Below are 134569 nucleotides of genomic sequence, written 5' to 3'. Positions count from 1 at the left end.
GCCTCATATGTAATAACTATATAGAATGAGGAAACTTCGGCTTTGTGTTCTACAACTCAGCCCTTGACATTAAGACCTCTAGCTCTGTCTGTCTTCAAATATCAGATGCAAAGTCAAGAACATGGTCCTGCCAGTCTGCGCAGAGCAGCTCCTCTCCTAATCCCTTTGTAGTTACATGAAGGGAAGCCCAGAAAATCAAATATAACCAACTTATTTTACCAGTTGCTCCTTTCTGCCCCCCCCCCCCCCCCGCCCCCGCAATTTTATAATCATCCTGATTTTCCCAGATTTTATAATTGGGCTCACTGGCTCCTTTCAGTCTACCTAAATCCATCAATTGATAAATGTTTCTCCCTGTCTATATCATAGAAAAAAATGCAGATGGTATCCACTTTGAGACCTTCCTCTCCATAGCTGTTCTCATGGTTTGGGTGAAAAACAGCTACTTGTTGTAATTTCAGTGTAAACACCAGCATGTAAATCTGTATAAGGAGACCATGGAAACAGGATGCTCAGAGACTCTCTTGTTCTCTGGACTGTATGGCAAAGACAGTGTGGTCTTGGAATCCGTTGGCTACTAATAATCCCTAGTAATGCTTTGTAAAGAATAATCTAATACATGTAATAACATAATAGGAGGGGAGAATGTATTTATGTAAATTAACTAAAACATCATCAAGAATTAATGCATTAAAGTGGTTAGAAAAGCTAGCAGAGGATAATAGCCATGGAGACCTTCTCTTTCTGAGCAGAGGCTGTTAAGTGGTTGAAACTGCGGTAACACCACATATGCCAAATAGATGCAAAATATTTTCCAGTACTAGAAAATCACCTGATAGCAGTAACTCTAGAGTAATAAGTTGTATTCATTAATTTAACTTATTGTATGTATAAATACTATCATTTAATACTCTGTGTGGTTGTACATGAATGCATAGCAAAATAAAATTTACTTATTTTACTTATTAGCATTAGCATTGCAAATTAGTTATTAGCATTTTCATGGGCAGTCTTTCTTGCAACAAAATTTCTCTGTTCTCTTTGAAATTAATGAGAATTAGGCACCTAGATTTATTTAAAGATATGGCTTTCAGTGTCCAAAGTTAACAAAAAACATGTTTTAAGAAAATGGATTTGTCAGCTCAACTTTTTATTTAAATTTATAGGAGCAGTCTGTGAAAGAGGTGGAAAACCTTCTCTGTTTGTATTACCTACATCATGCTCAGTACAGTATTAGGGCAGCAAGTAGTTTTTTCTAATTTTAGCATACAGACTAAGGAGACCAGATGCCATTTAGTTTAGATAACTTGGCTAGATTTTTGACAATAATAGCAGCTAGTCAGAATTCTTTTATTTATATCTGTAGGGTTTGTTAAAATGTAGGTCTCGGGGTGAGTACAGATCCTGCTGAGAAGCAGGTAGGAATGGAAGAGCCCGAGAACTCCCATACAGAAACAGCAGAGCCACTTTATCCTAATTGTGTGTAACTTTAGAGGCCCTGTAAATTGGACATGGCATGGTATAGGTCTTCTAAAAAGGCTACCATAATTACAAAAATGAAACTCTTGGGTCAATGTTTGATTTGTAACATTCACCTCACAGTTAATGGTCTCTTTGTCTCGTTCTACTCAGTGAGATTTTGCTTAATTCAACTAATACAGCTTTTCCAGATAAACATATGTGCATAAATTAGTGTTTCCTTTTCTTTTTGTATATGCTACTCTTTCCTTTCTGCTGCAATATTTTCACTGTAAACGAAACAGTTACCTTGGCCCTGGAATTAACAGTAACTTGGATCTCCTCAGTTTACTAATGGAACAGAGTTTGAACTGATGTACAAAAAAAAAATTGCTTTTTATATAGAGTTCAATAATTGTTTCATGGCTAGATCAATACTGTACTTGGATGACAGGCTGTTTCCTATCTTCTTGTTTCTGATATTTAGAAAGAAGGATATATTTCTCTATTATTAAGCTTCCAAAAATCTCAAAAGACAATTTTTGGAAGGAAGTTCCTGTATCTGTTAAATAGCAATTCTTCAAAGTAATTGCTAGAGACAAATTATGTAACAGCACTGTTTGACAGATTTATTTAAGGGTAAATGTACATACTGGTTTGGTAAACAGCTTTTAGTTGCATACATTTAAGTTGCCTGCTTTGCTCATAAAAGACAAAAATTAGACTTTGTTTTATGATAGTCCTAAAGTCATGTCTAATTCAAACCACCTCAGATGGAGGACTGAGGATGAAAAAACCCATTATTTTATCAGTCTTTTTTGAACCTGGTACATCTCAGACACAATAAACCAACTCTGAGTATTTCAGTAATTGAATCTATCTACAATTCTATACTAACTGAAAAAAAATCTTAGAAATTTTAGCCTACAGGGCAAAACTGCTGGCTTTCTTGGACTGGTGCCTGATTTTGTTGCTCGATTCTAAAACATTTGACATGCTAAAATCTAAATAGAGAAATAATGTTTTAAGAAGGCAGAGAAACTTAACACTTCTTCACATTTGATTTTCTTGCTCATTTGTATTTTTTTAAAAAAGTTGCTATTACCATTACTAAATCCTCCATCAGGATTACTAAATCCTCCAGCAGTCTCCAGTGATTGGGAGTCTGATTGATGCATGTGTTTCTGGAAACATAATCCATATTGTTTGGCATTCCTGAACTTCAAAACCCACTACTTCACACCCAATTAACTATTCCATGCTCTTGAGTCAGATCGGTATTTCTAATTTGAGAAATCAGTATTCCTAATCACCTCTTTGGGGTGACCACAAGACATAAATGTGTAGGGGCAGGTGCCCAGTCCTGAGTGACTGGTGCCATTTCAGGTGCTCAGCGTATCTGAAGGGTTTGCGCAGGACTGGTGGACATCATCCATGGGCCACGCAGGACCTTGGTCCCTCCGGAGGAGTACCTGCAATGGTTCCTCTCTGTACCTTCATCTGAGTCTATAAAATATTTGCAGGAACCAGGATCAACAGGCATTTTAAAAAATATTCTTCATCGTGACCTATTAATTAAATCTGACCTTATTTAAGCAATAATAGTAATGATGTTCCAAGTCAGTAGCTGTTATTAACTTCCATTAGGCTAAACCAGTTTCTTCAACGATGTCCCCCAAAATGACTGTTCTAATTTGGCATCTATCATTTAAGTGGTAATTACTGTGGTAACATTTTAAATGTATGTGGTGCCTTTCATTTTACACAGCAAACCTGCAATAAGTAGGAGTTGAGAGAAGTTAATGGATTTGGACTAGACTATTCAGACCAGGCTAGAAAAGGAAACATTTGAATGATGCTACAAAAGAAAAATGTAGTTTGGGTTATTTTTTCATACAGACAGAACTCAAAACAATTTATAGGATTTTGTCTAAGGTTTCCTAAATTTGCTTTTTGTCTGAGACCAGTCCTGAAAACTTTGAGTACTGAAAGTATGAAGAAAATTTAATAACATGAAAACTGGACTTAAATTCTTCCAGTGCCTTCCTTTGCATGATAAAATGTATGAACTTGCAGGCATACTTAATCATCAGTGGGCATATGTGAAAGTAAATATTTTTCAGTGCTTGATACAGTCCCCCATCCACCCTGCAAATCCTCCCCAAATGCAGATAAAACCTTGTGGCATCTGGGGCAAACTAAAACATAAAGCATAGTAATTAACATGCATGTGTGCTTATGCTGTATTCTAATATTTAAAGTTTAAAGAGGGCTCTCTGGAGGACTGCAGCTAATGGCCTGCACTTGAATCAGCTACAGGTGCATCTAGAAATCAAAGGGGAAACCAGATTTTGGATGATAGCTTCTGCCTGAGTGTTTTAACTATACAACTGCTTGATCCCTGATTTAAGGCCTCCATATGGGGGTAATGGTTTAAAATGTTTAGCAGAAATCTGCAGATAGGAGAAGGTAACAGATGAAGACTGGTACCAACTGCATCCTGTTAAGGTGATTCCAAGATGAGTCCAGTTCAGACCATCCTAGAAAGGCTATTTGCTATGGAAGGCATCATGATTACATTTTCTGGGGTATTGATTCCCATATGCAAAGGCTTTTTGTGTGAAAGGTGTAATGAAAAACAGTGTATAAACAGTGAAATTACTACATCAGTTCTGCTTGCATCACACACTAGCACATGATATTTTCTGTGTCTCATCCCAGAAACTGCTGAGATAGTATGGTTTAGGAGAGGTATGGGATTCTAAGCAAGTAATTTAATTTGTACTTTGAATCATTCCTTGTCCAATAGCTCTTTCTAAAAAGTCAGCAGAATCCTTACTGCAGTAACTTAAAAGGATATTTGGCAGGTCCCTAAATATTCCTGTTTAAATAATGTAGAAATAATATCAGTGTTTACAACTGTGTGTGTTTCTTAAATGTAGAAAACTTTGTTTTACAAATCTGTGTATGAATTTTTCTGGATGAGGGAAACTATTTTGTTGTTTTTTCCTTTGGTATATTGAAATGGTACAATGCAGTAACTGTTGAAAGATGGAAGGGGATGTCCTCATCTGCACTGCTTCATCATTTGTTATGCTCTAACTCTGGAGACTACTCAGAGCCTGGACTTGATGCAACCTCACTTACGCCGTGCCGTGTTGTGTCCAGAGGATTACTGAGATACATCCTGTTGAGTTTGTGCTATGAAATCACAACATTTCTTTAGTTTGACAAAACCGTCTGAAAGTGGGACTCCGCTGACCACCTCTCTTAAAAAAAACCAACCAAACACCACCACCAACAAAGACGACCTCACCCACACCAATAAGCAGTATATACAAAAGGGATAATAGGGATTTAACAGAATGTAAGTTCTGAAAGTTGTGCAAAGAAAAATAAGGATGCAGTGTCGCCACTGTGATTTCAAAATACATTACATGCAGTCAAATACTGTAATTAAGTATTTGCAAATCATGAAGTTTTTGGGATGGGCTTATTTTGATTCTTACTGGCTAGGAAGTGAAGGTTAGTAGATTATGCTTCCTGACCAAGAAGAAGCTGAAGTGCTGGAATAATACCATTTTAAAATTGGAATACGCTTAGATTACTATTCCCCATTGAGTGCCATGAGTATGAATTTTCATTAAACGGAGTCCAAAATCTATTCCTGCAATACCCTTCAACTGATGGTGCAATTTTGTTCATGCAAATTTTGAGTCAAATAATGGCTCACAAATAACGGTAGTTCTTACAGAACTGTGCACAGCCTCCTATGGTATGACACAGCCTTGGCTATGGATTCACATGTGGAAAGTGTGAAGATTTATCAAAGAACTCTTACAGGATCAAGTGAAATTAATCTTAAAAGCATAAGCATGTGCGTGCTGCATCATACCAAGGTCCATCTAGGCTGCTATTTGTTGTCAGGGGCATGTACAAGAGTAAGACCCATAAATAGCGGCATTTACCCAGAACATGCTCTCAGCTTCTGCAGACCTGTACCTTGTGCAGTTCCAGAGCTGGCTGTGGTGTCTTTGTATCGCATGGACAGACTATCCCCAAGTACTTGTCCACTGATGTTTCAAGTCACATCCTGTGGCAATGATTTCACAGGTTCATTGTCTGAAGAAATAACTCTGTATTTGTCTTGAACCTTCTAGGTTTGGTCCAGGTCCTTCACCTTTTGTATTGGAACAATCAATCATTTTTCACCCTCTCCATGCCAGTAATGATATTTTTGGATATCTGTCATGTCCCTTCTCAGGTACTCTTTTTTCAGCCTGAAAAGTCTTAGTCTGCTAGCTCAGTTTGAGCTGTCTTTAATCTTCTACTCTTATCTTTTTCCAGTTCTTTAGTATTGTTTTCAAGAGCAGAAAGTAGAATTTTTCCGCAGTAGGCAAGAAGATGCATAATAGGTTATACATCTAAAAAGATTGTCCCCTATTTTCTATTCTCTCCTTTACGTGGTAATTCCTAATGTTCCATTTGCTTTTTGACTGCATAAGACTATAGAGGTATGTTTTCGCAGAGCTACCTCTTACAATTCCAAGAGCTTCTTCAAAAGTAGCCGTAATTGACTCAGAGCCTGTCACTGAATGTGTGAGGTCAGAATTTTTTTTTCTGCTTGCGATTATGCTTACCATTTTATTGTCCAGCGTCACATAGTGTCATGAAGCTTTTCTGTAACTCTTTGAACCTTTAGTAATTCTTTGAAAGAGCAGAGGCCAAGAAAGTGTGTTCCATTTATGAACAGCAGGTCATGATTCATGATTAAGCTTGATCCTATGACACAAGTGAAAGCTCAAAGAACCCTGAATCCCAGATGGAGCCTGTGAAATGAGTCCGTGCCTTCCCAGGTCGATAAAAATCAGTACCTTTTGCCCACTATCACTGGACTTAAGTTGGGTCTTTAGATAAGCTCAACTGCTAAACTCTTTGAAAAACACAGTAGTACTCCTTTTTGTCTAGAAACCATCACTTACTCTTTTGCTCTTATCTGATTTTCACTCCCCCATTCCTGATTAACGAACTGAGAAATCAGTAATGATAAAACACCAGCAGCGCATCCTGCTTGGAAGTAGTCAGCCCTGAGCCCAGACTGCAGTGCAAGGGCTAGCAGCAAAGACAGCCGGTCACCTTATGGTCAAAGGAAGGATCTCTGACTTCGTGCTGCACACTTTCTATGCAGCTCTGACACAGTGGACCCCAAAGTACAGTTAACCCACCTCGGTGACATGTAGTAGGAGCAGATGGGTCAGCACAGCCTGGCTCCATTCATTCCTCTCTAGCAGGGCAAGCAGACCGATAGTTGATCCTTGCCTTGGAGGGCTCTCACCTGTGGGGTCCTGTAGGGATCAACACCTTTTCTCCTTATCTTCTGTAATTGCTAAATACCACTGTGGGCAATAACACGCATGTTACCTTTTGCTTTATCTATCAGTCATGGTTAAACACTGTGACACCTAAAAGATGAAATAAAGCTGACTGAGCAAGACCAAGACTTGCTGCTATCACCAAGTAACCATGGGCAAACCCTTCCATTTGGCGTTCATTTTCATACCTCTGTGGACTTTGGCACAGTGGTAAAAAAGCAAAACAAAACCCCGTGGACTTATGAAACTCCCTTCCTCAGTCAAAAACTGCTTGACACCATTGCTTTAAGACATGCACAGACAAAAATTATTATAAATTGAATAAAAGATTCTGTGACTTCCCTTTTGAAATTCATGCTCCAGGCAATTTTGTCTGTGGTGAAGAAGACAAAATTAAAGCAAAAAAAAAAAAAAGTCTGTGAAGCATTGAAACCTTTTCTGAACATATTACAAGATGGAAATCTAACGATAATAGATGCAGAGCTGAAGGTTGATCAGTGTATTCTGGGAATTATCCAAAAGTATTGCTTAGCTTCCTGTCAGTTTAGTGATACTTCAGTGGTATATCCATATTCCCCAATGGAAAGTGTAGGAATAGTGTTTTATAATTTCTGGCTTCTTTAAACAGAGACATGTGAAGGTACATAGGGAGGTAGAAAAAATTAAAAAAAAAAAAATATGATCTGTATGAATTAACTGTATTTTTTAAGATGAAAGCTGGTTATTTGATCACTAGAACATAAATACTTGATGTGATTAATATGTGCTCTGTCTAAATGCTGATAAATGTAGAAAGAGAAAACCTTTCTACATGTGAACTGGAGAATACACTATAGAAACAATCCTAATAAGTGATGCATGGAAATGATGACTTAGACTTTTCTAGTTGTTGTTACTGTGATACAGTGGAATACAGCTGCTAACAATTAGATACGCTTACTGTTCGAAATGTAATACATTTTAAGAGTCCAATTAGTCATTCCATATGTGTTCTTGATTTGCTTCAAAGAGATGACAGTAGAAGTCAGGGATGTAAGATCTGTTGTTTTGCATTTCCACTGTAATCATGATGTTACTACCATTCCTTTAACAGAGAAATAAGACAACTTGTTTACTTAAGTAATGATTTAACTAGTTTAGAGTCAACCATGCTATTTTTGAAGGAGGAGTTACACAAGTTTCATCCTTACTGTTGAATGTGGAAAAGTAAATACTACAAATGAGCTTAAGCAAATAAAATATGCAATCAAATCAACCTTGGAACGAGTGCCAGAACATAACTGTGCCAATGTGATGGCAGGGACAGAGAGCCGGGCTCTATTCCGTGGTGCCCAGTGTCAGGACAAAAGGCAATAGGAACAAACTCAAATACAGGGAATTCTCTTTAAATATAAGATTAAAAATCTCTCTTGCTGTGAGGGTACTCAAACACTAGAGCAGGTTGCCCAAGAGGCTGTGGGATCTCCATCCGTGGAGATTCTAAAAACCCAACAAGACGAGGACCTGAACAACTTGCTGTGCTTTACCCTACTTAAAATGGGGGGCAGGGGTGGAGTAGACAATCTCCAGAGGTCGCTCCCAACCTCACCTATTCTGTGATTCTGGTTTCTGTCACTGGCTTGCCCTGCTCACCTTGTTTGGGTGCAATTGGAGAGGGCTGCTACTGGGGAGGTCGCTGCCCCTTGGCACCTGGCCTCCCTCCCCTTGCAGAGCAACTAATTTTTCCTGCTCCTGGACAGCTTGATATTCAAACTCAGAAGGAAATGGAAGAAAACAATGTTCAGAAAGTTTTTATTTCTGTCCTGTTACTTTTTTTCACAAGATTCTGCCTAGAACTAGAGGGGTTTTTTTTTACAACTGTTTTAACCGTAACTAAAAGAGTGGATGTGGAAGATGAGATCAGGTGTTTTAGGAGCAGCTGGGAGTGGGGCTTAGAGTAAGCAACTTGCTGGTCAGTTGGGTGTGGAAGGCGAATTGACGAAGTCGATGAACAAGAGTCATGCTGCTTTTCTTACAGGCTTACAGTGATGTAACTTCATCTTTGGGGAATGTTTCGTTTGTTTTTTATCCTAGTGAGTGAGACTTTCAGTTGATTCTAAAAGTCTAGAAAAAGATAAGACTAACACCCTTTTAACAGAACAGTCAGGTACATAGAAAAGTGAGCAAAGTGCATAGAGATGTGTCGAAGGAGAGAAAGGTTGGAAAAAAAGACCAATAAAAGCAGGTGACAGCAGAGGAAAAAAAGACCAACCGCCTATGACAGTCACCTGAAAAGATAAATGAAAAGTGGCCTCCTTTTCTTACTGCATGTTTAGCCTTAACTCTTGTTTTCACTCCCTTTTTCATTCAAATGTTAAAAAAAAAAACCAGAAAAAACCCACGCACCACAAGGAGTTAGAAATGTATTTTACCCAAACCCTCTTCTTTGCAGTTAGCTGAGAGTCTGTGTGTGAACAGGTAAAGGTGGCTTCAAGAGAAAGTAGTCTTTCTTGTAATTTAGAGCAGCACTACATCTTTAATTACTTCAGGCTTAGAGTGGCCTTCCTGGGATGCTGTTCCACCAATGCAGCATTACTAAAACACAAGTTTTGCTTATCTCATGGCCTTTACCTATCTGCTCTGCCAGGTTCAGTAGTGATACAATAGGAAGTAATTGTTCCAAGCACTTTACGCCTCATGGGATTAGCCTATGCTAAATTCATCTTCAAACACTTACTAAGGCAGATAAAAAAATGCAAACTTTGATCCTTATCTGTTCTATTATATTCCTTTCCCTTCTCTACATCAAATAATTATATTGTCTCCAGAAGAAGGGTTAGTTCCAATATATTAAGGTGTGCGATCTGAACAAGGGGATGAAGGGTACTGCAGAAGATTGGCTGTATGGAATTTAGGGTTTGGACACAGATACTAAAATAACAACCTCCATTTTGTTCGTGTTTATTGAAGCTGAATTTCTTGTATAGAGAGACAGTGATGTAGTGTGATAGCCATGGGTATTTATACAGGGAATGAAATGTCTTGATTTTCTGCCAGGATATTCTTGTATGTGAACCCCTTTGCAATTAACTGCACAGCCTGAATTCTCAATAGCTCACTGTCAAAGCAGGGGGAGTATTTAAATAGAAAAAAGCAAGGGTACATTCTTCTCTTTGGTGTGCTGGTGTGCACGCTTATGTACCTTACAGAGAAGTGCAGTACTTCAGAGCTTTGGAACACAAAGAGCAAGAAAACAATTCTAAGATGTGGTCTGGTATGATGTAAACTATCCCTAAAAAAATAATTTTCAAAATATGCTGTATTAGTTATTGCCTGTTATTTCTGCTGGACAAAGGACATGAATCTGTACATAAAGTTTGAAAACACTTCTGGGACATTTTCAGAATTCCCTTGAAAAACCAGAGAACCACCACCAAATTTCATTGTATCTGTAAAATCAGTTATTACTGAAGAGAATGTTACCAAGATGAATGGAGCACATTTAAATACACTGTCTACTCACATACTATGGACAGGACATGGTATGAAGCTGTGTCAGGGGAAGTTCAGACTGGACATTAGGAAAAGGTTCTTCACCAAGAGGGTGGTCGGTTGCTGGAACAGGGTCCCTAGGGACATGGTCACAGCACCAAGCCTGTCAGAGTTCAGGGAGCATCTGGACAATGCTGTTACTCATCTGGTTTAGCTTTATGTAGTCCTGTGATGAGTGGGGAGTTGGGCTTTGATGATACTTATGAGTCTTCTCCAACTCGAGATGTTCCATTATTCTAGGACTATCTCTCATTTTTACCCTCAAATCCATGTTCCCTTGTGTAACACAATACAAATCATCATCAAGAGATTGTTCCACTTGTGCATATCAGTGTATCACTTGCCAAGGGAAAGAATGGGGCAAGTTATTGTTTAATGTTAATAACCTTACCTATTATGTTTAAAAAACAGTGCTACATATATTCTGTGCACACACACTCATGCCCATGCTTGTGGAGGGACAGGAGAGGACATTTAGGAGCCATCCTCTTGCCACAGGACCCACTGCCTCTTTAGCATATACAGTACAACATGTGTGGTATGGTGATCGTGCCCTCTGCCCACAAAACATACCCTGTCATTAATGACAGCCACGATAGCTGGCCTTAACATGCCTTGAGGCTGCAATTCTGTCCTGCAGCTCCATGGCATGGGCTGGGGGAGACATTTCCTGTCATTCTACTTGTTGAAGATGAAAATACATTTGGTTGGTAGTAAGCTTTATCTGAATGGATGTATAATGGATTTATTTTCAATACAAATATTTGCTTTTGTCATGACGAACTACAGTGTGAGGTAGAGGAAAGAATGAGATGATATAGATTATTATAGTGTGGACTATTATCATCTTTCCTTCTCATTCCTAGTGTCTTACCAGCTAGACTCTGCTCCTGCATTACAAATTGTCATCCTGTGTTTGGTAAACACCTTTAAACCATGTTGTGTTATAAGGTGTTATCTATAGGACAACATGAGAGGGTGGCATGCAGTGGTGCCTGTTGTCCTCTCTGAGTTCTCCATGTTCTTCTGCAGCTGTTTTAGGGGAATTTTTCACCTTTTGACCTGCTAACTTCTCGTCTCAAATACTTGTACAACCATGGTCTCCCTGACAACAAAGTTGGTTATGCAGATGGATTAGAAAAGCCTCTAACTTATTTTCTCCATATCTGAACCTATATAAATCCAAGCAAAAGTATCATTTTGTATTGCATTCCAACCTTGAGAGTAGGTCTACGAGCACTGGTGTCACGCTTTCACCTCTAACCAGCTGGGGAACAGGCTGCTCCGGCAGCGCAGTGCTGGCAAAGGGCAGAGATCAGATCCCCTGCACTGCACGGGCTACCCAGTCACCCATCGAGGGGAATTGCCTTAGGAAAGGAAAAAAAAAAAGGTAAAAAACACATGGCAGCAACAGCAACAAATAAAAAAAACAAACCAGAGGATAAAACGTACGAGCAGCTTCTCTCTCTCCTGAATGCAGGGGATGAACTGGGAGCATTTTAAACAGTCCTGGAGATGGCAGCATTGAGCAATTTATTTTTTAGACTTGGCCTGCAACACTTGTTTCCTACTTAAAAGTTACGCGTACGGTACGTTTCAGCCCTGTAAACAGCAACTCACGTTAAATATTCAGTTTAATTTAGCATATAATGATTCGGGGAAGTAGAGTTAACTGCTTGGCGCTACGCGGGAAGAGCTCACTGCCCCGGGGGCCCGTCCTCGGTCACCGCCGCACGCCGCGGAAGCGGTGCCGCTGCCGAACCTCCCGCGCCTCGCCGCGTCTTGGTGCGGGGCGCGGCGGCACCGGGGACGGGCTGCTCCGGGCCACGTGTGAGCCGGAGGCGGCTCCCGGGGAGCGGAACGCGAACGGGCCCGGGCGGGGATGGAGGGAGGGCACGGGCAGACGCCCCCCCGCTGCCGCACGCCGAGCCCCTGGCGGGCACCGCACCAGCCCCGCGCTCGGGCCTACGCCGCCGCGCGGAGCCGGCGATGCGGCCGGGAAGGCGTGACGAGGCCGCCCGCCGGGCCGGGCCCGCGGCGGCCAAACCCGCCACACCGCAGCGGCCGCCGCCGGCGCTTATAAATAACACGGCGCTGAATGGCGTCTACGCCTCCTTACTACGCACCGCCCCCCACCCCCCGCTGCCGCCGTGACGGACAGGCGGCGGCACCAATGGGGGCGCGGCCCCCGGCAGGCGGAGCGGCGCTGGGGCCCGGCCCGGCGGTGGTGGCCCCCGCGGCCGCGCTGAAGGAGGGCAGGGAGGAGGAGGGGGAGCGGGAGGAGGGGGAGGAAGGAGGGCGGGGAGCGGCGGGGCGGGCCGCGGGGCCGCGGCGCTGGGCTGGCCGGGAGCCTGGCGGCGGCGGCGGCGGCTCCGGGGATGGTCCACGCACTGGCGCCGTCACGTGTTGTTCTCCTTGGAGCGAGGCTGAGCGGCGGCGGCGGCGGCGGCGGCGGCGGGCGGAGGGGGCTGGACCGGCGAGCGCGGCCCCCGCCGCCTGTTTTGGTGCGGGGCGCCGGGAAACTCCGTGAAGAAGCCGGCGGAGAGGGAGTCGCCGCGGCGGTGCCCGCTCCCCCGCCGGCCTGGGGCACGGGAGGGGGCCGCGCCGCCGGCCGCTGAGGCGCTGCCGAGTGGAATGAAGAGGAGGAGGAAGAGAGGATGTTCCTTCGGCACCCGGGCTGCCTCCCCTCCCGCCGCTGCCGGGCTGCGCCCTGCGTGGAAATGGCACTTTCTCTGCCTAACGAGATGGGACTGAATGGGGTCGCCAGCCTCCTCCACACGCACGAGCGGGAGAAGCAGCAGCAACCTCAGCGCTGATATTTGGGGAAAGGGGGGGGGGGTTGTGTTGTGGGCGGCTTTTTTTTTTGTTTGTTTGTTTTCTCTTTTTTTGGGGGGGGAGGGGGGGAGAGGGGGGAAAGCAGCGTGTATTTTTGGGTGCAAACCCCGGACTTTGCAAAACAGTCTCCGCCCCCAAGAGGATATTTAATCTGCAACAGAAATCGCTACTCGCGGAGGCAAACTTGAGACGGGGAAGGGGTGCGGGGAGCGGAGGAAGGGGACCCCCCCTCGCTCCCGGCCCCACGGAGCCCGACCCCTGCGAGGGAAGATGCGTTTCTCTTTCCCGGCGGCTGCTCTTGGGACGAGACTTTCGTCTGGACCGATCGGGACTGGACTTCTTAAGGACGCGCTTACCCATCTAAGAGCGATTTGGGCATAAACAGCAACGCAAACTCTGATTTGGTGCTGGAAGCTGCCTCTGCCACTGAACAGCTGCTCTCGCCCTGCTTCTGTCCCTCCCCCGTCCCGTTCTCAAAAGAGGATCCTGAGCTATTTTGCTTCTTTTTTATTTTTCAATTGTTTTTGCATGAATTTTATTTTAGGTGGTTGTCTTTTCCGGTTGGCTTGGCTGTTTTGGGGTCTTGCAGACTGCTAGCTGCAGTAACAGCTCCACCGCCTCTCATCATGGCTAGCCCCACAGATAATAATGAGGGCTTCTTCTCAGATGTCAGAAAGGTGGGTTACTTGCGCAAACCCAAGAGCATGCATAAACGCTTTTTCGTGCTGAGGGCAGCCAGCGAGTCTGGACCCGCCCGGCTGGAGTATTATGAGAATGAAAAGAAATGGAGACACAAGTCAGGGGCCCCCAAGCGCTCCATCCCACTAGAAAGCTGCTTCAACATCAACAAACGGGCTGACTCCAAGAACAAGCACCTGGTGGCCCTCTACACCAAGGACGAGCACTTTGCCATTGCAGCTGACAGCGAACCTGAACAGGAGAGCTGGTACCAAGCCCTGCTGCAGTTGCACAACAGGGCCAAGGGCCACCACCACCTCCATCACCATCACCACCACCACCACAGCGACGTCACCTTTGGTGGCAGCAATGCAGGACTGGGGGAAGCAGGTGAGGACAGCTATGGTGAGGTAGCCCCTGGCCCGGCTTTTAAGGAAGTTTGGCAAGTAATTCTAAAGCCTAAGGGCCTAGGCCAGACAAAGAACCTGATTGGCATCTACCGCCTGTGCCTGACTAACAAGACCATCAGCTTTGTGAAGCTGAATTCAGATGCGGCTGCTGTGGTGCTGCAGCTGCTCAATATCCGCCGCTGCGGTCACTCCGAGAACTTCTTCTTCATTGAGGTGGGGCGCTCGGCTGTCACTGGGCCTGGTGAGTTCTGGATGCAGGTGGATGACTCTGTGGTGGCACAGAACATGCATGAAACCATCCTGGAGGCCATGCGAGCCATGAGTGAGGAATTCCGGCCCCGCAGCAAGAGCCAGTCCTCTTCAAACTGTTCCAACCCCATCTCTGTGCCCCTTCGCAGCAGGCACCACGTCAACAACCCTCCACCTAGCCAAGTGGGGCTCAGTCGCCGGTCCAGGACTGAGAGCGTCACAGCCACCTCTCCTGCTGGTGGCGGGGGTGGAGGTACAGGTGGCAAACCCAGCTCTTTCCGGGTTCGAGCATCGAGCGATGGGGAAGGCACGATGTCAAGGCCTGCCTCTGTGGATGGTAGCCCAGTTAGTCCCAGTGCCAACCGGACCCATTCGCATAGGCACCGTGGCAACTCCAGGCTCCATCCTCCACTCAACCACAGCCGGTCCATCCCAATGCCTTCCTCACGCTGCTCTCCTTCAGCCACCAGTCCAGTTAGCCTGTCATCCAGCAGCACCAGCGGCCATGGCTCCACCTCGGACTGCCTGTTTCCACGAAGGTCTAGTGCTTCGGTTTCCGGCTCTCCTAGCGATGGTGGATTTATTTCTTCTGATGAATATGGTTCCAGCCCGTGTGACTTCCGTAGCTCTTTTCGCAGTGTGACCCCAGATTCGTTGGGACACACCCCACCGGCTCGGGGCGATGAAGAGCTCAACTACATCTGCATGGGGGGGAAGGCCACTTCCTCTTGCTGCAGCCTGGCAGCCCCTAATGGCCACTTTATCACACGCAGCTGCCACCCGCAGCAGCAGCCCCGCTACCCTAGTACACCGTGCTGTCCTCGAGGTGGTAGCGAGGAGGTTGCCGACTTGGAGAAGGCGTTCAGGAAGCGGACTCACTCTGCAGGCACCTCGCCCACCATCTCCCACCAGAAGACACCCTCACAGTCTTCGGTGGCCTCCATTGAGGAGTACACAGAGATGCTGCCTTCTTACCCCTGTGGTGGCAGCCGGCTGCCCTCCTACCGGCACTCAGCCTTTGTGCCCACTCACTCCTACCCAGAGGAGTGTCTGGAGATGCACCACCTGGACAGTGGCCATCATCGGACCAACTCTGCCCCGCACACGGATGATGGCTACATGCCCATGTCACCCGGCGTAGCCCCTGTGCCCAGCGGCGGGGGGCCCCCCAAGGGTGGTGACTACATGCCCATGAGTCCTAAGAGTGTGTCGGCCCCACAGCAGATCGTCAACCCTGGCAGGGGGGGCCGCCACCCTCCAGCCACGGTGGACTCCAACGGCTACATGATGATGTCCCCCAGCGGCAGCTACTCCCCTGACAGCGGCTCTGCGGGCTATGGCAAGATCTGGACGAATGGTGCCAGCCACCACCCGAAACTCTCGGTGGAGAGCAACGAAGGGAAGCTCCCCTGCGGCGGCAGCGACTACATCAACATGTCCCCAGCCAGTGGCTCCACCACCAGCACCCCGCCTGACTGCTACTTCGGGGGCGCGGGGCAGCCGGGCGTTGAGGATGCCGCCACGGCGGCCCACCACAAACCCATCTACTCCTACTTCTCGCTGCCCCGCTCTTTCAAGCACGTGCACCGGCGGGGTGGCGGCGGGCCGGCGGCGGCGGGCGAGGAGGGCAGCCCCCAGCCCCGCATCGCTCTCGGCTCCGGCCGCCTCCTCTACGCCGCCGAGGACTCCTCCTCCTCCACCAGCAGCGACAGCCTGGGCGGCGGCGGCGGCGGCACCGAGGGCGTCCCCCCGCCGCAAGCGCAGCCCCCGCGCAAGGTGGACACGGCCGTGCAGACCAAGGGCCGCCTGGCGCGACCGACGCGCCTGTCGCTGGGCGGCCCCAAGGCCAGCACCCTGCCGCGGGCCCGGGAGCAGCCGCCGCTCCTCCTGCCCCCGGAGCCCAAGAGCCCCGGCGAGTACGTCAACATCGAGTTCATCGCCGGCGAGAAGCCGGCCTTCCCCTTGGCCGCCCTCGGGCTGAGCTTGCCGCCGCCGCCGGGCAACGAGGGCGCCGAGGAGTACATGAACATGGAGCTGGGGCCGCCGCGGGGCCCCGGCTTCGCCGCCGGGCGGGCTGCCCCCGCGGCCCGTCCCGTCCGAGGCGCGGCCCCCGGCGGCCGGGACTACGTGACGATGCAGCTGGGGAGCGCCGCCGCCGGGGGCTCCTGCTCGGACTGCGCCGACAGCCCTTCCCCCTGCTCGCCCGCCCTCCTGCTCAGCTACGCCGACGTGCGGGCGGGCCGCTCCGCCGCCGAGAAGCCCCCGCCGGCGGCGGCGGCGACAGCGGCGGCGGCGGCTTCCCCGGAGCTGCCGCGGCCGGCGGCTGAGCTGTCGGCGGCGCCGCCGCGCTCCTCCTCCCTGCTCGGGGGCCCCGGCGCGGGCAGCGCCTTCACCCGCGTCAGCCTCAGCCCCGGCCGCAACCAGAGCGCCAAGGTGATCCGAGCCGACCCGCAGGGCGGCCGGCGGCGACACAGCTCCGAGACCTTCTCGTCCACGCCAAGCGCCGCCCGCGGAGCGGCGGCGTGCGGCGGCGGGGGCCTCGGGGCGCCCTTCCCCTGCGGCGGCGCGGGGGGCGCCGAGGACGTGAAGCGCCACAGCTCGGCCTCTTTCGAGAACGTCTGGCTGCGGCCCGCCGCGGGGGAGGCGGCCGGCGCCCCCGCCGCCCGCCGGGAGCCAGGGGCCGCCCCCGCCCTGGAGAACGGGCTCAACTACATCGACCTGGACTTGGTGAAGGACTTCAGCCACCGCCGCCACCACCACCTCCACCCCGCCGCCGAGGGCGCCGCTCTGCCGGGGGGGAAGCCGCCGCCGCCGCAGCCCTCGGGCCAGCCTCGCGGGAGCGGCCACGCCAGCGACGACTTAAGCGCGTACGCCAGCATCAGCTTCCAGAAGCGGGAGGAGATGTAGGAGCCGGGCGGCCGCCGAGGAAGGTGAGCCGGGGGAGGGGAGGGACGGGACGGGACGGGACGGGGGGTTGAACGGCCCCGGGCCCCTCTGTGAGGGCAGAGGGCCGAGGCTGCTTCTTGTGATTTCTTCGGGGGACCGGCAGCTCGCAGAGCCCGGTGCAGCAGGGCCTGGGGCATCCTCCTCCGGGAGGCTTTGGGAGATGCCGCAGCCCGAGCAGCCGCGGCTGTGACGCTTGGGGTTAGTTTCTTTGCCCGTTTTGGCTTTAATATCTGCAGCCGGTTTTGGTGGCAAAAGCACCCGGGAGCACAGCATCCCTTGCGGGTGTCCCCGCCGCTGGCTCCCACCTGCACGGGCCGGTGGGTTGTCACCGAAGCACGCTGGGAGCTCCTGCTGAGGCCCCGGTGCAGTGCGGTGCTCCCTGTGTTGCCATATCTCTTTACTTTTCAGAATCGGGTGTGTTTCAGCAGTATGTATGGGGGGGGGGGGGAGGGGAGGAGAGGAGTGAATTAGCTGTAGCATAGGGCTGGAGACAGGAAACTCCCGTTGTAACGCCAGGTTGTTCAGTGATCACTCTTGTGGCCAAGGGTGAAGCCAGGTGCGTGGCTGCTTTCCCGTGTGCAAAACACAGCTAACGGCATCTAGCCCACAGGGCTGTGATGAGTGTTAATTCAGCTTTGTTTGGAAGGTATTCTGAACTTGAAAAAGGCTTCAGAGCGCTCTGTCACTGGTGTTTCAAGTGATACGCAGCTCGGTTGTTCCACGCTTACAGCATGCTTACAGCAGCGTTACAAACTGCATAAGAAACGGGCCATGTGAACTGTGTGTCTTTGGCATCAACTGATGCGTTCTCTATTTCCTTGAAACTTTTCGGTTTTAATACCGGAAGAACTTCCACCAGGCTGTTGCACGTTGATTACAGGCATGTAAGATGAGTAGGAGCATTGTTGCAAGCAACGTGAAGCTACACGGGAACTTCTTGTAGCACTTAACAAACGTATCTTGTCTAGAGCTCAGGTCGTACAGTGCACCTGTGTGAGTCCTCTCATGAAAGGGGAAGGCCGTTTTGGTGCAGACAAGCACTAGTAGGTAGCTGTCCAGTTAATGTTGTTGAGACACTTGATTTTAGCAGTTCTCTACGTCCTTGAGCTGCAGCCATCACAGTAGTTTAAGTAGTTGTTACGAATGTGTGCAATGACATTAGGGTATGAATCTCATACCATTGTTTACATTTTAAGTGTAATAAGCTTACTATTTGTATTGCTTGTTTGCTCAGCTCAAGGGGACGTTGAGGGCTGGTCTTGGATATGATGCCTGGGATCTTATGTTCACCATTTTTATATGTTTTCCATCCTTATAACCTCAACAAAAGCAAAACAATGTCTTTGCATTTGCTACGTAGCACTTGCTGCCGTTGCCTGTTCGAGCAATGCAGTATTAGGTGTTAGTCTTACATGACCTTTGAATAGCAGGTTAATTTCAAAGTTTGAGGTAAGGTTTAAGATCAGTGCAGATATCGCTGGTCTGGTTCAGATGGTAACTGGTAGAAAACGGTTAGTTTTGTGGACATCTGAAAGGAGCATGCTGGCTGTCACAATGCGCTGTCTGTGACCAGACTTACACTGCCACGCCCTTTCTCTCTTCGGGGATGTGCTTGCAAGAGCCTTTCTAGACTGTCTTCGAGATGCCTCCCCTTACCCTGGGAATCTGTATCTGCCTAGGGCAGCGTTGGTGTTACAAGCTCTTCAGGAGGGGACTTTTACCAGAGGATGCAGCAACTTGTGCTGTAAGTCACATTGCTAGGAGCATCACCTTTTTTTCCCCTCTGTTGCGCGCTAAGATTGGGGGAGCAAGTGTGAGAGAAAATCCTCTGTCAGCATGTGGATAAATAATAAACATGTGCAGGAGTATGAGAATGCAGGTCTGGGGGGGAAGCAGTGTCATAACTGCTTACTTACACAGTTTTTTTCCAAATGCACTCTTCAGTTTTGCTGTAGACAACTTATTTAATTGCTCCTGTCTGTCATCTTTAACATAAAAGCTGTGGCAATGTTCTCCATCATGGTTTAGGTAGTTACCTGCTGTGATGATGCTGTTCAGTGGAGGATCAGGATGTGGAAGGCCTGATATAATAGCATGCTGAAAAATATTATACAGATGTTTTTCAGAGCAGCGTTGTGAAAGGTAGTGTTTAATAAAGTAATTGCTGTTTGAAGTTGGTTCTTATTTCCCCAAATTAGGATTGGACTGAGCAAGCACAGCTTCTTCTGGCAGGCAGGGGAAGAGTCAGGCTATAATTATACGGGGAGTCTGTAGCCATGGCTGTTCCCTTTCCCTTCCCACTATAAAGCTGTGTGAGTTGTTTGTAGCTGTCTCAGACATTAACCCTTCGGACTCTTATTTCCCAGGATAGATTTTTTGCCATCAGCTGAAACTTGCCTCGCAAAATTCAGCCTGACTAGCTCATCTCTTGTTGAGTGTGTTAAGAAAAAAACCCCAGCAATGTTTTGTCCATGTTAAACCATTCTTACAGCTGTTTTTTTGACAAGTCCTCATACCTTTTTTGCTTTGGAAGTGGAACTTAGGTTTGGCAGGGAAATCGGCCCACGTAGGTTATACCTTATGCCATTCTTGAGAAAACCTGCTTGGAGGTGAGTGATTTACAGGCCTGTAAACAGTGTGTTTGCACATGCCTGAAAAAGTTGTTGAGCACCTTCAGCTAAACTGTTCTCCTGAAAACTCTATGTGCAGTGAGGGTGTTCCAGTCCCTGGAAGCTTTGCATGCCCTTTCCAACGAGCAGCCGAGTGGGCTGTGGTGCCTCAGCCTTGGCCAGCTTCCCCCGTGCTCCTCCTGGCAGGTGAAGCTGCTCAGGCTGAGAGCGGGGAGGCTGTGGTTGTTGTTTCTCCCATTGGTGTCTGAGCAATACAAAAGTGGAAGGGAAAGCTACTGGGTATCTTTGCAGGTATGGCAGAGAGAACATCTGGACCTGGGAAGGGAGAGGTGAAGCTGCAGGTATCAGAACAAGAGATGGGAAGGCTGATTAAGTAATCTTTCTTTGCTCTCCATGTCTTTCATGGGTTGTTATTTACACTTTTAATCTCAGAAGTGGCAAAGGGACTGCACGTGCTTCCCCTCCCCCCCGCCCCCCTGAGCAGCCTTCCACCCCAAAGGCAAAAACTATCTGGATAACTTTTGGTTTATCCATTCTGGAATTTTCTGTTTTTCCAGACTGCAAGACAAGGACTCCAAATGTTGGCCATTCATCTCCTAATGGGTAAAATGATTGTTGCGGCTTTGCTGCAAGCTAGCTAACTCCTCTCTTCTTCCCTGCTCCCCTCTCCGCCCTCCAGCTGCCCCCAAGTTGCTCAGGCATTACATTCTGAAGTATTTTTAACGTCTTTCAAGTGTATTTATTTCTCCTAACATTAAAGATACTGGCTGAAATAATCACATTGTTTTCCAAATGTAATTAAAAAACATTTCTCTCGCACCCACAGCATTCCTCTGCACTCTCCAATCCCATTGCCTTCCCTGTCATATATTCTTGGCTGCTTCCTAACAGCTGACCCTGCCCTAGCCTTCCTAGCTCTCTTCTCTCATCCTGTTAAAAAGTGCAGCAATTTCAACGCAGCCCCACATGCTCCCCTGCCCAAACGCTTCCCTCTGCTTCAGAGAATTGGGTAGTGGTGTGTGTGCCTAGCCTAGCCTGTGACTCTTTGGCGCTTGGGTCCTCTGATAAGTGGACTGTTGTGCTGTAGCTGGAAGGCCACATTGCTGAAGCAGCCAAATCATGCTGGGAAACACCAGCCTATGACATGGAGAAAGTGAGGGGAGAGCGGTGTTGCTGTAAGGCAAAGTTTTCTTCCTGCTTACAGTTTTGCATGCGCAGATGAGCAGATATTGTGGATATGCTGTGGATCCTGCTTTTGGGATTTCTGTGAGAAGAGAAGGCTCCTAGCATGAGGAGGGGTTTCGAAGATGAACCACTGATAGCTTGTGTTCTGAGTATATTGTAAAAAAAATATTCCAAAAAGGAAACCATTAGATGTTGGCTCCGGAGAAACAGGAAAGGCTGTAGTAGGATAGTAGCATGCATCCAGGTATGTGGCTTTGATCTCTGGAGCTTCAAAGCAAAGCTATTATTCCCCTCATTTCCATTTTGCTGATGAGTCTGAGAACTAGGGAAAGTGAGTGCTAATAACACCAAATAGAATGTGTAGTGTGAGCAAGTGGTAACTTGGCTCACTCGCCGCTTTACTGACGCCTGTTTTACCCAGTGCATGGGTGGTTTGGGGTTTTTTGGTGATGTAAGGAAATGGAATACAGTATAATGGGGATACAGTACAATGACATCTATACGGTTGTTATGCCTTTTTTCTGGGTCCAGTTAAAGCAGAGCCCTGCTGAGGAGAAGAGCTAAACATTTGTTTGGGTCTCATGAGGATACACATGATGGTAAACAGAAAATTACCCATACTCGGATTTTTTTGTTGGGACACTGCTTGCTTTTTAATTTTATTTCTTTAATAGTCCTCAATAGTTGGTTTTGTTTCCTCAAGTTAAAAACTTACGGTGGAAGGACTGAAACACAGCAAATGCCAAAACGAGATGTGTACAATTAAAATAAGATTTTTTTAGGGGAAGTTGTTTCCAGAACTGAAAGAACAGACATTTTTGTAGTTTTGGGTCAGCACCAAGGTAAATACCAGTAAGTTATGAAAGTTTTCCATGCTTTATGGGTGTTACTGTAGACAAAACAGTGTGTTTCTTACTGTATGCACACACCGGTTTTTCCCCATACCTAATTATTTGCCAAAATTGAACCTGTGTCTCCACATACTTGCATATTTGCAGTTCTCTTGTTTAACAAGACCACAAGCTTATAATTAATGTTTGAGGGTTTCGGCTTTTTTTGGGGTTTGGTTTTGTGTTGGGTTTTTTTTTTTGTAATTTAGACAGTAGATCGGTTCCTTTAATCTAGCTACATTAAATTGTAGCACTGATAATTTCCCCGCCTCCACCTTCATTTTAATGACAAGTTTCTTGGGGCTTTTTTGATTTCCTGGATTAAAAATTGGAAATGTCTTATTTATAAACCAATTCAGTCGATTATGAAGTACTATCTGGACTTCTTTAGCTCATAGGTTTCATATTTAGTCAATGTTTAAACTGGTTTCTGAATGTGGTTTAAATTTGAAAATGAAACAGGACATTGCAGGGCAAGGATGATGCTCATTTTTAACTAGCAACTGTGGAGAGAGATGTTTCCTTAGATAACACTTGTAAATGGAGATTTACAACTCTTAAATAAAATGCGGCAAGCAGCTGTGGAGTAGGAATGTTACTTGACCAATATCTTCAGTATGTTGCGTTGTTTCAGGAGTGCTTTATAATACATGAAATTTTGATAGTCATTGGGACTGTACGGTTTTCATAACTTTATAAATACATAAATGCAAGCACTGAAAGTAAAATGTACTTGAATATTCTTTTGAACAAGTTGCAGTAACTGTATAATAGCTTGCTTGTGAAGAAAGTGGGGTGGGTTTTTTGCGGTTTATTGAAGATCTGAAAGTGGATCTGTTTTGAACTGATTATCGTGCAAATAAAGTCACTAGTGAACATAAACTTTGAAAAAAAAATCATGGTGTCAAGTGATACAGAAGAGAAATAGATGTTATTTTCCAAAACTAATTTGAGACTAGATTTAATTGCTGTGCCAAGTTTCATTGAAAACTAATTATTACGTTTCATTGACAGAGTTATGAAACACAGTACTCTTAAGGGATAGGAGGGAAAAGGGGGGAAATGCTGTTGATGGGACCCTTGCTGTGGCTAAAAGAGAGACTGTGGGATGCTGACAGAAGGTAATGGGGAGTCAGAGGTACAGGCTGGGGCATAGTCATAGAAACTGGTATGGGAGGGAGATGGAACTGAGACATAGAAATTACTTAGGGGACACAGGAGCTGTGATATGATGACATGGGTGGAGAGAATTGCAAGGCGTTCATGATCTGAAGGCAGTTGGGATGGTGGTATGTGAAAGTGTGAGGATGAGTACAGAGCAGTGCAGAGAGCCTGGATATGTACAGAGAGCTTATTCTAGAGGTGCTCATTTTGCATGGTACTACAGTTTTCTGAAGTTATTTTTACTTCTGTATTTTTCTTTTGATCTTTATTACTGGGATAGATACTGTTTAGAAAGCACGTGTGTTCCTTATTTGTGATCAGATTTTTTTTTTTATTAATATTATTTGGATATTCTGCTGACCTTAACAGGATGATGTGCATGGTAAGGTAAGCAGAATTTGACTCCAGCTCTTCTTTCCTGAACTGTTTTTCTTCTAGCATCCCTGTCACAACCATAGCTGTAAAAGGTAGGAATTTAAGTACAATATAAGTAAGAATGACTGAATTTTAACATTACAAAACCTTGTTTTTATAAAAAACATATAATGAAAGGAGAACTATATTCACACAGTTTTTTTGACTGCAGTATTTTGTTCTTTACACTCTACTACTTGGACAGTTACACATTTGATTAAAAATGAGGTTTATTAGTTTCATAATTTGACTTATGGTTAGTAAGTATAGATTCCCATAAAATAGTTTAAAGATTATCTTGTATAAGAAAATCTGAAATGGCAAAATTATTGTGGCTTGTTACAGCAGATCTTGTGTTTTTCATTTTGTTGTAAGAGCTGCAACACAAATATATTGACATTAACAAATGCATCTGAATTCCCTATTTGTCAGAATGCTAAAAGCTGGCTTTTGGTCATGTGTACGTAATCTTGTGTGTTAGAGTATCTATTAATAAAAGTGAATAGCATTATTCTATTTTTACATCATTCTGGGTTTTTGATAAATTATAATCGTGATGATTATTAGTCTGAATACATGAGACAGAGGTAGTAAAGGAGAGGTGGCAGTAACTTAAAAGATTTTCAAGTTTAACAGCTTTACTCTCTGCTTACAGAAATGATGGGAAATACAACAAAAGCCAAGGTGTGAACAGATAAAGGAGATTTAAATAAGCCTGGCACTCTTAACTAACTAAAAGATGTCTTGATATATATCTCTCTGATCATGTTTGACATATCTAGGTCATGTTCTCTGAAGACTATTATTAGAGATTTAACCTTGGGTAATTGCGAAGTGTATTTTCTTCAGAGTAGTTTTTGATCAGGTAGGTGAGACAGTGAAAGTTTGTGTGTGTTCAACTGCTTGTAATAATTTGGGAGTCTAGTTAAAAGAATTGGTGTCAGACACCTGAGCTGTAAGGTGAAATATATCATTTCCGTGGCGTATCACAGAGGATTTGCCTGTGTACATTTTGTCAAGTGTTGTAAAATTCCTTTTTTTTTAAAATCAGAGGACGTGGAAGAAATGACCTGTTAAATTTTCAAATAAGATACGCCTCAGGAAGAATGGAGTTACGTTGTACTCTTTACAGCTAGTAGAGCTGTGGAAGTTTTCTTGCACGTTTGAATTGTCTGATGATATATGTTATAAAACGCAGGAAAGTAGTAACCTGAGAGAATCCACAACCTTAATTTACTGTGTTTCTTCTTCCCTACCCACCCCTCACCCCCCTGCTGCCCCAGTCTGTGTAGGTTGGGTATTTGTAACCCACTAGGGCACCTAGGCATTGGCCAAGCTTTCTTTGAAATACAGAATCTGTGTGAATAGAAAAAAATATGAATTATCTGTAAGCCTTGGTTCTGGTCCAGTTTCAGCTGTCTGGCTTTCAGTGTGGTGCACAAATATTTGTTAAGACATAACTATGGGGCAGTAACTCCATAAGCTGGCTTTGCCAGTCAATAAAGTACATAACTAGCCTGTGAACAGGAGCTTTCCTTCAATGGAACAGTTCCCTGAGGGAGTAAAAAGCTTAAACATGTGGAGTGGGGGAGACTAAGCCAGTGGTTGTATGGGTTCCTTCTGCCCTTACTTCACTGAATTGTAAACTTTAAAAAAACCCAAACCCAACTGAAAGCTGCTCTTCATTCTCCTCGCAAGATCCTGGATGTCTTTACCTCACTAGTAACATCTACGTCTAAGTGCTGTGCCCGGAGTTGTGGAGAAGACATGTGTCTTGTTTGAGAGAATCAAAGAACCCCAGGAAGTGTCGGGTGGATGCAGAAGACTCAGTTCGTTGTTCCTCTTATGGCATCTCTCAGCTGGGGTCTTGCTGTTTATCAGTTTTTTAAGTGACCGTAGAGGAGTGGAAGGGAGGTGGGAAGCTTGAAAGGCTGTGGCTGAAGCTGTGAATTGCTTGTTTCAGTTCTGACTTGAGCTTCCCGTGCCCTGTGCTGCGTTCGAGAGATGCAAAAAGACATCTAGACTGACAGCTGATGTGTATCAGTGAGGGAACCTTTTAGATTAAAACAGCGGATGGTAATTAATCTTCACCATACCTGGCCTTCATTTTGAAGAAAAGATTGCTGTGTTAGAAAAAAAAATTTTAATCCCTAGAGAACAGGGAACAAGCAACAGGGGAGACATCTTGGCTTCACAGACCAGTTCGGAAGGCCTCTGTATGCACTGCACACCAGGCGAGTGCTGGTGCCCAAGCCTAAGTAACATTCAGTTATTTTGCTGAAATACCTTGAAAATTACTAGAGTGAGGAGACTATGGTCTTCCAGTAACTTCTCAGTGGAGTTTGGTGATTTCTATGCATGTGATTGACAAGGTGTTTGGGAGTCAGTGTCAACAGGAATGAATGTGGTATGCAAGAGCCTTCATACTGGTATTAAAAAAGGGGAGGAAAAAAAAAGTCTTCTCTTTCTGGGAGAAGATACAGGTGCAACAGAATGTCTTTTGCTGTGCCTGCGCCTACCATGACATAGGGCTGGTAACATCTGCTGCTTTCCCTGGCAAGATACAGTGTGCTTTTTCATGGCACCCATGAAATGATACCCAGAGAAATAAAGTTTGGGCACTTCTGCAGAAATGATGGCTGTTGGTCCATTTCTGAGTCTTGCAGGCACTGTAGGTAAATGATGGAGAAAGATAGGATTAATTTTCATTTCCTCAGAAAAGTTTGTGCTGTAATAATTACTGATTTCTCTTCTGTAACTCCTGATCACAAATTCTGAATTACCTGTTACATCAAAATAGCAAAATGTAGCATTTATGGAATAGAATGTTCTGGAATAACAAGGAGATAAACAAGTTGTTTAGTCAGTTGAGGCTAAGACAACATTCTCTTACTTTTTTTTTTTTTCTTTCTTTCTACTTTGGTATATATCCATGAGGATTTTCCTTTCATAGTACCGTTGTATTTCATGGAAGTGACCAACAGCGGGTATCCCAGCTGCCACAGTCCTTGAAAGAGGTAGGGCAGCTTGGCTTGCCCAGAGGATTTGAAATGACTCGTAGATGTCAGTAAGGTAATGCATTACTTGTTTTGTTTGGAACAAAGATCTGTACGGTGGCTGCAGGAAGGGAAAAATGAGCAGTTCTCGCCTTTTTGCAGTGATCCAAACTGAACCATTTTCATCTGGTGAAAATGAAAGCAACTAATTGAAATCCTTAGGAGGACGACAATATACGTTGGACAGGTAGGAACTGCTTTGTTAAAAGCTAAAAAATTGCTTCTCTTTCACATGCAACGTTTACCCTATTTCTCTTTTTTACTTCTCTGCTTGCAGAGCACAGGCACGGTATACCATCCCTTCATGCTTTGCCGTGTTATGGTATTTTTAGCACTTGATCCACTTTTAAATTTCTGTATTGCAGAACAAAGCTGCTGGTTTTTTGTTTGTGGTGGTTTGTTGTTTTTTTTTAAACTGGTGGCAACTAAACTGCAGAATAACAAATATTTGTTGCCCTTGGAAAACAAAGGGAAGTGCACAAGTACTAAATGGTTAATTGCTTGATATGTAAAATGAAATACAGGTAAGGAAACCCTAGCATTTCTAAAGCTTAGGTGTACTGAATACGATTACAAACAAAGGGAACTTGCTGTCTACTGTGTGTCGTTCAGGAATCTCAAAAAGCAGGCTGGCTGGCACATCTAGGGTGTGGTCCTGCAAGATGTTTGGGCAGATTTAAGCAGCTTGCTTGGCTGAAAAGGGTGGCCTCACCTCAGCTACCTTTACTCTCATCTGTGCTCCCACTGTTTCTCTCTGCTGGTTTCATACAAGTAAATGGCAACTACAGTTAGGCTGACATATTATTTACTAACTGTTTATATTTCCTCATTTTGCACATAATGGCATTCAGATTTCTGAGGAACAGCAAAATAAAATGTATAAAGAGGAATTTAGTTTGTTTAGGAAGCTGTAGGTTGAAAACGGTAAATATTTTTCTCATTGAAAGTTAATATTTGTTCTAGTGTCAGTATTTTGGAAATAATCTTGTATTTTGTTGACTTTATCATCATCTGGTGAACATGATGCAGAATGTTCTTGAATTCCTTGGATATCTTGATATGGGTGGATAGCCATGTGTGATTTACATCTATCTTACCAGTTTGAGATGAAAACAGAGGCAGATGAAACTAAATAGAAGAGCAGTGATGGAAACCAAACAGCTCCAAATCATCTCTCTTCCTTTTACAACTGTTGTGCGCGCTCCTTCCTCCCACGGCTGCTTCTTGGGAGCAGAAGTTAAAGAACTGGTCTCTGCTAGCATCAGTGTGCTGTGTATGAATATTGTAGTTTAAACATGTTAATGGTGAAACGTTATTCTTACATGGATTAACGTAGCTGATCAATTTATATGCAAGATACTCTTGAATACTTTAAACAGTTTAAGGGTTCTTAAAAATGAAACAAAACTCTCAAATACATTTAATTCTTTTCTGTATGAAACTTCTTTCCCTAGCAAACTGATACAGGGGAAAAGCCCTTCTGAAGGTGTGCAGGCATGTAGCTAGGGCATGTTTTTTCAAGCCTTTGAACTAGGTTAGGAATGTGTCTCAAGATGGAAGAATGAATAGTTACTTGGTGCTTTTAGCCTCCGGGCTTGAAACTCGCAAGAGGAATGTTATTGTGTCTTCAAAGCCTGTTTCACACAAGCCTTTGTTGAGCAGGAACTTGGAGAGTCTTTGTATTATCATGCACAAAACAAAAACAGCCAGCCACCCAATTTGATCTAATTGGGTGGTGGTGGTGGTGAGATGCTTCCTCAGTAGGAAGGCTCTGGAAAATGGGGTGCATATTTTTAATTAGGAAATACCCTTTAGAGCGAAGGGATTACCTACACAGACATTTACCAGCTTGATAAAACTCTAATGATACTGATGCAATTCCCCATATGCACATCCTCTCTTTTCCCCTTTTCTCTATGTAGTGCTTTCCCAGGAAGAGAACAAATATTTACATTTCTTCTAAATTCTGTTTTGACCCTGAGGTGGTGGTAGCACATCCCTGGAGAAGGCAAGCTGAGGTTGAGAAAGTGGGGTGGTTCAGGTTGAAGTAATTTTTGCAATGCTTTCTCAAAAATAAATCTGTATTCAGGACTAAATGTGCTGTAATACACTAATATTACCTAAATTAAGACAAACCTTTCAATCAACATAACTACCAAGTGTTTAGAGGAAATAAAACCATTGCTCTAGTGAACATGATTGGTGAAGTATCCAGAATCGGGGTTTGAAGTGATAAAAACTAATTTTTGAGAACAGCAGTTGCTTCAGTAGATATCCAGATAAATCTATTTTCGTTTTGGTATATGACTAGCCTAATTACATGAGTAGTTTATTCAAAGTTGAGTAAGATCGACTGAGACTGAAAAGACAGGAAAATTGATTTCCTTTCTCCAGTTTTTAGTTTTAAAAAAAGTAATGAACTCCACTAAATCTCGGAAATTTGAAGCCTGTAGTAGCCAAGCCTACTCAATTTCACCTACTAAATAAAGAGGAGGCTTAAAAAAAAAAAGGAATTGTCTCTAAATGCAAGGTTTATTTTGTTAAGCAACTTCCTTATGTGTTCAGGATATTTTGTTACTTTTTTGGTTAGCTGGTAACTAAATACAGAGCATACTATTTTACAGTTTCATCCTGATTTTCATTCAAACAGTGATTGAAAAGTCATAAATATAAAATTTAACCAAGTAGTAAATAGTGACCGGTATTGGTCATTAATTTTATGTGAAGAATCTGCAGAAATGCACAGTAACAGTTTTGTCTTACTAGGGACTATACCAAATGCTAAATTAAAAGGTTATATTGCAGATCAGCATGATTTAGTGGTTATCACTCTTTGAGAATGAGAATGACGATTAAGAACATAAAAAGATACGTTTCCTCATTTGCTAATCTAAATTTGATTATTTTAATGACTTTAATTTGAATTAATTCACCGTGAAGCCAAGTGTCAGTATATACATGATAATTAAATATATTTGAACTGGTATGATCGTGCAGAAATAAAATGTAGGCATGGAAAAGACCTGGTTACAGGACATCATTTGATCCAGAGGAGGAGGAGCAGACAATACGTGAAATTGTAGGAGGTTGGGAGGGAGAGAGGAGAGGACAAAACCACAAGTAAAGAGAAATATGGTGGTTAAATGTATTGAAGGATGAGTGACAGGCAGGCTGTGTAAATTGGCTGGCTAGTTAGTGGGTCTTCTGTAAGAGGTTAGAGAAGGCAAAGGTGTGTAGGAAGGGGTAGAGGGGCTGGGCAAGCAGATGGAGAAATTGGAATAATGCTGGGAAGCTCAGATTTAAGTTGATGAAATTGGGCTTTAATGGCTTGAATGATTCATGATCTCTTAGCTTGATAGGCTGTTAAAAATTTTTAAACATAGGTATGAAAGAAGTGACTTACACTGATAACATTGTGGAATTGCAATAGTGGAAAGCGTTGATGTGCCACAAATTGTTAGAGGAAAAGAATTGTATAAGATGTTGGTAACATTTGTGTAAACATACTTTGGAGGAAGGTTGAATGATATTCCTTCTGCATGAGTGTGCTATGAAGTATTCCTCGTCTTGGCGGGGAAGGGGAGGATGTAAATTGTTGTACCTACTTGAAGTCTATGGGACCAGTGCAGCATGCCTCATTATAGAAAATGTCCCTTTAACTTTTTTCTTTCTTTTTCTTCTGTAAGCTGTTACTACACTATTCTGTTTGAATTAATAGCAAGTCGCCATTAATTTTAATTAACTATAGTAATGAGTTAGTTCTAAAGTGCTACAAAATGATCTGTAATTCAATGTGTAATTTACCTCCTACCTTGGGTATTTCATCTTTCCCAAAAATTCTTCTCATGGCAATCGGTGAGCCGTTTGATCTGTCTTGATTCAAGCTTGTTTACTTCTATGTTTGTTACAGTAGCTCATCGGCTTTTATTCCTTTATCAAATAACTCCTGTGATGTTAATTGTGCTTTATGGATTTGGGTCACATTTCAGCATTTGCATTTAGGTTGAAGGAATGGGTAAAGGCAAGAGACTATTAGCAGGACTTCTATATGCTTAGAATAAACAGGATTTCAGAACACTTAATGATAGCCTTAGCATTATAGGACTCCTATTGTTTCTAGACCTTTGCAACCTGTTTGGTTTTTAACTGATACACTCTTATAGTAGCTTCTTACTGATCTTCACTATAACTTTTTGAAGGTTTTTGTTTTGATTTTGTGAAGTCAGGAGTGATACAAATCGCTAGCTGGAACCGGCTATCACATCTCTGGATGTGAGGACTATATCCTATAGTCATCCTTACAACTACCGTTGTTACAGCTTTCCCTGTTCTGAGTCTTTAGGCTTGGTTCATCCAGGCAAGGAGGCTCATTTAAGGCCAGAAAGAGCTGTGGTAAGTATGGGCAATCATTCCACTTTAGAACCAGAATGCAGGGTGCAGTTCTGCCACCAGCTTAGAGTAATTGAAGGCCACCTTGCTGTTGCTGTCTCCTTGAACACATATTCCTTTGGAGAGTTCCTTTGGCATCTCCTGTGGTCACTCACAGGTGATAGTGCAGGGGAGCACTTGAAAGTGTATTTAGGAGGGAATGCCAGACCATTTCTCTAGGCAGTGGCTTGCTCTTAGTTTGGTTAAAACCAACTGTGAAACCTCTTCTCTAGTACTCTTTCAGACAGCATTTAAACTTCTTTTTCCCCTCTATTCTGGACTTGGGTTATTTAAAAGTTCAAGTAGAACACAGTATGTGATTGGTGCCTTATACTCTCCTTGAAACCACAGTTGTCTTGGCCTACACTATTGCTGCTTCTAGCCTGCATTTTCCTTTTGCCAACTGCAAAAACTGTTTGAAATTGCCTGCCTGCACCGTTGCTGTGAAACTGTGACTAGTGAGGTATGATCCTGACCAGCTGTGAGTTGTCCAGAATCAGGTGTACCATCACTCCCTCAGCCCCAGAAGCCTTCGCAGGTGTGCTGGGTTAGAATCAGAGCGGTTTTAATGAAATGGGTTTGCTTCTTTACTGGCCCTGGAGGTACTACTTTTAAGTGTGAATGCAGTATAGGTGTATTTATACTGTTGAAAAAAACCCCACTTCTCCATTATGGCTTGTTTCAGTTCAGGTAAAAAATAGTAAGCTGTATCTAAGAAAAGGCATCTTTTACTGGCAAACCTGCACCTGCTGCTTTAGTATTTATACTATTTAGCTGTCTATGTTAGTCATCTTCTCAAAGAAACCTTTACCACCGAAACCAAAATCCGCACTGACAAGTTAGCCTTTCTAGTTTAGATAAGGTTATATGTATGTATGTGGAAAACATCTTCAGGTAAAAATGAAGGAGATACGTAATGGCTTCAGACAGCTGTCTTTCAGACCTTCTGATATAGTTACTTAGGATGTCATATGAGAAACAGGCAAGGTTCCCACTTTTCTGCCCCCGATTCTCATCAAATTTAGTGATTATATGAGGATTCAATAAGTAACTGAGTCTGATAGAAGGAAACATCAGTCTCCCTGAAACATTTCCTACTGATCTTGTAGCAATTCGGATGAGTCTGGGGAAGAAAATTTTTGTTCTTCTATTAAAAAAATCTTTTGCATGTTGTCCCCTGTGGTGTGATACGAAACTGAATGCGTGTTGTCCTGCAGATGTGTGATTCGGGGTGGGGGGAAGGAAAAAACCCAACTTGCTTTTAACTATTTGTTGGACTTCTAACATTATGATCTATGTTAGGAAGTAACCTCTTAAAGACAGCTCTGCCGTTCTGCTGCTGTGTGCAACGTTTCCAGATGTATGTGAGTACAGCTGGAGGATGAAAATGCTCCGAGAACTATTACAGTCATCTGTAGCTTAGCATTTTTTTTTCTTTGCCTCAGTTTTCTGTAGCTTTCTGTTTTAAACTGTATTTATTAAGAAGTGTTATTGCATTCTGTTTGTTTTTTCAAACTACCGTGTCACTTATTTGGCAGGAGGGGGAGAAGGTTAAAGTTCCTCCTTACCTCCTCCTCCCCCTCTCTCCAGTGAAATTTTTGATTGTTCTGTTTAATGAGTCATTTTCTCTACAGCTGAAGTTAATTTAGTGGCTCATCCAAACAATGAGTATTTTCTGAGCAAGGAAGTGAGGGAATGTTAGTTCTTTTCCCCTGATCCCACCCACCCCCCCTTTTTTTCTTTTTCAATGTAAAGGTGTGTCTTGGGTGTTTAAAAAACAAAAAAAAGGAAGAGAACACAGATGTAGGTTTCTTTCTTCTTTGAAAAAAGAACCTTATATTTTTGTTGCATGAGCTTGACTTACTGTGTTCAGGTTATGTTCCTCCTTTTCATAGACTCACGGAAATCCACCAAACCAGATGGATGAGTAGTTTTCTTCCACCTTAAGTAGCTCTGGCAGTGGAAATATTTGGCATCTTCTAGTGGATGTGTTTGTCTGTCAATGACAGGATTCCCTCAAGTTCATTCTGCTTCAGCAACTAAAGGTCACACAACACACTCTTTTCAGTTGCCATCTGGCAGTTTATTATTAGCAATGGTATGGAAACCAGAAATAAGAAAATCTGGACCAAAACATTTGACGTATTGTTTCCGATGTTCAGTGCAAGCTCAGTTCACCTGTGCTGTGTGGCGACGTCTCCTTTCCAAGAGCCATCCAGCCCAGCCGTTTAGCATTTGAAGCAGCTACACCTTCTGCTCGAGACACATCTCCCCAGGGTTTCTTCCTTGCATCGCCTTTGGATCCGTTTGCAGTTTGAATTGCAGTGCCTTAGAAAAATAGGCTTAGTTTTGATTTCTCTGTACCACAGTTAGATTTTTAAGCCAGGTAGTCCTTTGTACCATTATGCTGAAGGCAGCAGGAAGAGGTGACTCTGCTAACAGAGGTTGGAGGTATTTTATCATTTAAGATTTGGTGACAAAATGTCCACTGACTTCAATGGAGCAGAGTTTTCTCAGTAGTATAGACAGAGTAGAGGGAAGTAGGTAGAATTTGCAGTGCTGTAGTGCTGCTCTGTGTTCAGAAATGCTCTTTTCCAAGGGTTCTTTATCAGTATTTAAAAGCTGATAGTGAACGCTATTGAACTGTTATTTTCTCCAGTTCTTTCTTTCCTGAGGAAGTGTATGTGTGCATTAGAGTGAGAGTTGTGTGCTTTGTGCTGTTTAAGCCAATCTGCCCAAGAACATTGTTTTCCAGAGTTAAAGGGTAATCAAAGATTTGAAATGAAAATCACTTGTGAAATATTTCTGATGTGTATGTCATAGATTTGTAAAATCTGTTTGATACTTCTGTTGGTTGAACATAGGGTGTTTTGATTTGGCTGAATAATACCAAGTTATTGTGTGTCAGTGTCCTCACACACAAGGCTTTGATTAAGCAACAAAAAAATGCTACAGTATTAAAGACTGGCCTATGTGCAAACTTGCACAGAGAAACAAAAAGTGTGAATTAAGAAAGTTAGCATTTTAATACAAGTGTTTTAATACCATGCATAATAATGACTGGTCTGGGCAAACAAAAATGATGGCATAAAGTGAAACATTCATTTAGACCTTTGGGGAAGACACAGAAACATTTCATTGCAGATCAGGGTGGGTTGTTGGGGGTTTTTTGTTTGGTTGGTTTTTTTTAACAACTGAGTTTAATTTTAATCAGGGTAAGTTCAGTGACTTCATTTACTTGTGTGGACTGCAGGTATGATCAGCTATTCAAGGTTCAGTCATCAACTCATATTCCCTCTGACTAAACCAGATTCCCCCCCCGCCCCGCATAAGCCCTTTATGGTTTTGATCACAGTGTATGCCATTATATTCCTGTGTTGAATCAGGCTGCTGAGCTGAACATGCTGTCTGATTTGGACCTCTTTCCCAGGAAGAAGGAAGGGTTACTGGAGTAGGTGCAGTTACAGACCTGTCTCTGAACAGCCTCTGGACAAGGGAGAGTTTGAGCCCTATCAGTTCAGAGCATGGATGGGACTTGTACCTGTGCGAGGCTTTGGGCATGCTTGTACACCATCTTTTCACTGCTACTTTTTAGGCTGTCATTTCAAAGTATTCTTACACCTGCTTCCATGCTGCCACCTCCTTCATCTGAGTACAAGCATTCCTGTAGCTGTGCAGGCAGCTACATCAGGGACCTCATCCAGGTTAAAAGTAACCTGGCTTGGGGAGGGGAGAAATCAATCTTTAATTCAGGTCCTATTTATCATGCTGCTACGCAGTCCCTTGTGCCTGGGCAAAGGAGGGGATGCTCTGTGTAGTGGGGCTACGTAAAGTAGGTGGGAACACTTAAAGTAACAGCAGCACAGGCTTGTAATGGCTTCAAGTAGACATGAGACTGTGATTATCTTCTCCTTACGATGTTTTAATTAATTTTTCAGAGTGTCTTTCATAACTGTGACGGTAACTGTGCCTTGAGGTATTATACTGATGGTGTGAAGCAGAAGAGGCTTGGTCTTTTCCTGCTTTAGGATCATAGGAGCTTTCTAAGTCTAATGGCTGGAAGTGAGCCTTAAGCACAAAGGTTCTTTTGTTTTGTTTTTGTATAAACCCATTTGATGTTAAGCAGCCAAATCTCATCCTTTATGGTTAGTCTAGTGCATTTTTTAGAAGCTCCTGGGCTTCCTGTTTAACTTTCAGCCCCTGCTCTGTAAGGGTATGCATCTCCTTACATGGTCCTGTCTCATCCCTGCTAGGTCAGGGATACCGAAATGGCACTGGGCACCTCTGCTTAGGAACCTGAATTTCTGCTTAGCATTATTAATTACTCTAGTGATTTTTCTGTCTTTCAGCTATGGAGAGTTTTGTGGATTGACGGTTGTTTTTTTTTTAAAGAAGAATTCCAGTTATTAATAGAAATGGGAGTGATTGTGCTGAATTATGTAGTGAGATAGGGGGTCTGTTGATTTGGTTTGTTTTCTCTTGAATAGCTATCCTGAAAGGATATCTTGTCTTCTCTCTCTGTGCTTGTGGAAGCATACAATCCCTTGCTCCTTGGGAAATGTGTCACGCTAAACTCTGTGTAACAGACAGCTAGTAGAACAAATACAATGTTTGAGGCTTAGTCTGTAAGCCTGTCATTATCAACAACAGATGAACTGGTAGTTTACCTTGCCCAACGTATGACTTTGATACGCAGGGAATAGATGAGTAACTTACTTTGCTGTTAATCACTAGAAGGGGGCATGCTTTTTTGTGCCACAAGGCAGATTCTAGGTTTTATTTCTCAGATCTACAAGCAAATGTTTTGATTTGGACTTTTTACCACCTTACTGCTTAAGAGTTGGGAACAGATGTGTGCTTAATTGTTTTTGTAACAAGGATTAAATGACTAAAACTGAAGACATTCTTTCAAAGAAGGAGAAATAAAGATTTTTCCTCATGTTTCAGTGCTGGAAAGATAGAGGAAGGGAATAGTAGTGAACTCCAAAGAAAAGCCTGCTGGATCCTTTCGGGAAATGCCAAATAAAGAGCAGGTCCCAAAGACCAAAATTAGTTAATGAAGTTTTTACTTAAAAAAGAGAAACCTAGAAATTCACATGTGGGATACCTGATGGATGACCTCTGCAGCGGGCTCAGTGGGCGGATTTTGGAAGCAATAACCACATCATCTAAGGCCTCTGGCCATGAAGGAATTAATAGAAGCCATGCCACTGTAACCCATTGCTCATCTTCTGACCATCCAAATGCTAATCTGGTGCATCATAATAGTGAGGATGTATTTCTAAAGCTTTAGGTGATGGTCACTTTAAAGAGAAGTGGGGGAATGAAAACACCCAAGCCCAACTCCAAGCATTCTCTCTTTTAATGTTGTATGTCCTGCACTAGTCTGCTAAGCATAGTTAAAGGTAAGAAGCCTTGCTGTTCAGATGGGTGTAGGAAGGATGTTGAATAGTTAAGCAATTGCAGCTGTGTGTTCATTAATTAATGAGAAATAGCTCTAGCTGTGGCCTTTGGTAAGTCATATATGCGACTTATGATGTGTTGAGAAATATTATGCTGTTATTTCCCTGTACTCTGATGTATCTTGTCTCTTTTTTCTTTCCCTGTAGGTCTGCTGGGGCAGGGACTGTTATTTTATTTTGTTTGTTCAGTGGCCGGTAAAGTGAGGCCTTCAACTGTGGCTGAGGCTTCTGTATGCGGTTGCAGTGCAAACAATAGGAATAATCATTGTCACTGGTTATCACTTCAGCTCCTGTGCAGCACTGGCTGGGCCTTGTCCAAATACGTAACAGTCTGCCGCCGCCGAGGTTCAAAGTGTTCATAAATCCTAAATCAACGCGCCTCACCTTGTTCACAAAACTCGAGTTGTCAAGCTTTCTCCCCCTCCTCCATCTTGGCAGATGTTTCTGCCAAAACTTGTCCAAAAGTGCTGGCACTGGGTTTTTTTCAAGCCTGCATCATAAAGGTTGTAACCAGGAATATGATGCATATACCAGCTTCCTTTCCTCTGTATTTAACTGAATTACGCATGTGATCGCTTTCATTGCCCTGTAGTCTGTCTTGCTGTCTTTACTTGCTGATTGGTATTTAAGAATAACAGCAATCTTCTTTAAAAGCACATCTTTCATTATTTAATAAGAATTGGATCCTTTTTAACATCAAATGATATTTTGTTAAAAAGCAACTGACAGATAATCTGTCTTTTTTTTTTTTCCCCTCCCCACAGTCGTTACGCGGCTTGTGGGGTATGCTCCATATATCTTGTGGGAGCTACACGTGCTGCAGCTTCTCAGTGCAGCAGAGCTGAGACAGATGTGGTCAATCCCCCTAAAACAACCTGGAACTGTAGCATTTTGAAGAGGGAGGAAAGCTTCTAACTCTTTAATTTTATTATCCCAGTCATCTAAATTTAAATCTTTGGTGATTTCAGGGATGGTGAAACCAGGCAGCTTGGGAGGTTCCTCTTTTGGGGCACCTGGGAGAAAGCACAAGCCAGACAACTGGTACAGACAAGCAAAAGGCATTGAAACGCACAGCGCGATCACTTGAGCCCTGCAGGAGGGAGAGCTATATTTAACAGATACAAGTGCTAATAATGAGACTTCAAAGAAAGCACACCCTTTCCTTCCACAGCTGTGCTCAGCCGCGCAAAAGAGGCAGGGTAGTTTTCCAGTGGAAGTTTGCTTCGTGTCTTTGCCTTGGGGAAGAAGTTCAGAGCGCTCTGAAATTAGCTTAGGATTTCAGAAAGGGAAAAGGGAAAGAGAAGATACACGGGTAATTATGAATTTTGATACCAAACCCATCATTCTGAAACTGAAGATTTTTTTATTCCATATTGTATTTCAGGGGATTAAAAGGTTTTGGGCATTTTTTCTCCCCTCTGTTTCTTGCTGAAAGTTGTTTGTGTAGCTTTATTGAAGCACAAATAGAAGTTAGGCTATCTTTTTGGACAAAATATTCACAGTCTGTCTATAACCGAAGACCCTTCCATGATGTAGGGTATAGCTGTGATTGGGTTTATTTTCAAGTGGTTTTTGCCCTCACCTATGAAGCTATAAACTGTAAAGGGAACTTGATATGCTTGTACTGTATTTGCAATTTAGATTGTAGAGTGTTTTGGAGTGCACATGTTTGGCTGCCAATGAAACCACTGGCTGTGAGTCAGAAGGCATCAAACGTTGTTTTCAAAAGTGTCCTTAAGGATGAGGTCACGTAAACGATGGAAAAATATTTCAGAGTGTTCTGAGAAGCGGTAGACATGTATTTCGTATCTTGTGAGTAGGTGACCCGGGGGGCTGGAGGGTACATGTCCGCTTTCCTAGCCTATATCAGTCTGATAGGTTCCTTCTTAGTTCCTTTAAAATGGTTTGTTATGCATGTGTAGGGGAATTTAAGGCTGGGAATTAATGGAGTCTGTTTTCTATGCAGCTTTCCTTTTTCTTTCACTTCAGCTGTATTCCCATTTCTTGCCTTTCTAAGTTTAATTTAAAAATATTTCTGATTCAACCTTTTAACTTTTTTTTTTTGTGGTATAGAAATCATCAAATATTTACTTTTAGATATATTTTGTTGTGGTGGTGTTAGACACCTTAAAATGCCTCAAGTCAAGAACTGTAGTGTTACATACACCATAGGAAACACAGGAAGGCTGTTAAATGAGGTTTATTTGCTGCCCAGCTTTGCTTTTCCTTCATGGCTATGTTTAACGAAGGACTAAGGTGTCTTGCTGAGAAAAATAAAAATCCTCTTTTTGGTGCTACCTACTCTGCTGGTTTGGATCCTAAGCTGGAAACGTGTCACTTACAGGCGTCAAATGTGAAGAAAATACCTTGTTGACTGTGAGTGCCAGGACTGTTTTGTTCCAGTCCCTCTCCCAAAGCTGCAGTATGTGAACGCAGTAAATGGGGCAAAGTTCAGTCCCTCGCCCTGAGCTTGCTGGTGCTCGCTGCGTCTGCTTCCTCCCGCCAAATGCAATCCAGCTGCCGCCTCAGCCGAGCTGGATCGCGATTTCTGCTCCTAAACCTCTTTATTAAGGTGTATGCTGTTAATATTCTAGGTTGTTATTATTTTTAAAACATTTTTACACACTAAAGCTGGCTGCCAGGACAACTGACAGCTTTGTTTTTGCTACTGGTGGAAAGGCCAGAAAGAGTTTTGAGCAATTAGGAGGAATCAGCTGTTGGAGAAAAACCTGTTCCATGGATAAATGGGGGACTACATTCTCCTGAGTCAGCAGAGACTTGAGTGAGCACAGTGCTCAAGCACTAAATTAACTTTTCTTTTTTAAAAGTGCATGTGCAATATTTTTAAATTATCACTGGCAATATATATACTGTTTCTTTTGCAACTTGGCAATTTGTTTTACATTGCAATTCTTTTTTTCTTCAGACTTTTAAATTAGTACTAGAATTCCTATCCCATGCTACAAAATGCCACTTTATTAGACCATCAAATCTTGTATTTGTTTTGTGCAAATCGCACAGCTTATATTTCACTAGAGCAAGTAACAGGGTTATCTGTAGTAGAAACCTGAAGCGCTCAGCCTCTGTGAGCATAATCTATGACAGGATCTGTGCCACTTGTGTGCGTAGTCCAAGCTATGCCTGTAATGCCAAGGGTTTGTATTGTTTCAGTTGCAGAATCATCTTTTCGGCAACATGTACTGGCCCATCTCTATTATGCAGCCTCCCTGAATGTTTTATAGGTTTCATGAGGCTTGGTAACTAGGATGTTCTGAAACAAGCAGCAAAAACCATAACCATTTACATAAGAGAGACTCTTAAAGGATTGACGGAATGGTGTGGTTTGATCTTGCTAAAAATTCTTGGATGAAATTGTTTGAAGTTTACTCCTCTATACTGTGTCCGTTACCTTGTAGTCAAGCATGACCAATTCATAAAAAGTGTAGGATAACAGATAATCATCTTAGATGTGCTAACCTGTCATCATCATGTACCCTATCTCCCAAAATAACTTAATGCCTTAATAGATGAAAGTCCCAGTCCAGGGAACCTCGAATTAATAATTGGCTCAAATGGAATAGAACAGACAGAAGAGAAAACCCTATAGTCAACTGAGGGTAACTGCATCTTCCATTCTGACGTTCAGTCTGTGATTTGAGACTAGGCTGACCACTAAAAAGTGACCTCTGAAGATGGGCAGGATGGACTGTGTTCAGCTCAAACATTCCTGGGGCAGCCTTTCAGAGCCTTTAAAATGACTGTGAATGTTTCTTTGCCATTGTGGATAGAGATATAAAACAAGAAGCACGGAAGTTACAAGCACAGCTTTAAGGCAGTATCTTAATCTCATTTGTCAGCTACTCAGTTTTCTCTTACTAAGTACTATGCTTTAAAGGGAGTTTAAAGTTTTTGAATAGCAAATGCAGGTTAGAGAAACCAAAAGATTTGATCTAATGAATAGAGCAGAGAATTGGAAAGAGGAGAGAGATGAGCTATAATGTTTGACACATAGCCTTTGCCTGTCTTAAACAGATTATAAATGATGTTATTTAGTGCCTCTGACTTAAGTGGGGCAGATTGCTTTTTAGGGAAGGACTAGATATACATGCCAAGGTAAAAGTGATAGTAGTAGACTTTTTCTGCTTTATTAAGTTAAACAAACTTGGGGTGTGCAGGGTAAAGAACCAAAAACCTGATTTTAGCATGTGCTGGTATCACAAATGTGTGTATACTGACAACTTACTCGTTAACAAGTTGTTGTTGCATATACAGGTTTCAAAATGTTTTGAAAATAGATTCTTCATACAGAGGTGGTAAGGAAAATAAAACTTGAGGAGCTGAAATAGAAGCTATGTTAAGGTTTCAAAGTAAGAGACTTGTCTCTTAAGACTTAAACTGTTCACAAGGAAAAGACAGCAGACATAATGTGAAGTTAGCAGTGGAATTTCAGTGTCTTCTCAGTTTATGAAATTGCATCTAAGGTTTTCTGATGTCAATGTGACCGAAGTGCATAGAACACCTAGAGTTGGACAAGGTAGGAAAGAATTTGTGGGATGAAAGAAATGGTGTTTGAAAATGGCTTAATTTTAATTAACTACTTGCAGCTTTTCTTTAAAAATGGAAACAGACTTATTCTGAGTGCAAAGCTTATTTAAATTGTACGGAAAGTGGAAGGTAGAAACTTATCTAGGTAGGAATGTTTGGGTTTTTTCCCAAGCAAACCATATCCTTTAATAATGTTAAAAATTGTTTTTACTTAAATGTTGAGGCAAACACTATTCCCTATTCAGAAAACCCCAACACACGCAGTAGAGGGAGAACAGAGAAAGTAGATTTCAAACTGAAATATGTTGGAATCAGAAATTCATTTGCATTCTGGAATCTGGAAGTTAGTGGGGTTCTTTGTGGGGGTGGGGTTAGGGCATTTTTTCAGTAAGTACGGTATATGCTAATTGTTACGTGCAATGTATAAGCATCTTGAAGATGAAAAATACAAAATGAATGTGATACTTGTATTTGTTAAGAAGCAGTCTGTGCCAACAAACCTGAAACAGACTCCCAGGTCTACTAGGTATGCCTAAAAAACATAGCTTTGTCTTGTGAAATCACTGTCAAGTCAACAGAATCTGATGAAACTAATTTTTGAAACGAAGGAATTTTTTTGTCTAAAATAATTTGATTCTTGAGAGAACAACCATAAAATTGTCTTTGATTCCTTTGACTGAGAAAAGTGGGAATTAATTTTTGGTAGTTAAATTAAATTTTGACTCTGAATAAAGGTGGTGTGTGGGTTGGGTTTTTGTGATTTTGTTTGGGGTTTTTTTTCTTCATTTTCTTTCACAATGCAAACTGCAGTCGTATCCAGAAGTGGAAATTACCAGGTCTGGGGTTTTTTTAACTTCAGATCTGCTACTTTTAACACATGAATAGCCCCTGGCGATGCCGCACATGATAGATGATGATTCCTATGGTGGGATAACAGTGCTGAGGATGCAGCTGAGCCAAAATTCTTGTTTTCTTAAGAGCTCACATTAATTACAGAAGTTCTTAAGGCTCTTGTTTACAGTTGCTGGTTAATTTTCTTGTGTGATATGCTGTTGTAGCCCTCTAATTTGAGTAAGTTTTTGTTTAATTTCCGTTGGTATTGTGGTGATTCAGCTTTGCCCAAATACAGAATTCTTTGGCAGAAGAATCATGCTTCAATCTTCAATATGATTTTTAATTAGAATAATTTTTTTCCTCCAAAGTTACTTGGAATTTTACATTAATTTTTATAATGTAGTTTTGAAGATCTTGACAGTCATTTTTCTTCGTAAGGTAGAAGTGAGGACTGATAGCTGAGAGATACAAAATTACATTATGAACCCTGCTGTCTGGTTGGCATGCTAGAGGATCACCGGAGTTGGTGTTGCAAGATATCTGATTTCCTCCATAATAGTGGTTAAGCGTGAACAGTCTACAATTCTATGAACAATCCATTGCAGGTTTTGTACTATTCTCCATCATCAGTCATGGAGGTGTGATGTGTGTGTGGGTTTTCTAGTTTAGGTTAAATTTTGCACCTGATTTCTGTCCTGCTTAATAAATCTCCTGTCTCGGGTAATTTTCCCACAATGATAAAACTAGCTCTAGTGGTCTTGATTGATCTGAGTTGCCTTCCCTGTGGCTTCTAGACATCACTCAAAACAACAGCTTAATTTATTAACTTGCACCAGCCTCAAAATAATTCTAGTTCTGATGAAAAACAGTATTACTGTTACTTTTGGGTAGTTAGATGCTGTGTCAGTGCTGAGGAATTCCAGAAGGCCATCACGTAACCAAGTGGGCAAAAAAGTGGTAGATGAATGTCAGCATAGGTAAATATAGGTTTTTAAACATAAGGGTTTTTTTCCAGTAAGGAAAAAATTATACTAAACCATGCTTGTCTGATGCTGAACTCAGAACTGAGGGTTGCAACTTGGAAAAGAGGACTTGTGGTTGTCATTGACAGCTCTCCAGAATCATTGTCTACAATGTGGAGCAGCAGCAGCCAAAAAAAAAAAAAAAAGCCAGAAAACCATGGGCAGTGCCTTTTGGCATCATCAGAAAAAGGTACTGAGGGCAGGAAAAAGGTGTAATTTTGTCGGTATTTAAAACACTGGTGTGCCCACCACATTTTGAGCACTGGGCACACACTTGGTGCCCGCACCTTGAACACAGTTAGTACCCTTAGTATAGGGAAAGTACAGAGAAGGACAACCCTCAATTCAAGGGGGTAGTATCACTGCGTTGTGTGGAGTTGTGTCATTTAAAAGGCTTGATTTAGAAGATGAGAAGCTGAGAGGGGCAATATGATCAATGTTAACAAAATCTTGAAGGCGGTGGGTGAGGTGAATGCAGAACTCTTGTTGACAGAAACCTTGCAATACCAGAATTACAGGATGCTTGAAACTGGTTGGGAATCAGTTTAAGACAGATTAAAGAAAGTATTTGTTTACACAACAGGTAGTCAATTTATGCAACTTGCAGCCAGAGGATGTTTTGAAAACAGGCTGTGTAGGGCAGGTTCAAAGTAGGGTTAGAAGAGTTCATGGTCAGCAGGTTGAGTGTGAGGGGAGTGGACCACAGAACATGGTTTATGGGTTCTCTCTAAATAGCACCTTTTCTGCCCTGTTGGAGACACATTCTGGACTAGATGAACCATAGGTCTGACCCAGCTGGACATTTCTTATATTCCTGAGCTCTCAGGCTTAGTGGGATCCTTTTGTCATTCACTCAAAATTATGTTCTCATTCACGGCAGGGTTAGATGGGAGGCATAAAGCTTCTCTTTTTCATGTTCAGTAAGCTGCACCTGCAAGGGAGGCTCTTGATCTACTTGCTTAAATTTATCGGCACTGCAAGATGAGATCGCTATTGTTTCATAGTAAGCTGGAAAAAATTTCTTTCTTTCTAGCCAGGAAAAATATACTGGGAAGTCCATCTGGGAATGTGATTCATCTGGGTCACATGCATCATTTTCCTTTCAGATTACAAGGAGAAGTTAGGGATAGTGCTCAGCTGCTAGTGATAAGACTTTATTTAGACTTAGCTGCCTTCATTTTGTGGTGGTAAGCAGGTACACAGCTGTTCATGCAACAAGACTCCAAACACACATTTTATCACTTCACTGGTGTGACATATTCCTTTGTATTTGGTTATGTCCCACTGTGCTTTGAGAAATGTGAGTTCTTCATACCCTGCCTCATCTCAAAGTTACCAACGCTGCATATTGATGCAAATGAGTGGGTGGACCTTGCTTGTGAGTGAAGATAAAACCCACAGCTGGAAGGGATTGAATTATAATCTGGAGAATGTGAATCGTTCCTTTGTTAGAGTCTAGGATAGTATATGACACTATTTTCAAGTAAATGTGTTAGTTTTTTTTAAAATCCTCACAAAGTTAACTTCAGTATAGCAGTGGCTTGTAGGGTGGTAACCACTGGTAACTGGAGAGTGTGAGCCTAGTGCTGTTAGTGGTTTTCTTTGTTATATTTTTAGAATTAATTTGGGTGGAAATAATCTAAAAGACAGATTAATAGAGAGAACTTGGAGGTTTTGCATAATTTTAAGACTGGAGAGACTGCAGGGCTGAAAAATAGCAATTCGAACCAATGCTAAAAACGGCATAATAATAAGAATAGAAAAAATGGTGAGGGCATTCTTTTCAAAAGTGGTGGGTTTTTTGTTTTATTTTTAACTTCAATTTCTTACAACAGAGAAATAAATGTCCCATTTTTAATGTTATGTCCTACAATGTGTTTTATCCTGCAAGGACACTTCATTAATGAGAAGAGATAGGCTATATCTAAATCTGGACATAGTTGGGCCTCGTCTTAGTCTAGTGTCAAGCTGCTCTAGAATCCGTCACTAAGAAGGCTATGCTAGCAATAGTTATTAGTCATGTGGATATATCCATCTGAATTTTTCTTGCTGGGGCATGGTTGTCTTGGAAGAACACTGAGTATGAGCCCTGTGAGAGCTTGTGCTGCTTTCTTCTTGCCTTCCCTGTCCCCTCTTTCCATAACACTGCAGTAAAATTGGCAGCTCAAAGTGTAAATTAATCTTAAGTTATATGAAAGTTGTTCCTTGAAAGAAACCATAAATCTCAGCAGTACACTTCTACTTAGAATACAGAAAAAAGAGCCTGTGTTTGGGGAAGGGGCAGGGATGGGTTGATTTTTTTTTTTTTTTTTTTTCTTTTTAAATACTGAACAGAAGTGTATAAAGTAAAGCTTGCTCAATAACTTCAGAACCAACCAACCAACCAAAAAAACCACCCCAAGAGAATACTTTCTTAGTAAATTATTAAATACTTACATTAAAAATGTCAGTATTCACTATTCAGTGAAGTCTTTAGTATTTTCTGTTTAAGCCAGCTCTGTACCTTTTTTCATTCATTTTTGAGTGTCTAGTGTTTCCACCCAATGCAATGAAAATACTCTTAAATGACAATACTGTATTTAGTAATCAAAATGATCTTTTAATTTAATTAAATGAGTTTGATGAGGTTATCTAAAAGCCATTCTTGGTGGGTGGAAAAAAATCACTAAAAGAATAGAGAGTGGTTGGTAAGATGATGAGCATGACGCTGGAGGTCTGAGCTCAGAAGTGTTAGAATTTTGGTTGGTTTGGTTCCAGTCACGGCATGCAACAGGGAGAAACAAATATATGGAGAAAACCTCCTTTGATTTTTCTCCCTTTCTAGGATGCACCTGCCTGAGCAACGGGAAAACTTGAGTTTCAGCACTCTCTTACTGTATTAATTGCTCTAGTGATGGGAAAGGAGGAAGATGGTGGTATAGATTGTTTTGTGACTTATTTTTGCTCCCTAGAAATTACCAGCTATAAGGAGTGAAGGAAGTGGGCAAGAATGAAGCCTTCTTCAAATCTGTTTGTTTTTTTAATGAAGACCACAATGTAAAGCTCCTTAGATTGCTTTGCTGCGCCACTGGTAGCCCTACCACTCCCTGAAATACTATATTGCTACAGTTTGGTCTACACAGGGACAGGGTCCTGGTGACAGCTGACCAACTTCTGAGGGTAACGTGGCCTCCACCTGTGTAGCACAGAGAAGTGTGCGGAGGCCCACCTGATCCTGTGGATTGCATATGAGTACTGAGTGTCAACATCTTTTGATCAAGAGGAGCTGAAAGTACATGTGTGAGTATGCTTTTGATGGAGAGAGCATTTAACAAATGCAGCATAAGAGGAGGTGCAAGATGCTGAGATTCTCTCTATGGCTAAGTAAAGCTGTAAACTGCATACCAGCAGTGATGAATTCAGTGCTCTCAATATCCACTCAAGTGGCCTTGCTACTTAAAGCATAGGTATTAACTCTTCTGCAGATGGATCCTTACAGATAACGTTACAGCCTGATCACTAAAAGCAGAGAGTTAGAGCTCACAGCTTAGTAAACTGTAGCAACTTTGTTCAGTTTCTCTGTTTCTATGGAAGTTGGCTTTTTTCCAACTATATTTCTAGAGCAGAAACCGAAATCCAATCCAACTTCCTAATATATATGTATTCCTATTGGCAGTTGGATTTGAAGCTTTGCTTGGTTATTTAGCTTTGAGAGGTTGGCAAAAGCTGTCTGAAATATTCTTCTCTAATAATGATGTAATTGACCATAATGTAGCATGTCGGGAAGGCTTCTCGGGCAGCTGCATCCTACAAGCAGCTAGAGGCATAGGAGAGGCAGTGGAAAACATGCAGCTCTAAACTGGCCAGAAAGAGGGGATATACAGATCTACTGTCCCCAGCTGCTGCTGCAGGCTGCAGTACACAACCACGAAGAGAAAAGATGCAGCTTGGTTGTATCAAATGTAAAAGGAGCCTGTTTGAAAGGGAGAAAACAATCTGATAAACTGTCAAATAAGCTGCATTCTGAGTCCTGACTAGTGCCGGGATGGCAGCCTATCTGTTGCATTTGAGATTAGAGTGGAGGAATTATTTTAATAAAAAGATGAAGTGCTGAAGGCTACAAGCCTCTGTCTCCGTGGTGGATCCCTGTCTTCTCCCTGTCACAGGTTACTGGTGCTGCAGAACATCAAACGTTGCAGGGTTCCCATTGCAGCGTCGCTAATCCAGTTGCTACATCTAGGAGTGACTGTAGCCTGGTCCATGCAGAGATTATTGAAGCTACTAGCTGAAGGCTTGCCACTGATATTTTGCACAGTCAGGTTCTCATCCCTGAGGTTTTGTGAGCAGAAAATTCCTGCTGTAACTCGTGGAGAAATACGTGAAGTATCCACATAATCTCTTCAGCCTCTCTGTTCCCACTAATCATGGGATGCTTCGATGGGCGTGGTTGATTTTCCTGGGTGTTCTGCAATATTGTATTTATTATGGGAAGGCTGAAGTCTTATTGTATAGTTTCAAATTTAACTTTAACACCTCCTTGGAAGTTATCTCAAACTGTGAGATTTGTGGCTTTTTATATTTAGCTCAAATTGTCTCGTATAATTGGCATTTAGTCTAGTTATAGAAGGGTAGCTGGCTCCCCATGAAATGCGCTTGGATTTCATGTTACTTAAAAACACGCGTCTGTCTTTTTGTCCTCTCAAAATCTGCTTTGCAGGGTAAGATTATTGACATAACTCTTTATTTTCTTTATTTCCTTACTTGAGTAAGTAAGAATGAGATCAGGCTCCCCCTGCATCTTCTTACTTGGCTACACACTTGTCTTGACACCCCACTCCCCCCATGGTGCTCAGCTTGGCTTCTAACTTTAGTTTCACATAAACAGCCAGCAGTGAAACCTAGAGGTATTGGTTTTCATTGAAGCAGATAGGGAAATGCCAGCAAACATCGAAGCTCTGCTGAAAGACGCACAGCTGTGTCACAGAGTACGCCCTTACGCTGTGCTGTGGCAGCCTGTTGACTTGATGTAGTCTTTTCCACAACATATCCTATCTTCTAATTATAGAAGAAAGCAATATAACTACATAGCTCCTTGACTTTGACTTTTTAAGAAAAACAACAATATGAAAATATCAGTATGGCCATGATGATTTGTATTGATAGTTGTTCCCTACGCCTTGCTTAGGGCCTTTGGGTGATATGGAAAGAAAAGTTAAGTTGATGATTCCTTCAAAATATTCTGTGAATGGTGTGAAAACAAAATACAGTGAAAGTCAAAAGTTTATGTCTTCCCCCCGCCCCCCCCCCCCCCCCCAATGTTTTTTATTAACTTGCAGTTCAGTTGCAGTATCTCAAGGTTAGGTGTAGTCTTTCCAAAATTACAAATATAGATATATCTGGAATGATCATTCCCAACTGATGTGCAGGGACATGCAGAAGGGCCAGCAGGCTGTTAGATGTGCTTTCAAATCTGAAGCAATGATAGCAGTCTCTCTGAAGTGTTGCATTCAGTTTATACACACACTGGGTATATCATGGAACAGTTAATGAACAGTTAAGGGATGGAGGAAAATGCTGGGAAGAAGCACTGCTCAGGAAAGTTAAGATACATGGGTGTCAGGTACTCATCTTATTTGATGCTTTGTTTTGTAGTGACATGAATTCAAGTTGTTTCTTCTTAGTATAACTTAAGAGCTCTTACTTCTTGCAAACGTTTGTGTGTGGTAACTGGAAAAATTACAGCATAATGGTTATATTACTGGTATGTATGATACTCTTGCTTGTTCTTATATGTGGTTCCTATAAATATCTTGCTGTACATTAAACACAACTAACACCATATTTTCACTTTAAAAAAAATCTCCCTCGTTTGATGATTATGCACTGTATTAGAAAACCTGATGTTATGCGTTTCTAATATTAATGTAGTCCTTCCTTTGGCAGAGCTATCTGGCCTTGTTACACTCCGTTCATATGATCTTTGTTCAGTTGTAGTGTAGAAATAATTGTTAGTGCATACCAAAACATATAGGAGGTGCAGCAATGCTTCTGATTTTGATTTGCTACAGCTGCTGTGCAGTGGTTAATATGTCCGGGTGTTAACCAGCTGCCGAAGCGTGCACACAGGCACATGCACACACGCACCCCGCTTTAACTTGGTATTGTAGGCTAGGGCTTAGTGCTTGTCTTGTGGTTTGAACCCGACTATCTGCTTTTTCCAAATGAAAAGTATACATGAAATGATGAAAGAAAAACGTGAAGCAAAGGACTTGTTAGAGTTGTTGTTCTGCACTGTGGATAGAATGTGTTCAGTAACGGCCTTTCAAAACTATACACAGTTTTTCACAAATGGTAAAATAATTAAAAACTAAGTAATCCATTCCAATATTTTTGACTTCCCACCACCCAACTGATAAGTTTAAAAATAAAGTAGCTGCTGCACAAGGAGCTGCACGTTGTGGATCAGGGAGTAGAGTTAGTTTCCCGAGCTGGAAAGGGGCCAGCCAAATCCACAGAAGGTGAAGAGGGGCTGGTGGGGCCTCTCTGCTGTAACTTAATCCGAAGAACAGATAAATTCTTTTCAAAGTCAAAGCAAGTAATGAGTTCCCTCCTGGTATACCAGTGTTATACCGATTTATAAATGGCTGCTGTTTTCATGTAATCTTTACAGTCTGTAAGATGGAGTAGCTTATATAGCTTTTTTTTTTTTTCCTCTCATGTGTAGGCACTAGATTAATTTTTTGTATTTTCTTTTATGTTGGCCTATAAAGGTACTAACACTTTATTTGATCTTCATGGAAACAATTGCCACCAACTGCAGAGAATGGCTTAAAACTATAGGAAGGCCAAATATTGTTCACATAGTTGGATTTTAGTACTGTGTATAGCAGGGCCTCTCTTGAACTTTTTTTCTGATAAAGGTTAAAATCACAGAAAGTAAAAGTCATTTTCTCACAAGAGAGCTGAGCCTCTACAGAAGCTATCTTTTTATTAAGTTAAAGTAAAAACTATACTGAGTAATTAAAATAAAAAAAAACTAATAGAAACATTGTTTGCAAGGGAGTTGCCAACTCAATTTGCTGCTAGCAGCCGCTTATTTTGTATGGAGGTAGCCAAGATATCATTGGCAAATTTTGGAATGCATGGGAAAGAAAATGATCGATTCCTGTTGACTTCAGATAAGTTTGCAAACAGTGAATTGATATTATTTATGAAATGTCTGAAATCCTAGCTGCAAGTTCTGTGTGGATTTATTTATGAGAGTCTGCAGACATACAGAAGATAATATCTGAGGGTTTGTAACCACACCTGTTTTCCCGTTCGGGGGAAACCTCGTTTCTTGCCTAACCTAGCTTCTTTTGGATACTGCTATAGTGCAGGTTACCGAATTATATTTGAACACTGTTTTGTGACATATGAAAGCAAAAGGTGAACTAGCTCAAAGTACTTAATATATTTTTGAAGCGCTGTTTGTCACACAAAGACTGTTAAGTGATTTTAGTATTTCTGTTTTATCTCTCAAAAGGCTGGGTTGTAAGATGCTTCAGGACAAAAGTGATGAGAGCTTTTGAAGCTTCTGGATTATCTGTTTTGTGTGCATTATTTTCTAATTATTGATAAATCTGTGCGCATAATTTTTACCTGTAGTTGGTACTGACATGCAAGGTGGCACGTACTGTAGACATTTGAAGGAAAGGCTGAAATAAATCTTGCTTTATGATAACTTACGTCAACAAAGTAAGAGTGCTTGGATATGTTGAGTTGTGTGTGCGTATATACGTACTTATATGTATCAGTCTGTGTGTGTGTACATATCTTTGTGTGGACAGAGAGAGGGGGAGAGAGACAAAAACTGCTTTGTGGCAAATAAAGGCAAAAAGTGGGCTAGCTCACATAAAAACACGCATAGATAAATTATTGCAATATTAAGGTTGCTTGGGTGGTGGTATGGGTAATCTGTGCAGCAGTGAAGCATGCCTTTTTCTCCCTGCCACCTGATAACAGTAGCCTTTCTAGTTGCTATACCCTTTGAAGTACCCCATCTACTCAGACTGCAGATTGAAGTTTAATTTGCATAATATTGCAGGAAATGCAGTGTTTTAAAACTGCTGCAGTTGTTGTTTTGTCCTTCATTCAGGCACAACATGCTTTGATTTGTATGGAGAATATTTTAAAGAGCAGATGCTTTAGAAATATAAACAATTGGAAAAGGAAAATGCAGCTGTTTTCTATTACTATTTAATATCATGCTCATTGGTGGCCTCTAACGAGTATTTGTTTACATATTACAAAATATGGACTATAATTTTATAAACATACTGATTATAGTTGCATATTGGTTTCCTAAACGAAAGAAAAGCAATATTGGCTTATAGAAGTACTTGCACTAACACAGTCATCGAAGTCAAAAGAAGCAGCCGCTATACAAGGATGGGAGCGGGAGGAGTCTGTGCTTTATGGACTGACCTTCCCATAGCTCAGGTACCGGCTCTCTTTATGGTCAAATCGGTTACTACTAATGACTTTTGCTTACTAAATTTAGGGTTTGTTGTAAATGAAGATTGCAGCATTGTTCTCCTGTAACTGAATCTGATTTGGAAAACCCTTAAGTGAAGGGGAAAGTCGTCTTTAAACCTTGTGATGCAAAATGCCAGTAGACGTGTGTTCTTCCCTGGTTTAATCACTACATCTAAATCGCAACTGTGGGATTTTTCCAAAACAGTGTCTTCTTTCTTATATTTCTGTTACCTTTGTTATCTCACTTTCAGTGTAGCACGGTTTTGTTTAGCGAAGTGGGTTAATATTTTCTATATTTCATATATTCATATAACTGAAGTAGCCAGTTCAACATTTAAAATACACAGCTTTCCGATCTTACATGTCTGAATATGTTATTACTTTTTGTTGCCACAAGATCACTCTGACTGAAAGAACAGTGCAAAAAATTTGGTTTAAGCAGTGAAATAATATAGCAGCAGCAAGGAGGCATCGAGCACAGAAAAGAAAATAGGAGTATGGAAGCATGTGTGGACGTATATTAAGCCCATCTGGAAGACACTTGACAAATAAAAATAGTAGCAAAAGAGGGGGGTTTGTGTTTTGTTTTGTTGGGTTTTTTTTAAATAAAAAGCTGTGTTCACAATTATGCAAAGATTGTGCTGTCAAAAATCTGATGGTCTAAGATGAACTAGCTTTAAAATAATCATTATGTTGTGCCCTCTAAGAAAGTTTAGGGTATTTTAGCTGAGTTGCTTATTCTCTTGAAAATATATATTATGAGAAGATACTCATTTAAGTCATGTGGATGTCTGTATTGTCTATATTTTGGACGGTAGAATAGCAGAACATCTAATTGGCTCATATTTTTGACAACTTCCAGTGCTTGAGGCTGAAATTTTCCATGTTTGTTACCAGTCCCCTCCAGTTGAAATTCATTGGAAAGCTTTATCTAAAAGAATTTAACCATCCTCAGTGAGATGAGAAGACTATTCCTTTTTCATCCCTTCCAACCAATATGGACAGCTCTGATGTTTTGCAGATCTTGAAGTGACCTTGAAGTTTGGAAGGAAGTAATCACTACATTTCTCATGTTGTATTTGTTTGAAAGCCATGCTTTGTTATGTCAATACTCAACTAACTGAAAAATGCCAAGTTGCATTTACAATAGAACTTGCTTCACCTTTCAGTTATTATTTCTAGATGCTGTGGCTCCCACTGTGTGTGCCGCCAGACTCTGATGCACCTTCTCCTAGCAACTAGGACTTTTAGCTAGAAGAGAATCACAGACAAAAAGGAAAGTTTGAAAGGTTGAAAGGTTGTTTTACCTTGCTGAAATACCAGGACTCTGACTTACAGAAGAAACAGGGTTCTGTGTATTTCGTCATATTGTCTCTGTAGAACAAGATGCCTACAGATGCTGCAGAAACTCTGACTTCTAATTTTCCTGATTCTTAATTAAAATTGAACTTTGCATTAAGCATTATGCATAGTTGGTAACTAGAAACAAAGTAAGTTTGAAAAGTTGAAAGGGCTGTTTTTAAAGAGATATGAATATGCAATTATTGAGACTGGAGAAAATGTAGTAGAAAAAAAACCATTACCAATATAGTATGTATTTATCTGTAGAAAATAAGTGTTCTTTGTTTCTCTCTTCTCCTCCTTCCAAGATGATTCTTGTTTCTAAGAGTCTTCGGAATTTGGACTGGGAATCGTAAATTGTGTCTGACAATATGGGGGTTTGGGCGTGGGTGGGTGTTTGGTTTTGTTTTTTAAATGAGGCAGGGATCTGTCCTGGTTTTGGATTTTTTTTATTTTTTTCCAGCAATGCAATTGAACTTTTTTTTTTCTTCATGCTACTATAGCCTACTTTAGCTCCTTTTGGTATGTATGCATACTTAAAGGCAGTGGTTGTTATACTCTTGTACGATGCATACGATAAGTAGAAAACTCATGCTGCAGAAAAGTGTGATAAGCAATCTACCTTCTGATAAAATTCTGAACAGCAAGATATATTTTCAATACGACAACATAGTTGCGAAGTTGTTTTCTTTTGTTCCTTATGTTATTTAAAATTATGAAATGTCCCTTCAGAAAACTTTTTAATAATATGAAAAATCTGCTGTTATTGGAAAACAGATAGACAAAATAACTTAGAACTGAGATCTCTTTGATTGCTGTGCTGTGTATGGGTTCCCCCCCAAAAGCCATGCCAATTAAAGTTCTGTAACAAAAATACTAGCTTTATCTTAATAAAAGCCTTAATTTAAGAGAACTGGACCTAAAATTAGACTTAGAGTATTTTTGACTCTGGCATAAAGATACAGATGGAAAGTAGAAGTCAAGATACTTTCTGCCATTCTTCATGTGTTCTCCTTACTGTAGCAAGGACACTCAAGAGTCCCTACCACTGGAGCTGCAGGGAGTTTCCAGACATATACAAGAACTTAAACAAATGCAATATTCTCTTGGATAAGGGGAGGGATACAGGGAGAATTTCGTAAAGATAGCTTCTGAAAGCGGAAGAGGTTTTAAAAGGCCCTGTGCTGTGAAACTTCCTTACTGCGGAGCATTGGCTTTAGAAGTAACTAGTACGAGGTATCATCAGTGGCATAGCTGCTTGCTTGCAGTCTTAGTGTGGTTTGGGTTACCTTTATAAAAAAGATCAGAGTGATGAGAACTTTATTGAAAATTGCACTGTTGCTTGTCACAACCACTAATGGTTTGTTTGGTTTTTTTGTTTTTGTTTTTTTTTTTTTTAATTTGATTTTATTATTTCCCTCTGCTTTTCAATCCGCCTTCTCCCATCTCAGGCATATATTTGATCTGCACTTGCTCCTTGAAGCATAATGCAGGCTTCTGATTTTTAAATTCTATCTGTAGGGCTGAATGGAACATTACCCTCCTTGTTTGACCTCCCACATGTGATACACAATCCATTAAATCTCGTGTAATATTTAAGAATTTAATACATTCTTTGCATGGCATAACAGTAATAGTACTGGCAAAACACTGCTCCAAGCAAAACTGCTTATATAAACAGATGATCTGTGAGCAGCAGAACTAACGAAGCCCTGTTTCCTATAGATTTGTCTTACATATATTAACTGGCCTTTTGTGGCTGCAGTACTGCCGCTGCCACTTCTCCTCTGCAGTGTCTGCCAGGCAGTGCTGGGGCTGTTGGGGAGATGGGTGTGAGGGGCTGATGGTGGGTGTTGACCAGCCCGTGCTCTGCTCTTTGTGGAACATGCGGGTTAAAACTGTGCCTCAGAAAAGGAATCCTTTACTCAGCCATGGATTTTTGCAAAGCGTACAGCAGCTTAGCATATCTGAAATTTAATGCCTTTGCCAAAGTTAAACTGGATTTTATGTTCCGTTTAGAAGGTCTGCTCTTTGTTCTACCAATTACATAAGCTTCATTTCTTCAGGACATCAGACCAAAGAAACCAGTGCAAACTAAGGTTTCTTAAGTATGGCACGACGTACTGTGTCGTCTTGGTGACCGCGTTACTTGTGCTGTCCCTACCCTCCTTTCCTCTCCCATCACTTCATTGTCGTTGGGTTTGTAGCAGATGAACGTTTTTGCCCCTTGACTGGCTTATGTTTAGCTGCCAGTTGGGCAATCCACTGAGCAGTCACTCTGAAGGAAGAGAAAATATTTCTGTGCCTAGAATAGTTACTTTCAGGATATTTTAGTCAATGGCTTTTCTGTAGTATGGCTGGACTATAATATAGGCTTAAGTAGTGGGATACACAGTTGTTAGAAGACCTGATGGTGAAAGGAAGCACAAGGTAATGTCTGACTCAATAATTTGTCTTGAGGACCTTTACTTCTGTATGCGAAAGTTCATGCTTTTTCCTAACCTTTCTTGCTTCTAGCACGTTTTAGTTTTTGAACTGGTAAATGCCAAAAGTATGCCTAGTTTTGGACATCAAGCAAACTATGTTCCATCGCCAGTACTAATTTAAACAGTACTACAGTCAATAAGACTAGCAGTTTCAATAACTACTTGTCAGATACAATTTTGTTAAACCATTTTAAAAACTGTTATGGGTGCTTAAGTAGTATAATATTAAACTTCTTTGTGTTTCGGGAAGAGACCTTGGCCTGTGTAATGTGTGTTTTGAGTAACTTTTTGATTTAAGTTGGTATTAAAGGATGATTAATATAATTTATGTTGGGGAGAGGTTTAAATGTAGCAAATATAGCATCAATTACTTTTGAAATTACTGAGATAATCAGCAGTCCAAGATATTTAAAAATTACTCTCTTGGTTAAGAAAAGTGGGTGGCCAATGGTACAAGTTCATGTCATAGGTTATGAGAACATGGAGACCTTTCCATTTTATGAGAATATATAGTGTGGTCATATGGTGTAATAAGGCTGAATTTTTATATATTTTGTCAAGGTTAATGTTTAGCGGATGTTTTCAATCACTGATTAACCGAGACATCTTAATGAGATGTGATACCGTGTACAGATCCTTTTGTGTGCATGCTAAGCCTTTAATCTGTATTACTATATGCTTTTAATTTTCAGTTGGCTTATACTAATAGCTTCTAAAGGGTTATCCTTAATACTAGATTTGACAACTGATAGAAGATTTGTGTGTCACAATAACACAGTATCTATCATCTAGTGAGAGTCTCACTGATGCCATTGTGAACAATTTCATTATATAGGAAAAATTTCTACTTGGCATGTTTTTTTTAAAAGATTTTAAGGCAGAATTATTGAATTAAAATGTCTGACTGCAAATTCTGAGATGAGAAAAACTTCTACTTAGTTTGACTTTTGCTTGTGTAATTATACAGTTTCATAATGCTAGATGGGAGTTAAAATTATATCAGGTAATTAATATGACTGTTGATTGGTTTCCCATTTGAAATCATGGCAACTAAAGAAGTTAATATTACTCTGTTTAAGCTGTTAGTAACTTTAATGTATATTAGCAGTCATTCGGGCTTTTAGAATTTCACTGAATGAAACTCTAAAGAATCAGGAGTAAAAGACTTGGTTTGTCTGACTGGTCTTTATAATTTGGATTTAATTCACAGCTGTATCCAAATAGGGCTCCCCCCTCCCCGAGAGCCTGCCAGGTGCTGCTTCCTCTGTCTGTCTATGAAACTTGACATAGCTCCGTTGTTTTGAATCAGAATTGCATTTCCTTTGTGCCCTTTCATCACCCCATACTTAGTGTTTTCTTGCTACTATGGTTTCTGGAAATAAATTGGATGAGAATTGTTTTGAAAACCTAATCTATATACAAACAGGTATCTGAGTGTTTAAATGGTACAATGAATAGTTGAGCCATGAACTACCTTGGAGCTCATTAAAGTGCTCAGCATTGTTTTTGAGGTTAATCCCATCGCAGTGCAGAGTATCTCGATTGCTAAATCAGTGGGAATAGAAGGTTAGAGCTCTTGCTCTACCAGTAAAGGCCTATTTTCTTATGTTAGAATTTTATTTCCTTTTCCAGCTAAAAATTCTATTTGCGTTGCATGTAGAATTTACCGAATTTTCTAAATCTGTTTTAATGTGGAATAATGCTTGGCAATATATACAGTCACAAAATTTTCAAATGTTATTTAATTTCTTAAGCATTGATACTTTTGCCCCCACCCGCATGCATATGCGTTCTCGTAGTTTAAAACCATGTAGTAAGAAACTAATATTTCCCATATATAAAGTATTCTTCTTCAGTTTGTAAGCAGTTCAGGGAATGAAGCATTTTTTCAGTTCTTTTTATTCTCATCAGCTTGTGGCTGGCCCAATGTTTTATTTATAGCACCTTGTCCAGATGCTGCCCTGCATCTGTCGTCCTGTGGGCACTGTCAAGACACTTACCATCCTGCTGTCTGGCCCTTGGCACAGTCTGAATCCTTCTGTCAGGTAGCAGTTCTCATCTCACAGTCCAAGACGCTGAGGTACAGGAAGATGAAGGCACAAACCTAATTCCCTAGATGTTATAGTGAGTGTGTGTGTTTGAGACATTGTGGCTTCCTCTTCCTTGCAAGAAAATTTCATGTGAAAAACAGATGGGATAGATGTTTTATCTGATTTACATGAGACTAAGACAAAGTAACTTGAGTGAAACTATATAGCAAATCCAACCATGAAGCAGAATTAGATTTCAGGTCTTTCTGCATCCAGTTGTGTGCTTGTGCACCTGCCTCTGGGATGTATACCCTGACCACAGCACTTTATTGTTGAACAGCTTTTGAGCAGGGCTGATACTCTGGATTTCAGTTGTCATCTTAAGTGTCAAAGGATTCTGAACATCAGGTTTGAAGTGCTGGGAAGAGGAAAATGCTGTATGACTCCACCTAGAGAAGTTTTGTGATTTATTGCAGAGAGAGAGAAGGTAAAAATTAGGTCAGGTCAAATGAGTGCACATCACTAGAAACTAGAAGTAAATTGTGGATGCACGTGGATGTACATGAAAATACATTCTTAGTGAAACAAATTTATGTCAGATGTCATAGACTTACAAGATTTGTTGTCGTCTTGGTCTACGAAGGAGAAGACAATGGGTAAGAGCAGTTAATGTAATTCATTTGGTGTCAGACTGATGGTGGTATCTTGGTGAAAAGCTAAATCTGTGGTTAACTAATTGCTTCTAGTCCAGCTTCAAGTTGTAACAAACTTCACTGTTGCATTTTGTGTTTTATCAAAGGCCTTCCCTTTTTACTTTATTAAAGCACTCCCTCTAATTTGTTCTCAACTGTTATTTCTGCTGTATGATACAGTTTTTGTATTAAGCCATAGCAAACAGTGTCAAAATAATGGATGCTTTGCTTCCACCTTGGCTTTTCAAAGTGTGTTAAAATTTTCTCAACTTCATGACATTTCATTTGTTCTTATCCCCTCTTCTGTTTTTTTGGCGTGTTTTGCAGAATGTGTTTTCCAGCTCCTCCGTACTATCCCTTTTTGATATTTAATGCACTGTTGTTGGGAATTGAGGAAGTGTTTCATCCAAAATCACTGCAGAACTTCCTTCCTATGCTGCTGCCAGAAGTGCTGCAGACTAGCTACTTAATTTGCACTGGCAAAATTTCAAAGGGAAGGTCAGCTGGCCAGGTTATCCCCCTGCGGGGCTTCTGTATGTCTTCCTTTCAAATGCCATTTTTCTTCTGTCTGTTCTACTTTTTCCCCTTACTTGTCTGTTGGGAGAAAAATGGCTCCAGCTAAGCCGAATGGTGTGAATCCTTGCTTTAAGGTGGAACTCTCACGATTTAGCATGTATCACAAGAATAGTTTCAAGGTAGTTGAGGTTATTTGTGTAGGGTTTTTTATCATATTGTCAGAGAAAAGTAAATCTGGCAGAAAATGAGCATTTTAAGGTTAGGTCAGAAGAGCACAGGAGACAGTGGCAACATTTGGCTGCAGGAATGGGGAACCAGACCATAATGCCAGAAAGACTGAGATCTGTTCTGATTAAGTGGTAGCTACACAGGGTGTTATGTGTTGCTGAGCTCTGCTGCTGATGTAATTTAGTTGATATAATAGGCGCACAGCTTCAGTGCACTCAAGTTTGGTCAAATTTAATCGTGTATGTGTAAATTGTTAACAAGCTGAGGGTGTGTGAGTGCATCTAAAGGCACACAGGTCACCTACTTCCCCATAGGGAGAGCAGTTTCAATGATTCCCAGCATCAGTGAGTTTTGTTGAATTCCAAGCTACCATAAAAGTAATTTAAAAAATTGTGCTAAGAAAACTCCTCTGAGAAAAAAATTGCATAATGAAGTTGTGTTTCTGGTTTCCCCTTTATTAATATGGTTGATATATAGTTTAATAAACACTGAGCAGTGTTTTCCTCTTTCAGGGGTACAACCGTACAATGTGCACTTCGCCGTTGCTTTCTTGAACTGGGAGTGGGTTATTGGGTTGTCAGGGGAAGAGTGAATACCCCAAATTCTTCAGGGTTAGACTCTGAAACCTCGGTGGACTGAACAGTACAAATTCCAAAATAATGAATGACCCCAGTCATTGAATTTGCAAGTTTCTTTGAAACATAAAAACAGAAGTAATGTTGTCCTGTGAAAGGTGAAGCTATTAACTAGAGGATACACATTTAGGTTTTGATATCCCTTCTTATTATTGCAGTCTGGGGAGAGGAAAAGACCCTGGGGCAGCAGTGGGTTTATCTGAGGGACATCAAACATAAACAATGCTGCCAAGAGTATTAGAGAAGCATTATGAGAAGATTTGGCTTCATAGAAACATAATTATTTTGAGTCCTGAAACAAAGGGAATTTCTCTTCATGTAAGCTAGACTCAACCTTTAGCTGATTACTCAGCTGGACTATTAGTAGAGGAAGGGGAAAGATCCAGACCTTCAGTCCTTACAAAATTTGACGAAACAAACATGAGAATCCCAGTTATAATGCAGCACTTTTTAATGAGAGATATTCTTTCTGTGTTTTCTATTTCATAAAAAACAAACAAGGAAAAACCTACAGGCTGCATCTTGTCTTTTTGTAACTTGCAACTGTTGGACAGTTCTGTTTTATCACTTAGCTGTATCGCCGCAAGAAAAGTTGCAGAATTTCTTTACAAAACAGGCTATTGAATTTAAGCTCTTTCTTTCTAGACTTAGTCATATGTTGTTTCCTTTAGTCTTCAAGAAAAAGAAAAACTCAGTAACTTTTTGTCCAAAATTGAAAAGATTAAATCAGGGAATCAGTATTTGGGTCAAGTCAGTTTTGTTCAAACCCCTGACTGCTGCTGATTTTGTGTAATAGAGCAGGAGATTCATTAAATTATTTTTCTACATAGAAACTTGATGAATTCCTTTTTCCAGTATCTTTATGTACCTGTGCCAAAAACCAGCTCGTTTCTTCCTCTTTGCAGGTAGAAACGGGCAAATCTGACCTCCAGCAGCGTCACTCTCCTATGCTAGTGCCTGGGGCAGGCAGTCCTTGGCTTCATGTCTGTGGCAGCAGCCTTTCTTGCTGACCTCAGTGATGGGTTTAGTTTTGTCTTCAGTGAGTTTAAATCAGGTTGACACCGTGTGAAGTTGAAATCAAACATATGAATTCTTTGCTGGGCAGAAGCTCATCCAAAGAATGTGTGAGGTTTAGTTTGTGTTTCGCCACTGCACTTACACCCCAGGAAATGGGTTCTTAAATGTAAGAACCTGGTTCTGCTCATCATCTTATTTTAAAAGTCTCTCAGTTTTGTGTTTTGGGGTTTGGTTTTTTCCCCTCCTTATCTTTCTGGGGAAAAGAGGAAAATCTTCCTCTGTGGCGAGGATGACTTTTTTTTGGTGCTCTACATGAAGGGGGTCAATTTTGTCTGAATGCATAGCAGAAAGACTCTACCATCTCTTACTGGTCCTTAGGTTCCTCCATTAGTGAATTATTACCTATATGAAGAAGAAAAAGGGGGTGCAAACACCAACTCTAGTAACTCAGCCTGATAGGGAAGGACTTGGTGAAACAGAATTGTCCGTAATTCCCCACTTAGGACATTCACAAGAGATCTGAAATAGGCATTTTGGGGTACAATGAAGAAAAGCTTATCTAGGCTTATTAAATGTAGATTATAGCCTGTCAAGTTAAATAGCAATGTTGTAATTACCTTGTTTAGTTCTATTTTGAATTCCTTTTGTTAGTACTCAGGCTGCAAATAACATACTAGAGCAACCATTGTTTCTTCTTGCATTCCTTTACTCTTTCAACGGTCCATGTGAGATTGGGGAAACTGTACAATGTATTTGAATCTCTTTGAAAAGAAGTTGTCTGAGCTGGTTAAAATTTTGGTTCGTGTTTTTAATTTATCCAAATGGGATACTTCCCATATCTGTGCGCACCTTAGTAATGCCAAGAAAAATATAAACAGACACTACTTACAATCATGAGTATGGTGAACTCAGAGCCATGTTGGTAATCAATTCAGCTCTTAAGCAGGTGTGTGCACCATTGCATTATGATTAGGTGATGACTCATGCAAATGTCACCAAGACAAGAGCTGTAAATGAGCTTTCCAGGACTACTTAATGTGTTTACATTGTGTCGGGTTTCTAAAGATACTTGGTTATACCTGCCCAGACAAAGGGTGCCCAGAATGCATGCAGACCTCGGCTTGCGAGATTCTACGAGTCCGCTGGTGTATTTTCATAATGGCTATCTTGAGCTTTTGTTCCTGAGCTTTTTATTTTTGACTAGGTAGATGTGTTCATTATGCAGTAAATCACACTTTAATCTACAGAGAATAGGATACTCTCTGATCCTAAAGTAAACAAGAAATGCATTTACTTTTAAAACCTTTTATTTATAACTGGTAACTTTGATAGGGAGTCTTCAACTAGTCCTTGTTGTTCATTGTTTCAAATGAGATGCCTGTGGGGTAGGTACAGTATTGGAGAATACCTTTGGTTTAGCAAAGTTGATGGCAGAGCTGGGAAACAATCCTTCTTTGGTAGATCTAGAAAAAACTGCAGTTTCTTTAGTCAGGAGTCGTCCTTTCGTTGACCTGGCTCTGTTACCTGTAGAGTTGTTTCCTAAACAGATGTCCAGCTAACACTGGAAAGGTGTCACAGTGCACTAAGTAGGTCTGATGTTTGGGAGCTGCATTTTGCCCTGGTGTATTAATCAGTGACAAAGGAGTTGCATTTATTTGCTGAAACAATCGTGGAGCTTCAACAGCAGCTCCGCATTATTTAACTTGTTTTGAAATGAAACAACTCTTTGGAAGGACATTTCTGTTGGTGTTTTAGGGTCAAGACACATTATTGGCCCTTAATAGAAAAAAAAAGTTTAAATTGGTGACTGAAAATGTCCTTTGCTTGAAGATCGCTGGAGTTTCCACTTCCACTTCTTTTGATATATTTGTTCCTCCTTGGTTACTTTTCAAAAAGAATGAATTGTAAGGAAGGAGTAGGGATTACACTTTAGGTGTGTTTTAACAACACATCTATTTTATGTATGAAAATTCTGTTAACTTTAGGAAAGATATATTATTAAATTGTCTAGACACTCTGCTCTTAGAGCTCAAATTCTAAGTACTCCTCTCCTTCTCCAGCTCCCCAGTAATGGAAATAAAATGAAGTATCAACTTACTTTTAGTTACTGGATTTAAGAATGGGACTTCAGCTGTAGTAGGAACTGCAGCTAGCTGTGTCGTATCCAGCCTGGACTAATAGATCTGAGAAGAAAGAAAGCGTTGCCAGCTGGAACATGCCTGAGTGTTATCTGCATGTGTGTTGTAACAGATGTTGAGCAGAGACTACTTGTCAAAGGTACCTTGTAGTAACTTTTAAAGATGCTTGTTTGTTTCGGTACATTTTTCTTGCATCACTAATTTTTTCCATAAAGTCAACCACGAACTGCATTATTGGGGACTCCAGCTGAAACTTGTGGTGAATAGGAAATAGATTAAACACAGGTTTTCCCTTTTCTCTTCTTGCCAACAGTGATGTCAGTAGTTTTAATGACCCTTACCTCAGCTCGCTGCAGACCTAGCACTCTCTATTAAAACACTTGTCTTCTGCACTGTTTTTATATGTTGTTAAGGAAATGCTGATGGCTGTTGATAAGAAACAATGAGGTGTCCAGCTAATGACTTCAATTTCAAATAAGGTACATCCGCCTTGAAACATACTGTAATAGTTCACTGAGGAGAGAGGAGATTCAGATTGTTTTGTCAAAAATTTAAGAAATATTCTTTTAAGTCCAGCGAAGAGCATTTGTATGCTAAAATTGAGGATGGGGCTTCTGGCTCTAAGTTAAGCAGAAACAAGAATTCCCTGGATCCAAGACCTTATAGGTTGACTGTATTTCCAGTGACCTTGGAGGAGCAGCTTTGCTCTCAGAATGGCTGTTTTCTAGGCATCTTTGTGCATTCGGACAGAACAGGCACTGCTGTCCTGTAATAGTAGCACGGGTTGTTATTCTCAGTTACACAATTTTTGTTTTGTGGAAAGAGATTTGTCAGGGGAATTGGGGATGTGAAAACAAATAATTGCAGTCAATCATTTCAGATGGTCTGTAACAAAGAATCTAAATTTTTTTTCTCCACAAAATTAGAAGAAAACAAAAGCTACCAATGTATTACTATCAAAGGGTGATAGATTTTCACGTTGCACTGCTGAAGATCCTCGAGGTGTAAATACAAGCGTGAAACTGCTCCATGCCCCTGCGTCCTGCCATACCTGCAGCTGAAGTTTGTATGAAACACAGCCTGTACCAGTTCGTGTCCTACATGATTCTGGCTCTTCGTCCCAAGTCTTAAGCTCTTAGATATTTCAGCCTGCTGTGGTTTTTCACTCTTTTAACACATGCGCAGGACTTTAATATGTGAGCATCTGTGTTTCTGTAACTGTGGGTTTCCTCAGTAGTATTTTCTTAGTTAATTCCTCTAGGAAATGTTTTGTTTTTCGAGTAGACTTGTTACTCTTTCTTCCTTTGCTCTTCTGACTCCTGAGCAGTAGCGGTTGCGATGACTTCTTGGCCATATTGGTTGAATTGGTGAGGAATTGGATTGGACAGGCCATTTTGTTCAATACATGATATATTTCAGTTTAGATGACCTGTATACTAGTGAACAGGCGTAATACTTGGCCCCGAGACTGCAAATTATTATTTATGTACTCTAAATCTCTTAGCAGAATAAGGTCTAGCAATGTAGAAAAGCTGTTACTTGCTTTTCTTCTGCTTGCCCTGTTCGTGCAGGGCAGGTTGGGGTGTGGGGCCCTGCTGGTGGGCACCCAGCTGTTCCTCTGGCCCTGCTGGATGGGAGCTGGGTGTGAAACACCTGCCTCAGATTTGCAGCACACAAATCACACACGCTTTGCTCTTCCACTTAAATGAAGCCATTTCTCCTTTGTCGCTCGTCTTTATTGATAAAGTATGGCATTACTGGCTAATTTTAGGTCCGACATAGTTGAAAGCTGCAAAGCTATGTGAAGCTGTATATAGATATTTGGGTAGGAACATTCCAGTAGATTGCAATGTGAGTGCAGAGGAAAGTTGAAAGTAAATAAGAGATCTGTGAGATAATTCTCCAGGGAGTTTTCACAGCATACCACACATCATTTGCAGGGATAGGCTTTCCTTTCACTTGAAGGACCACACAAAGTAAATTCTGTTTCTTAGGCAATTAAAGAATATAGGACAGGAGGTCTTTTCAGTTTTTTTTTACTTCAACATGTCTATGGGAAGCCTTTATTTGTACTGAGGAAAATGCACTGTTTACCTATCTTTTAAGGAGCATAGTTAATATCGAATATAGAAATAGACACACTTTCATGTAAAATCTGATGAAGTCTTGCTTCATCATGATTTTAGGCAAAATTCCTGAAATGTAAATGATGGTAGTCCTCTAACCCCAGTTAAAACAAAAATAGTATTCATTTCACTGCTGTGTTGTTCAGTCCCCAGTGGGTATGGCTGCATGCGACTGTAGCATGAAGAGAGGAGGATGGAGCTGTGGTCTCCGGCAGCTCGGAGATCTCATGCTTTCATGGCCACCCCGCCAGCAGCGGGGCTGACGCTGGCAGCTGGCGGGAGGCGTGCATGGTGCGTGCGTGCAGCCAGCCATTGCGGCAGGGCCTTGGCTGCAGTGGGGAGGCACCCCACGGCACCCCAGTGTGCAACCACAACCCTGCATCTCCAGCAGGGACACCACTCCCCACTGGGAGCTGAAGCGTCTGCCATGGGATTGCTGGCAGGACATGAGGCAGATCAGCACCGAGAGCGCCCCACTGTGCACTACGTCGCTTGTGATCAGAGCCCTTGTACTGATGACCTGCCTGTGTAAAATCAACTGAAAAACAGAGTTGAGAGGACTTGTCGGCAGAGACAGTTGTGCATGTGCTGGGTCGGGGGGCTGGAGCCAAGAGATGAGGAGGACTAGTGGGGCAGGGTCAAAGGCAGCTTCTGACGTTCATTCCCCAGTAAACCTGAGCTGTGCACTATTAGGTTTGCAGGGCCTTGTTATTTACCCAGTCCTCTTTCAGATAAGCAGAATGTAGATAAATTTGTGGACTTTAGTGGGATTTTCTGATACAGGGTTTTTTTGTAACTTGTCAGTAGGGAATGGTAATGCTGCACCCCTAATGCTCCATTCCTTGGTCATCCTTTTTATGCAAGCCATGGCATTTGCAGGTGGCCAGGAAGCCCTACAAGGAGGCCTGATATCTAATGAATCTTTCTTGTAGTGGATAAAAATGCCAACAGCAGGCAAATGGTTTGAGCTTTTCTTTTCCTTGTCACAGGAGCTTGTCAGAGTTAATCAGTATGGACACTTAAATTGTTTCTGCTTAGGTGAATCTCTTGCAAGTTTTAAATGTATTTCTGACTGCTTTGAATTTTATTGCCAACATCTGTTTTAAATGCTTTTGGGATTCAGATGCTTGAGTACAGTTCAACTGTGTATGCCATAATTTTTCAAGCTGCTAACATTTTCAGTTTGGATGATAACTCTTTCAAAGGAAAAAAAAAAAGGGAGGGGGGTGGAAATAATTACAGAAAAGCTTTTAAAGTGCCCATGATGCTAATTTTCTTTCTCTCTTCAATTTCAGAACGATGACCTATACAACCTCAGCAAATCCTTCTTTTAACTCATGGGTATCAAGACTATAAATGTTTCATGCTATCACAACTAGGACCTCACCTCCTCCTCCTCGTCCTCCTCCTCTTCCTCTGTAAATGGGTACGATGCATCCAGTTCAGTTTGTTTACTTTACACAAACCTCAGGAGTTAGTTGACTGAGCTGCACATCCTGTGTTGTGCCAAGCAGAAGCACTGTGACACCTGGACAATGAGTCTCTCTTACTTCATCCTCTACCATAAGGACTTAGCTGGCCACAATGAACAGATGTGCCCACCACTATGTCATGGTGAGAATGGGTATTTTTACTAGCACATTTACACAACTTCATTTGCTGCTGAAAACCTGTATGACAAATCATCATTGTAAATTATTACATACAAAACTTAATGTTGGTTGAAGAGTATTAAATATTTAACATAGGTTTTGATTTATACATGTACTTTTTTAATTAAAATGTAACTTTTCCTACAGCACATCTTTTTTGATGTGGAACTGAGGTATACTATATTCTGTTGTAAACAGAGTGGGAAACCTGCTTAAAACAAGGCTTCTAAGAATAGAGTAGGGTACTATTCTTGTTTTAAGATTGTAATTCAGAAAATAATATAATATGAGTCATTGGTCCCTGGGCCTTGATTGTACAGTCATATTTACTGATACTATCAGTTGTAAGATAACCCTGATGTTGAGTTCTTTCCAAAAGAAAAATAATTTTGTACTCCTTGTAAAATAATAGTCTGTATTAACTACAATGAAGACAAACATTACTGTACATGGTATTTACAAGTGTCAACTTGAATTCATCAATTGCACAGGAACTGACAAAAAAATATTAGAAAAAAGAAATCAAAGTCTTCCATTGTATATATTGTAAAGAAAAAAACCAACCATCAGAAAACCACAAAACAAAATGAAAACAAAAAAGGGTGAACTTTTCAAATTGCCTCTTTCCCTGGAATGAAAATGTGGGTGTTTGTAAATTCTGGAAATCTCTTTCTATATGTAATAAACTAGATACTGTTTTATCTGCTCTAGTGTTTTTGGGGTGTTTTGTTTTCTTGGTAAGCTGTCTCAAATATCTTAAATTGTCCCACCAGGTTTCTTTGATGTTTCCATTGTGTGTAATTGAGAATGGCTGTGGATCACCATAGCCTAAGAATAAAGTCAAGTGTAATTAGGTGTGGTAGGGGGTATGCTTCCTTTAATTACTTCACTAAAGCTCTTGTTTCAGTTTTCTGGAGAACCTTCAGGATACAGCCCTCCTTTCACTTAAGGTGGTGGAAGAGTTCACAGCAAGTGAAATTACTGGAAGCCACAGCAAGACTTCAACATAAAATAGCCCAGATGATTGTCTGGAAATCAGCAGAAGAGGAAGGATGAGGAAGAATTCTTCTGCGGCTCTCCTGTGCTCCACTCTGGTTCTATGCAGATGGAAATTTTTTTGTGCATACCATTTGCAGGGCCTTAATTCTTTTTGGGACTGGAAAAATACTGAGATCATTGATTTCCGAGTAAAATGTTGTTAAAGTGATAATTGAACTTGAAGCCATGTCAGGTCCCTGTTGGTCCCTCCTCCTGCGTCTGCGAAGCAGCTCCATGGAGCAGTGCACGTTCAACAGGATTCTTGTTATCAGTAAAAGGCAGGCACTGAAAACACCACCTCTCCCCCCCAAGGAAGGCTGTCTCAAAGAAGGGGTTTCTTTCCCCTGAGATGTTTACGATGTCTCGGGTTCGGCTGTATTTAATGCAATGTCCTCTTCTGACTGCAGTATAGATGAAGGGGCTATTGCAGAGCTATTTTTCACCTCTCCTTTTGCTAGAGGCTTACCATACCCTTAGATCTGCTGGTATTATTGCACATATATAACCACTTTGACCCTGTCAAGTCAAAATATTCACTTAAGAAAGGACTTGCAGTTTAAGAATACTTAAATCATTCCAGATCACTGGGAGCAATTGCATGAGAGGTGATGCTGGCGGATTTGAGGATGTTGCTGCATGATGAGGCTGCAGCCTGAGAAGGACCTGTGGCTGCCCAGGGTGCTGCCTTTGGAAATCTTGGCCTTTGCTGACAGGACAGTCCCCTCCCAGAGAGGCTGACACCAGTCAGTAGAAGACACGAGGCTTTGCTGCTTATTTATGTAGGAAGGGGCAAATCAGTCTGCAGTAGCTTGCTTATTACTCTTGATAAGCATTGGTGTGTATTTTTCCAAAGAACCATTAATATCTTAGAAGGCAGCACTTGCTTTCAAATGAAAGCCATATGTACCAGACCACTATTTAAAGTTACCCATTCTCATTTTATCTTAAGACCCTTCTTTTTTTTTTTAAAAGGGTTTAGTTGCAATGAAAACTTGCGTATGTTCTGAAGTAAAAATATAAAAACAACTCACCCCCAATCCCTTTGCCCACAGCCTTCTCCACATTAATGAATTAACATAAATGTTAACTGTGCTGATTTGGTTGCTAAATATTAGCCTGTGTTGATGTTGAAGTGCCTTAGATAGGACAGTATTTTATGGCCATTGTGCTTTGCATTGTTTCAGATAATTTGCATGCTCCAGCAACTACTGAAATAATATGTGTGTAGGTACTGGAAGCTACCGTTACAATTTAAAAGGCGTTAGTGAGCACATTTAATCCTGGTAGAAGATAGACCTATGAGTGAATTTTGTTCATAAAATACAAATTTTTAAAAATTGTAGGAATTGACATTACAGAAGGGAAGGGCGTGGGGAGGGTAGTGCTGATCTGGTGGGTTTCCATTCATGTTAAAAGTAACATATGGGCAGAGAAACAGTGTGTTAGTGATGTTAATACGCATTGTTTTTATGTTAATCATTATTTTTCTCCTAGGAGAATTAAACATGCCTGTTTAGCAAATGTTTTTAAAAGGCTTTTGAAGCAAAATGCATTCATAAACAAACCTGAAACTCTTGATTCTTTTCTTGCATAGATTTTTATTCCTATAAATTGCAAACTTAAATAAATAGACCATTATGAATTGAACACTTCTAAATTAAAGCATAAAAGCCTCAAAAATATGGTACTTTACTATCTAATCCTTTTATGAATTCTTTTGTTCTATCTGCTACAGAACAGATTATAATTTCTTCAAGTTTGAAAATCAGCAAATGGGATCACTCCTGTATCAGCTAGTGAAACTCGAATGCTCAGTAGTTTATTTTGCTTTGAATTTTTTTCAAGTGGAAGTTTCTGGTTATTGCTTGAGTTTCTTTCTGGCTCCATTACTGGGACAGCTTCAGTTTTCAAAAACTCTGTACTGAATGCGTTTATTAGTGCTATTGTTTGAAAATGAATGGGGTTGGAAAAACCATTTGAAGCAGTCTCCAGGAGCACAAGCAACACTTACACACTTGGGTTTTTGCAAAGATTGCTGTGTTCAAGCTCAATTTGATGCTGAGTTGGCATGTATGTTGTGGAACTCTAAATAAATTTTTGTCCTTCTAGTCTTTGATATTAATCTCTTTAATTAGTATTTTAAATGTCATACGTCTCCTGTGGTGTTTATTAGGGTTTCTTTTTTTCCAGCCAAAGTACTAATTCAGAAAGCAAAAAGGAAACTCAAGCCCTGTTTATAAGCATATTCTAGTGTTGTAGCCGTACTTTCTGCATATTTAAGAATTAAGCATCCGTGTCCATCTTGCTAGCAGCTGACTTTTAGCTGAAGCTATTATTCATGCCCTCTATTACATTCAAGGGCTGTGTAATGAGTAGTATGTGCTTAAATGGGTCCTACCAACTTAGCCTGTGCCATATTTCAGTTACGTAACTCTATGCTGCAGCAACAGAGTAACGCAGCAGTATGAACAGCCTTCACATTTGCTTTTGAATGATGAGCTGAAGCTAGTACTTGGTAGCAGCTTAAGTACAGCATGTTAACTGTTAATTGAATCAATCTGGAGAGCTGTTTGAGTGCTTTGTTCTGCAACTTAATTCACCTAAGCTAGATTAATTTGAAGAAGCAACACTGAAAATAATGAAGGTAGGGTGAATCTTTTGCCCATCTCTTGTGTGGCCTTCAACCCATCTTTGGGTGCAGCCGATGTTGTTTTGGTTTTTGGGGGGGGTTTTCAGGCTGCAAGGCTTGAGGCTAGTTCACTGGTGTAAAATGACAGCATCCACCCTTGTCCAGTAGACCTTGTATTTATCTGCCTATTAGTAATTTTATTAAGCTGTGACTTTGAAGATGCCAAAACTAAGTTATGAACTTATCAGATGCCTGTATGAAATTCTTCAGGCTGTAAGATGGAGGATGGAAAAGAGTGGAAGTGGAAAAAAATCAGGACTTTCAGCTTGTAGAAAAGCTCTTCCTTTTTTGTCTTTGTACCTCTAAGGAGATGCTATTCTCAAAAAGATGAAATAAGGAATCTGGGATGGGAAGAACCATGATCTGTCATACTCGCTTCTTTCCAAATGTATGGTCTGAAAGAATGTTTATATGTAAGAGGAAAAGGTGGAGGCTAATCAATGACTACTTGAAAAAGCAGGTGTTATTCTAACTTCTGTATTTAAATACTTTCAGGTTGGAAGTTTTGTACTCTACATTTGGGCTAGCAGTAATGGGATAATCAAATGTTAATGTATGACTGCAGTGAGTAGGCTCAGACGTTACAGGAAACGACCCAAGATCTCTGTACTGTAAGGCAGAGTAAAGATGGGTGTAAGGCCTCTTGGAGGGAGGGGGAACCCAACACCTTGTGCCTCGCAAAGCTCACTGGGAATGTGTTTTCTGTAAAAGGTTCTGTGCCAATCTGAACTGATCTGAATTGGTAGATGGTTTAAAAACGGCTACTTTGCATTATACAAGGACCATGGAAAAGTAACTTCTGAGAAATCCCCCTAACACTGCACAAGCTATAGAAAGGCTCTGTTTGCTGGGTATCCCTTTGGCTGCAAGGATCCCCAAAATTCCCATTTCTGCTGTATTAGGATACTTGACAGTTAGATTTGGAGGTGGACAGTAAGAGAATAAAATAAAACTTACGTGCCTTCTGTAGATTAAACCAATTGAATACATCTCAGAGAAATCAAGTTATCTGTAGGCAGATAAACTAAACTATATTGAATCAGAACAACAGGAAGAGGAGTTATTCTCTGTTATGGTTTGAAAAAATGGTTGTACTTTTTCAACTACTCTTAGGCCCTGCTTCTATCTATAGAAATTGAAGCGCTGATTATGTGGAGGAAAGAGACCTGGCTGGAGAACTCACCTACTATGTTTGCAGAGTGTACAGTGTCACAAGGAAAACCATGAAAACAGCAATGCTGCTACAGATTTGATAAAAAATTAAAAATACCAGATAATGTCTCTGGTATTTTTGCCAGTAATTTTTGAAAAGTTCTCCCTTACAGCTCTGATCCTGTCTTCCAAAGACTTGTGGCGTTACAGTATACTGTATGCAGCAGTTCACAGTCTCTGCCTCTCTTGTATACTTTTATTTTTTAATTTCAAAATTATGGTTTGTCTGTTTGATGTCGTGATTGAGCCTTCCTGGTATGGAAGCAGGGCTGAAAGTCCCTCCTGCTGTGCATAGCTGTGCTGTACAGGCCCTGGGGGCGGCAGCGGGGAGACCGTTCTCTGAGGCCCTCCAACTAGGAAGTGATAGCGCCTGTCGCTTGTTCTCTTGTTTGTTTGGGGTTTTGTTTTGATAACTAATTATTAATTAGAGTGAATAAAATTTCAGTTATGCCATGAATTATTTATTGTCAATAAAATACATTAAAACTGAAATGTCAGGAGGTTTCTCCTCAGTTTATTGTGGTCAGTCGTGCTGCCCTGTTAGGTTTCCTCACCACAGTGATAGTGCTCTGTTTTTCCACTTTTTTGAACATTAACTGAAAGAAGAAATTATAATTTTAACCATTTATCAATTTACTGCTTCACCTCCAGCTGGTGAATTTAGAACAGCATTTCATTTTTCTTTAAACTGTTGTTTGGAACGTTGATTAAGGCAGGAGGTGAGAACAACAATAAAATTTCTCACGTACCCTGATTCTCTCTGCACTCAGCTGAGCTGGGGGCAAGGCCGAGTTGTCATTGTGTTTTTTCCTCAGGCCATATTTTCTGAAATCAACAACAGGTTGTTGGCTTGTCTTTTTAAAAAGCTGATGGAAATAAGGTGTGTCCCCAGTTCCTGTGGTTGCAGTCTCAATCCAAAACATGGATTGAGCCCATGAAGTGCCAAAAAGTGGTTGTCTTTTAAATATGGATATGACTAAATTCAGAGAAAAAAAGGGTATCCTCTAACAACCTTTAGATACTTCTGCAATTTGAGTAACTAGAATTTTATAATCTTTCCTCCAGGGTAGCCTGAAGGCCCTGTGCGCTGGATCTGCATGCTTTTAGCTCGTCAGAGGAGGAAGTCACTGCTGTCCTGCCCAGCCTGCCATTTTACCACATCTGGCTTTCCTCAGCTGCATGGCAGAGTACTCTAGCTCATACTGTCAGCGTGCCTTTATCAGTAGCATGTTTTGCATTAATTTCAGCTTCTTCACAGTGTGTCTGTGACTGCCGTAATGCAGTGTGCTGGTGGAGTTCTTGCCAACTTCCCTTAGTCATGCAGTCCATCTCCTTCATTCACACTGTTGGTGCCACCTTGGTAGAGATCCCACAGGAAGAGGTAAGCTGAAATTCTCTTTCCTAAATCTGCCAGGAAACAATTTGCCTGGGCTGCTTCCTTGTCAGGCTTTCTCTGTGGGAAGTGGCCACATAATCTGTTGGCTCATCACCAGACTCCCAGTCATGTGGCTAATCCTGAGGGTTGTCATCTGACGTGAAAGATAAGGAGAAGGGTCTGAACATGACATATGTATGTGAAAGATCAAGAGACTTCTGCCTCCTGTGTTATTTTTAAAATTAGAGCTAACAATGAGACATGAGGGAGCTGTTCTTGCCTTTTCCAAAACATTGAATGTGGATTAATAATTTAATATTATTGCCTTAGTTTGTGTATGCAAAATGAAAATTATTTTTATCTTCTTCACTGAGATTTTTAGGAGGATTAAGTAAATAAGTAGTCAACTCCTGCAATGTTGGGCAACATAGGAATTCTTGAAAAGAAAATACGTAAGCTTTGTTGTTGCAGAACAGTAGTACTGTCCAGCCCTTCTTACCTCTCCAGATTTCAGCATCCGCTTCAATGCTTCCTCTCCTTTTTTTAATATCATCTTGCTCAGTCAGAAAACTGTTGCTGGAAGGTTTCATTCTGTGTTTAGTCCAGCAGTCCCTTCCATGCTTGACTTCCATTATAACTGTTGCACAGTCAAGGTGTTCTCACCAGAAGATAAGCGTTTTTAAGCCAGGGCTGCAGTTCTCAGAAAACCGTCTTTGTAATCTATTAATGGAAGTTGCACTTCACCCTGACTCAGGAGACCACTGCTATTCAGGAAGACCAGTGCAATGCCTGCTGAAGAGTCAGCAAAGTGATCTTTACTAAACAAAGCCTGTAGACTAAATACAGAAGCTTAAAGCAAGTGTATTCTTAAATTAAGAATAGCTCTATACACATATATAAATTCTTTGGGGTGTCTGTGTTTGTTTTTCCAGGAGTTCTCCAGCATGAAAGAAAGAAGGTTCTCTCCAGCATGAGAGTTAGGAGGTCTATGAAATGAAGATCTTCAGACCTTCCTTGAAGATATGATGTTCTTTTCCACTAATGCCTTGACTTTGTGCCCTGTCAAAACAGAAGCCTCTCTTAGTCACAGTGAACTAGTCGTCTTCCTCCTCTTAATACTTCTTCCCATGGAAGCTTATTGGTGAGGTCCTCATCTCTCCACCTTACTGGTGAGCTCCTCGTGCCTTCCTGAAATTACTCTTCTTTGCTTTCCTCTCTTCTGTGAAGCACTTTTAGCACCAGAATGTTCTTTGGCTGCTGAGTTTGGGGACAACGCTGGCTTAGTGAAACCTTAACCTCTACACAGCTGCTGCTGCTGCTGAACTACCACAATATAACAGCAAAACTTTCTGGAGACATACTGTGGTCAGTATCACTGAAATTACTTGGACTTAGGTGACCCAAGGATAGGGGAAAGTGTGAAATCCTTAACTTGAAATTGCCACTGAAGGCATTGGATCCCAAAACTACAGCCTCTCCAATTTTACTGTGAGTAGAGGGACTTGTAGCTTTATATTTTTGGGGACTGGTTTTCCACATTAAAGAATTATTTTGGTTTTAATGATTTCACCTCCAAAATAAAAAGTGAGCTCATTTTAAAAAAATAATTTAATAAATTTAACTTAGCACATGATTACGCAGGTCACAACCCTACTCAAAAGGCAGAACCTTCCAGCATGAGACATAGCAACCAATTCAACTTTTTCTGGCTTTAGAAGAAGAGAAGCGAGAAACTAGAAGACTAACAGCTCAGAGAACATGCTACTTTATTTTTTGAGGAGATCCAAAATGAACCTAGTGTTTGGATCAGAGCCTCTTTCGCACAATGTGTTTGTTACACGCCTTGCTAGCTGGCAGTGCAATGAAATTGTTTCCTAATGAATCTTCCATCGCTGTAAAATAATCGCATATCCTTGCTAAGCAAATAGCATTGTCATAAGTGTGATGTGGATTTGTCAGACCATTTTCTTAACAGTGTTGTTATTTAAGCAGGATGTTTTTCATATATGGCAGAAATATAAATTGATGCAGAATAGATTTGATCTTTTAAGGAGAGCTGTGATCAACATGTCTATGAATTTAATGCCTTTTTGGGGTGTGTTTTGTTTGTTTGCTTGGGGTTTTTTTTTTGCTGCTTTTTACGTCTGTGTGCGTTCAGAGTAGAAACCACTTTCAGAAGCTTGTCAGTGAAGAATCAATGATTGATCACTTTCAATAGACATTCATATAGGTGCTCTCTAATAAATTTATATTTGATCTTTGTGCAGACACTTCAAGTGTTGCTTTCCAGCAGTCAGCAGCTCTTCTAGCACCATTGATCACTAGAAGTTATTTTGGGAAATTACAGGAAGTACATGCTTAGTCTGAAAATAGTTAAGGCCAAGTCTTAAAAAGAGTAGTTAAGCCACAAATGACTTACAATTCACATAGATAACTGTCATTATATTATAATACTTCCCAAACAATATTTCAATAGCTATAATGAGAGGGAAGCAAGAAGTGAAATTCAAAGGAAATAAATTACAAGTCCAATGTGCTCAAATTCTCCCTTTGTCACAGTTGCACATTTTGTTGTTTTCAGTAACTCTGCGTATTCTTTTTCGAAGCAAACTTGACCCAGCAATCAAGAGTCAGATTTCTCATGCCTATCATTTGCATTCCTTGGTTTCTCCTCTGTTGTTTTCTAAGGTTGACAAAGATAAATTTAGATTGACTTTCTTTGATTTAACTGCCATAGTGTTCTAGTCTAATTCCACCTTCAGTCTACCTATTTGGTGCTATTGTGGTACTGCAGTGCTGCCTCTCTAAGTGTAACACTGTATACATTTTCATTTATTGTGAAAGAAATAATTCAAAAACAGAATTGTGAGAACTCTTAAGGCCATGCCCTCAGAAACAGGTTTTACCTCCTGTGCTCCTTCACAGGAAATGAAAGGTCAGGAGAGCTAAAACAGGAGTGCTGATTTTGCTGCACAATGCTTCTGTATGATCACATTTTTAAGTTACTTCTCCAACTTTGTCACTGCCAAAATTAATCAGGGTAATGTATGGCAGAGTGAACTGAAATACACAAACACAATAAGGTATCCTGACTTCCTAAGACAGGAAAACAAAGCATTCATTTCTGAGGAAGCTGAATTAACAGGAACTAACTCTCTACCATACAAAGTAGTCCATAAGACATTAGTGTTGGTTTGTGTTGTGTTTTGTTTAAATAGTAGGGCTTAAAATGAGGCTGCTTAAAAGAAAAGGGAATTCAGTGTCATAAGGTTTCTTTGTTTTGGGGTGAGGGGAAAAAGTTGTGGTTCCCTGCCAGTTTTTTAATATGATAATGAGAACTGTACACGGGTTGCTGTGGGAGTATGCTGTGCACGGGCTTCCATAAACCAATGTCATAAGGCACACAGCAAATAAACACTTTCCAGATTATAATTATTGTTTAGTCAATCTCCTGTTTTAGAGCCAGTTTAGAGAGCAGAGACTAGAGGTAGCCCTTCCTCACACCAGCAAAGTTTGAAGGAGCTGAAAGCTAGGCAATAGGCTTGAGCTTGGACACGTGTTTACTCAGGGAAGCAGTAGGTAAAAAAATGTAGCCAACAAAGATTGGGAAAAGCCTAACAAAATCCACAACTGTGATCTTTGCCCATGGAAACGGTGTGATCAAAGTGGAGCTTCGATGATGAACTGAAGTCCACTCACACCAGAGGGATGATCCTCTCCCGACAGGCCTTATCTGATCTCAGCAGAAGTGACCTCGGGAGCAAGGTGCACCATGTCATTGGAGAGCTCAGCCAGCAGCCACTGCTCTCTGTGCCCCTGCTGTTGGCCCTCCCCATGGAGCATGCGTGCTTGCAAGGGCGACGTGACAGGTCTGCTGCCCAGGCCAGGCAGTAGCTGCACCCAGCCCTGCTCTAGTGGGAAACGGTCCAAGTGTTATTAATCGCTCATCCCTGAGACGTGGAGTTACGGGCCACTGTTCAGGTGTACAGTGGTAATGTACCTGGATGAAGCAAATGGGAATTTGGCTGCAAGCTCCTGAATGCCTGCCTTGGTCGCCATAGCAGGCAGAACATGTCATGACTAAGTAAATTCCTGCAGCCCACAGAGTCAAAGTGGTCCTTTTCCGGTTTTATAATTTATGAATATGTTGCTGGGAATAAACATAGGGCTGGTGTGCTCCAGGCAGTGTTTAAAGCCCTATCTTGCCCTTGTTTCACTATGTAACAAAATCCCCATCACAGATGGTAGCCAGGCCAGAGACAAACCTTATAATGGATTGGTGTTAATACTTTTTTTTAACACATACAGTTAGATTTTTGTAAACAGTTCTTTGTTCATACTTTCTCATGTATAGAATATCCCCATGTCCTCTGCACCTGTGTGGAATATCTGCCACTGCTCCTAGAGTGATGTGACCTAGATTTTAAAACAAAAACTGAACCCAAGAGGTTTTCAACTGTAGGCTTACATTTTCACTGGAACTGAACTTTCCCAAAAGTACATTGGCCTTGATCAAGGTCTGGAACGGGTGAGCTGAGAAGGGAATTCTTGCAGCTCAACCCTGACTTTCAGATCCAGCTAGCATAATTATAGTTTAGCTACTGGCCAGTAGTACTGCTCTGGATAGCATCAAAGCATTCTTGTAAAACATTTTGAACTACTCCCAGTGACCACTTCTGTGGTCGGTATATAGTAACTTCCGAGCACATATTCAACTGTGCCTTTCCAAAGAGTTATGCAGTTTCTATATACAGACAGCAGCACAGTTCTGTGTGAATTACCCATCTACCAAGAAGCTCTGTTGTGAAGACAGATAATTTGACTACCCGGGCATTGTGGCATTCATTGCATAACTGTACTTCAAACGCTGTCTGCAGTCCGTGGCAGCTTCCCAGACGGGATCTGTCATATCGGCTAATGCATCCGGAATGGGCTGTATCAAAAGCTTTAGCAAATCAATGCCTACAGAAATGTAATTTGACTTTAATAGATTTTATTGTTAGAGTAACAGAGGAAAACATAGATAAAAGGTTTAAGAGTACAGAGAGGAAAAATTTAATTTGTAGGAAGCTAATTAATTTGTTTTTAAGATGCGTTTTTTCAGTCCTTTGGTGGAGTGCAACTTGTTTAAAGAAATTGACTTGCTGGAACGAAAAGACAGGGTCCGTAGCAGTGGTGTTTCTCTATGCAGAAGTTGGTGTAAATTATTTGTATTTATTTTCTTCTTTCTCTAAGGTCCTAAAATACACTGAGGTTATTCAAAAGAAAACAAAAAGAAGGACAAAAGGAACTAGGTGGAACTGTAGAAGATAAGGAAAGAGGAAACAGGAAAAGCATCAGCGTGACTATGTCTAACAAAGTGTGTGTGCGTATGAATGTATGTGTGTAAAACCAACAAATGCTCCAACAGCACTGACTGCAAGCTAACCAAAAGTCACAAATCACTGTTGAAAGCTCAGTTCTATTTTTATCCCACAACAGCCTTAACACCTGTATTTAGTAGACATTTATTCATTAGTGAATTATATGAAGACATGTTTTTTGTATGGGGTTCAAGTTACGGTTTGCTGTATGTTGTCGTTGTGATGCACACCTATGGGATGTATTTAAAGATTAATAACTTTTGGAGGAAATGTTGAATTATTTGTGTTTCAGAGTATTTTAAATATTCACCCAGGACTCAATTTCAGTAATAGACGTGTTTCTGTGAGGTGGGGTACAGTTCAGCAGTTTCTGTTGAACCAGAGTTATTTTCCTGCAGGTGATAGTCATCCTGGATCTGTATTAGTGTAAAAGAGGTCAATATATGAGTCTAGCTTCTATAGCAGGCTGTTTAGTAAATTAGATAATCCTCTTGTATTGCTGTTTGATTTGAGGGCTATCTATTCTGTAAAAGACAATTACAGATAAATATACCTACCCATTTAGATGATATCTGAAGAACATCTATGAAATTGAGACCACATTTGGAGTACTGTGGCCAGTTTGAGCCCCCCCCCCGGTTTCAGAAGGATGTGGAACTCCTTGAGCAAGTCTAGCGGAGAGCTACCAAGATGATCAGGGGCTGGAGCATCTCCCATATGAGGAAAGGCTGAGAGACTTGGGTTTGTTCAGCCTGGGGAAGAGAAGGCTGAGGGGGGCATTTCATCAATACCTATAAATATCTAAAGGGCCGATGTCAGGACGATGGGACTAGGCTCTTTTAATTAGTGCCCAATGACAGGACAAGGGGCAACGGGCACAAGTTGGAACACAGGCAGTTCCAGCTAAACATGAGAAAAAACTCCTTTCCTGTGAGGGTGCCAGAGCAGTGGAACAGGCTGCCCAGGGAGGGTGTGGAGTCGCCTTCCCTGGAGACATTCAAAACCCTCCTGGTTGCGTTCCTGTGCCCCTTGCTCTGGGTGTGCCTGCTCAAGCAGGGGGGTTGGATGAGATGATCCCCAGAGGTCCCTTCCAACCCCTGCCATTCTGTGATTCTGTGAAATTAAGAGGCCAAATATTTACATTTAACTGTAGTCATTGCATATTAATTCCTGTTCATATTTATAATACTATGTTCAATGAAAGAAATAAAATAATGAGATTTCCTATAGATGTAAGATAATCATAGCTGTCAGTCAGCCTATTCTGATAATACTGTGAATCTGAGCATTAATTTTCAAATGCTCTCCTTTTCCTAGTTTTCTATCAGTTTGCTGCTGCTATTCTTAACTCCTGAGCAATCAGCATTTGGGTTGGAGGAAAATTAAAAGTAGGTATTTCATGTCTGTGTTTCTTATTGAGGGCAGCTTAAAAGATGGAGCCGTGCATCTGAGCATTTGTGGGAAAAACTATGTGAATACAAATCAGAACTAAGCACTATGAATTTTCTGTGTATTGTTTTTAAAACAAGTGAGATTTTTATAAAGTAATTAGGAATTATTTTAATGTGACAGACATAGTATCTTAATTTTTTATTTCCAACTTTGACTTGACCCAATTTCCACAAGTGCAAGGTAATGACAGATGCTCTCTTTTACATCGGGCTGTGAGGTGAAGGCTCATTTCTGATAACCGAGCCATTTGCTGCTACTTCTGCACTTCTGAAACTGACTATATTCAGGACTCTAAAGTTATTTATATCATTCCCAGATACTGTGAATTATTTGCAAAAAACTTGTATTTTCAGGAAAAAATATTGCAATTCTTACAGCACCATTACAGAGCAACAGACCTAAAAAAAAATCATGTTTGTGTGAGCTATCATGCATAATTTGGGGATTTAAATATCTTCTTTTTATTTTATTATGATTTGCAGTGGTTTTTTTCTGTTTTGTTCTGTTGAAAGGAAATAGTGCTGATAAAGAAACAACTCTCTCCTCCTCTTGCTTGGTATGAACTCTTGCCTTTAAGTCAATAATCCACATATTTAAAAGTGTGTGTCTGTGCACATACATGTGCATGCACATAAATAATTTTTAATAAGAGAGGGGAATGCTGTGAGAATTGCCTCAATAACTTTATGAAGTTATTGAGTATTGAAGTTAAGTGCTGACTGCTCTTAAGAGTTATGATCCTTCTGTTCTACGGTGAGCAGTGCTGTAGGGTCATATTACTATTCTTTGTGCTGTGTATATTTCCTTGCCTTCTTGCGAGAAAAAGAACCCCTGCTTTTATTGTAAGCATTTCCAATTTGTAACAGATCAGCAACCCAGTGTTGTTTCTTTGGCAGGGTGAGGCCATCAAGACCTATCCCTTATGGGGCTTTCCAGGTGATTTACTAGCTATGACCTTCCCTTCATATTACACTTGAAGTTTCATCAAAATAACCTGGAATGTACTGGGACCAAATAAAAGGCATAGGCTAAAGTATCTGTTTGCCAAGATAACCACACTAAAACTTGCCAAACCAAACATTATCATTAGAAACATGGCTTGACCATAATGCCTATCTCTGAACTGGAGTGGGAATGGTTTCATGGGAAAAAGTTTGCTCAACAATATTACGGGCTTATAGACCCTACATTTGGAGAAGAGACAGCATACCTAATTTAAGTAAGTTTAAACTGCAGCCAGTACTGTGGTTTGTGGCTGTTCTTTGTTACCTGCTGTCTTTTCAGATTCTACTTTTTTTTGTTTTTTAAATGTTATCTCAAGATAATTCCCCCTCCCCCCCTTTTTTTCTTTTTTTTTTTTTTTTTTTAAACTTGTTTCCACCATTACTGTTTTTGAGGATTCCATCAAAGACTCTTCTTCCATTTTGCCTTTGAATTTTGTGACCATAGGATGCCTCACACAATATAGAGCTGATTCTTGGCCATGACAGTGTTTGGGGAGTTTAGCTCGAAGCATCATTGCAGCATTTGAAATTAGGAAAAAAATAAAGGTTACATGATGAGATTATTGGAAAAGAAGGGAGAAGAGATGGACTGGGTGTTGGGCTTATCGGCTTTGCGTTCAGTACCAGAGTCAGATTCCCAAATTTAGTAGCATCATCTAAGAACAGCTCATACCTTTCAAGTGGCTTAAAGGCTGAGGTTCTGAGAGGCAGTTTCCACACTTTTTTGTAATCTACCTGGAAACTTTGCTGTTCTTTCCCCTTGTTCTTTAGCAAGGCGAGCTATGATTAAACAGCAATGCTGAGATTGTTTCTCCCCTGTATGGAGTTTGTTCCAGAAGGTTCTGAAGGGGCAGAGGGGTTGTTGAAGCATTAGGCTGCCGTGCTTTCAGCTGGCCTTTCCTGTCCCTTTCACTTAAGCTTTTCTACCAAGGATCATCCAAATATATGCCATCTCGCCTCATGAATGCATCTAGTGTTTCATTTTGTCCTTGGTTCAAATTCTCAAGGGGTTTGTTTTTAATTTTTTTCCAAGCATCAATTCAGCTCATGTTTTGTTCTTTCCATAGTTTCCATCACACTTTGACAAATTTTGACTATCCTTTCACCAGCTTTATTGTCACTTGTCTCTGTATTACTGTTTCTCAGCTTGTCATTTAATAACTGAAATTCTAGGACATATAAGAACATGGGAAATGACATATATCACCCAGTTGTCATGTTTGGAATTGTAGCAGCTCTGTTGCACATGATACAGTTGTAAATTACAATTTTCCATTGACCTGGAGCTTAGAAGGGTATTCTCAGTACAGTATTTGCTTAGTCAGTTTTGCTGCTCATGATATATTTATATCTGGTGGGTTTTTTGTGTGGTTTTTTTTTTTTAATATATATATATTCCTATTTCTTAATTCATTTTGCTATTCCTAGTAAAAATCCAATTCTCTGGCATACCCTTGCCTTTATGGGAGGTGACATTTGCAACCATTCTTGAAATTTGATGAAAGGTTTTGACTGTAAACTGACTGGAAAAAAGTATACAAAATCCTGCGGTTTTACCTATGCAGAAAGTGATGAAAGTTGACTTTTCTTAATATCAAAGGAGAAAGGAGAAAAGTATGTCTTTTAAAAATGACCGTATCTGATATAATTCAGGATAGGAAGGTTTTATGAGAGCTGTCTTTTTAATTCTGGGGTTGATGTATTTGTCTCTTTAAAATTGAACTACGGTGAAGAGAAAAAGATTATGTCGTTTTGAGAATGTAATACAGAACTATTTTTAGTAACTAAAAAAGCTTGTCAAAAGCACCTGCTTTCCACCAGCACTAGCACACTGAAGCAAATATGGGATTTGAATCCAACCTGTTTTTGCTTTGTGACAGGCCCAAGACCTCTTTAAAAATTTTGAGATCTCAAACATTTTCTGATTTGCTTCAGACTTTACAGGTGATTTCTGCTTTGGCAGAATTTGAAATTTCAGACATGTTACTTTGCTGAAGCTGAGACTGTATGTGTCAAAATCAGCTTTGAAGGGAAAGACTATTTCAGCCTTCACTACGGAGAGGCTATTGTCTCTTCAGAATAAAGTAATAGATATTTCAGAAGTGCTTTGAAGTTCTGCCAACCTCCTCACAGAGCTGTGAAATCCGATACCTCTGCTTTTAAGCTGTTTGTGAAAGTACAAAATGTAGTACTTGTGGAATTCATTCACTGACTTCCAAATTTCAGTCTGACCTGGGAATGGGAAGAAAGAGTTTAAGAAAAAGCGGGGGGGAGACTTCAGTAGTATGTGGCAGTTAACTGTCAACTTTGGCATCTTTTCAGATTTGTGGCTTCATGCTTTCTAGAGATAAACTGTGACTTTTCCCTAAGGATTGGAGGATTTTATTTTCTTTTCCACTGAAGCTCTTAGGATTGTATGACTGTAGGAGCTACGTGAAGTGCAGAATTACCAGCAAGAAGCCTACTATGCTCTTAGATAGTTAATTTAAGGTTGCAGAAGATTTCTTGCAACTTGTTCCTATTTACATTAGTTTCTCAATATTTTCCCTCTGTAAAACAGATAAATAGAATCCCTCTGTCCAAATTACCATGCTTTGTTGTGTTTCATGTGGGTTTGCCTGAAAGCTTTTTTCTCATTAACAGGTGAACTGAAGATTTTCTGTGGGCTCAGAGCATTCCTGCGCACTCTCTGTGACAGAGGATCTTGTGTAAAAGCAGAGAAGGAGCAACCCTGGGAGCAACCAAATCTTGAAAGAGTCAAGCTTTCTTATTCTTTTCATTCTCACTAGAGCTCAAATGTGAGTGGGCAGCGAGGCCTCTGTTTCTGCTGTGCAGCCTGTTGATTTTGTTTTCTTTCAACAGAGTTGAAGGAAAGTATCCACTTACGTCTCTTCATAGTGCTCTCTGGGTTTGTCTTGATTATGTAGTACGATTGAGTCATAACTTCAGTTTCACCCCAGCTCAAGTCTTGTCCAAATGCAGAAACCTTTAAGATGAGGATGGTGGTGTTTTTACTTGAACTGACTGGCTTGTCTGGTTACATAGGCTACAGCCTGAGTTAACGCAGTTTGTCAGCTGCTAACACAGTTATTCTATGCAGAAATCCAGCCTCTCTGTGCAATGCAGGTGTGTGGCTTGCAGTGCCACTAGTCTTGGCTAAAGATCCCAAAGAGAGGGAACGCAGGGAAAGAGGAGCATGGATTACTACATTAGGGGGAAAAAAAACAAACGGAAAAGGTGCATTTCTACTTGCTGAGGACTGATATGAGAGATTTCATAGACATGTAGGGAAAAGTCAGAAAGTTCAGGCTAAAACTGAACTGCAACTGCCAAGGAATGAAGAATAGCAAGGAAATGCTTGAGTGATCAAGGTGGAAGAAAGTAGAAGTTCATTACTTAATGTGGAAATGAGCAAATAATAGGTGATCTTTTTGATATCTTTCTCCCTTCAACCACCACAGAAAAGGTGAATTATGTCCAGATGCTTAAACCAGTTAATTTTCATAAAAATAGGACTGAAAAGGAACAGGTCGGGTGTACTTGATAGATAAGAGAGATTATGCAAGTCAGCACGACTTGATACGATATCCTATAATATGAAAAATTTGCAAATGCTAAGCTATCTGCCATTCTGTTTAAGAAATGTGTTAGCCTCCTGATGATGTCAAGAAGGCAAATGCGTTACCTATGTTTGAAAATTCAAGGGCAGCTGAGGGGAAGGAAGACATGGAGAATTTAGAGAAAGCTACTGCTTATTCAGTATTGAAAATGAATAATGGCAGAAATCATCTAATGATACTTTTAAAATCTTTCTTGTCCTTACAAGTATTATGTGCCTGTACATACTAGTGCTACTGGTCTAGTAAATTTGGTGGAACTTTTTTCCAAAGACAAGCTAGGACACAGTCCCCCACCACAATCTTGTAAGCACATTAGGCTAGTTTTATCTGTCGTAAAAATATGGTAAGGTGGGCACACAGCTGACCGAGACATTCTGGGATGAATGGGCAAATGGGGATTTAGAATTTCTAATCTGAAGACTTCCCAGAGAGGTCATGATGACTTTGCTGCTGGAGTCTTTTTAAAAACAGTGTAGATATATGGCACTTGATTGTGCCTCAGAGGTAGGATATGGACTAGATGATTTCCTGTGATTCCTTCCACTTCTTTGTTCCTGTGGCTCTGTGACGTAAGGTTAGCTGGGGAGATATTAACTCAAGTGCAAATAACTCAAGTTAACTGTGCACTGAAGACACAACCCTTGGCTTAATAGATGTCATTTTAAAACCTGGCTGGAAAAACATGGTTTCATATGTGGTGATAATGTCCCAGGAGGACAACCCAAGATGAACAGTAGATTCAAGAATGATGTGGACTTATTGGAGAGGCTCCAAAGTGTGGATGATCAAACGACTAGGAAACAAACCTAGAAGGCAGACTGACACAATTTGCATTGTGTAGAGAATAAAGACCAGAGGAAACATTACAAGAGTATTCAAATACAGAAAAAGCTGCTCTGAAGAAGAGCGTTATGTTGTTTGCAGACAGTAAAAGCTCTGCAGTAGATGGAACGAGAATTAATAGAACTAAATTACAGCAGAACCGATTGAAAGAAGGCATTTAAAAAAAAAAAAAAGAGCGGGGGGAAAACCCCAGCTATCCAAAGCAGGGATAGCAATGCACTAGCAAATGTTGCTCGGCTGATTATGAAATCTGTGCTGAACTTAAAAAGCAGGTTAAAAAAATACCTGTCAGAAAGGACGTCAAGATAGTTGTTCCTACTTTGGAATCTGGGATGAACTAGATGTCCTTTCAATGTCCCTATCTGATTTCTTTTTCAAAGATCTTTTTTCTCCTGAGGAGGAATGCTTTGCCTTGATACTTGAGGTACTTGGGGATTAAATTTATTCATTTACTTTTCAAAATAGAATTGTTACTCTCTGTTCCTACCAAAATTGTCTGCCTAGTAAGTAGTGAAAGTATCCAGGACTGCATCTAAGGTTTTCACCTTTCTGTTCCCTGTTTGTCTGTGACAAGGAATATGTGGAAGATAACCTGTCCTCTACCCCATTGCAGCCAGCACTGCAGCTCGTGTATGGGAAGAAAGCAATGCTGTTTCTCTGCATGAAATAAATAGTACAAGCTGTGAACCAGTAGGCCATACTGAATATCCAGGCATTACAAATGAAATTGTTCTGTGCAGTTGTTGTGTATGTGGATTCCTAATCAGCATTCGCAATGGTTCTTCAAATAACACCTAGACTTGCCTTAATCGCACATATTGAGATTCTGTTGCAAGTAAAACCCTCCAATAGCGAGAGCTTCTGTTTCATTGTCTTTTGGGTACTAAGCTGTTCGAGAATGTGACATAAATTAAAAAAGTCAAACCTGGATGCAAAATGTAGCTCATATTTAAGCAATGTCAGATAAGTTTTCTGAGGCTAGATCTGTTAAAAACTACAAAATGATCTGTCATTTCTGTTTAGAAGTTAAGAAGGAAGCAGGCAGTTTAGATCAGGCAGCAGTCTGCAGTGATTTGTCCAAAACAAGAGCTTTTGTTCCAAACTGGGCTGATGCATGCCACCAAATATGCAAAGAATGCAGGGCCGTTTGTGGTGCTACTACAGATACCATCACCGGAAAGCTAAGCACCCAAATTCCTGTTTAAATAACATTGCAGATGAAGGCAACCAAAATAAGGTAAATCCAAAGCAGAAGGATGCCACTGCCTGCAAGTACACTAATGTTTGATATAAAATGATCTCTGTTTTTCTTTGAAATCCATCATTTGCAGACCTGTCCCTCAAGCCTGTGCGTTGGCTGAGGCAATTAGCTGTGAGACCTTTCAGGGTCGAAGGGTTGAGGTTAGTCACGAGAAGGGGGTTGAGAAGTTTTGAATCAACTAGTGCGATTTCAGTGAGAAATCTATGAAGGCTGCATCCCTTACATCAGGAAATGATGTTTTTCCAGTTGACATAATCTCCAGTATCAAACATAGCCATATATGTGAAAGCTCTGTGTGTAAATGAAGAGTTGTTGCACTGGCTTGTGAAAAGGCTCTATCAATTGCTCTGAGCACTTTCCGTACCCGTTTCAGTAGTATTTTTGTAACACCACCACAATTAACAGTTAAGATTGCATTCATACTTTAAAGTGGGGTTTATTTCTTGTTATTAGCTATGAAAATAGTGGTTGAATATAGCCAAAATATACACTGTACTTAGGGAAAAAGTTTATCTTTCTAGAAAATTGTATGGAAATGTAGACATTCCTCTGGGAATTAAAGTTGAGTAACTTTACAACTTCTGCATAACAGTTGAACAGTCAGGACATTTTAGTGCTTGGAGCTTTAGGCAAGCGTATATTGGAGTGCACTCTGATAGGTTGACTATCCTGAAAATATTTTAAATGAGCAAAATTTTTAACATGACGCAACACTAGTGGTAGTTAAAGTAGGTAAAGAATTAAAAAATCCCCAAACCCACAGAGCACCAAATCTGCCAAATGGCACATTTGAACTCTGACACTTGGCAGTTTTGGAATTACCTCCTTTGAGCAGCTGGTAGAGTTAATCTTTAGTAAAGCAAATGTTCTGCAGAAGCAAGTTTATTTTTTACCCCAGAATTGGGCACAATTAAGGAGCTGCATTTTGCAGGACCATGACTCAAGAGGTTGCTCTCTGTCAGGATCACCATCTGCTGATATTTGTCAGTGTGCTGTAGGGGAGGTATTTGTCATCACCCATAGGGGTGAGCTAAAGTAAATCTCTTCTGCTTGCTGTGGGTAACTTTTAAGAGCTAATAAGCACAGCTCAGCACATCTGGAGAGTAGGTGTTCTTAGCTATTAAACACTGTGGTCTTGGCCAGTTACAAGCTCTCCTCCTGTTGGAGGGAGGCTAGAGGGGCCCTTGGTCTAGCCCAAGCTGGCACTTCTGATGCTGGAAATCAGAGCATTAGAAGGCTGGGTGCCTGGAGGTTACCTGAATGGCTTTCGCAGAAAAAATGGCCTGGAAAATACTGATTAGTATGTAAAAACAGGCCACTATTGCAGCAGCGGGGGCTGGCACCAATGGTGAAATGGGAAGGAAAGCAGATTAAACTCCCTCTGGAAAGACCAGTTGCTAAAGGTGATGCTTTGGATCCCAACCTGCCTATTAACCCATCTAGAGGAGTCACTGCAGAGGATTCCCCCAGCCTCCGTTTTGATGAAGTAGTTAAGTGGTATAAAAACACAACTTCAACAAAACTGGTATTTTACTGTTTTACAGTCAAACCATTTTTCAATTATGCTTCTTTTCCTTAAGCTCTTAATACGTATATCAGATTAACAGATTTTCCTGCCTTTTTAAAAGGAAACTGTGTGCTGATACTAAGCAAAAATTTAGGGAAGAGGGACAATTTATTTCCAGTGTCTTTATCTTCCACCGATGACAGGATGGATAGTAAAGTCTTCTCTCTCATTGCAGAGCTGAGTTTGTGTTTTAATGGATAGGTCTAGTCAGAGCTAAAAGGAAATTTCACAATACATTTTTTGTGGAGAAGACTCCCAATGCTAATGAGAAGCCGAATCTGTCTTGGGGAAACAGTTTGTTACTAAAAATAAATTGCAGCCTAAATGTCACTAAAATCAGATTGCAGAAACCAAGCTACTCTGATTCCTGATTTCTACTGCAGAAGGAAATCAATCTATTACAAACAGCTCTGATTATTACATATTTTAAAATGTGCCAACTGAGCCCTGTTTTGAAATTAATCCACTTGTGAGCTTCTATCAAATACGCTTACAGCATTCTCTGGAGATTTTCTTTAGACTCCCCAAAGCCAGCGAGGAACCAGTTCACAGTTATGAGGCCAAAAGGAAAAACAGTGCACACGAGCTATTTATAGAATATGAAGCAACACAGCGTGATAAAGGGCAAATGAAAGCTTTCAACGAGAGGCTTCTTTTCGTTCCCAGTCACATGGTCTTTACATGCAATTTATTTTTTACTATACAGTTTAGCAGGAAAATTAAATCACTTGACAACAGCCTTTTTCTGGTTAGAAAAGAACCTTTCAGTGTTTCTTTACTCTGTATAATACGCTCGCTTATGGCTGTCGCTGTTTGAGAGGTTTTGTTTGCAGGGGTTTCTGCAGGGGTTGTTACTTTTCTGGCAGGTGCTGGCAGAAGTGGTGACCAGGGGTTGTCCCAGGGAGCATTTGGTGTTCGGCATTGAAAACCACTCTGCTGCCCAGGAGAAAATGCAGAGTTCTTACTCATAAGCCCCAGATGTTTGGGACAACAGGACAAGGATGTATCTCCTCTGAAACTTTGACATTTAAGGGTGGTAGTAGAAGCAAGTAAAGGGGAAGCTGACCTTTCTAATTGCTTTTGTGTGCCATCACTCACCGAATATAAATGTCCTTGTTCCCTATTCCTGCCCTTTTGCTCTCATGCAAAGATCAAAAGACATTTCTGTCCTGGGATTTTATCAACCAAGCCTCATGCAGGTATATTTTGAATATATTTCTTTGAATCCTAGTTTGTTTGGGTCAGGTATCTCTGTGGTCCATCTCTGGGGGCCCCTTTTAAGCAAGTTTGACCTTGAAAAAAACCTTTAACCTGGGTGCCAGTTTGTGGCTTAGCCCCAACACTGTCTTCAGCTCTTTCAGAAATCTAGGAGTTGCCCATTTTTTGACACTCACTTAAATTAGATACTTTACTGCCTAACTGTGATGCCTCCAAGAAGAGGGATGGTGCTGAGGAGAAGTTGCATGAACTGTGTCCCAGAGGCCCAGGCAGATAAAAATAAGTGGCTTCTTGGGTAGATTTTTTGTTCCTTTACTTTGTGTCTATGATAAATTTTGAGGGAGGCTGAAGAAAGGGGATAGTTTATCTGCCAAATATAGAGAATGATGATGTCATTTCAGAATATTTCACAGACAAGGTGATTTATGGCAGCAGCCTTTTTTTCTTGGATATTAGCAGCATATTTGCAGGTTCATTCTGTGTGTGTGCTACCTGAGCTCCCCACCACTTCTGTAGATCATGCCATCACCTGAACTGTCATGTCTCACCTTTACCAGATTCCTCGTCAGTCCTTGGAACACATGTATTTGCTTAAAAATATTAATACTTCACAGACTCATTCTGCATTGTGACAAGTGAAAGAGTAGATAAAATATCAAGGCTTTAACACCCAGTGATGCTGTATGGGAGCTCAGCACTGCAGCTAGGAAGCTGGGTAGCAAGGATCAACGAACGTGATACTTCTATCTGTATTCCCATATATCAGTCTCTCAGACAATTTCACAGATTTGCTAATGGGAACAAAGCTTCCTCAGGGCCCTTACAGAGATGTGAATGTACTCCAGAACCTTGATGGGTGATAAGAGGAAACATTGAAAGACAAATTTCCACTGCTGCTTCCCAGACACACGGACTCCTTCATAAGTCAGGAGTCACTCTGAGTTTAAAGAAATCAATGCTGGCTTCCTCCCAGAACATGAACTCTTAAGAACTCTGTGTTATGTGTGTGTGTATGTCTGTATATACATATATAATGTTATTTTCAAATACCCAGTGGAAATTTAATGGAGGAGCAGGAACAGAAGAATGGAGGAGTGCTAATTCTATATCCAGCACATAACCCAAACACTGCCACTGAGTTGATCCCCAAGAGGAAGGCAGGGCAGTAATGCAAAGCCAGAGTTGAAGGGTTGGAGTCTGCCCTGCAGAGCTTGGTCCAGCCTAATGCCTAGAAAAATCCTCACCTTCTCTGCTCCTCTAGTGTTCTTGCTGTATACTAAAACTGACCTAAAAAAACCCCAAGCAAAACTGGAAGAAAAAAGAAATTGGAAAGCGTGGAGGAAAAAGACAAAGAGTTCTTTTCAGCAGTGTGTTCTGTGGAAGTTTCACTTTACTGGGCAAAAATTAAAACAGTGATTTTGAACTTCTGAGGTACGTGGCAATAGCTCAGTGCAGTTGTTCAGATGTCTTGTGCTCCCATTTCCCTTCACACCTTGAACTTCCCATTCAGACTAACAGCGTCCCTGGTGGGACATTGCCTTTCCATCCAATATCCACACAGAGATGATGCAGAAGAGCAAGTAGCTGCTTTCATGGATGGTTGCAGAGCATGCCCAGCTCTGTTGTGCAAGGGGGTAGGTGTTTCCACTCTGTCGTGCCCTGTGCGAGAGCAGCAGGGACTGGGCACCCTGGTTGCAAGAGGTGATGGCAGGCATGCGGATCATTGGTCCCAGGAGCTGCCTGAGCTTGGCTTTGCTTCCCTCACATAGGTGTTTCTGAATGCGTTATGAAGTCTCAGCTCATCTGTTCCTGTCTACTGTGGCATCCCTGGTATTTTTTCACTTGTAGTTATTTGTGCATGAAGCAGCTCTCCTCCTAAGTTAGGTTATGACCAGAGCTACAGTCAGTAGGTTATAGATGGAAAAACCAAACAAGACCCCACATGCTAGCTTCCTTATCAACAACCTGGAACAAGGGCAAGACCAAAAGAAGGGCTTTAAAGCTGTGGTGTTGGAGCACAAGTGACACAAATCTGCCTCACTGCACTGCCTGTCTCAGCCTGAGACTTGCCTTTTGTTAGCGTGGAACAGGCTGATCCCATTCATTACTGTCACCTTCAAATATAAACCTGCTGGAACAGATAGCTCTTCTCAAAGCTATCCTGTACTCCCACTATGTGCTAACAAACAAGACCATGCTTGTAAGAGCACACCATAAAGTGGCAGTGTTCGTTTTTGGTTTTTTTTTAAATATGATCAAGAGGGACAAGAGACACAGGAGACCAGATTGAGGATATTCAGACCACAAGAGTTTTTGATGAAGAGAACATGCAGCTGACTGCATATGCTATTCCAGAAAAACAAACACCATTTGTAAATATCTAGCCCTCTTACCATCTCTAAAGAATTTCTGCCAGCTGATATAAGTATCTGAGGAAGAGTTTGGAAGGCTGTTGCCTCTATGCTGCCACCCTTGTGTGTCGGCAGAGTGAAACGGAGCAGCCTGCAAAATCTGGGGCAGGGGAGGATAAGCAGACAGGGCTGTCCTGCTCCCAGTTTTACTGGATCGTGTGTTGTGAGCCATGCATCATACTAAAGTACATGTAAGAAGTGTATGTACAAGCACACAATTTACAGTAAAGATTTAATGGATGAGCCTTAATGGGCGCAGACCTGCTTTAAGAGGTTGCTGAAATTGCCCTCTAAAATATGGGACTAGATCACATGCTTTTGTGTGCTCTCAGCTGTCTAAACTGGCTTTTGTCCTGACACTCCAGATGCAGGGTAGTCCTTTGGCACAGAAGGAGATCCCCCGACATAGCCAAGGGGGGCTGCGTACCTGGCAGAGCAGGGGGCTGGCTTGAAGGACACCCAGTGCACAGATATTTAGCTGAACTTTCAGTCCTAGGAGCTCTTTGGACTTGCTATGAAGTAAAGCAGCCTTTACTCAGAGACACTTCTCTGGCACAAAGGAAGCACTAGAACTGGGAGACTGCCAGATCTACAAGTTTTACTGTTAATAGACATGTTTTGAAGCAAGATTTGATTTGTAAAGTATTATGTAAAGCAATAGGTCTCTTTCCTGAAGAGCAGCTGAGGCTTCAGAACAAAGCATTGTGCCTTTTATGCATTTCTCTTTCCTTTGCTGTTACTGTTATAGAGACTACTGCAAGAAGAGTTTTACCTTTGCTGTAAGAATTAATCTACTTCTGCCCCTCGTTCCTCTTCTGAAGTCAGTGAAGTGAAAGTTCCGGTAGTTATCCAGGTGTGCTTACCCAATTTCAGGTCTAAGAGTTTCCAAAATATACCAGAATTGCTGGCTTTGGACTCCAGCCCACAGACACATGCGATTCTGATGCAACATGTCTGATTCTCTGCACTGTTACCTCCTTTTTCAGTGCTTTGCTTATACTGCAATAAGATCGAATTAAGCTTAACTATATTATGAGTCACACGTGAGCACACATGCAGGCCTGTATGTACAGGGAAGTAGGAAGCACGCTATGATATTTAACACTGCTCAATAGCTATATATTTGCATACCAAAATCCAGCCTATTCTGTTTCCATTTTTATGCAGGCTTGTCCTATTACTTAATCCAAAGCCTCATCCTATGCTCAGTTACTGAGGCGGGAGGTGAGCTGAGTCGTGTGTGGTTAGTCCCCATGCAAGCTGTTTTTCCCTTCTGTGCTTCCCCTGCTTTGCTGTTTGCTTGTTCTTCTTTCTTTCCTTTCATTGTACTTTTTTTCTTTCTTTTTCTGGTTGCTTTTGCTTTCTATTTTTCATCATTTTAGATTATGAACTTCATGGGTCAGGACATTCTTCACCTACACATTTACATTGCCCCTAGTAGTATTGGGCTTCGATCCCAAATTTGGGTCTGTGTGTTACTGCAATATAAGTAATAATAAGCATTGCTGCTTTGGCATGCAATCAGGTTGGAATCAGTGCAGCTCTGCTGTGCTTGTGGGCACTACCCATTGCAAGACTGTTTTCTTAATTTTTGCCTGAAAGTTATACTGTGTACAGTACAAATAACCCCCAGCACAGCAAAATGATAAACAGCAACAGCATAGCAAAAACTTTAAGCTGTGCCAATGGTGGAAGCATTTTCTTGCAAGAGTGCAAATGTGCTGTAAGCACTTGGTTTGTTAGAAGTCTTGGGATGTGTAAATATAACTAACCCCATTTAGTTTATCATAAAGGGAGTTTATTGGTGAGTCCGAGGTCAGAAACCCCCTAAGGCTCAAAGGATAAGGGAAACAGGTGCTTTCCCGGAGCCTTAGAAGTTATGCAACAATTAGTTTCTTCCTTTCCTTTGGGTTTAATAATATACTAAAGTTGGTATATTATAGCTATGGTAACAATTATAATAAGAAAATATGCAAATACAGCAGCAACATATTTTTTTCCAGGATGCTTAGCAAGTAAATGGTTGTGTACAGAATGGCCTTCAATCCTATTAATATTTTTCTGACAGAGACAGCTCCTGTTATTTATGATGGCAATAAAACCACTGATTATTATTGGACAAATTTCTCAGACATGAAAAAAAACTTCAGACATTTTACTTTCAAATCTTTCGGTATGCAACAAAAGGTTTGGGGTTTCAGAAGTTTAGTCCCTGAGGATAAGCAAATAAAGTTGTAAAGAGCACACCTTGCTAATATGATTGCTCCTTATTAGCATAATAGTTTTCAAATAAACAACCTGCTAATGTCTCTAATAAGCAATTACTGTATGATGAAAACTGCAAATGGAGCCCACTGGTGGGTAACAGATAACAGTAAAATCTGTCAATAAAACAAATATTGTCGTGCCTGAACAGTGCTCTCCTTTACTCCAAGAGAAGAACAAAGCTGCCTAGGTATTTTTATAGGCTGATATTTGACAGCCAGACATGTTACAGCACTGCTCTTCTGATACGTTGCTATGATGTTATGTGGAGTCTTTAATCTTTACAATGTTAGTGTTATAACAAAATAAGGCAGAGATCTTAGTTGGAGGCTACCTACTTTGAGTACTTGAGTCAAGTAAAACCACAGTAGGGTGAGTGTTTGCCCAAGACTAGTGATTTGCCAGATTATTAGGGCTTGCTTTCTTTTATAAACTGAAGATCATGATTAAAAATTTGGAGTCTATCCTATCTCTGAAACATGCAAATTAATGGAGATAGTGTCTCAGCATTCTTCTTGCTACTCTAAAACATAAAAAATCATTTAGAGTGGCAAAAAAGTGTTAAATATATGCAACAATCTCACTTGCCCAAACATTGGAAAGTGTGAAAAAACTTCATAATTTTCAAGCATAGTTGACAAACTATTTTCAAAACATTTGCAGACATAATTTACATAGTTGCTCAGTTGCTTTACCATCGATTAGAAAGCTGTGTTGTGCTTGCTTTGGTCTCTATTTCTGCAGTCATTTTTCCAAAATAATTTTGCATATGTTCTCTTAGTTTTCAGGAAATAAGGATATGGAACATGAGAGGGCCACAAATCCCCAAACCTCATCCTTTCCAAACTCCATGGTGAGTATTAGGTTTTTATTTTATATATAGCTTTGGAGAAAAGGGATCATTTGAAGGAAAATCTTGAGCCATTCTTATCTTTGTTCCACTTCTGGACTGACATCATGGTACGAAAATGCAAGGAATGTACAGTAAAGCCTGGTGTGGGAAGAAGATCTTGGCAGAGGGATGATTAATGGTGTCTAAAAGAGGGAAAACAATTATGTAATAAATACAGCCCATGAGATTCAAACTGAAGAAACCATCACAGGTGCAGGCTGTAAACAGGCCCTGGAGGAAGGAATATTGGTCTTTTAAAGGTGGACTCTGTAAACAAACAGATGAGGCATAGGAAATATCCTTTCATATAAATTTTTATGGTACAAATCATTACACGGAGCACATAAGCACCATAAGCATTTATAAAGTCAAAGAACATCCATACTGCAGTAAAGCCGCACAAATAGTTCCGTGGTGTAAATTTATATAGTGTGGGGAAGATGTGTGGTCTGATGGCTCAGTTTGTTTTTTTGACTTTTGCAAACGACGTGATTTCTGCCTCTCTGGTTTTGTTTTGTTCTATTTAGCTGCTCTCAGCTACATAATTGTTCTTTTAGCTTGTAAATATTATGGTCAACCTCCAGCAAAGTTTAGATGAGGCCAATCCAATGTAAACAAGTGTGTCTGCGCCAATGATGTGAGTAAGCAAAGCCATCTCTTGTGATATTTCCTCCCCCTTTTCCTAACTCCCCTGGGACTGCGAGAGATTCGCAGAGCCTGCCGTGGTAGCGCACAGCCTGGAGTTCAGTTTGACTGCCTGTCTGGGATTTTTTTCTTTTTTTTTTTTTTTTCCTGGTATTTGATGAAGGAATTATCCAGTGAAATGAGAACAATGGACCAGAATAATTTCTGGGGAGCGTCCTCGTGTCTGTCCATGCTTCTGTCCCTGGCCCAGAGGGCACTGTCTGCAAACTCAGCACAAAGTTAATACAGGTGTAAGTTGCAGTGCCAAGGGGTCCAGAAGGGTTGAGGATGAGTAGCGACTCCTGATTAGCTGTGGCCTTACACAATGCTGCAACGCTGTGGCACGACACGGTGGTGTTGCAACAATGCTGTGTGATGATCTCAGACTCTCTGCTCGGCTGTGCTGGGACTGCAGATTTCCAGCAGGGCTCAGGCTAACCTGTGCAGCAGATAGGAAGGCCAGCAGCGCCACAAGTCCTGTGGCTTGGCGGCACTGTCAGAGCTGTTATGGTGCAAGGGTTGCAAGTGTTCTTATGCTAGAGTCGCTGAACACACTGCTTGAGAGCCTTTGAGTTAAAAGGTATACATGGCATACGTTTTACCCTTGAATATTATCTTTGAGTAAAGGGGTTTCACTCCACGTTGCTCTACTGTTCAGCTCAAATTCAGCCAACAGATTTAGCAGCACACTAATCCACTGTCACTCTGTACAGCCCCCAAACTATAGGACATACTGTCAACACAGTAAATGAATGCCATGGGTTTTATGTTACGTGAATGCAAACACAAGCACGCAGGTAGGTTTTCCCTCTGTGTGAGCTCCTCCCCATTGCTTTGGAGCCCCTTGGTGCTGTGCACTGAAAGCAGGCACTGCCTGCTCCCCAGCACCCAACCTTTCCCTGGCTCCTGGCCTTGCCTTCCCACCCCAGCTTTGTGTCTTCCAAGTGCCTGAATCCTGCTGCTTTATACAGCTGTAGCAGTTCAACACTAATGGCAAACTTACGTCCCACACCTCACCCACCCATATGCAGTGAGCTGTATATGGTAGCTGTTGGGTCATGATTTGTGATTAGATACAAGTTAACCTTTAAGGAAAAAAACCACCAAAGTAATCACTGCAATGCTATTGATCTCCTGGGAATAGAGCCTGGGAGGTGTCTGACATTTTGCATTATTATCTATGGGAGAGGAAGGAGCTGGGCTGTTTTTTCCCACAAGAAATGGATCTATTTTTGAGTGCAAAGTACTTACTTTGCCATGGGACCCAAAACAGTTTTCATTCACTGACTCACTGTCTCTGGGGGCTTTTTCCTTGAGCTTAGGAGGCAAATGCTTTAGTGATTTGCAGCTTGAACAGTCACAGCCCAATTAGCTAAAACTGTTAATTTAAAGGTAAAGATGTTACCTGTTTACAGCTATCTTGGCTTTGAAGAACCAAACAGTTTCCACCAGCCCTGTTTCTCTGTGTTTACATACAGAGCTGCTGTAGATTTGATCATAATAGTTATTGGGTGAGAATCCGAAAGCAATATATCACCAGCATATGATTTATTCTGTAGTTCTTGTGCAGAAAGCCAAAATATGATTTCATACTTTCCTGTTTCTCTTTAGGGTACTTTTTTTTTTTTTTTGTCTTCTTATGGTATAAAAATCATTCATTAGCTATTTGCTGTTGAATTTGTCCAATAGCCTATTTATTTAATTATGGATAAGTGCTTACTGATGAATCTTTCCTTCCCAAAAGCAGTGCCACAGTGACATGGAAAGAAATATTTTTAAAAAGCCTGCGGACACCAAGTCTCTTGGTAAATATACTGCTTTTGGTCGTGTCGGGGGGTTTTATTAGTTTGAACTGTCCATCCTAATGCAGCTTATAAGTTATTGAAAGTAAAGGAGATTCCAAAATGGCATGTTAGCATGCAATATTTTTACTCTTCATATATAATACAGAGGTAACCCTCATTAATCCAAAAGTCAAAATGCAACTTCAGATTTCATATTCAGAAGATGGTATCTTAATTGAGCTCCACCTGGGAGACAACTGGGTAAAGTTTGTGATGTTTTTGCATAAGGTGTGGCTGTCAGGTGCCGTTGGTTGTTTTGAGCTAAGAATTTCAGTGCAGTGAAACCATTTTTGCTGCCTGTTCACCAAAATCCAATTTTTGTGTTGGCTTTCTAGAGCTTGGCTTGACTGAGGCTGTCTGCCATAGTACAGCAGAGGGTCCATGAGCTTATGTACCTCTGGGCACGTAGGCAAGCAGATGTACAGCACAGCACACTGGAGTGGGATCCTAGCTATATGTTGTAGTATATGTTATCAAACAACTGAGCTCCTTGCACCACCTCTTTTACACTGGTGGGCAAGGTATGGGCACACAATAGTCTGAAATGCCAAGTGTGGACAGCACTGGCAGTCAGTACCTTGTATCTTTAATGGAGGAGCATCTTTGATCCCAATCTCTTTGTGAAATAACAACTACTCTATGCAAAGGACCTAATGTAACTCATTATGTGCGTTTTCCTCCAATTCTTTCAAATCAGCCTCATGCACGGGATCTTTGGTCAAACTCCTTACTGATGTTCATGCTTTCTGCTTTCCATTATTTGCCAATTGCTAAAAGGAGGTCGCATAACCAATGCAGCATTAAGAGTAGATCTTAGAATAATCAGTAGTTTCAGCATCTCTTTCTATTCTCCCTGTATTTGTGGCTTATTATAAAAACGTCAATCTCTCACTGCTATCTAACAAACAAACTTCTGCCCTGGATCCATTTCCTCTTGGGCAGTTTGCCAGGAATAACAAATTTAACTTCAGCTCTCAGCTTAAGAAGTTTCACTTCACTGAGTAGAGTTCAAGTACAGTCTATTACCCTAAGTGATAGAGGAGTCCTTTGATGTTTGCTTCTTGAGTGGCTTATACAAGCCAGGGCTTCCTGTAGGAAAAAGAACTGCAGCAAAGGAAATAGTTGATTGATCAGGTAACCTCTTCCTCTCACTCTTATTTGAGAGTGCCTGAGTGCCGAATGACAGAATTATGTGGAGATATAGGGACTTGGTACGTGCTCCACCAGCAGAAGTCATGTATGGTTTGATGATGTGTCCCAGTTTACCAGGTGAGAGGGAGCAATCCGCTTCTTCCACCTTTCTGTCCCCAACTGTGTTTTCCCGCTGCTTTCCCCGCATCAGCTCTGGTACACCACCATGGCTTTCTCAGCCTGCTTAGTTTGTAAGAATTAGCAACTAAAGTTAAGTTTTCTGCCATGCCAATGAGCTGAACTGGATAATTATTAGTGTTCCTGCTGCAGAAGGGGCTGGGCTGCACAGGTAACACCTGGAGTGGGAGGCACAGGGAAGAGGGGAATAACAGCACGGGGGAACAGGAGTCCTCTGTCTGCAGGTGCCAGCCAACAGGTCAGCCTGGCTGTGTCACTGACCCATGGACTGAGGGGGGATGTGTGTGTGTCCTCCAGAGCCCTTTGACCTTCAGCTGGGTCCCACTCTGAACTCTTCTGGAAGATACTGGTTTTCTCTTATGATCACCAGAGGCTAAGTTCACTTTATCACATAAACTGTTTCAGTGCTGCACATTTTGTCTTTCTATAACAAGGCATAGTGATGCTTCATTCCCAGTGATTCTGACATGGAGGTTGGAGGAAGAGGTAGAAGTTGGGTGGAGTATAGAGAGGAAGAAAATGGAGTGTGCATTGAAAAGGTGATCAGAGCATGGGGACTGGCTAAGAGCATGGAGGAAAGGGAAGAGGTACCTTGCATTGCATAAATTGTTTCAAGATACACACTGTTCTCTGGTCAGTGGTTATGAACTGCTGTGCTTGATATCCAAGCTTGTGCGTTTAAAAGCTCCCTGTGTTAGCTTGTTACTCACAGATAATTGCTTTTTCTGGGCCAATGTATGTTCATAAAATTTTTCCTCTCCCTGAACTTTACAACTGTGGCCCTAATACATGTGGTGAGCGCATCATTGCTTTCCTGTCCATCCTGGAGCTCCCGGGCACAGTTACGGACTCGCAGAGCTCTCTCCCTTAACCAAGGGGACAGCTGAGCAGTTTGTGAGTGGCACTGCAGTGTCAGAAGTAGCTGTGCTAATAGCTCAGTATTACTGGCAGGAGAGGTCTTACTCCCGTTCTTAGCTCCTGGCCTTGCAATTCTGCGATTTCCCTTGAGTTGGATGTGTTGGCAACCTGTCAGATGATTATCAAGCTGATTCAAATCACTAACCCAAAAGAAAACTATCCCCATGTAACATTGTCACCGTTGGCTGAAAGGAGGGCATGAGGATGTTTGGAGGAAAACAGCCTTTATTTTGCAATTAGATGTTGCAATACCTGTGGATATTGCGTGTTCCACAGTGTTGCAAGAGAGTCCCTTGAGCAGAACTCATTGAATTTGGTTTGTAAAAGCTTCTCTTAAGTATGGTCATTGGAAGTTGTGAAATTACCCATTATTCAGTGCATGCAAAGTAACAGGATATTTCCTAAACTATTTTATTACAACTTATTTTGGATTGTGTAGAAGTGGCTTTTCCTTCAGCCATATCCATGCCCAAGTTCTGGAACAATTTTAATCCTGAACACTCTGGCTCTCCTGAGCTCCTTCGTTCTATAGTTAAGCGCTTCAATGAGGTCTAATTATCTGTAGAAACGCACGTGTTGGAGACCTCGGTGTTTTCTCCCTTCGCAGCTCTGATGTAGTAGGCAGTTTCAGAGTACCATCAGGGTGACTGAATAAACCTGCAAATTGTCTTTTTTCCCCAAGTGATCTGCTGTTGCTATCTACCTTTCAAGATCTAGACTCACCCACAGAGAACTTCAGAAACTTTTTGCAGTTAGCCCCAAGAGTGTGCCCTACATAGTAGACACTGACATTTTCCAATCAGCAATGTTATTTTTAAGCTCTGCTGTGTCATCGGCTAGTCATGTATCTTATTGCTTCACAGACCCTGTGGCCTGCTTGTGCCTGCAGACAAAGCTAGCACAGGCTTGAGGGAGGGTAATTCCTCCTTTTCTGCCTGCCCCTTCCCCTCTTACATCCCAGAGGTTTATTTCTGGCTTGGAATGGGGGATGAAAGGGCAGGTGACTATATGTGACTTTATATGACAGTGCCTTCTTGAATCCAGACAGCTCTGCTGGGTCCCTTCCTCTACTACCTGGCTTCTCTGAATCTCTCCTGTAACCTAAGGGGCTGCTTCTTCCCTCAGTGGGACTTTTGGCTCTAAAAGTACGGTCAGTTTTCTTGGGAATGATTGCAAAAGGAATTGTGTTTTTCCTGTTGTACACCCAAGATGTGCTTTCTTTGAAAACCCCACACGCTACAACTCATGTGGGCTGCAGAGGTAATTTTTTTGCACTTTGGTGCTCTTCCTGCCTTCCCACAGAAGTGCTGCTCATCAGCTAGTTCAACATTTGTGCATTCCTTTTCTTGTCCTAGAGCTCAATGCTACTCGTTTCTCAGTCTGAGGAGGATAAAGTGATGGTCTGTCACTAAATGGAAACATATTTTTCCCCTCAAGAGATTTGCTTTTTTCCAGCTTGTTTCTTGAAGAAAGACAAAAATGCCAGAAACAGAGATGTGAGCTGAAGCAATTTGTGTGTCTGGCTGTAGGCTTACCCTTACTTCAAAGTACAGTGTGGTGGTGTGGTCAGATTGTCAGGTGCGTGTCCTGAGTGTGAGGAAATGAAGTTTACAATGACTGCAAATGGATAAGCTTTAAAAAAAAATGAATTGGCCAAGTCTCAATCATGTTTCTCTTGGTCCTACTCATTAAAAAACATGTTCTTTCTTTCTCATGAACTCTCTTCTGGATGAAATGTTAGAATGAATTCCATTTTGCTCATCCTATGCAGGTAATAAATATTGCAGGACCCCTCTGGAAAAAGTAAGTGATAAAATTCTGGTATCTTTGCCAAGATTCTCATTTTTGCATTCAATGAAACACATTCCAAGGTGGTGGAAAACAGAGTTTCTGGTTTGTAGAAAATTTCATTATTGGTAGTTTTTAATTTGATTTTGGACCTCAATTTTTGGGGATCATCAACTTTGAAGCTGGAATCCAGGCTGGGTCCTGGCTCAACTGGCTTCTGACTGGCGGAAGATTTGGAACAAGGTATTTCAAATTAGCAGCATTTTCTTTGGATAAAATCTGACAATTTAAAATGTCTAATACTTTGTACTGCTGGTCAATTGGATTTGTTGTGCAAAAGAACCAGACTCTGTCCCAGCTGCCTGAAAACCTTGTATTTTCCCTGGGTGTGCTCAGGGAGACACAAGATGCACATCAGCATCCCCTCTGGGAAGTCACCTCTGCCCAAGCAGTGGTATCTCCCCTTGCAGCTGCAAGGCTGAAAGTGTAGCTTTTGTGGCTGACTGCAGCTCTGATGGTAAACGTAAAATATACTGACTATTTGCACTGAGAAACAAAGCAGCCCTACAGCAATAGGAGTCCTAACAGCCAGCATTTCTTAACTGCCAGTTTACTTCTGTAGTAACTGGGATAAGGCCTTAGGGGGGAAAAAAACACGACAAGGAACATGGCAAAATATGAAGTCCCTTTTCTTTAGTAGCAACTGCTCTCTTCTCACAGTTGATAGTGAGGGAGCAGACGTGAAGACAGCCTGAAGCTTCCTTGTACCCAATGTGTAGCTTTGTGATTGATTTCTTCCACTAGCAAAGGACACATAAGAAATTCCTGCCTCAAAAGATTGTTCCTGTCCCAAACATTCTAGCTGGCATCATGTCACAGAGCCGCCCCACAAGCAGTTGTATCTCTCTAAGTATCCCTGTGTCCCTGGCATGGTGAGCTGCAGCATCGTGGCTGCTGGCGGTGTAGATATGAGTGAAAATACACACTCACAGCAGACCTTGGGCAGCTAACGTATCCCAAGGGCAAGTAGCCTTCCCATCCATTGGCCAAGCAGCGCTGCATGTCCTGTGTTGCTCTTTTTTGTCGTTCTTGCAGGTGATTGCAGTCAGTATGCTGAAGGGTTGGATGTTTTTCTTTAATGAGAGGAAAGAAGACTATGATAGAATCACATGATTAAAAAAGCTCCATATGCAAGAAGGATAGAGGGAGAAGCACAGCCCTGATACCTCTCTACCAAGAATGAAAGAGGTAAATAATAGGGCCTTTTTAGGAAGACTGCTTTTTAGGAAAGCTTTGCTGCTTTCTTATAAGTCACTCCTACTCAGCTGGAGGGCCTCGTGTTGTCTTTTGCCCAGCCCAGGAGGAAATCAAAGCATCTACCATAGAAATTGTAGGCCTCACTACCCAATGTCCATTGAGTTCAGCTTTGGGAACTTCATGTTTGCTGTGCCAGAGGCTCAGTGTGCCTCTGTCTGTACTTGCTGCTGGTAAAGGCATTACTTGCGAATTGGTTTTGAGACTTTCTGGCTTTTTGGTTTTTACTTTTGTGGAAAAACACCCCGCCTAAAACTGTGGGGAGAGGATGAGTGGAAGGGACAATTGAATGCAATAGACATTTTTACATCATTATTGAACTGTTGAGAAGAGAGAGATAATCCTGAAAGTTCTCTGATGATTTGAAACATTTTAATTTCTTTGGAAAAACCCTTGAAGAATTGGATTCTGTTTTTTTTTTTTTTTTTTTTTTGGCTGCTGCTCCTCAGCAACTGTTGGCAACTTTCTTTCAGGTCTGGTAGAAAGCACATAGACTCTGGTGTGCTGCAGGACTGTGTGTTCCTTGATCTGTTTTGTCTCTGTGACAGTCCCAGTCCTCATTTCAAGTTTTAAAAATCTGCACAAAGATGAAGGCTTGAGCATCACACTGCGCAAGCGTAAATGGAAACCACCTTTCTTTGACCCCCTAATGCTCATGGTCTGTGCTAATAAAAAATCACTGTGTAACTCCCCATTAAAAGTGGCAGTTGGAGGCCAGAAAGAAAATCAGTTATCTAATGTTTGAAATATCCATTTAGCTGCTGGGAGCTACCATTTGATCTTGAGCAGGATACTTAGATGTGTTCATTTTTAAGTGTCAGGTACTTCAATGACTTCACTCAGCATTTGCATTTTATGGGGGTACATGTAACCTGAAGAACAAAAGCGAAGTTTGCTGTTTCCTGTAAACATTTTATATAAAATTGTCACATGAAAGACTGTTGGGTGAAAAAAATACTGTATTGTTGAGTGCCTGGAAAAAATCACTTTGGCATTATTTTAATCCTTGGCAGTAACTATTCCAATGTATATTGGTTGTTTTTTTTTAAGAAATCTAGAACACTGTTGCTGAAATGACTTTCCTAGGACTCTGTGTACAGAACCAAGTGCAGGGAGTCTATGCATGGACGAGTAGAGAGAGGCTATCCCCTTCGAGAGAGTAAGACCAGGTAAGGGTCCAGAAGGATTCTGACCATTTTACCTGGAATTTAACTCAGACCATGTTGGGTTAGCAGCGGCATAAGCCTTTAACCAAAGCAAGTAAGCTTAAAGGTCGACAATCATTAGGTGATTTTTCTTATACCGCAACAATATGCATTGACAGAATTCTCTCTCCTCTTCTTCTCAAACTCTTTAGATTGGTTGAAAGGTGTTAAACGTACCACTTTTCTAGGGCTTTCATCTTTATCAGAACAGTGTTATGCTGCTCTCCTTGCGTAATTATGGTTAATGCTGGGAAAAAAAGAAGAGCAGAGAAGGAAAGAACCTGGAAAAGCCTGAAGATACCCAAACGAGACAAGGGAAAACACATTTTGGAGGATGCGGTGTAAATCAAAGATCTTGGAAATATTCAACAGCAAATTCTGTCCTTTCAGGTGGCAAAAGGATTTTGGTCATTAATTTTGTGTTTAATCTTGTATCCCACAGAAATAAAAGTTGAAAGAGCAATCTCTTGCCTGACAATTGAAAGAGATTGAGACTTTTGAGCCTTGATATATCCCTAGTGGAAAATAAGTGCCAGTAAGAAACAAAAACATCCCTTTAATAGGGAAATTGGTGGCACAGGTCATCATCTATTTTGACAAGTTGTTTTCTCTTGTGTCATTTGTTGGTTTTGCTGTTAATCTGTAGGAATGATCAAGGAGGCTGATATGTCATTGGAGAGCAGGAGAGAGGTCGCACATGCGGCATGTCTTCTGTACTGCCTTTAATTGGACCTTCCCTGCTGCTTTTTCAGGCTGGTTGCTTTTCTGCACAGAATTAGCTGCAGGCAGCACCATCAGAGAAGCCAAGTTTTTTGATAATGGCAGATGCAAAACAGATACATATAAATAGAGGAAGGCAGCCATAAATTGTCAGTAAAACACATAATGGAGGAAGACAGGACACAGTCTTTCAATGTTTAAAGGATCTTCTTTATACATGTGACCGTTCTGGACACATGAGCTGGTCTCATGCAGCTAGATACATTTCCCAGGAAACCTTTAAAGTATTTAAATGTCCTATTTTTATTTTCATGGTGCTTTTCACAGCTGCTTATTTAAAGATGTCAGGCAGTCTGCAAGTGATGGTATTAAGGAAAAATGAAGTGGCTGACAAAATGGGCAAACTGCATGACTATATTGTGTTTATTGAGACATACCTGTCCCAGTCTGGTTTTAATTCAAGAATATTTAGCTACCAGTTGCTATAGTGAAGACATGCAGGTCTGAGGAAGAATCAGCATCCTTCCTACCTCCTCATGCCATTGTCCCTGAGGGAGGGACAGAATACAGACCCCCTTATTTCAAGCATCCCACTCCTGTGGCAGTCTTCTCCAAGAATTTTAAAGTCGTCTCATTTATCTCTATAACCCCGGTTTCAACTTTTCCTTGAATCCTCATTGAATAATGATGGCTAATTCTTACTTAGTGTTTCCAATTTGTAGCTCTTAAGTGCTTTACAGTAAAGGTCAGAATAGCTCTTATTTTACAGCAGGGAAGGTGAGGTCCAAAGAGGGAAAATAGCCTTGACCCTGTGATCCTATTAATTCTGGCCCCTCTGCTGTACCTGAATGGAGGTTTCTGCTAGGAAGTCTTCAGAGGCTCTTCACCTACCGTACCAGAGGAGTTGGGGAGAAAGCTCCCTCACCCCTTCTCTCCTGCTCATCAGAAGTAGCCACCTGACATGTTGCAAATTGTGGTCTCTCTGATGACAGGTCAATTTACGTGTTGTCCTTATGAGTTTTCAGATAAAAGAGGATAATTGGTCCCCTGGGGTACTTCCTCTGCTGTACTTTTCTTAAATGCTGTTATAGTGAAATGCCATGAGACACTTATTTCTGTGTACAGGAGAAGTTATATGACTTGAAGTTGTATGATATTGAATTGTCTGGGCTAATTAACACCCAGTGACCTTCTCTTTGGCCTTCTCTTTGGCCTGTGCATATTTCCAGCATTTAAAGTTTCTTTCTTTCTTTTTTCCTTTTTTTTTGGCCATCTTTTATTTTTGGCAGATTTGCTTGCTTTCCTGGTGTGTCGCTGAGCCTTCAGGAGAGATAAAAAGTAGTGCCATCTTCAGACCTTTATTGATAGCCAGAAGCAGCAAACCAGAAGTAGTATTAACTATCCAGTGCAGAATCACTCATGTGTTTGAAATTTATTTTTATATAACCTGGACAAGAAAGAGCTGTTAAAAGCTATGTAGAAGATAAATATAGAAGGTGCATTAAATCATTGGTATGGTACTGAAGTCAGATGTATGGTTGGGTTGTCAGAAGCTTGAGTTGCTGTTGTGTGCTCTTACAGTGGACAACTTGCTCAATGAAAGCTTTACCTGAGCCCTGTCCCAACTCCCATGCTTTGCTGCAGTAATTCTATCTAAATTGCAGTTCTTCCCTTGTAATTGCAGAACTGCCCTTTCTGGGCTTGCTTCCTGATGCAGGAGTGCCATGTCAGGCTGGCTGTGGCCCACCACACTCAGTCCCTTTGTTTGTGCATGGTGTTCAGTGCTTGGCCAAGGCAAGGATGTGATACTCCCTTGTCAGTCCCTCACCTGAGAAAGTAAACAAGGAACCATTAGTCCTGGCCATAGGAAAAGTCACAGAGATTTTAGGCCAAGTTTTTTATTCTTCTGGTGTTGCATTTTGTTCTGTACCTTTCAGGACAGAGCCAAAGTCATACAGGAAGGTGGGTGAAAGCAGTTCTAATGTTTTCCCTGTCACAGCAACTTGTCAGGGAATTTCTAATAGCTATTTTTATTCTTGCATTGGTTGAGTCAAATCCATTCCATTCAAAATTACTGCCCTGACATGTGAACCTTTCAGGCAGACTGCCAGTCACAGCACCTTAATTTTCTGTTGGGAGAAGGAGAAAAAAAACTCGTTGACATGTAATTAACAGAACCAGAGAGAATCTGAAATCTGAATGACACCCATTATTGAATAATGAGCTTCAAATCCTTTGTTACAGATCACTTTAACATAGCAATGGTATGGGAGGATTCAGAGAGTATAGTAACTTGTTTTGCTTGAGCACTGATCTTGTAGTAGACAAATGCTCATGAGAGTTGTTCTATTAAAGACATACCCGTAAAGAGCAGACAAATTCTTGGACCAAAATAGCAAAACAGAGCAGGAAGGAGCAAGCCTGTGCAGCACTAAGACACCAAACACATCATGTGAAATCAGAGCGAACACTTAAAAATCCCATGTTTCTGTTTGCTTGCGCTGCAATGAGCCCTGTGCAGATGCTGCCCACGTGGCTAGCCAGGCACAAGAAATGCTGTGCACTGTGGGTGCTGGGCAGGCTGGGTGCGGGGAAGATAGGTATGGAATGATATGCTGTGTATCCTGCATGTTGCACTTATGCCAGCCTTATGGCTGGCAGATAGATAACCTGCAGAATGTGTGGGGTCTGTGACCCATGTGCTGCACCTAATCACACTAGTGGAAGGAGAGGCAGAAGGAGGTGGAAATCTTACTTTGCCTTCTTCTCCTTGCTGAATCCCCGCCTGGGTGTCTGTGTGTAATTATTTTTTCGCATCAGGGCTGTAGAGTTCTAGACAGGTAAACTCTGTCTTGCTACTTTTATAAACTACTTTTATGAAGTATCCATCCACAAACGTGTTTCTGTCTGTATAACCGTTGTCTCTCAGAATACAATTACTAACGCATAGCTTCTAATTGAATACTAAGCTATAATTAATTGTTCTTTTCAATTAAGGGGGAACTTTGATGCCCTAAGATCACAGAATATGAAAGTAATTAATTGTAGATTAAGTTAGAAGCCAAATTAGGCTTAACAAAACAAAACTCAAATTTGAGAAAATGGTTTTATGCTGTAAGGGCTAAGCTTTACAGGGGGTAAATGGTTATAATTGGAATTTTCTTTTTGTCAGTCACAAAATATCAGGTTTCTCTATTACATGAAACCTACATAAGTTTTGAAAGCATTATATATAATACTATGGGGTTCAGAGGAGATAGCTAGGGGGTGTCAGACTGACACTGGATAGCAACAAATGTAGGTTAGTTGAAATTCTAAGGCAGCTCAGAGACGTTTTAAGAAAGTGCGGTTCTATAATCTTTTTAAGAAGATGAGAGAGGAAAAACAAACAAGTGTTTGCCTGTTTTAATAAGATTTTGACATCACTTTTTAGTGGTAACTGAAAGCTGAAGGGTTTTGGGAAATTGCCGTTACAGAGCTGTCTCTGTGGGTAGAGTCAGAGGAATGTTCTTTAATGCCACATCCCAGGATCTGAGCTGACAAAGCTGGTTTCTATGCAAAACACATAAGAGACAATCTCTCTTTTTTATGCCTTTTGTAAAAAATGGCTGGACCTCTGGTAAAGTGATTGCAATGCTCTAAAACTCCAGATTTGCTCTAGTTAGACCCCCTGCAATTCAGAAAACTATTTAAATTTTTCTATCTTATCTCTGGACAAATCCCCTTGCCTGAATGCAAGCCCGCCCCATGCTCTCTTGCTTTGACTTGTTCCTGATCTGAATCAACTCCCACTCAAGCTCCTGTATTGCTTGAAGAATCTCTGTCGTCTGGCCTGACAGGCTGCCACGTATCAGGCATGCTCAGGGACTTTCCTCAGCACTAGAAAGGTACAAAGTCTATTCAGTAAAGCAAGGTTTGGAGGCAACCCAGCTAAGCATTACTGAGTCTGCTGAGACACAACTGTATGTTTCACAGAATGTCAGCAAAGGCATCCCCCCCTACCTTTTGGAAAAGAAATGGCTGGGTGATTATATAATGCTGTGTATCCAGGTAGACCTGTCTCTGGAAACTGTGATTGGGTTTGTGCTGTTGAGAAAAGTCAGGTTCCAAGATAGTTTTATCAGTGTACTCATAATTCTGTGATAAGTGTGACCCCATCATAATCTACCTACTCTCCTTCTTGGATCTTATTTTTGCCGGTACACTGGAGACCAAGAAATTAGAGCCCCGCTCAACAAACTGGGACATAGCACAGTGCAGTGAGCTAGTGTTACAGAATATTTGAGTGTCCCACGTGTCCTGGGGACAGATCAGTACAAAGCTAGTTAGACAAGTCTTTATGTACCTCAACTGTTGCAGTTTGTGTTAACTCATGCGAGAGTCAAAGGAAAGCAGCTAAAATATAAAAGAATTAATTCACTTGTAGGAACAATTTCTGGAAGAGTCAAATAGTAAGAACTTTTACTACAGTCTTGCTTTAATACCTGACAAGTTAAGTTAAAAATGCACCTTGTTATACACATCTTTTTAATATAGGTATGTATCTTCCTATTGAAATGGTTTTATATCTGATGCAACCTCTTAGTGGGAACAGATTTTCTTCTAAAAAGAGAGCAGGGTAAAAATATCTAAAATAGCCCTTTCACTAGTGCTTTGTCTCTTCAAGCAATGATACAGTAGCTCCATGTTCTTCCTGTAATTGCGTATGATGTGCCCATGCTAATACTGCAAAAGTCTTGGGTAGTATAGAAATTCTACTGGTCTTTAAGAAGTGTGTCACCAATGAAGTGTACATTAGACAGCTGTGTTGTGTTTGACATTAAGCTATTTCAGTTTAATTTTTTTATCTGGTCAGTTGTTGTATTCTGATGGGACTGGAGAAGATAAGGTTACAGGAAGAGGCTGATATGAGAAAACCTTATGTGCCAAATTAGATTGAGTGGGTCAAATGCATGGCATTGTATACAGATAAAGAAGCCTATTCTTGTTTGTTAGCAGTTACTTTTCTTACGAAGCAGAGGAAAAGATAGTGCTGCTTCATCCCTGTTTCAATCCAGTAGAAGTCCATTCCTCATCTAAGCTTTAGTGATTGTTTATTCAATCTGACATGATGTCTTTGAGAAGAATGACATAAAAGAAATGTCTGGAAAGGAAAATGCCACTTGACCTCACAGGCTTGTACCCCCTTAAGTTTCTCTTAACCCCCAGTTTTCTGTTTTGTCACCATATCCTTTAATCCCTTCTCTCTCCATAAAAGTGCCAAGATGTCTCCAAGCCATTTAGACTGCAGTACTTGTTTCCATGTTCTTACTTGGCAACTAATTCCATGAGTTCATTATTCTGACCCTGAGTGAAATAGTTTGAATTTCCGGTATACACAATTATTTTGGGTTATGACTTCTGACCTTTGAACCCCTCACCAGAATGCACCATTTAAATCTCTTCATCAGCTCTGAGTGCTGTTACCGGGTCAACTCAGTGTCAATATTCCTGTAACAGCATTATGCTAGTCAGAATTTCTTCCTATGTCTTCTCTTGGAACCGCTGCAGCAAAATCTGGGATCTTCTGTTCAGAGGGCATGATCCTTCCACTATTTCTCATGTTCTCCAGGAGTCACGGGATTGTTTACAGCATGTGACATGGTTAGGTGCTTTATGAAAAGTAAAACTGGACTCAGTAACTAATAGTCCTTGTTGTGTATTTCATGCTCTTCACCTCTGTGCAGGACTGCATTTTGATCTCATCTGCAGCAATACAAATAGTAAGCAGCACAAGCAATTTTAGTACATGATCTGAGTGCAAAAAGAGTTATAACTTGAGACAGCATTCAGCACTCTGGTATTCCCAATTTGCAGTCATTCTTCTGTGTAGTAAACAACAAATTTTGTTTTCACTGTTTAAAGCATCAACAATAATAATAATAATAATAAAAGATAGCAGATATTTAATATCTGGTCACTACACATGGAAATAGATAATCTGATTTATTTTATTCTTTCTTTCACACATTCTACTCCATAGCCATAGGAAGTAATGTGATATTAAAGAGTGATTTTCCTTTCTGTTACTTCATCCATTTATTGTATTGATATTGTCAAGTACTCCTGTAAAATAAACTAGCAGCCCAGACCCACTTAATAGTCTACCAGTATACATTTTTAGTGAAGACCGATTTGGTGGAAGAGAGTTTAATTGAGGGTGCAAAATGGACATATGGATGGATTCCCAGCTGGAACTGTTTTGAAGTTTGTGTAAAAGCTGATAATAATCTCCTAAAATGCACTCTCAGCCAAAAAAAGAGCAGAAAAGGGCTTACACCACTGAAGTGGTATTTACTATTTTTTATTTCCTTCCTTAGCTTACTATCAGCCATGGGAATTTACAAGCTTTCCAACAAGGCTGAAGAAATCCAGGAAACCACAATGACAGTTCCACTTGAAAAGACCATTTCATGAGAGTGAGTTGAGAAAATACAAAATATTTTTTATCAGTGGCTGAAGATGTCTATTAGAAACATCACTAATAATACAAAGTTCAGTGTAATAAAAGGAGTGTTTCTTATGCACAGCTGCCAGACATTTGTTTGCATCATTTTTTTTTTTTCACATGAAAGCCACTATAAGCAATTCAGTTCTCTCAGAAATGAGTGTAAGGTTACAAATTTTGGGCACATTTTTTTAAATAAGCAATTTTTTATTCTTTTTAAATATTAATTTATAAACAAGAGATCTGCTAGGAAAAATCTCTGGTTTTGTGAGGTTTTTTGGCTATGCAAGTATCAAAAAATGTTGTGTAAAAAGTTTGACTGTGTGAACAACATAAAGTGTTGATCAGTATAAGAAAAAAAATCTTGTTCTGAATTTTTTGGGCTTGAAAAATCTTGCTTCTATTTTGGCCAGAAGTAAGAGGTAGGATGAGGAAGGAAGCCTTTCTAGAAGTATGCTAGCAGCCATCAGCCAGAAACAGAAAGTGCAGAGGCACACAAAAATGAACAGGGAAAAAAAAAGTAAGAAATTCCTTGCAGACCTCAAAGAAACAAGTACAAAATAACATAAAAACCCTTGGATTGAGGTTAGGGTAAGGATTTGGTGCTATTGCTCTTTATTGTTACAATTTTTGAGGAAGATTTTTATGCCCAGAATTTTTTTTTTCTTCCTTAGGACACATTCAGAGAGGAGGCTTTAAGAGCTCCTACTCAGGTGATTTTGAGAGGACTTGTGACTGATACGTTCAAAGGGAACAGAAGAATTAGCCCCACAATACCTTGTATTTGAAATACATGACCACCCAGAGGAGTCAGTGCTTGCCTGTGCTGAGCCCCTGTGTGTGTGGTATTTATTATATCTCCCACTAGTTTGAAGGAATTTTTACTATTGGGTGAAGTTTTGCTTCTCCTCTGAGAAGTGATAATCCAGCACATCTCGTCTTTGTATTGTAAACTTGCTGAACTTCATGGCAGTGACATTTCTACTAGTTATTAATTCTACAGGAAATCTTCAGACCCTGGCTTTGAGAAAGACTGTAGTATTCAGTGCCATTTTGTGCAACTTCCACAGAACTATACACAAAGTCTCATCCAGATACACAAGTGTTGTTCTGGGTTTGCTTGGGTGTTACTGAGAACATAGCATACAGGTGTTGAGGCACTTGGCTGCCACATTTCTGATGGGATGTGACATGCTGGGAAGCGAGAATCAGACATGGTATGTGAAGGGGCTTTGCAGTGATGTGTGAAAGGACTTGGCTGGACAGTCATGTGCACATGCACCCATCATCGAACCAGGTGGTTGGTTAGAAGTGCCTCAGCAGAAACTGCCCATGTTGACTTCCAACTTTTTCTGCTCCAGAGACCTCCCACTATTCATCCACTGCACGAGAAGCTAAAAGCTCTTCTCTGCCCCTTTCCCACTATTCATCTTCCCACTACCCTTCTCATCCTAGTGGGCCAGGGAGGGAGTGGAGTACACTGTGCTACTCCTTGAGGCACCTTGGGCTTAGAGGCAGTTCAGAAGAACAATTTGTGCACATATTGAGACTGGGCATTAGAGGAGTTATGGGCAAGCAAAATTAACTTCTCCCTTCCATTTCTAGACAAAATTCTGGGGCAGAAAACCAGGCAGTGTGGTAGTCCAGTGCAAAGATGTGATCAGTGTCTTTATTTGTCCCACAAGCTATTATTATGGGTTGAGATGCAGAAAGAAATTTGCCAGAGTGATTCTCAGATCCCAAGCTGAGCTTCCAAAGAAAGCAAAATAAAAGAAAATGAGCACAATTGATGTGGAAATCAGTAAAATACAAACAGTGTGGAATCTCAAGTGTAATACTAGTGGGAATAACCAAACCATTGTATTTGGTGAGGTACTGCTGTATATCTGAGCATGTGGATTTTAGATTGCTTCTGGAAAATGCTCTTTGTCAGCTATGCTATACTTCTTTTTTAATGCTTTGCAGAGTCCTCTGCTTAGTCTACTTCAGTCTCATGAATGAAAGTTTCCTTGACTGCTGCCTGCAGGTGATAACAGTATCACACAAAAACAACATATGAGCAGTGGTGCCCATCCCTAGTATGTTTTTTTGGAGTAAAACTTCATTTAGAACAAGGTTTTGGCACAAATAAAGGCATATGGGCCCAAACTCTCCAAGCTATTAGCTGTCTTTTTCAAGAGGCTATTTTTTTTGCTGGATTCCACAGCATGGTTTCTAGTATGTTCAACACCAAGTACTATTAATTTTATAGGATTGAGATTGTTTCCCATAACACAGTGCTACACTGCTTCCTTGTAAAAAATAATCATGTGGGTTTTTTGTAGGTTACATGCAGTCCTCAGGATTTTGTAATTTCATTGGAAGATGCCTACAATTATCAACTAACTTCAGGCTTAATTAGCTTATTAGCTTGTCTTGTAACTCTGCCTGCCCTTTAATGTTTCAGCTTTTTTCCAAATGTTGCCCAGAGTGTCGTTTTGTACTTATTTCAATTTTGTGGATTCTTGGTGATGAATTCTTCTTGGTTTTGAATCTAGTTTAAATAGCTATGCCTATATAGAAGCTAGTTTGCTCTACATAAAATATTGTACTGGCACCAATCTAAACAGAGCTGAAATGGCTAGCAGGCCACAGCATAATAAATCAGAATGATTAGTCATCCTCCTGGGACACAGATGAGTCAGCTCAGGTCAAGACACTTCTGGGAAAACTAGATAGCTGGTAAATGTATTACCAGCTGACTATCAAAGTCCCTCTGCCATACCAGGAAATATCCCTGACTTGGGCAATTCTTCCCTTCCTGCAATGACAGAAGTAAACCAACGGCTTAACAACTCGTTCTTTCTTCGATTCCTTGCTACCAGTTTTGGCAAGCCAAACAGATTGTTTCTCCATGACACTCTCTGTATTTGTGGGCTAACAACAAAGCTTTTTATTAGATGAAATACTATCTGCAATGTAACATGCAGCCTTTTTTCTTCTAGTAAGCAAGAGGCAGGGTTACCTCATAATCTTTTAAAATTTATTTCTTCAATCATGTTTTACTCTCTTCTCAAATGAGGTCCAGATTGTAATTTCAGAATAAAGCAGGAGCATTTTCTTTTACTGCACCACATTCTACCATGATGTGCAGAATTAAAGCTTGTGCTCCCACCTGAGTAAAGAGCACATATTTTGCTCCATTACTGGGATGTGAAACCAAAAAAAACCACCTGTTCTCATCTTCCTTTTCATACTAGTACTTAAGGGGAGACTTGAAATGCCCTCTTGGGGCTGAGCACTGATGCCTCAAGGTAAAGATGTTTTTGAATCTGAGCTGGAAACATCCACAGCTCCTTTTTATTTTGATAAGCAGAGCTGATAAGCAGATCCACAAGGCCCTTTGCCTGTTTATTTTGATTTTATAAGTAACTACTCTCCAAATAAATCATGAACTCCTTCTCTCTTAGTCTTTTTCATATCATCATCTTAGATGTCTCTTGATATGCCACAAACAGGGATAGCCTTGGTGGTTTGCTCATGACCTCAGTAGGGATGAATTTACTAGTGAGTCAGTGCTGCCTTCTCCCTCCCTTCCATCTGCCTGTGTTTATTAGCACTTTTCAGTACAATGCGTCAGCCAGGACCTGTTGAACATCATGGCTGGATACAGGTCTGATCTAATCATTCACTTCCATCATTCAAGCTGCTGAAGCTTTGGGCCATAACCTCATTCCAATGTGCCCTTTATCTTGCGTGTACCTGTATGTCAGAGGTGTAGTACCATCCAGAGATTTGGGACGAACAGAGCTGATGGGAGTGGAGCTGTCTGGAAATGTTCCAGTGACGCCAAGGTCTACAAACACAGATCTGTTGAGGCTGAAATGTTTGGAATTACATGCATTTTTGCTGAATTGCTGCAGCTTTGCTAAAGAATATAATCTTGTATCTGGAATATGGTTATCTTGGGAACATGATCTCAATGTCTCTTGGAGCCTCAGATCTCAGGCTGACCAATAGTGGCCTGCCCTGATCAGGAGACTTTGGGAACTCAGCAGAGGAGCAACCCATCTGGGGTATGTGCTCTGGAAGGTGGGTTAAATGAGAGGCTCATTTAACTTACCAATACAACGTGAATGATGCACCTGTCCTCTCTTACAGTGAAGGATTTGCAGCTGAAGACACATATCTGACATTTGTTTTGACTTTTTGCCATTTGCGATGTAGAGCTGTATGGTCTTTCATGATACATCTGAGAATTTTGCAATGTGTGGACAACTTGCAAATACAGAAAAAAAAATCGTCAAATGATTTAGTTAGATCTAGTCTGTACAAGCCAGTGATGTTCAGGTAATAAATAACTTTGTGCAAATAGATAAAATTATCTACAATGCAATATATTTATATACATAGCCCCTCATTGCTGTTTTGGTCACTTATGTACCTTGGCCGGAACCACACTTGCTAAACCTATGAAAAACTTAAATTAGTGTCAGAAGAGAAAAAAAGTTTTTGTCATGAAAGAGCTCGATTATTCCACTCTGGTAGACATTATGAAGAATTTGATATTGCTGCGTTAGATAAGTGTGATTCTTAGGTTTTTCTGAGTGATCTTTTTGAAGCTCAATATTTAGAGAGCTTGGAGATGGGCACTTTACAAACCTTAAGGTAAGATATATGTTCTGTGGCCTGCCAAAGGCTCCGTTTCCTAGGCTGGATGGGATTCCAAGCCTCCAGACAGATGAGTCATGTATATGGCTCCTGGGAGATTCAGATGTTAAACTGATCCTCTCCTGATGATAAAGCTCAGTTAATTATCCCTTAAAGATTTTTGAATGTAGGCCTCAGTCCTACAGTGTAAGTCACATCGATTCACTGGCTTCAGTTTAGGATTTATTTGAAAACAGGCGTCCTCTAGCACAATAACACATGGCAGGATTGAACATATTCTCCCTTATTTTGGTTTCTGTGAAGCTTTTACCTGACAAAGGGAAAAACGGTGTTGCAGCCATATGATACTGTTCTCAATGGCATAAAAATCCTCGTGATCTACAGATATTGAATCTGACTGGTACTTTTGACTGACCGAACAGATCTAGTTAGCACCTACCATTGCTGCAGTTGTGAATGGGCCTTTAGAAATACAGGCAATAAAGTCAATGCCACAGAGTATGTGTCTGAAATTGGAATGCTGTCTTGGTCCTGTGGATTTTAATTTGTAACATGGATCTTAACTCTATAAAAAAATCTAAGTAGAAGTATGCTTCTGGCTTCACACATCTCTTTTGGACTAATTTCTTGCAAACAGACCTGCTCTAGTAGAAGCCCCTTCTACAGAGAAATCTTTGTAGGATTAGGACTGTAAGCAAGCTGTGACAGAAACGCCAGCTGTGACATAGGATTGCATGTCAGTGCTGTGGGAAGGTGGCAAAAGAGCCTAGATCCTGTGCAGCACTTCTCATTAATAGATTTTGAGGACTTCAGTGTCATTTTACAGTGATATCCCAAGGTTACTCAGCAGATAAGTGACACAGCTGGGAATGAAGTCCAGGTGTCCTGAGCTCCAGTCCACTGCTCAATCCATCCTGCCTCCAAAGAATCAGTGTTTGCAAAGAGCTGTAGGAAATGCCCGATTTGCCTGTGCTTCACCCCTGGAATGGAATGCTAGGTCAGCAGTATTTATTTTCTTATCTTGATCCCCCTGATTTTTACTTTTTAAAGAGCTCTCTCTGTGACGGAGCCTCTTGCAAACTCAAAGCATGTTGCAAGTAGAGCATGGAAGATTTCTTGCAAATTATTGATGCTTGTAAAATGGTGATTCCCAAACTTTGCCTGTGGAGCTTGGAAAATGGTAGTGGGAGGAACCAATCTCCTGGCAGCGTGTCCGCTGCAGCCCTGTGTGCTGCTCCAATCCCACTGATGACTGGATTTGAGACTAAAGTATGGCTGTTCCTGCCTATGCCCTGTACTGGTTTTTCACCCCATTGCCCTTGTTCTGAAGTTAATGGGGTTTAGTGATATGAACTCACTGTGTTTCTCAGTCTGGAGTTAAACAGATTGCCGCACTTAAAAGCCCCACCACCCATTGCTACAAATCTATTAAACATCTCCAGTTAACCATACAACCTCCTGCTTCAGCAGCTGAGCATGTAAATTCCTGTGACCAAATAGCTGCACAGTTAACTGCTTTCACATGTGCTCCCACCCTGCCCATCTCGAAAGGTGAAATCCTAGCCCAGCTTCACCCCATGGGCAGCCGGCTGGTGACCAGGACATGGCTGTTTTGGGGGTTGGATGGGGCACCCTGGGAGTGAAGCAGAGGGTAAGCAGGCAGAGGCAGCCTAGGCAACGGTGGGACCTCTGGCTTGCCCTTGTCCTCCTCTCTCCCTGGCACTAAGAGCCAGTGGCTGCTGTGGGAGGCCAGACTTGCTGCCAGGCTTTCCCAGGACCTGATGCTGCTGGAGCTGGGTCCTAGAGTTCATGGTAGCTCCCCAGGCATGGCTCAGTCTGCCCTGGGGTGCTCCCTCCTACAGCCCCACTGCACTTACGGGAGGTGAAACTGCTTTGACTTTTCTACTTCCTAGCCTGTGGAGCAGTTTTTGTTCAAAGTGAAACAATGCATATCCAGGCAGAAAACACTGTGGCATCTCTGAGGGGCAAATAGTTTCCCCCATGTGCCCCCTTCCCAGGCTGGTTGCTATGGCCCTCCCTGGAGCTGTGCTCTGCGTGCCCACCCTTGAGTGTGGCACGAGGGGCAGCGGGGCCCGAGGCCAGCCTAGCACAGACGCCCTGCGGTGGGTGCCTGGGTGGCTGAGGTACACCAGCAGCAGTGCTCAAAGTACTTGGGGCATGTTAGAAACAAAAGGGCCGCGTTCTCTGCAGTCTGGAAGCAGGGGCCGGAGAGCCCTCTGTGAAAGGCAGCGGTTAATTTGAAACACAGGCGAAAATCGTGGCGGTGCTGGGAGCGTGTTTGCCTTGGCTGCTCTAAGCCCCACGCTGCAGCACCGAGAAGGCCCCTGGCCGCCGGCCAGGCTGTAATAGTTCCTTTCGCTGTTGTTCATAAAGGCATTCAGGAAAACAATTGAGTGCAATGAGGGCCTTCCCGTTCCGGGCGGCGTGTGTGCCTCTGGCGAGTGGAGCCCGGGGCCTCGGGGACCCTGCCTGGCCTGGGGGCAGAGGTGGGGCCTGGGGCCACCCTCAGCCCCATGCCGGGCCTGGCCGGCTCTGAGGGAGCTGCCTTTTGGAAGCTGTTTCTCCCACCTTTCAAGGCACAACGGGATTTCTCCCAGTGAACAAAAGGAAATGTCACAGGCGTATTTTGGTGTGGAGGTTACGGGTGTGCAGTTTTAAAGGATTTATTGATGCAAAAGCTGTGGCTTTTTAAAGTGCCCAGATAATGGGCCACACACACCCAGCCCATGCAGCTGCAACCCAGTGAAGATGATGACGTGGTTTTCCTCTGTGGGAGGAGGAATACATTGCAGTGTTACAATGCACCCTCATACCTGGGTCTGTCTGAGAGGCAGTGCTGAATGAATTGCTTTAAAATAAAAAAGCCACTCACCTCACACTGTTAGTTATATGGGTATAAATTCTGCACATGAAGCAGGCCTCAGGCTACCCAGGATGTCAGCTATGCAAAGGAAATCATATGGAACATAAACTAATAAGGACAGAAATGCTCAAATTATGTGCCTTTTGCATTACCTGGAGTGCAGCAGCAATAAATGTGAACACAAGAGAAGCTTGGCAAGTCCCTCCCTCCTTGTACATGTATGACCACACCAATTGTAATGGAGCCAGCCAAGTGCTGGGAATGCCCCCTAGCAGCTCAGGGAAGCTCTGAGACTGCCTGAGACCTTGCAGGATCCTGGCTCTTAGTATCCAGCACTTGCTGAATTGTTAAAACACCACTGACTTAGGGAGAGTGGCTTGACATCCTTACATAAATTGGGACAACCCTATCAAGGCCGTATGTATGCTTGTTAATAGCCCTGGTTCACTGCTGGAGAGTAGTCCTTGGTATATCTGTGACAGGACAAATCTCAGTGTATAGAAAGCACCTAATGGCCTTGTGCTGATGGAGTTAATGGAAAGTGAGGTCAGCAAATCCTGGATGGATGACAGGATCTAAGAACCTGATGTTTCACATATGGGATGACCAACTGGTGGTCTAGGAATTGAACCAGGCCACAGTGTGGTTTTCCTCTGGCTCTCGGGAATGCTGGCCAGTTCACATGAATGCTTCAGGGGGATCAGGAGGAGATGTGTCGTGTTCTAACTCTTTTTAAAGACAAGCAAGGTGGGAGCATGGGGGTTTTCATCTACAGTAGTGTATCCCAAACATGTCCTCTCGTGTTCTTGCCTGCTGAATCTTTAGCTGGACACAGACGTTCTCCCTGCAACAAGTTGGCCATCTATGTTTTAGGTCATGGAAGGAAAGGGAGGGATTGTCTGCATCCCAGCCACCCTGCTTTTGCCAGCTAAAGCACTAGCAGCCAAAGCTGTAGCTAGTTAAGCTATGGCAGAAGGGAATAATCAGCAGTAGGAGGGAATTGTGTAGGGCAGAGGACTAGAGAGCTTTGTGATCACCTGTGTGAAGCTTGTTCAACTGAACTTTTCAGCATCTCAACTCTACAGAGCATTTTTTTACTACAGTGACCTTACATTTATTTTTTTTTTCCAGGTCATTTGGGCCTCATCTAGACCAGTGCCTTTCAAAACAAACAAACTTCACAAAGAGAATCAATACCTTAAGTGGCAGAGTTAATGCAATTCGGAGCCTCAGGTGAGCAAGGTGAATTGTGTTTTAACAGGTGAGTTTGTTGAGGAGAATGCTGCTGGGGAGTCACTGAGACTTTTATCCTGGACTTCAGGAGGATCTGAGATAGGTGTTTCCTGAGCTTCCTTGCAGATCTGAGCTTGTGGGCCAAATCAGGCACAATCATGCTATGACACATTCTTGATGCCAGGGTAATTCCATGTGGGCCCAGGCAGGTTCCAGAGGGGTTCATCAGCCCCTGCTAACATCACAGGGAGAGGTGCCCATCTTGACTCAGTACAGCCCAGAGAAGCTGGGCAGCCAGGAAAGAAGTAGCTGCCTGGGCTAGTATATAATAGTAAAAACTGGAGTCAGAAACCATGGCTGCAGCATGTTTTCTGGTCCCTTTCCAGCTCCCCCCACCATAACTAGTGCCTGCTATCTTGCTCTAGGGAAATAACTGCTTGTTGGGTGAAGCCTTGCACATGCTGACGTGGCACTTTCACTGTTGTTGCAGCTTGAGTTCTTCAGTTTAGGGATCAAATTTAAAGGTGTTTCCTTATTCTGGAGGCAGGAATGCTAAAACTGTAACTTTGAATCGCTAAGTGATGTCTCTTGTCAGAAGCCTGTTAGGATTGGGCTGTGCACAAATGACCATTGTCAATAGAATAAGCTTTTTCTTTTGGGCTAATGCTCACCTGACATCTTATGACAGGAATTTGTATTGGAAGGAACATAGCCTTAAGGGCAGGTGCACTGGTTTTACAAGAGAGCATCCATTTTACCAGTGTAGTTGATGTACTGCTAAATTGATGTAGTTAAAGTTGATGTAGTTAGTGTACTGCTAAATAAATGTTTATTTTTATGACATTTGAAAAGCACTTGAACTATTTTGAATGGGTTTCTTTCTAAATGCATTCTAAATATTTTTTCGTTTTTACATACACCCCAAATTCAGCTGATCCTTTTAATATGAATAGTTTGTGCAAGACCTTTGGGCTGTTCCCAGTGTCTGCAAAATGAGCAGTGGTTGCTTTTTTCTTTAACGACAGCAATTGAATTATACTGTTTTGTGTTTGAAGACTATTCTGGCAGGGAAGGGGCTTGAAAATTTACCTGGGTAAATCATCAACAAATAATCCCAAGAGCACAAGCTTGCAACTTTCAGGTGCATTTTTCTTCTTCCACATCAGAGGCAAGTGGCAGGTATATGCTACCTTGAGCAAAAAAGTTGCACAGTTCTTGTTGCTGTTCAGAGTGGAGAGAGATGCACTGCATGTTTCTCTTTTGGGCAGAACAGCTGTATCTCACATCTAGCAATACCAACAGGGAGTTTTAGAAAGCAGTCTCCCCTGAGTGTCATGCATTATCATATTTGAAGAAACACCAGCAACTGTGTTTCAGTTACAGCAAGTTTGTAAAGTTCCTTTATCTCTGTGAAGGCTTATGTTTTCCTAGAAGTTGTGGCAGCCCATGAAATGGACTTAATTTTGTAGTTATAAACTCTGAATTCAAATTTTATCACTTCTTGGAGCTTAACAGAGTACTAGGTTTGTGATTTTATTCACAAAGCTATGGATCATTGCAAATTGCTTCCTACTATTTGACAGCTTCCTTTTTAGAAATTTCAGCTCTCCAGCTATCTGCCTTCAGCAGTGTATGATTCTAATCACTGCTATGATTTCGTAATCCCCCTTTAATTCGGCAAACATTCCAGATTATCAACATATGCGATTTGTATTTTGGGAGAGCACAGTGCAGCAACATTTTCCTGTTGTCAGGCTTTTAGGTTTTGTAGCTGAAAGGTGCATACCGTTAACCAGGGTTAATTTCTTAGATGTAGTTTATAAATATATGTAACTATTTTGGGTTGTAGAGATGACATTCACTTCAATGGATGTAAGAAGTAAAGCTGCAGAGTTTAAAGCCAAATTCAGCAGGAAGAAAGAAATTACTTCCATATATCTTCTGTATGTCATTAAATGGAAAATGAGATAATTCTTCCGTACATCTGAAAACTAAATAAGGAGGTCTATTCTACTCTCAGTTTCTGTGGATAACTTCAGCTAATTTTTGTGGCAGTTGTGCACGTTAATGGGAGAAAAGATGCCTCAAGTAGGATGATACGGTATACATATATTACTAAATAAAGCTCATTTTACTTAGGATAATCCATCTTTGTTCCAGATATATGTATGCATTCTTCTTACAGCAAGTATTTCAGTTGTCAGGATGACTTGATACATTTGTTCTTTGATGTCAAATACAGTTGCATCACTGTGGAATGGTTGCTACAGAAACCCCAGCCCAGTTTTTAAATGTATTGAGTTCACTCCTTTTTACTTAGAGAAGCTGGATTTGATTTCTTTCCTGTAAAAAAGTTCAGAGTAAAATGGGTGAAACCTCTAAAACTACAGCACTAAGCGTGGCAGAAATACCCAGATAGTGAGATCAGAGACAATAAGGAAAAAAGCAATTTAAAGTCCAACAAACAAAGTCTATCTCTTGATAAAATGCTCCCCATTGTAATTGAAACCAGAGCTAAATTAGATCAATACTAAAATATTAAAGTGTGCCAAACCTGTTTTCTGTCGGCTTTGCTGTAATTGGATTCTGATGCGAGAGATAGCTTAAGTAGGCAAAGTCTGTTGACTCAAGACCATGATTATTCATAGAAAAAGACCTTCCTGCTAAGGTATACAGTACTTTTATCCAGTGTTTCTTGAAGAATTAATATGTTTCTGTCCTTCCCTTCCATGCTGATGCATTTGAAGTCCATATCTTGCCTACAGTAAATCTCTGTCTTGCTTAACAAGAAACTATTTCACTGTATAAGCGAAGCATATTGACAACAGATTTAACCCAGACAACTCAGCTTTATTCAATCAGAAGAATGCTGGCCTGGTTTCAGGTTTCTGGGATACAGGCACAAATGGACATGCCCCAAGTAGAATCCATTTGTTTTCCCATGAATGCACCTAGTAGGAGGTCAAATAAAAATAAATATTTTGGCTGTTCAGAACAAGATAGATTACTGGAGTATTTGTGATTCAGACTGGAAATGTGATTACAACAAGAGGAGGTAGCATCAAAAATATGTTCTGTTGAGAATAAAAAAAAGCATTGTTTTCTCTGTCTCTCTGTGTTTTAAACTGTGGTTATTTCTTGTCTTCACTAATCAGATTTATGGGAATAACTACATCTATGTTAATGCCCCTCACCTCTTTGTAGAATCTGTTCTGTTCAGGAGTTAAGGAAAAATAGCCATTTGTGTAGCCTGTTAGGTTTTTCTGTAATGTAGGTATAACTTATGCAAAGGAGTAGTTTATGGACTTCCCCTGTGATAGTAAGAATAAATCAGTTTAGATCCAGTATACCAGGGGCCCCAGATTCTCTGTGGAGTTCCACCAAACAATGGAATAAATTGTGCAAGGGCAATTTGTCCCTAATGTTTTTGGCTATTTGATTTTGTTGAGGTTTTGCCGGTATTATTTAGATATTCACTGTAATTTATACTGCAGTGTAAAAAACCCCTGCATATCTGCCTGCAGGGGAGTGAGTGCTCACTGAAACAACCCTTTGAACATAATAAAAATGAAATCCCCAGGTAATAAAAAAAATCCCCGGCTTTTATGAATAATGCATTTGTGGAGCAGAGAGGGAGGAAGTGCTTTTTAGATTTATTTCCCCCTCTGCCCCCTACTCAACCTGTTGGCAGAAATAAACTGTAGATTGGGAACGGGTTCCTACATTGTGAATATGTATTCAGGCTTTTTTTTTTAAGGTCCTGGCCTAAATGCTGCAACACAACTAGGCACTAAATACTGGTAATCTGATTGATTTATTTATTTGTTTGTTTGTTTGTTTTTAAAGTCTGTGGGTGTCATCCCCTGTGTATTGACCATCTGGTTGTGGGTTAGACTGTTTGGGATATGCCTGGCATGCTGAAAAGCAACACAAAATTGCAAAGTGGTTGAGGCCCATTGACGATGGTTTGTTTGGGGTCCTCAGTGAGCTTTGACAGAGAGCAGGTGTTGTGATGATAAATTCAGGATGGGGTTGAGGATTTCTCTCTTCAGCTGGTAAATGTGTGGGAAATGCTGGAGGCGCACTGTAAAAATAAATGGTACTTATTCAGGAGATACTGAAATGGAAACACTTCTGTGTCACAGTCTCAATAGAAAAGCTGTTTGAGGATTTTAATGGATTTCACCCCATAGCAGTGGTTGGGTTCAGCATAGGAGGATTGAGACTCAGAGCTGAATTATGGCTGTTGAGCCTAAGTGAGACTTAAAAATGGAGTTACAGTACAGGTCCCATGAACTAGTGTCCCAGTTGTGAAAACTGCCACAATACCTATCGCTGTACCTTTGGCTTTTGGCATTGCAAAGCCTATGATCTCCAGCCATCACAGTAATCCCATACCTTCTCTGTCATTTCATCAAGTGACTTGGACAAGCTATTGGTTTCCAGTTCTCTCTCTCACTGAGGTAATTGCTTTGTAGGGTGGAAGAAAAGAAAAAAAGCTGGCAGTTTCCAAACTGGGGATAGTGAAGGAAATTTCCGTAATATGTGTGAGGGGTGTACATCAGGCAGTAGAGAATCGGTTCTCTCAGGGTTCAATTTCTAAGAGTCTCAGCGGATGTAGTGCTCTTACAGCCAGTTAAACTTTGAATAATCCTTTCAGGAATAAAATATATTTTCTGTGACTATGATGGTGCCAAATCATTTCAAGTTGCCAAAGAGCTGCTTTGGAAGGACTTGAGGAAACCACAGCTGGGAATTGTGTCACAGATATAAAACGAGATTTATTTACTCTTCTACATCCAACACTGAGATAATAAGGAAAACAGGAACAGAAGAAAGAAACATTTGCTTTTTACAGATTTTATTTTTTTTTTTTAATTTAACTTACTTTTTATAGAGTTTCTGTAGCAAATCTGCATTTTCAACGGGGACTTCATGCTCTTCTCACTGAAGTCATTGGACAAATGAGTACTAGGAATGAGTCTAGTGATGCATTTTATGGTTTGGGGGAGGGCAAAAAGTGCGTGTGCTTCATGACTCAGCAGCATCTTGAGGATTTTGAAGTGCCGTATTCAGTTTGCAGAATCTGTTTCCAGGCCTATTTCAGTGATTTTCTTCTCTGCATGCTTGTTCTACCTGTGGACCTTACTTACCTTGTTGCCCAATATCAGAGTTCAACTGGGGCTGACTTATACTTCCACAAATAGTGAATTTATCACTGATTTTTAAAGGCTATAAATGCTTATATATTTTGTGGGTTGCAAGGATCCTTGCTTGTGCTAGGAGTGTTTGTGGACTGCCTCTATTTCGGCCTTCTCTCCTGGACATATATACCCACTATAGACCCACTCCTGCAATTGTGTCTCTGTGGATCCTAATTTTTTTTTTCAGGGTAAATTAAAAAGAAACAGAACTGCAGGTGGTAATTTTTCATTAAGTCTTTACTTTTTGGTGTTACTTGTATTTGCATAACTGACCAAATTACAGAATGAGAGGAGTATATGGCATGCTCTCTTCTGCTTTTCCTTATCTAATTTACTAAGAGATACACTAGCAAGAAACCTCTCTTCTATCCTGGTGCAGGCAGGAACTTTCGTAGATCAAAGGTGATAAGGAATATTGTAATGATGGGAGTCTGAAAATACAATACAGCTGAGTACATGTGTGTCTGCGTACATCCTATCTTATCGTATTCATGTTTCCAAAAGTATTAGGCCAATAAATATTGTGTTCTGCTAATATGAATTATTTATTAAAATAGTCTTGCTTTGCATCAAATGAAGCATATTAAAATGCAATGTTTTTTTCCTCAAGTGAATGTCCATTAAAAAAATAACAATTTATTTTTAAGTAACCGATTTCAGTGTTGGACAGGTATCTACTTTATAAGCAGCAGTTGGCAGGGGAGAAAACATGAGGCAGAGCAGAGACAAACAGAAACTACTAACTGTTATAGGTTCCACACCATGGGAAAAGGAATATAGCAAGCAATTTTCTACTGGAATGTAGAGGCAACAGTAGAACAGTAAAGAAACTGGAATACAAGGAAAAGTATTTTAAACTATGAAGACATTTTTAAGGACTCCTTTGTAGGATCAAGGCCTTAGGATTGTATAGTTTCAAACACTGAGACTGGGATTTGAAGAACGTGCTTCTTACCAAAAGGCTTGCTTATATTCTACAGTTATTAGAAAATGCCTACATCTGGCAGGTTTGAGAGAAAGGAGCCAAAATTAGGCTGGGTAAGATTGACATGAATGAAATGAAATTATCTAGTTTGCCTAGTATCTTTACAACCCATTCAGATGTTTATGGTAGGATTTGTGTGAGCAAATGTATAATCCCTGAGGCAATCAGTTCTGTAACTGCTGTGTAAGAGGTACTTGCCACTGTTTCAGTAAAGTTCCATCTGCTTCTGCTGGGGGTGATTTTGTCCTGTTTTATGGACAGCTATTCCAACAGTTCTGAATGAGCTTATTGGGGATGTAGGTGGTGTTACCAACACTTGTGTTGAACATTTTTAAGAAAAAAATATTTCACTGACAGGGGAGCAATGTTTCCACATCACTGTGCTGCAGGCTAATATGTGCTAAAGGCTAGACCATCCAGTCCATCTTCCTGGAATGAATGACCGTTTACTCCAGTTCAGCTGATCCTCTGACATGGTAAAAGTGTTTATGTAGCCTCAACATTAAAAAAGCAAATTGATCTGTGGTTTTAGCTCATACTGTGTATGCAGCATCTTTAGGCACTGCAGGCTTTGGGAGTCTCACTGAGTATTTCCACTGACTGTAATTGATTTAAACTTTCCTCAGGTTTTGCACAACTGTAGCTCTGAGTGAAATTGAGTGCATCAGTACTATTATGAGGTGGATTAAGCACTTTCTATCAAAGTTGGTTTTTCAACCAAATATTGGGTCTTAGAATATTTATTGGTTTTTAGCACCTGGTCCTTGTGGACAGTTTGGGGCTTCTTTTTGTTGTTTTAGCATTAGAAGAACAGAGACTAAATTATCATGATGCTGTTCTGGGAAAAAGGGCCAGTGTTTCCTAAGAAGGTTTACTAGAAGGCCAAGTTTTGTTGTTTGCAATCTCTGCCTTATACCTGCTGCAAATCTTAAGAGATGCTTCATATCCTCTTTGAGGGAGATGAAAGTTAAAGGCGGCTTGAACTATTTTATTGCTACCTTGGCAATCTTAGTAGACCCAATTTGATACCTTCCTATTTATCACATGCTTGCAGCAGAGGTGTTTAGCTCTTTTTTAAGCCACATAATAGATTTTTTTTTGTTGTGATTTTGTAAATTGATTTTTCAGTAAAGTTCTGAACTTTATTATATTCATGACTTTACTAGATACCAAAGAGAGCAATACTCCACACTGAGGCTTTAGATGTAAAATACTAATAAATTCCTTGCTGGACCTAATACATCTCCTGACAGAGTACTCCATGTTCCTATTCCTTATGGTACTGAGTTAAAAGATTTTGGATAAATAACTTGTCTGCTCTTCTCACATTTTAAATTAACTCCTTGTTAGTATAATCATCAGCATCTCCTCCTGTAGTTTTGGAGCCTTTTCTTGCTACCACATGTCATTGGCTTCTGTATGACTTAAAACTCCCTTGGAAAATGTTTATTTCTATGGTACTGTTTTCTTTCCTCTAACTGAACAGATCTGAGGATAGTCCAATGAATACTGTATGTTGTAGTTGGCCTTTTACTTGGGTTAGTGATAGGAATCAGTTGCATTTGCTTGTTTCTCAGTTGCTTTTCTATTCTTTGAATCCTTCAGGCTTAGCGCAGTTACAGCATGCATTCTGTAGTCCTTCTTCATGCATTCAGTCTTTTATATTTTAATATCTCCTGAAAAATAATAGCCTTCTAGTTCTCTTGTACTAACTGTTGGTGTCCTAGGAAATACTGGGAGAGCCACTCAAACTCAAATACTGAAGTAGATTTCCTGATAGGTTTGTACAATTTCTGTGACTACAATTCAGAGGAAAAGTTGTTTTTCTTGTGCAGTGCTTTTGATATTTATGGAAGAGATATTATTAATGTTTTGAATTACTATGTAACAGATCTCTCTCATACATGCAAAAAGTGTGAAAAAAAAAAAACAAAACCACTGCACCCGAGACTAAATAATTGACTTTTTTTTAGTTTTCAGAATAAACCAAATTTTGTTGCTAAGAAAGAATGCCAAAAAAGACTTTGAAACTACTAACTTCCACTCTTTATTTGATGTATATGTTTTATACATCAATGTTATTTGGCAATTTTTAGAAGAAGACATTTACGTCTACAGTAGCAATTTTATGTGATGCTTCAGCTGAGTATATCTTAAATGGTGAACTAATAAAGTGGTTTTAAATGGAAATTGAAATTATGTCTTTAAAGAAAATTATAGTGATTATCTCTAATACTTTAGTAAGTTAAATAAATATTTGTTTAGGGAAATATGTACAGGATGGAAGAATTTTCTAAACAGTTTCAGAAATACCTGTCTTCCTTGCAACACATTCAGGGGCTTGGATTGTTTCTTACAGCATGGAAGATTCAGCCTTGCCCAGAGGACCAAAACAGGTCAGTGTCCCAAAAGATAACATTGTCCAGCAATGAGTAGCAGTCCTCCTGATGATCTGAAGTTACTGTCTTGGAGGGTGAAAAAACTGGCAGAAGAATTGACATTTCTAAGCTTTGGAAGCTGGATTATTCTAGAGTTACTTGCAAAGGAAATTCTGTCATTTAAAAACAAAGAAATCCCAATAGAGCTTAATTTGACATTTTGTAAATTAACTGTACAACTGTGTTTGTGAAAACACAGAGACTGTGCAATACTCTGATGTTCTATTATTTCATAAGGGTAAGAGATCATGGCTAGCAGTTTTTAGGGGTTTTCCTCTACAGCCATAGGGTCTGTTTGTTTGAAGGGTAGGAAAGCATGCAGAAAAGGCTACAAGTTTCTTAAAAAAACAGCTAATCAAACTTGTTTTTTGCTCATTGTAAAAGCAGAAACTGCACACTGCTCTTCCTGTAGCCTTTCTTTCTGGAGGTGCTATCTTCAGTTTGCAGTAGCAGCTCCTATCAAGGTCTGTGTTGGTGTTAAGTCTATGTGGAATAGCAGTTTGCAGTGGTCAAAGGGTACTTCCAAACCCACTTGCTGGCATGTAGCTAGTATGACATTGAAAAGAGGTAGCCAGCAAAACAGTGAAGGATCACAAAGGGTGAGACGTGTCAGTTCTGAAACGGCAGTTTACAGCATGTTTTCTCTGAGCAAAAATGCCAGACATGTGGAGGCCTTCGCCCTGGGGGGAATGCTGTTCCCCACCTCTGTACTGCTGACAAGGAGCTTTTCTCACTGTTCTCAAGCTGCAATGATATTGTGCCTTTTCACTGGAAGCTGTGCTGAAGTGTTGGTGATTTTTTTGGCTTTCTTTGCAAAACTTAAGTGACTTGCTTGATAATCCTGGTTATAAGTGGCCACCATGGCCTGAAGAGGCCTCTTGACTGAGAGGACTGGTAGGGCAGAAGCAGAACTAGCAATCATGCTCTCTCTAGTGTCCTAAAGCTTTGCTGACCTGCCTGTTTGCCTTTCAGGAAAAGTGAGTAGGAAACTAATCTGAGATATAGCAACCCAATAAGAGGTTAGCCAGTGTCCCAGGTGAACAAAGTTGTGTCCAGATTAACATAGGGGTGTTTTAGATAGAAAAGTTGTGGACAGAGAAACTTTTTCCTTCATGTGGTAGGAAAAGTCAAAAGGTACATAATCTCAAAGGAGCATTCCTGTGTCTGGTGTAGTTGGTGGGACAGAGGAAACCAGAGCTTGGGTACTGTGAAATACAAAAGGAGCAGTGCTATGTCTCAGGGGTGAGAGAGACTTCTGGATGGAGGAGCAGGGAGAGACAGAAACAGGGTAGTAAATGAAGGTGCAGATCAGTAAAAGAGGTATTCTTAAAGTATCCAGTGTGGGAGAGCTCAGGAGAAGCATATAAATGAACAGAGAAGGAAATCACAATATAATGAGGAAGAAGTGCATGCACAACTGTTTGTATTGGTTATAACTTCAATCATTCAGCTTTCTTCCTTTGAATTAAAAACTGTTCGTGGCCCAATTGCTGACCTATTCTCTAACTTTTTCTTGCAAGCGAGGGAGAAATTATAGATGCGACTGCAGCATGCTATGAAATATTTGAGCTTCCTAAATGCTAGTTAACTCAAGTACTGGAAGCAATCTTTCCACAACAGTTTGGAGATCAACCCAGTAAAATTTATTTAGCAGGCAGGCTGTTACTGTTTTGCAGCCTTTGTAGGGCTTCACGCTGCTGTGATCAGCCTACATGGCTTGGACTTAACTATGTGACAGTCATGGCCTTTGCAGAAGTATCTTGAATGGAATGTCTTGTCCAGAGCCAGATTCTCCATGAGGGCGTGAGGACCTACTGTGGCAGTGAGACTGAAGAAGCCAAGGAGCAGGGGAGTCAGACTTCCAAAAATACCTCTGAGGTTGAACAGATTTAAAGGAGTCTTCCTGGCCAACATCGACATACTGTGGCAACCCTGAGCCTAAAGCAGGGACATTCTCATTCTCTGTTTTGGTATAATGTCTAGCACCAAGAGCTTTGTATTTGGTTGAGCCTTAAACATCAACTTAATAAACATCACCATGAATTGTAGCTTAATATTCGGTTGTGCCTGTTCAAGGCTACCAGCTGTTGTTTACAGAATAACTGAGGTGGGTGTGTTGGTCGATACATGCCCTATTCAGGCAGCAGGGTGAGAAGGTGGAATAATCCTCCCCCTGCCACCCCCGAGAAGGCTCAAGTATAAAAAGAACCCTTGCAAAGTCTGCAGCAGCAGTAGGGAATTATAAACCCGGAGAAAAGGAAGCCGTGCCGGGGAACACTTCTGTCCCCATCACCCGAGGTGTCCGGCGGCAGCAGCCGCCCGCGGTTCAGCACCCTGGCCAACACTCCGCTCCACTCCGCGCTGCGCCGCGCCGCCCGCGGGGGGGCCGGGGCCGGGGCCGGGGCCGGGGCCGGGGCCGGGGCCGGGGCGCGCTGCGGGGGCCTTGGCCCAGCCAAGGGGGTTGGATGCCCTGTTCTGTCCGGCACGGGCCTGTGAGCCTGTGTGTGTCTGGTTAGCAGGTGTCGATGGAAGATGCTTGTCTGTATTCCTTCTCCCTTGCGTACCTGAGCATAGAGCCTATCATGTCTTACACCTGATAAAACTCTGCAGAGATTTATATGCAGTGAATAACACCAGCTGATCATGGTTGCAAACACGTGGAATTTATAATAAATAATGAGCCTATTTAACCAACCAGGAAACAACTGGCTCATAAGAGACTGTGCAGCGCACTGATTATAGGAGAGCTGGACAATCCTGGTTGTGGAAAACCTGCATAATTCCAAATAAATAGGGAGAGCCCTGTGCTCTTTCAGAACGTAGGTTCTACAGAAAATTTGGACCTGAGGTTTTCCACTTACTTCTGCATCTAATTGACCTATCTGATCCTCCTGCTTACACTCTCTGCATTGTGCAGATGTTAATGTGGCTCCCAGCTCCCAGAAGAGTTTACAATGGGCACTTCTTTTTTTGTACACTCAGCTTTCTGGACACATGCTTTATAACATGAACACCTGTGTATATCTGAGTGCTGGCTTCCCTCTCCTGCAAGCACAGATGTCATGCTCAGAAAGTGCACTTGCTGAGTTTGTGCTGCAGAATAGAATGTAACCAAATGAAGGCAGCTTTTGGAAAGCTTGATGCAAAAGTATCTCCCCGCAGCTCTGACATGCCTTGGAAAGTGGATGGAGTTGTTCACTTTTTTACTGAGGGCCCATTGTGCCCAGCTAGCTGAAATCAGTGGCAGTTTTTTGCTGGACTTACCAGACTGGATGTCTCTCTTCTGCCCATCCCTCACTTTGGTCTCCCTCTAATTGAGGGGAGGTAGCTGAGGTCCTGTGTGTAACATAATGTGATTGCCCATTGCAGCTACTCTGCCAACATTGTTTCTATTCACCACCTATCAGAACTCTGTGAAAGGGATACCAGAAAGCTGCTCCTAAACTTCCAGGACATATAATCTTCCTAGTGGGAGTGCAAGGAAAGGCCTTGCTCTTCTGAGAGTGTCACTTATCTGCCCGTTAAAAATAGGAGGTGTTTATTTCTCAGATCCTGCTTTTCTGGCAAAGTTGGTTTAAATTGGCCAATGGTTAAAGAAGTTACTGGAGGAGAGGGAATTTATAATCAGACACAGACAAGCTGGATTTATGTGACTGTGTGAACCTTGTTTCTTTAGGAAACAATGGTAAAATATGTGGATAAAGTTGCAGTAACATTAAGGTTAGAGTTCATGCTGGCTGGTATTTCTCTCTCAATTTTTCTAGCGTGATGGTGTTAGCCTGGAGCTTTATGAAACTTTTTATTCTGTATGCAGAAATTTTTCAAACGTAACTTCTCTGTCTTCCCTGATTTTTCCTTGCTGATCTTAATCATTAGGTGGTAAAAGTGAACTTTGAAAATAGAGGAGCCTGTGTGGAAATGTTGCTGGCTAGATTAATTAATTAATTAATTAATTAAAATCTTAATATTGGCAGAACTTTCTGACTCATTATGATCCTAAAACAGCATTAAAGTGTTCTGGCTAGATAGATTCCATCACGGCTTGTCAGGAGTCCCAACTGCCATGACGATGTTATTTGAGAAAGGAAGCATGCTCTACAACTGGGAGCAGGGCTGTGTCCTGTATTAAGCATGGTCAGGGAGAGCACTAACTGTGTTCTCTCAACCTTATTTTTCATTTAATCACAGTCTGTTGGACTATAGGGTGGCTATAAGAACTTAAGTGTGAGGGAAAGAGATGTAAGTCTTTCAAGGGGGAGAAAAAAGCACTGCCTGACATCTGTGGATTTCGTTTGTAAGGTTGGAAGTAGGTAGAATTGCCCACATAGGAATCAATTCCCAGCTTTTTCTTGCCACAGTGTATCAAATAGATACAGAAGGGATGAATGGAGAGGTACCTATCTGGTCACGGTTTTCTCATCAGGTTCAGTGTATATGGGAGAAGGCAATCCCTTTGTGGGAAGTGTAAGCTTTAGCAGGCTTTGGCCTTGTATATTGAATAATGGGATGAAAGCAGATGTGGCAGGAGACATTCAGGCTTATTTGCTCATACAAATGAAACAGCTCTAACGGGGGAAAAAAAAAACCCTTAACAGAATTAGCTAAAAAAAATGTGTCAGACAAAATTGTGCTTTGAATGCATTATAAAAGCTTACTGTTTTGCAGTGAGAAAAGACAGTCAGGTGTTGATAGCATGTAGGAGGCAAGAGCTGTTATTAGTGAGTGGGAAGAAACACATTGAGTGTGGTGTGGGAGTAGGGCAGATGGGAATGATTCTAGAGGCTTTTTTGGAATTACTCATATTCTGAATCATCTTCTTACAAACTTACTCTCAAAGCCTCCAGTGCAGAATACCATCATCCTCCAAGGTCCCACAACATTACCATGCTGAGCATGGCATTGAGAGGGATGTTGAGTGAGCTCTGTGTGCAATAGTAGTATGAGATGTTCAGTGAGGTGTTTAAGTAACTACTTCAGCCAAGTAGGCTGTGATTACAATACACAGGTGGGATGCATATCCATTAATTCAAGCCTCTGTGGGATGAAAAAATGGTAGTACATTGTTATTAATGTAGTTAGGAGTGTCTGTGCAGAGCCATTAATGGAACAATTTCCACACTCATCCACTTGTGAATGCAAAGTCTTTGTTGCCCAGAGTGTAGCTGTGCATAATACTTGGTGGGAGCCATAAAAGCATGTCCGAATGGCCTAAGATGTGCCTGGAAATGTCTAATGAGAGGGAGAGCTCTTCCTTGGACTTGACATACATGCTGTGTGCTCTGATTGGAGACATACAGTCATGGCATTATAAATTTGGTCCTGGCTCTGCAGACTGTGGTTTTGCCTACACCATCTTTTGAGAGGCACAGCAAGCTGTCTGTCCAGGCTCCAAACAGCCGTGAAATGAGGGAGGCAACAACAAATGAACTCAATCCAGCAAGTTTGGTACTGGAGATGTAGGCCTACCCAGACTTACACAATCGCGAGCATGCCACAGTCTGGGAGCGAGAGCCCTGTGAAGAGTGGCAGAGCTCCTAAACAAAGGCCTTGTGCCTCCAACCATTTCGTGACAATGTGACAGCTCAGCATCTTGGAAAAAACCAGCAGCAGCGAGACTTCCCCAGGACTCCCTAACCTCCAAGACTGTACCGTGTTTTTGTACACTGAAGACTTCTGATCATTTATTACTCAGGCACAGGGTCCTGGTTTGCGGTGAGGACCTCTTGAATTGCCTCTCTGGCAGTACCTTTTGCCAGTTGCCACCTTAACCTGCCACCACACAACAGGAAAATTTCAGAAGGAAATTTGTTGAGACAGGTCTGTAGAACAAGTTTATGACTTTCACCAAGTATACGGTGCTTTTTATGCTCAGCTATTTCTTTAAAACATGCTTGGCAATCTGGAGGAAACAGTAGAATCTGTGAGGATGTTCTCGCTTTATCTTTTCCTGGCCTCTTCAGGAAAAGTACTAATCATGACTGGGATAATACCTGGCTTCTGCCACTGCATCAGGGCTACACTGGGGCAGCTACAGAGCCTCACTTTAGATATTAAAGGTAGGCGCATTCTTGGTGAATAGAAAATACCGACAGAAGCATACTGATAGCTTAACAAAATGAAGCCTGTTCTCTGGGACTGTCACAAATCCATTAACTTCTTCACTAATGGATTCTAATTCTGAACTTTTTTGATTATATTCTAAAAGAAAAA

The 134569-nt window shown here is 41.3% G+C and overlaps 1 protein-coding gene across 3 annotated transcripts; it reads left to right on the top strand.

Moving 5' to 3' along the window:
* Window positions 1-13251: 13251 nt before the first annotated feature.
* On the top strand, window positions 13252-67172 carry IRS1 (insulin receptor substrate 1). 3 transcript variants are annotated; one of them, XR_010373867.1, is made up of 3 exons: window positions 13252-17463; window positions 22077-22136; window positions 66110-67172. XR_010373867.1 is itself a non-coding variant. In XM_064457390.1 (2 exons), the coding sequence occupies exon 1, from the start codon at window positions 13823-13825 to the stop codon at window positions 17438-17440; it is 3618 nt and encodes a 1205-aa protein (XP_064313460.1). In that variant the 5' UTR covers window positions 13252-13822; the 3' UTR covers window positions 17441-17463; window positions 66110-67172. The 3 variants fall into 3 exon arrangements, 1 of the variants encoding a protein (XP_064313460.1); XR_010373868.1 differs by having other exon boundaries at window positions 22077-22146; XM_064457390.1 differs by lacking the exon at window positions 22077-22136.
* Window positions 67173-134569: the final 67397 nt, after the last annotated feature.

The sequence above is a fragment of the Phalacrocorax carbo genome, chromosome 7, assembly GCF_963921805.1.
Source record: "Phalacrocorax carbo chromosome 7, bPhaCar2.1, whole genome shotgun sequence".
Lineage (NCBI taxonomy): Eukaryota > Metazoa > Chordata > Aves > Suliformes > Phalacrocoracidae > Phalacrocorax > Phalacrocorax carbo.
The sequence above is the reverse complement of the archived record's forward strand: the minus strand, read 5'-3'. Positions and strand labels throughout refer to the sequence as shown.

Bases quoted from the DNA above. Each gene is read 5' to 3' on its own strand.
- IRS1 (XM_064457390.1), top strand. From the start codon at position 13,823: ATGGCTAGCCCCACAGATAATAATGAGGGCTTCTTCTCAGATGTCAGA.